We start from the raw sequence: 144,179 nt of genomic DNA on the forward strand, positions 1-144,179 counted from the left end.
GGGAACGGTTCTTAGGCACTCAGAGGTGAACGTGAGGCTCAATGTTGAGCACTGCCACGCCCCGGGATGATGTTTCTGGTGGTTTTCTTTTGGCCAAGATAAAGAGGGGCTCATTTGTAAACTCTGAGGCTGGGTATGTTCCCACTTTACAAGGTGCTCAGTTGGAATTTTCAAAGGGACCTCATTTTCAAATGTTTCCAGCTAGGATTGACTGTCAGATATCCATGAAAGAGAATTACCTTTCATTCTGTATCAACGTGAGACCAGATTCTTCTTGTCATCTTGAAGTGAGATGGTCATAGAATCATAGAATATTACAGTTGGAAGGGACCTGAGGAGGTTATCTAGTCTAAACCCCCTACTCAAAGCAGGACCAATTCCCAACTAAATCATCCCAGACAGAGCTTGGTCAAGCCTGACCTTAAAAACCTTTAAGGAAGGAGATTCCACTACCTCCCTAGGTAATCCATTCCAGTGCTTCATCAGCCTCCTAGTGAAAAAGTTTTTCATAATTGTGAAAAAGTTTCTCCTCTACCTTGGTGTGTCCTGCACTTTTAGCAGATTTGCTCACTTCACAGATTTACCCAGTGGGTCAGGAGACAACCCAGAGACCATCCCCTCTGGTAGAAGCCACAGTCCAGGTCAATCCCTCCCGTGTTTAATCAGAGTTGTGAAGTTTGGGGGGAATCCGGTCCCGCACTCTACTCCGGGTTCCAGCCCAGGGCCCTGTGGACTGCAGCTGTCTAGAGTGCCTCCTGGTACAGTTGCACGACAGCTACATAATATACAACATAAACCTTCTCCACTGCAACTTGAGACCATTACTCCTTGTTCTATCATCTGCCACCACTGAGAACAGCCTAGATCCATCCTCTTTGGAATCCCCACTCCAGGTACTTGAAAACAGCTATCAAATCCCCCCCTCACTCTTCTCTTCTGCAGACTAAACCAACCTCAGTTCCCTCAGCCTCTCCTCATAAGTCCAGCCCTCTAATCATTTTGTTTGCCCTCTGCTGGAACTCTTTCCATTTTCCTCCCCATCCTTCTTGTAGTGTGGGGCACCAAACTGGACACAGTACTCCAGATGATGCCTCACCAATGTCAAACAGAAGGGAATGATCATGTCCTTCAATATGCTGGCAATGCCCCGACTTATACAGCCCAAAACTCAGCTATTCACACACCTACAGAAACTATTTTTAATTCTTCATCACTGAGGAAAGGAAAAGTCTAAGTCTCCGCAGAAAACCCTTTCAAAGATATTATGACATTGCCAACTTAAATGAAAAAAAAAATGTATACCGCCATTTAATCAAACATTTCCCACCCTGCAAATTCCCTAAACCCACAAAAGTCACCTGGAACAAAGTAACAGGTCAACGAATGAATCAATAAAATGAAACAACATGAAAAAGAGACAATCAAGCAAACAAACAAGCCAAACTTCTCATACCCCAACCACAGGTTTTATCCCGAAAAAGGAGAAGCACCAGAAAGTTCATGAAGTCTATTTGTGACTTAGCTATGCTATTGATATTCTGTGCTATGTGCTCAGATAGCAAGATGATGTTGGCAGTATAAGACAGATAGACAGTGATGTGTCTATACATTTATGCATAGGTATTAAGATTCTGATCTTATTTAACACTGGTGTCAGGGCTGGCTCCAGGCAAAAGCTTAGCAAGCAGGTGCTTGGGGCGGTCACTCCGGAGAGGGGTGGCACGCCCAGCTATTCGGCGGCAATTCAGCAGAGGGTCCCTCACTCCCGCTCGGGAGCGAAGGACCTCCCGCTGAATTGCCACAGATCGCAATCCCCGATTGTTTTTTTTGGCTGCTTGTGGTGGCAAAATCCCTGGTGTAGTTTGAAATTAATTCAGGGTATGTCTAATGCTAAGGGATTATTCCGATTTGGGGTGTATGGGGTGTTCAGGGAGGGGTAGCATCCTCGGTGTAGGGGCATGTCGTGTCCCTCTAGGGCAGCTCATCCACCTTTGGTCCCCACCTGTTCACTCAGCTCTCACCTGTGGCTCCTAGTAGCTGTAGCATGAGCAGCGGCCACACCCCGGGCAACAGCTTCGACAGGCTGGCCAAACCAGGTTGAGGGTAGCCGTCCGGCATAGACCTACGGTGAGATAGGGCCTTGTCTATCCCAAGCATGTGAAGACAGACTCCGGTGATTGAGCGGATAAGACCTTTTAGAATAGGACCAACGGTCATGAAGGCGGTTTCTGCAAGCGATGTGGTACGCTAAGAGCATGGCAAGACGCGAAAGACGTCCTGGTCAACCACTGCGCCCAGCCCATCTCCAACCATCTCGACTTTTGTCCTGCCATTGGAGCAAGATGGAATCTGGGAGGAGAGAGTGAGGCTGAATATGTGCAACCTCTCCCTCACTTTAATCCAACTCATGCGCAAGTCTTGACATCCCTCCTTTCCGTAAACCTTAAAGTCCTGTGGCCGATGGGCGAGCGACGAAGCAGCAGGCGTGGATACACTGGGAGCTGTAGCCGCGGACCTGCACACAGGCGGCTCAGGTCTAATGGTCATCTTCCTGCTGACCGAAGCAACAGCTGGTTTTGGCGTCTACCTGAGTTACTGAGCAGTCCTCTTTAGGACTGCACTGCTCACTTCCTAGTAGTAAGAGGAAGGGGCTAGAAAAGGTGCCCTAAACATTGTTTGCTTCATAGAACCCTGGCCAGCTTACCGCAGCTGGAGGGGATCCCATCTTATGCGGTCGAACAAACAAAATTTCAAATAATAAAATGTAACGTGAACACCACTCATTATTGGTACATGCAATGTACGCACGCTTCAAGACAACTCCTCAGCAGATCGACCAGAAAGAAGAACAGCCCTGGTTGCTAGAGAGCTCGCAAGATTTAACATCGATATTGCGGCCCTGTGTGAAACTCGTCTAGCCAACGAAGGTCAGCTCACAGAAACAGGAGGTGGTTACACATTCTTCTGGTGTGGACACAACTGTGACGAACGTCGTGAATCTGGAGTTGGCTTTTCGGTTAATAATCATCTTGTCCACAAACTTGCCAGTTTTTCCCAAGGGCGTGAACGATCGACTCATGACACTGCATCTTCCACTACCAAGAGGAAAGCGAGTTATACTAATCAGCGCTTACACACCCACAATGACGAATCCGGATGAAGTAAAGGACAAGTTTTATGAAGATCTTGATGCCCTACTCTCATCCGTGAAGCACACCGATAGGCTGATTCTACTTGGCGATTTTAACGCGAGAGTAGGATCCGATCACTCTGCCTGGGAAGGCGTCATTGGAAAAAATGGAATCGGCAAATGCAACAGCAATGGCCTATTACTATTGAAGACATGTGCGGCTCATGATCTGATCATCACCAATACCATCTTCCGCCTGCCCACTCGCAAAAAGACGTCCTGGATGCACCCACGTTCTAAGCACTGGCATCTCATTGATTATGTCATCGTGAGGAGGAAAGACAGACAGGATGTAAGGGTGACCAAGGCCATGCCGAATGCTGACTGTTGGACTGATCATAGACTTATCATCTCTAAATTACGCCTTCACATCAAGCCAAAGAGACGTCCGCAGGGAAACAAAGCTGTGATGAAAAAGATCAACATCAGTAAACTGAGGAACCCCAGCACAGCAGCTTCACTAGTAGAAGATCTTGGCAACCAACTCTCAGAGTTGCAATTAGAGGAAAATGTTGAGAGGAACTGGGAACGCTTCCGAAATATTGTGCACGTTTCTGCACTAAAGGTTCTTGGACCCTCACACAGGAAACAGCAGGACTGGTTTGATGAAAACGACGAAGAGATCAAGTCTTTACTTGCTGAAAAGCACCGCCTTCACCGTGCTCATCAGAATGACCCGTTGTCAACAGCTAAGAAAAATTCCTTTAAAAACATTCGCAGGACCGTACAGAGCAAGCTTCGCAAGACGCAGGACTCCTGGTTGAGTGCCAAAGCGGATGAAATTCAGAAGTTTGCTGATAGAAACTGATGCCAAACGGTTCTACGAAGCCCTTAGATCCTAGTATGGACTTCGGCCTGCAGGGAGTTCCCCTCTACTGGACTTAGATGGTGTAACTCTCATTACTGAGAAGACTCTGATTCTACAGCGTTTGGGCTGTGCATTTCCAATCCGTACTGAACCGCCCATCTTCCATCAATAACGAGGCGATTGACAAAATGCCCCAGGCGGATATCAGTCCACCATCAGAGACTGAAACCCTACAGGCCATCAGCCAGCTGTCCAGTGGCAAGGCCTCAGGATCTGATGCGATTCCAGTGGAAATCTATAAGGATGGTGGTGCAATGCTTGTTAACAAACTCACTCAGCTGTTCCAGTCTTTCTGGAATCAAGGGTCCATTCCTCAGGAATTGAAAGACGCGTCCATCATGCACCTCTATAAGAAGAAAGGAAATCGAAAAGTTTGCGATAATCATAGAGGAATATCACTGCTTTCTAGCGCAGGTAAGATCATGCACGAGTGTTGCTGAATCGTCTGATTGACCACCTGGAACAGGGTCTACTACCCGAGACACAGTGCGGCTTTCGCAAAAAGCCGTGGCACAGGTGGACATGATCTTCGCAGTCCGACAGCTCCAAGAGAAGTGTCAAGAGCAGAATCGTGAATTGTACACCATCTTCATGGATCTTACCAAGGCTTTTGACACTGTCAGTCGCGAAGGTCTGTGGCGCATCATGTCGAAGTTTGGGTGCCCTGACAGATTTATCCTGATGGAACGTCAGTTTCCACGACGGCATGAGGGGCTCGTGTTCTGGACAATGGAGAAGCTTCAGAGGCCTTTTCCGTCACAAATGGCATCAAGCAAGGGTGTGTGTTGGCACCGACCCTGTTTTCATCATAATATTTTCAGCTATGCTGGTTCAGACGCCTTTTCAGAACAGTTCCTTGGGAATCAGCCTGAGATACAGGACTGATGGGAAACTGTTCAACCTGCGAAGACTCCAGGCTGTCACCAAAATAAAGGAGACTGTGCTACGAGACCTCCTTTTTGCTGACGACTGTGCCCTGAATGCTGGATCATGAGGCCAGGAAAAATTTGCAAGCCTAAGCATGGGATTAAGTTTTCGCAGCAGCAAAATGTGGGAACCAAACTTTTCCTGGCCCCCCTCCCTCCATCATCAACATAAAGAAAAAAAACCTGAAAGTGTTGCAAAATCCACAGTCCAGCTCTGAAAGCCCCCAACACCAAGAGCCCACCGATCACAGTGAAAGGGACAAAAGCCTGCCAAAGGCAGTGGGACACCAAATTTTTTACATCATACCCTTTGGCAGCAACCCCTTTTTTTTTCCCCCCCCCCCTCGCGCAAGTGGAAACAATTTTGACATCGAGGTCCCAATTGCAGAATACGCCAAGGCAAGTTTCCTGGCAATTTGGAAGACTGCTGTACCAGTGCGTTGGGGACCTCGCCGTGAGAAAAATAAGCCCCTTTTTTGCCTACAAAGCTTAAAGTCTATAACCGAGCAGCTTAAGTGCCCCCTTAACTACCCCACTGATTTATGCCAGTTGGAATCTGACTTGGACTGTATACAGGAGGCATGGCTAAAGGCAGCCTGAACCACTTTTTCCATATGACCTTTGCCTCCCGTGCAGACTTTCTGAGAATTTCCGATGGCAGGGAATAAAGGTTGTCCTAGAAATACAGAAGTCCACCTCTCCAGAAGCCAGGCCTGCCCCGTTCCCACAGTTTACACTCTTGCTCCATAGAAAAGCCCAGACCACGCTTGGGCAAGGCCCATGTTGTAAATAAAGGATGCCCTAGACTAACCGCAGCCCCCAAAAACAGCCTTTTTTCTTTCTATGCAGAGCCTGGTACCCCCCCTCCAAGGAAAGTGGATCGCTACGGGGGAAACCCAAAAGAAGCGATACAAAAGACACGCTGAAAGCCATTCTTCTTAAGTCTCCATGGATTATCGGAACATCCAACCTTCCTGGGGAAAACCCTGGGCTCCAAGATTCGATTGAACATGGGGTGTACACGCTGAATTTCCCACCAAGGCCTAGAGCCAGACATCTTGAAGCCAGAAAAAGGATAACCCATAGCAACGAAGAGGAAGGCGAGCCAACTCTCCGTAAAGGCCAGAGCCTGCAAAAAAATGCTGCAAGCATGTGGTGCCCACGCTCATGTTCCCTGCCCCGACATGTGAGCAGAAAACATTCCGTGGGCCCCTGTATTGGACCTTGGCCCAAGCCCCAACCTGTCGGAACCACAACTGTGGGGACAGCAATACAACCTGTTTAGATTTGTCCCCCAAAGGGTACTTCTTCCGAAAAAGCGATGGACGAAACATCAATCATTCCGGATTTTTAAGCCAATGGAAACTGGGGTATTTGAAAAACAAGATTTGGTAAATAAAGTCGACTATACAACACCGCCCCACACTTTAATGCACATATTAAAAATTCGGAAAAAAAAAAAAACAAACAAGGGGGAAAACACCATGTGGTGCGTCCCATGGTACCAAGGCCTAGCAAAATGATTTCCGGAGCATTTGCAAACGTGTGGAGTAGGCCCTATTCCCATAGCCAATCCCCATAGTTTCCCCCTCAAGTCTCCCCCCACCTAATGGAAATTCTGGGTTGAGATCCCAGATGAACAGTTTCACGGAGTGATTCTAGTTAAATAGTCGTCATTCAATTCACTCCCTTCGTAAAAGCACCGGGCAGACAATCAATTGCGCGGGCTTTTCCCCTGGATTTTGCCCTGGCAGACGCCATAGCATGGCAACCATGGTGAGCCTGTTTTTTGCCTTTTTTTTTCACTGTCAACGTATGTGTACTGGATGCTGCTGACAGACGCAGTACTTGAGACAGTCACTACACAGCAGCATTAACTTGTCCTTTGTGCAAGTTAGCAGATACAGTTACCAGTCATATTGTACATTCTGCTGCTTTGGAAATATGGCAATGATGTGTACCAGTCATACTGTACCATCTGCTGCTGTCATGGGTGCTCCCTGGCTGGCCTCGGTGAGGTTGGCCAGGGGACACATGGAGACAAAAATGGGAATGAACTTCCCAGGTCCATTCCCTTTCTTTATGTTTTTGTCTAAAGGTATAGTCCGTCCTGCCTAGAATATCGGGCAAGCCTAACCTAAAGAACCAGAGAAGGACAGCCATTCCGGGACAGAGCCCCTTACATCCCACAGAAATGAAGAGCTGCATGCAATTCTAGGGGGTGCCCCTGCCACAACCCCAACATGTTGCTTCCCTCCACCCCCACCCCTACTGGGCTACCATGGCAGTTATCCCCACAATTGTGTGATGAAGCAATAAAGAAATTCATGAACTAAGAAATCACTGACTTTTACTGAGAATAAAATGGGGGAGGGGTGGCGGGGATAAAGGCAGCATCCATCTGCTATGGATATTCCAGCCAGGACCGTTAATCTCCCATGAGACAAAGACTTAAATGAAGGGAATGACCGGGAGTCCATACCCATTTATGCCCAGGCACCCCCGGCCAACCTTCCACCGATGCCAGACCAGAAACACTCACGGATGATGACAATAGCTATCAGGCCTATTGCAAATACCGTCTGCCATCAGGAAGAGGAGAGTGAGGGAATGCTGCTGTTCAAACGCTGCCGCACTCACGTCTACACAGCAGTCATCCAGTTCGACATAAGGTGACCATTGAAAAAAGGTGAGAACCAATTTGATTGTTTCCCTTTACTTTCACAGGGGCAGTATGATTGATTCGACATATAACCCAGAAGCACCCCCGACAATGTTTAATGACCCTTCAGGCATTGGGAGTTTCAGCCAAGAATGCAATTGTTTTACATAGACTGTGGTAACTGTGGGATCAGCACGAGTCCTCGGTCCCCCCTCCCTCCCTCCATGAGCCGACCATTTGGATTCGTTGGCCATTTCCGTTATGCTTGTCACTCAGCACTGTGCTGAGGATCCCTGCTGTGGCCTCTCATCTATCATAAGCCTGGAGATTTTTTCCAAATGCATTGGCATTTCGTACTATTGTAAAGGAGTTTTCTGATAGTAACAGATTCATCTCCCCATAAAGAGATCAGATCCAGTATCTCCCCTTACGGTCCATGGTGGAGCTCTATTTTTGATTCTGGGACTTGCATGGTCACCCGTTTTGATCGGCGTGCAACCACCACGCGGGGGCAAATAGGAAATGTAAATTCCAAAAGTCCACGGGGCTTTTCCTGTCTGTCTGGCCAGTGCATCTGAGTTTCAGAATTGCTGTCCAGAGTGGTCACAATGTTGCACTGTGGGATAATTCACCCATATGCCAATACCATTGAATTGCAGCTACATTAACTCAAATTCGAAATGGCAAATACCGAAATTTCAGCGCTACTCCCCTCATCGGGGAGGATTACATATACCGGTAATAAAGAGCCGCTTATATCTATATAAAGGGCTTCGTTGTGTGGGACAGGCGTGCAGGGTTAATGCGGTTTAACGCTGCTAAATGCGATATAAAGCTCGTAGGTGTAAGAACCATCATCATTTTACTTCAGTGGAGTTACTCCGAAATATTATGAATTCATAACCAGATTGCACCCAATGTTCTCAAGGAGACAGTTGTGTCATCAGATTTATTAAATACAAGAAACAGAGGGGTAGCCCCGAGTGTAGGTCTGGATCTGTAAAAGCAGGAAAGTAGTCCTGTGTGGCACCTTACAGACTAACAGACATATTTGAGCATGAGCTTTCATGGGTGAATACCCACTTCATTGGATTCATGTCATGTCACTCACGAAAGCAAATGCTCCAATACATCTGTTAGTCTATAAGGTGCCACGGGACTCTTTGCTGCTTTTACGATCCAGACTAACACGGCTACCCCTCTGATTCTTGTATATAATCAACTGATGACAAAACTGTCTCCTTGAGAACATAGGGTGCAATCTGTTTATGAATTCATAAAATTCGGAGTAACTCCACTGAAGTAAAATGAGGCCTGGTCTACACTACGAGTTTATATCGCATTTAGCAGCGTTAAACCGCATTAACACTGCACCTGTCCACACAACGAAGCCCTTTATATAGATATAAAGGGCTCTTAATACCGGTATCTGTAATCCTCCCCGATGAGGGGGTAGTAGCGCTGAATTCGGTATTGCCATTTCGAATTAGAGTTAATGTAGCTGCAATTCAATGGTATTGGCCTCTGGGAATTATCCCACAGTGCACCATTGTGACCACTCTGGACAGCAATCTGAACTCAGATGCACTGGCCAGACAGACAGGAAAAGCCCCGTGAACTTTTGAATTTCATTTCCTATTTGCCCAGCGTGGAGCGCCGATCAACACGGGTGACCATGCAGTCCCAGAATCAAAAAAGAGCTCCACCATGGACCGTACGGGAGATACTGGATCTGATCTCTTTATGGGGAGATGAATCTGTTCTATCAGAACTCCGTTCCAATAGACGAAATGCCAAAGCATTTGAAAAAATCTCCAGGCTATGATAGAGAGAGGCCACAGCAGGGACTCAGCACAGTGCTGCGTGACAAGCATAACGGAAAGCCAACGAATCAAATGGACGCTCATGGAGGGGGGAGGGGGGACCGAGGACTCGAGCTATCCCACAGTTCCCACAGTCTATGAAAACCATTTGCATTCTTGGCTGAACTCCCAATGCCTGAAGGGTCAAAAACATTGTCGGGGGTGCTTCAGGGTATATGTCATCAATCTCCTGCCCCTGTGAAAGAAAAGGGAAACAAATTGTTTCTCACCTTTTTTCAATGTCACCTTATGTCTACTGGATGCTGCTGGTAGACGTGGTGCTGCAGCGTTGAACAGCAGCATTCCCTCCTCTCCTCTTCCTGATGGCAGACGGTGCAATAGGCCTGATAGCTATTGTCATCATCCCGTGAGTGCTTCTGGCTGGCCTCGGTGAGGTCGGCCGGGGGTGCCTGGGCAAAAATGGGAATGACTCCCGGTCATTCCCTTCTTTAAGTTTTGTCTCCTGGAGATTAAGTCCTGGCTGGAATATCATAGCAGATGGATGCTGCCTTCTCCCCGCCCCCCCCCCATTTTATCTCAGTAAAGTCAGTGTTTCTTATTCATGCATTCTTTATTGCTTCATCACACAAATGTGGGGATAACTGCCATGGTAGCCCAGTAGGGGTGGGGGAGGAGGGAAGCAACATGTTGGGGTTGTTGCAGGGCACCCCCTAGAATTGCATGCAGCTCATCATTTCTGTGGGATGTCTGGGGCTCTGACCCGGAATGGCTGTCCTCTCTGGTTCTTTAGTAGGCTTGCCCGATATTCTAGGCAGGACTGACTCTACCTTTAGACAAAACATAAAGAAGGGAATGACCTGGGAAGTCATTCCCATTTTTGTCCATGTGCCCCTGGCCAACCTCACCGAGGCCAGCCAGGAGCACCCATGACAGCAGCAGATGGTACAGTATGACTGGTAACCATCATTGCCAATTTCCAAAGCAGCAGATTGTACAATATGACTGGTAACTGTCTCTGCTAACTTGCAAAGGCAAGTTAATGCTGCTGTGTAGTGCTGCAGTACTGCGTCTGTCAGCAGCATCCAGTACACATACGGTGACAGTGAAAAAAGGCTAAACAGGCTCCATGGTTGCCATGCTATGGCGTCTGCCAGGGCAATCCAGGGGAAAAGGCGCAAAATGATTGTCTGCCGTTGCTTTTACGAAGGGAGGATTGACTGACGACATTTACCTAGAATCACCCGTGAAACTGTTCATTGGGATCTCAACCCAGAATTCCAATAGGTGGGGGAGACTGCGGGAACTATGGGATAGCTATGGGATAGCTACTCACAGTGCAATGCTCCGGAAATCAATGCTAGCCTTGGTACATGGACGCACACTGCCGAATTAATGTGCTTAGTGTGGCCGTGTGTAGTCGACTTTATACAATCTGTTTTCAAATACCAGTTTCTGTAAAATCGGAATGATGATGTTCGTCCATCGTTTTCGAAGAAGACCTTGACATCTAACAGGTTGTATGCTGTCCACAGTGTGTCCGCAGGTGGCTGGCAAGGCCAATACAGGCACGGAATGTTCTGCCACATGTCGGGCAGACATGCGTGGGCACCACTGTTGCAGCATTTGCAGCTCTGGCTTTACGGAGTGCTCGCTTCTCTTGTGCTATGGTTATCCTTCTGGCTTCAGATGTCTGGCAGCCTTGGTGGATCAGCGTACACCATGTCAATCGATCTTGAGCCAGGGTTTCCCAGGAGGTGATGTCGATATCCAGAGACTTAAGAGAGGCTTTCAGCGTGTCTTTGTATCGCTTCTTTTGTCCCCCGTGCGATCACTTTCCTTGAGACAGCTCATCATAGAAGAGCTGTTTGGGGATGCGGTAGTCTGGCATCCTTACAACATGGCCTGCCCAGCGTGTCTGGGCTTTCATGAGCAGAGTGTAAACTGACGGCAGGCCTGCTCTGGAGAGGACTTCTGTATCTGGCACCTTATCCTGCCATCGAATCCTCAGAAGTCTGCGGAGGCAAGTCATATGGAAGTGGTTCAGCTGCCTAGCATGCCTCCTGTATACAGTCCAAGTCTCACTGGCATACATCAGGGTAGTTAGCACTACTGCTCGGTAGACTTTAAGCTTTGTAGCAAGGCTTATTCCACGGCGGTCCCACGCACTGGTCAGCAGTCTGCCAAATGCAGAACTTGCCTTGGCGATTCTGCAATTGACCTCGATGTCAATTGTCACTGCGCGAGAAAGGGTGCTGCCAAGGTATGTAAATTGGTCCACTGCTTGCAGCTTTTGTCCCTTCACTGTGATGGTGGGCTCTTGGTGTTGGGCTTTCAGAGCTGGCTGGTGCAACACTTCAGTTTTCTTTATGTTGATGAGGAGGCCGAAGTTGTCACATGCTGCTGCGAACTTATCCATGCTAGCTTGCATTTCCTGCTCTGATCCAGCATTCAGGGCACAGTCGTCAGCAAAAAGGAGGTCTCGTAGCACAGTCTCCTTTATTTTGGTGACAGCCTGGAGTCTTCGCAGGTTGAACAGTTTCCCATCAGTCCTGTATCTCAGGCTGATTCCCAAGGAACTGTTCTGAAAGGCGTCTGACAGCATAGCTGAAAATATTATGCTGAACAGGGTCGGTGCCAACACACACCCTTGCTTGATGCCATTTGTGACGGAAAAGGCCTCTGAAGCTTCTCCATTGTCCAGAACACGAGCCCTCATGCCGTCGTGGAACTGACGTACCATCAGGATAAATCTGTCAGGGCACCCAAACTTCGACATGATGCGCCACAGACCTTCGCGACTGACAGTGTCAAAAGCCTTGGTAAGATCCATGAAGATGGTGTACAATTCACGATTCTGCTCTTGACACTTCTCTTGGAGCTGTCGGACTGCGAAGATCATGTCCACAGTGCCACGCTTTTTGCGAAAGCCGCACTGTGTCTCGGGTAGTAGACCCTGTTCCAGGTGGTCAATCAGACGATTCAGCAACACTCGTGCAAGGATCTTACCTGCGCTAGAAAGCAGTGATATTCCTCTATGATTATCGCAAACTTTTCGATTTCCTTTCTTCTTATAGAGGTGCATGATGGACGCGTCTTTCAATTCCTGAGGAATGGACCCTTGATTCCAGAAAGACTGGAACAGCTGAGTGAGTTTGTTAACAAGCATTGCACCACCATCCTTATAGATTTCCACTGGAATCGCATCAGATCCTGAGGCCTTGCCACTGGACAGCTGGCTGATGGCCTGTAGGGTTTCAGTCTCTGATGGTGGACTGATATCCGCCTGGGGCATTCTGTCAATCGCCTCGTTATTGATGGAAGATGGGCGGTTCAGTACGGATTGGAAATGCTCAGCCCAACGCTGTAGAATCAGAGTCTTCTCAGTAATGAGAGTTACACCATCTAAGTCCAGTAGAGGGGAACTCCCTGCAGGCCGAAGTCCATACAAGGATCTAAGGGCTTCGTAGAACCGTTTGGCATCGTTTCTATCAGCAAACTTCTGAATTTCATCCGCTTTGGCACTCAACCAGGAGTCCTGCGTCTTGCGAAGCTTGCTCTGTACGGTCCTGCGAATGTTTTTAAAGGAATTTTTCTTAGCTGTTGACAACGGGTCATTCTGATGAGCACGGTGAAGGCGGTGCTTTTCAGCAAGTAAAGACTTGATCTCTTCGTCGTTTTCATCAAACCAGTCCTGCTGTTTCCTGTGTGAGGGTCCAAGAACCTTTAGTGCAGAAACGTGCACATATTTCGGAAGGAAGCGTTCCCAGTTCCTCTCAACATTTTCCTCTAATTGCAACTCTGAGAGTTGGTTGCCAAGATCTTCTACTAGTGAAGCTGCTGTGCTGGGGTTCCTCAGTTTACTGATGTTGATCTTTTTCATCACAGCTTTGTTTCCCTGCGGACGTCTCTTTGGCTTGATGTGAAGGCGTAATTTAGAGATGATAAGTCTATGATCAGTCCAACAGTCAGCATTCGGCATGGCCTTGGTCACCCTTACATCCTGTCTGTCTTTCCTCCTCACGATGACATAATCAATGAGATGCCAGTGCTTAGAACGTGGGTGCATCCAGGACGTCTTTTTGCGAGTGGGCAGGCGGAAGATGGTATTGGTGATGATCAGATCATGAGCCGCACATGTCTTCAATAGTAATAGGCCATTGCTGTTGCATTTGCCGATTCCATTTTTTCCAATGACGCCTTCCCAGGCAGAGTGATCGGATCCTACTCTCGCGTTAAAATCGCCAAGTAGAATCAGCCTATCGGTTGTGCTTCACGGATGAGAGTAGGGCATCAAGATCTTCATAAAACTTGTCCTTTACTTCATCCGGATTCGTCATTGTGGGTGTGTAAGCGCTGATTAGTATAACTCGCTTTCCTCTTGGTAGTGGAAGATGCAGTGTCATGAGTCGATCGTTCACGCCCTTGGGAAAAACTGGCAAGTTTGTGGACAAGATGATTATTAACCGAAAAGCCAACTCCAGATTCACGACGTTCGTCACAGTTGTGTCCACACCAGAAGAATGTGTAACCACCTCCTGTTTCTGTGAGCTGACCTTCGTTGGCTAGACGAGTTTCACACAGGGCCGCAATATCGATGTTAAATCTTGCGAGCTCTCTAGCAACCAGGGCTGTTCTTCTTTCTGGTCGATCTGCTGAGGAGTTGTCTTGAAGCGTGCGTACATTGCATGTACCAATAATGAGTGGTGTCACGTTACATTTTATTATTTGAAATTTTGTTGTTCGACCGCATAAGATGGGATCCCCTCCAGCTGCGGTAAGCTGGCCAGGGTTCTATGAAGCAAACAATGTTTAGGGCACCTTTTCTAGCCCCTTCCTCTTATACGGAAGTGAGCAGTGCAGTCCTAAAGAGGACTGCTCAGTAACTCAGGTAGACGCCAAAACCAGCTGTTGCTTCGGTCAGCAGGAAGATGACCATTAGACCTGAGCCGCCTGTGTGCAGGTCCGCGGCTACAGCTCCCAGTGTATCCACGCCTGCTGCTTCGTCGCTCGCCATCGCCACAGGACTTTAAGGTTTACGGAAAGGAGGGATGTCAAGACTTGCGCATGAGTTGGATTAAAGTGAGGGAGAGGTGCACATATTCAGCCTCACTCTCTCCTCCCAGATTCCATCTTGCTCCAATGGCAGGACAAAAGTCGAGATGGTTGGAGATGGGCTGGGCGCAGTGGTTGACCAGGACGTCTTTCGCGTCTTGCCATGCTCTTAGCGTACCACATCGCTTGCAGAAACCGCCTTCATGACGTTGGTCCTATTCTAAAAGGTCTTATCCGCTCAATCCACCGGAGTCTGTCTTCACATGCTTGGGATAGACAAGGCCCTATCTCACCGTAGGTCTATGCCGGACGGCTACCCTCAACCTGGTTTGGCCAGCCTGTCGAAGCTGTTGCCGGGGTGTGGCCGCTGCTCATGCTACAGCTACTAGGAGCCACAGGTGAGAGCTGAGTGACAGGTGGGGACCAAAGGTGGATGAGCTGCCCTAGAGGGACACGACATGCCCCTACACCAGAGGTGCTACCCCTCCCTGAACACCCCATACACCCCAAATCGGAATAATCCCTTAGCATAGACATACCCTGAATTAATTTCAAACTACACCAGGGATTTTGCCACCACAAGCAGCCAAAAAAAACAATCGGGGATTGCGATCTGTGGCAATTCAGCGGGAGGTCCTTCGCTCCGAGCGGGAGTGAGGGACCCTCTGCTGAATTGCCGCCGAATAGCTGGGCGTGCCACCCCTCTCCGCGAGTGACCGCCCCAAGCACCTGCTTGCTAAGCTTTTGCCTGGAGCCAGCCCTGACACCAGTGTAAATAAGATCAGAATCTTAATACCTATGCATAAATGTATAGACACACCTGTCTATCTGTCTTATACTGCCAACATCATCTTGCTATCTGAGCACATAGCACAGAATATCAATAGCCATAGCTAAGTCACTAATAGACTTCATGAACTTTCTGGTGCTTCTCCTTTTTCGGGATAAAACTGTGGTTGGGGTATGAGAAGTTTGGCTTGTTTGTTTGCTTGATTGTCTCTTTTCATGTTGTTTCATTTTATTGATTCATTCGTTGACCTGTTACTTTGTTCCAGGTGACTTTTGTGGGTTTAGGAATTTGCAGGGTGGGAAATGTTTGATTAAATGGCGGTATACATTTTTTTTTCATTTAAGTTGGCAATGTCATAATATCTTTGAAAGGGTTTTCTGGGAGACTTAGACTTTTCCTTTCCTCAGTGATGAAGAATTAAAATAGTTTCTGTAGGTGTGTGAATAGCTGTGTTTTGGGCTGTATAAGTCGGGGCATTGCCAGCATATTGAAGGACATGATCATTCCCTTCTGTTTGACATTGGTGAGGCATCATCTGGAGTACTGTGTCCAGTTTGGTGCCCCACACTACAAGAAGGATGGGGAGAAAATGGAAAGAGTCCAGCAGAGGGCAAACAAAATGATTAGAGGGCTGGACTTATGAGGAGAGGCTGAGGGAACTGAGGTTGTTTAGTCTGCAGAAGAGAAGAGTGAGGGGGGATTTGATAGCTGTTTTCAAGTACCTGGAGTGGGGATTCCAAAGAGGATGGATCTAGACTGTTCTCAGTGGTGGCAGATGATAGAACAAGGAGTAATGGTCTCAAGTTGCAGTGGAGAAGGTTTATGTTGTATATTATGTAGCTGTCGTGCAACTGTACCAGGAGGCACTCTAGACAGCTGCAGTCCACAGGGCCCTGGGCTGGAACCCGGAGTAGAGTGCGGGACCGGATTCCCCCCAAACTTCACAACTCCTGATTAAACACGGGAGGGATTGACCTGGACTGTGGCTTCTACCAGAGGGGAAGGTCTCTGGGTTGTCTCCTGACCCACTGGGTAAATCTGTGAAGTGAGCAAATCTGCTAAAAGTGCAGGACCCACCAAGGTAGAGGAGAAACTTTTTCACAATTATGAAAAACTTTTTCACTAGGAGGCTGATGAAGCACTGGAATGGATTACCTAGGGAGGTAGTGGAATCTCCTTCCTTAGAGGTTTTTAAGGTCAGGCTTGACAAGCTCTGTCTGGGATGATTTAGTTGGGAATTGGTCCTGCTTTGAGTAGGGGGTTAGACTAGATAACTCCTCAGGTCCCTTCCAACTGTAATATTCTATGATTCTATGACCATCTCACTTCAAGATGACAAGAAGAATCTGGTCTCACGTTGATACAGAATGAAAGGTTATTCTCTTTCATGATATCTGACAGTCAATCCTAGCTGGAAACATTTGAAAATGAGGTCCCTTTGAAAATTCCAACTGAGCACCTTGTAAAGTGGGAACATACCAGCCTCAGAGTTTACAAATGAGCCCCCTCTTTATCTTGGCCAAAGAAAACCACCAGAAACATCATCCCGGGGCGTGGCAGTGCTCAACATTGAGCCTCACGTTCACCTCTGAGTGCCTAAGAACCGTTCCCCCTCTAGGCCACTCATGGAAACATTCCCAGACACATCAAAGCTCCCTGAATACAACCTGATGGATTCATGGTGACTTGCCTGAAATGCACTGGAGAGTTTTGTCTAGTTTCCAGAGAACAAGTGTGCCCATCACACCTGCATCCACAATATTGGTAATAATATTCCCCCTTCTGGTCTGTTACCGTGAAAAGGTCCACGGGCATGAAGAAGGGAATCCTCAGTCAGACATTATTTAAATCTGAATATCCAGACAACTTGTTTCCAAGAGTTTTAAAAAAGAGCTCACTGGATCATTAATGTTTCATTGTTAGTGAGTCTTGGAACACAGGGGAAGTTCCAGAACACTGGAAATAATAAGTTGGGCTAATAAAGAGATGGATGTTGATGTAATATATTTAGACAGTAGGAAGGCATTTGAGGTGGTACTGGTGTGTGACATTTTGCAAGGATTGGTTCCTGGAACAACACAACATTTTTATCAGCGACCTGGAGAGAAAGCATAAATTATAACTCATAAATTTTGCAGGTAACACAAAAATTGGGGGATTGGTAAATAATGAAGGGATGGGCAACTGATACAGAGTTATCAGGATCAGTTACTAAATGGGACATGAAAAAATAAAAAAAAATAGAAGAATATAAGAAAGGGAATGAACATAAGAGGGAATGAACAGAACAGGTAATCATCAAATGATCAATCCCATGTCGCTCATTCCCAGCTTCTGGCAAACAGAAGCTAGGGACACCATTCCTGTCCATCCTGCCTAATAGCCATTGATGGCCCTATCATCCATGAATTTATCGGTTCTTTTTTTAACCCTGTTATGGTCTTGGCCTTCACAACATCCTCTGGCAAGGAGTTCTACAGGTTGACAATGTGTTGTGTGAAGAAATACTTCCTTTTGTTTGTTCTAAACCTGCTGCCTATTACTTTCATTTGGTGACCTCTAGTTCCTTATCTATTTTCTCCATACCAGTCATGATTTTATAGGTCTCGATCATATCTCCCCTTAGCCCTGTCTTTTAGAAGCTGAAACGTGCCAGTATTATTAATCTCTCCTCATACGGAAGATGTTCCATACCCCTAATAATTTTTGTTGCCCTTTTTGGAACCTTTTCCGATTCCAATATATCTTTTTTGAAATGAGACGACCATATCTGCACACAGTATTCAAGATGTGGGCATACCATTGATTTATAGAGAGGAAATATGATATTTTCTGTTCTATTATCTATCTCTTTCTTAATTATTCCCAGCATTCTGATTGCTTTTCTGACTGCCGCTGCACACAGTGAGTGCATGTTTTCAGAAAACTATCCACAATGAGTCCAAGATCTCTTTCTTGAGTGGTAACATCGTTTTATATTTATAATTGGGATTATATTTTCCAATGTGCATTACTTTACATTTATCAACATTATATTTCATCTGCATTTTGTTGCCCGGTCACCCAGTTTTGAGAGATCCTTTTGAGTCTGCCTGGGTCTTAACTATCTATAGTAATTTGTATCAGCTGAAAATTTTGCCACATCACTGTTTATTCCTTTTTCCAGATCATTGATGAATATGTTGAATAGGACTGGTCCACAACAGACCCCTGGGGGACACCACTATTTACCTCTCTCCATTCTGAAAAACTGACCATTTATACTGCTCTTTGTTTCCTATCTTTTAACCAGTTACCAATCGATCAGAGCACCTTCCCTCTTATCCCGTGGCAGATTACTTTGTGTAAGAGCCTTTGGTGAGGGACCTTGTCAAAGGCTTTTTGAAAATCTAAGTACACTATATCCACTGGATACTCTTAGTCCCCATGCTTGTTGACCCCTCAAAAAATTCTGGTAGATTGGTGATGCATGATTTTCCTTTACTAAAACATGTTGACTCTTCCTCAACAAATTATGTTCATTTATATGTCTGAAAATATTTTTCTTTATTATAGTTTCAATAAATTTGCACAGTACTGAAGTCAGGCTTACAGGCCTGTAATTCCTCAGATCACCTCTGGAGCCCTTTTACAAAGTTGGCATCATATTAGCTATCCTCCAATCATCTGGTACAGAAGCTGATTTAAATGATAGGTTACAGACTACAGTTAGTAGTTCTGCAATTTCACATTTGAGTTCCTTCAGAACTCTTTGGTGAATACCATCTGGTCCCGGTGACTTATTGCTGTTTAATGTATCAATTTGTTCCAAAAACCTCCTCTAATGGACACCTCAGTCTGGGACAGTTCCTCAGATACATAATCTGAAAAGAATGGCTCAGGTTTGGAAATCTCCCTCACATCCTCAGCCATGAAAACTGATGCTTAGAATTCATTTCATTTCTCTGCAATGGCCTTATCATCCTTGAGTGCTCCTTTAGCACCTCGATCGTGCAGTGGCCCACTGGTTGTTTAGCAGGCTTCCTGCTTCTGATATACTTAAAAAAAATTGCTATTACTTTTTGAGTCTTTGGCTAACTGTTCTGTAAATTCTTTTTTGGTCTTTCTAATTGGAATTTTACACTTCATTTGCCAGTGTTTCTGCTCCTTTCTATTTTCTTCACTAGGATTTAACTTCCACTTTTTAAATGATGCATTTTTGCCTCTCACTGCTTTTTACTTTGTTATTTAGCCACTGTGGCTCTTTTTTGGTTCTTTTATTATGTTTTTTTTTAATTTGAGATATAATTTAAGTTGAGTCTTTATTTCACATTTGGCACTGCACCCTTGAATTTCTGTTTAACTAACGTCCTCATTTTTGTGTAGTTCCCCTTTCTGAAATTAAATGCTACAGCGTTGGTCCACTGTGATGTTTTTCCTGCCACAGGGATACTAAATTTCATTATATTATGGTCACTATTACCAAGTGGTCCAGCTATATTCATCTATTGGACCAGATCCTGTGCCCCACTTAGGACTAAATCAAGAATTGTCTCTCCTGTGGTGGGTTCCAGGACCCATTTAAGGTGTCAAGAAACTTTATCTCTGTATTCTGTCCTGAGGTGATATATACTCAATCAATATGGGGATAACAGAAATATCTCATTATTATTATTGAGGGTGGTTTTTTTTTTATTTTAATAGCGTCTCTAATCTCTCTGAGCATTTCACAGTCACTATCGCCATCCTGGTCAGGTGTTCGGTAGTATATCCCAATGCTATGTTTTTATTATTCAAGCATGGAATTACTATGCATAGAGATTCTATGGTACAGTTTGGTTCATTTAAGATATTTATTTAATTTGATTCTAAGCTTTCTTTCACATATAGTGCCACTCCCCACCAACACGACCTGTTCTGTCATTCTGATATATTTTGTACCCTGGTGTTACTGTGTCCCATTGATTATCCTCATTCCATCAAATTTCTGTGATGCCTATTATATCAATATCCAATATTATATCAATATTAATTTTGATATGGCTAAATGTAAATGTTTAGGAATATCTAGAAACAAAGAATTAGGCCATACTTACAGAATTTGGAACTCTATCCTTTGATTTGGGGGTTGTGGAGATAGCTGAACATGAACTTCCAATACAATAGACGTGAATGCAATCCTTTGATGTGGAAATAAGGGACTCTCAATTAGGAGTAGAGATGCTGTATATTTGGCAGTGGTGCTACTGCTGCTGGAATACTCTTCTCCTCTCCACAGTTCAAGAAATTGTACATAAATTGGAGTGGGTTCAGAGAAGAGCCATGAGACTGATTAAAGGATTGGAAAAATGCCATCTATTGGTAAACTCAAGGAGCTCAATCTATTAAGTTTAACAACGGTAAAGTTAAGGGGTGACTGTCAGAAAAGTTTTGTTTTGTTTTGCTTTGTTTCGTTTTTCCTCCCAAAAACTCTGTTCAGCTAAAGGGAAAGAGGCAAGGGAATGTTGTTAGAATAAAAGTGTTACTTAATATTCTAAATTTCAAATGCTTTAAGGAGCTGAATTCCCATTTTCAAAAGTGCCCAATAATTTCCTAGCAGCACCTAAATATCTTTAAAACTTGGCCTTAGTAACTTGGGAGTCTAAGGACTTCTTTACGCTTTTAGCACTACAGCAGTATAGCTGCAGCCTAGTCCATGTCTTTTTAGAGAACCTTCAGCGTTAGCATTTGCCATCTTGTTAATATTAAGACAATATTTGCAATAATTATTTTGAGCCCTATTTTCAAATATTGACTTTTTTCCCAATCCTGAAAAATGACCCATCTCGGCAGACTTCTCTGTCTTGAAGTTCTCAGATTATTTTTAAAGGACATGGACTGTGCAACAGTAGAGAGATTGTATTACGGAAGCTTCATCTCTCATTTGTGATCCTCTGCTTCTCCATCCAGATGAAATTATGGGGACTACCCACCTTGCCCATTCAACATCACATAACATCCCAGCACAAGCTACAGAAATTGTTCATATGGAAATGTGACATTAGGATACCATTAGTAACTGGATTAACGGTTAAGAACTGTAGATCTAGCCCAGGACCCCAGCTCCAGGAGTCATGGAATTACAGCAGAATCTCAGTTTTTTTATTTTTTTAAACAAAAGTAATTTTCTATTCTTCATGCACTGGAAAGCTAGAAAACAACCCATAACTAAGATGATAGCAAATGTACCAATACAACATCTGCCTGAGTCTGCAGAGAACCTGATGCAGTGAAAATGTTAACTCCAGATGCGGAGTTAACTCTACCAATGGATCAATTCAGGGAGATACAACCCAGTTTTTTACAGATGTGCCAGCACTTCTCCCCACTCTTTCTGGGAGTACTTCTGAAGTTGCCTACCTCATGCTGGAGTAGGTGCTTTCTCTGGGTGGGTGTCTGTGACTCAGCCTTTCCCCGCTCTCTGATCCCTCACCATCCCTGTTATGTTATCTAGCTGCCGCAGACCTTAAGAGTATATATTCATCAGCCAATCTCCCAGCTGGGTGCCCACCTCACACATTTCTATGAACCATGATCTCAAGATCTTAGACTATTTCAGGATTATTAACATTGAATGGTGGTTCTAAGCAATAAGAATCTCAACTATAGAAACAAACATAAAACTAGGGATCATGGTACAGATACACAGGTCACTTCAACAGGAATAGCTCCATAGCACTAGGCAAATTTACACCATCTGGGCATTTGGCCTCATTGACTCCAAAGGTACTATGGCAGATTTACACAAAGTATGTGTGTGGGCAGAACTGATGTACAACAGATATGGATCTGGCCCCTTTAACTCCAATGGCACGACAACTGATTTACACCACATGGGGATCTGACCCTTCTTATTGGTTCGGTCTCTCTGACATACCAACAATCAGTGTGAAATAAAAAGTTTTAAGGTGGCATACAGCATCACACCTGCAGTGTAAAGTGCCTTTTATTTTTGTGTTCGTGTTCATAGAATTTCTGAAAGAAAGAAAGAAAGAAAGAAAGAAAGAAAGAAAGAAAGAAAGAAAGAAAGAAAGAAAGAAAGAAAGAAAGAAAGAAAGAAAGAAAGAAAGAAAGAAAGCAAGCAAGCAAGCATTTTACCAAGCCACATCCTGGGGCAGATCTTTAGATGGTGCAAACTGCAGTGGGGAAGGTTTAGGTTGGATATTTGGAAAAACTTTTTCACTCAGAGAGTGGTGAAACACTGGAATGTGTTACCTAGGGAGGTGGTAGAATGTCCTTCCTAAGAGGTTTTTAAGGTCAGGCTTGACAAAGCCCTGGCTGGGATGATTTAGTTGGGAATTGGTCCTGCTTTGAGCAGGGGGTTGGACTAGATGACCTCCTGAGGTCCCTTCCAACCCTGATATACTATGATATTTATGATTCTATGATGCAGCTCCATTGACTTTAAGGGAGCCATGTCAATTTGCACGTGTGTGATAACTCACCACTCCTAGTTAAATAGCAGTGACGAGTGCTGGGCATTGTTGACACTCATCATGAGATAATGCTGCGGGGAATCAGGGCAACTCCCTCTCTCACTCTAATCCCCACCACTGTCTTTGTCCTTCTCTCCACAGCCATCGCACAATGACCTGAGAAAGAAAATGTCCAACCGAACCACCCTGACCGAGTTCCTTCTCCTGGGATTCTCTGATGTTCGAGAGCTGCAGATTTTGCACTTTGTGGTGTTCCTAGTGATTTACCTGGTAGGCCTGATGGGGAATTTCTCATCATCACAGCCGTCCTCGACCCCATCTTCACCCCCATGTACTTCTTCCTGGTTAATCTGTCCATCCTAGACTTTGGCTCCATCTCCATTACCATCCCCAAATCCATGGCCAATTCTCTCATGAACACCAGGGTGATTTCTTATCCTGGATGTGTCACCCAAGTCTTTCTCTTTATCCTCTTCACTGCAACTGATCTTGCCTTACTCACCATCATGGCATACGACCGATATGTCGCCATCTGCCAACCACTGCACTACGAGAGCATAATGAACAGGAGAGCTTGTGTCCAAATGGCAGCCAGTGCCTGGATTACTTGTATTGTCTACTCTGCCCTGCACACTGGCAACACCTTCAGGTTGCCCTTCTGTCAGTCCAATGTCATCAACCAGTTCTTCTGTGAAATCCCCCAGCTACTCAAGCTCACCTGCTCTGACTCGTACCTCAGTGAAATTGGGCTATTGCCTTTAGTATGTTTTTAGGTTCAAACTGCTTTGTTTTTATAATTGTGTCTTATGTTCAGATCTTCAAAGCAGTGCTGAGAATCCCTTCTGAGCAGGGCCGAGGTAAAGCCTTCTCCACCTGCCTCCCTCACCTCACTGTGGTCTCTTTGTTACTTTGCACTGGCTTCTTTGAGTACATGAAACCCACCTCCAGCTCAGCATCAAATATGGATCTCATGATGGGTGTTCTATATTCCCTGGTGCCTCCAATAATGAATCCAATCATCTACAGCATCAGGAATAAGGAGATCAAAGCTGCATTAAAGAAACTGATTGTGTGGAGGTTAATTAGAATTAAATTGTCCATCATTAGTACTTGATTGAGATTTCATTCTGAGCTTCTTTATGGATATAATCAACTGATGACAAAATTGTCCCCTTGAGAAAATAGGGTGCAATCTGTTTATGAAATCATAAAATCCGGACTAACTCCACTGAATAAAATGAGTTAATTTAGAATTACATCACTGTAAAAAAGATCAAAATCTTAATATCTATCCATAAATGTACACACACACCCTTCTCTCTGTCTTATACTGCTAACATCACCTTGCTAATTGAGCATGTTGCACAGAATATCAATAGCCATAGCTAAGTCACTCGTGGACTTCATGAATTTTCTTGTGCTTCTCCTTTTTGGGGGATAAAATTTGTGATCGGGGTATGAGAGGTTTGGCTTGTTTGTTTGCTTGGTTGTTTCTTTTTCATGTTGTTTCATTTTATTTATTCATTGCTTGGCTTGCTTCTTTGTTCCAGGTCACTTTTGGGGAATAGGAATTTGCAGGGTGGAATATGTTTGATTAAATCTGGATATCCATTTATTTTGTCATCTACTCAATGTGTCAATGTCATAATGTCTTTTAAAGGATTTTCTGGTGACTTAAATTTTCCTTTCCCCAATGATGAACAATTAAAAAAGTTTCTGTAGGTTTATGGATACCTGAGTTCCTGTTTAAATGATTGTTAATGCTGATGGGATTTTATTGTCTTATTTATGATGTGATAGGGCACCTACTCCTTATAAAATTATGTATATTATCTTTTTTAAAAAATAAGTAAATAAATATTGTATCTTCTTGCTATGGTGAAAAGGCATTTTGGAAGAGAAAACTATTGCAATGTTTCCTAAAGACAAACTGAGTCTGGGTAATAATCATAAATGTTTATCCTACCAAACAACTGCAGTGATTGATCTGGAAATTGCTCATCAATTTTTTCTTATGATACACTTTGTTCCTGCAGTGTAAATAAATTGTACTTTGTTATACGTGAAGCTGGGCTAGGTCACTCAAACTTACTACTGGTCACAGCTCTGTGGGGAAGAAGAGGCTGCAGGGTTACCAAGCACAGAGGGAGAAATAACGGTGGGCGCCACAAAATTGCTATAGCCAATTTGAGAGGGAAAATGTCATCATTCAATCTCTGAGAGGGGGACAGGCAGAAGACGGAGACATGGGTGTGCACTCAAAGACCAGAGCAGAAAGCAGAGGTTATTCTAACTGTACAACCATAACAAATGAGATTCAGGCCCATTTTGCTTCAAGAGGATAGATTGGGATCTGGCCAATGGTCTCTTATCACACGAGGGATTTCAATTGATGGTCTAGACTTCACATAAGTTTAGCTTGCATTATTGTTATTATTATTTATTGCCAGCTATAATCATCATAGAAGTTCAATACAGGTTGGTCCAGGCGATAGACTAGCCCTTTAGGGAATCCATGATTGACTGTTCCTGATTCATCTTCCTCTCCTTTCAAGTGCTTCAAAAAGGATTCCTTTATGGACCTGCTCCATGATTTTGCAGGGGACTTAAGTGAGGCTGACCGGTCTGTAGTTCACCAGGTTTCTCTTCTTCCCTTTTTAACAAATCGGGCACTACAAAACTAACCTCTTTCCAGTCATCCGGGACCTCCCGCTAAATCACCACGAATTTTCAAAGCTAATGGCCAATGGTTCTTCAGCAATCACATCAGCCAACTCCCTCAGCACCCTTGGATGCAATTAGATCTGGACCATGAACTTGGTGCATGTCCAGCATTTTCTAAATAGTCCTTAATATGTTCTTGTCACCACTGAGGGTCTGCTCACCTTCCTTCTCCATTCTGTGTTGCCCAGTGCAGCAGTCTGGGAGCTAACCTGGTCTGTGAAGACCCGAGGCCAAAAAAAACATTGACGTACTTTCAGCTTTTTCCACATCCCTCTGTCACTCATGTCTTCCTCCCCATTCCTGTAAGGGTCCCACACTTTCCCTGACCTTCTTCTTGTTGGTAACTATACCTGTAGAAACGTTTCTTGTTACTATTCATCAATCCCCTTGCTAGTTGTAACTCCAATTGTGCCATGGCCTTCCTGATTACACCTGCATACTCTAGCAATTAATGCTTGTACTCCTCCAAATTCCTCTCAAAAGTCATCTGTCCAAATTCCACTTCGTGTAAGAACTTCCTTTTTAATTTAAGCTCTCCCGAAGAATTTCACTGTTCAGCCAAGCCGGTCGCCTGCCATAATTTCTATTCTGGTCTGCCCATTGGGATGGTTTGTTCCTGGCAACCCTCAATGAGGGTTTTCTTTAAATACAGCCAACTTTCCTGGACTCCTTTCCACCCTTATATTTAGCCTCCCAGGGGATCCTGCCCATCAGTTCCCTAATGGAGTCAAAGTCTGCTTTTCTGAAGTCCAGGGTCCTGTATTTTGCTACTCTCCTTTCTTCCTTTTTGTCCAGGATCCTGAACTTAGCCATCTCATGGTCACTGCTGCCTAGGTTGCCACACACTTCTACTTCCCCTACCAATTCTTTCCCTGTTTTGTAAGCAGCAGATCAAGAGGAAGCACAGCCCCTAATTTCAGAGGTAGGCAACCTATGGCACAATGTGCCAAAGGCGGCACCGTGTGAGCTGATTTTCAGTGGCACTCACAAGCTGCCACAGGTCCTGGCCAACCGGTCCGGGGGGTTATCTCTGCATTTTAATTTAATTTTAAATGGAAGCTTCTTTAAACAATTTAAAAAACCTTTTTTACTTTACATACAACAGTAGGTTTGTTATATATTATAGATCTTCTAGAAAGAAGACCTTTCTAAAAAACGTTAAAATGTATTACTGGCACACGGAAACCATTAAATTTAGAGTGAATAAATGAAGGACTTGGCACACCACTTCTGAAAGGTTGACGAACCCCTGCCCTAGTTTGTTCCTCCAGCATTTGTACCAGGAAGTTATCCCCATCACTCTCCCTAAAAACTTCTTGGATTGTCGATGGGCTGTGCATGGCTGTATTGACTCTCCCAGAAGATCTCAGGTGTGATTAAATTCTCCCATGAGAATCAGGGACTGTGATCTGCGAAAGTTCAGTTAGATTGTCCAATGAAAGCCATGTCTAACCCTCATCCTTCTGAATCTGGTGGTCTATAGCACTATGCCCACCACGACATCACCCTTGTTGCTCTTGCCTCTAAACTATAACCCAAAAACTCCTTAACAAGCTTTTTCTCCCTGTTTTCATACTGGAGCTTTGAGCAATCTTACTGCTCTCGTAATTATATAATGCCACACCCCCCCAACTTTCTGCCCTGCCTGTCCGTCCTGAACAGTTTATATCCATCCATGACTGTACTTACCAGTCCATGTGAGTTAAGTCCCACCTAAGTCTATGTTATTCCAATCACATCATAATTCCTTTGACTGTTGCCAGAACTTCCAGTCTCTCCCTGCTTGTTTCCCCAGGCTTCTTAACATTTGTGTATAGGGCACGTAAGTATAAACTCGCTGATTGTCCCCCACTTTCTCAGTCTGAGAGCAGGAGTCCTCCCCTCTTGCGCCTTCTCCTGCTCCATGGTTCCTTCCGGTATCCCATTTTCCCCCACTTACCTCAGGGCTTTTGCTCCCCTTCCCCTGGTGAACCTAGTTTTAAAGCCCTCCTCACTAGAGTTAGCCAGCCTGCTCTTGCGAAAATGCTCTTTCGTCTCTTTGTTTAGGTGGAGCTCATCTCTGCCTAGCACTTCCTCCATCTTGGAACACCATTCCCATGGTCGAAGAATCGGAAAGCCTCTCTCTAGGACATCACCTGCATAAGCCATTTGTTGACTTCCACGATTCAACAGTCTCTACCCAGGCCTTTTCCTCCCACAGGGAGGAGTGGATGAGAACACCACTTGCACCTCAAACTCTCTTTATTCCTTCTTCCCAGAGCCTCGCCAAGTCTTGTCTAGTGATCTGCTTAAGGTCATTCTATGGCCAGCTTTGTCATTGGAGCCCATGTGAGAGGAAGCAGGAAGGGATAGCGTCCTTAGGGCTTGAATGAGTCTCGGCAGAGTCTCTCCAATCACGTCTGGTGAATCCCAGCTACCTGGCAAGGTATGCAGACCTCTCCGTTGTTTCCCAGTTGGGGCGGCAGATTATAGATGGACTCAGTTCCCTGAGGAGGGAGTCTCCCACCACCATTCACTTCGTCTCCTTCTCTAGGGAGTAGTGGTCGTGGAACTCCCATCCCTAGGACAAGGGCATTTCATGCCTTCTGATCGGTGGAGTCTCCTTCTGCTCTGTTCCCTCAGATGTATCATCTATTCCACTATCCACATTATTACCTTTGGAGAGAACATGAAAATGGTTGCTCACCCATATCTCCATTGCTGGTATATGGATGCTCTTCTTCTGGAGGTCACATGTTGCTAAATTTCTTCACCCTCCTTCTCTCCCGGCTGTGCAGCCTGCTCTGATTCTTCAGAATGTTGTGGCCATTGAAGCATATCTTGACATCTGTCCAGGACATCTTCACTTTCTCATATGCAACATAGGGTTGATACTTGTTTCTCCAGACCTTGAAACTTCTTTTCCAATATGGAGACCAGCTTGCACTTGGTACAGTCAAAGTCACTTCTGTGCTGTTGAAGAAAGGCAAACATGGCATATCCTATGCAGGTAACAACAGCTGAACGCTCACCATCCATACATTACATTAATTGGAGATATACCAATCTCCTAGAACTGGAAGGGACCTTGCAAGGTCATTGAGTCCAGCCCCCTGCCTTCACTAGGCAGGACCAATTTTTGGCCCAGATCCCTAAGTGGCCCCCTCAAGGATTCAACTCACAACCCTGGGTTTAGCAGGCCAATGCTCAAACCACTGAGCTATCCCTCTCCCTTCCTAATCCATATTACCTTCCTTCTAGGAGCTTTCTCAGCTGTTGCAGTAACTATTCAGAGAAGCCTGCAAGAAGAAAGCATCAGTGTGCTCTTTCCAGGTGAACTCCCAGGCAAACTCTCTCTCATAGACACATAGACTCATAGACTTAAGATCAGAAGGGACCATTATGAACATCTAGTCTGACCTCCTGCATAATGCACCTGCACAATGCAAGCCACAGAATCTCACCCACCTATTCCTGGAATAACCACCTAACCTATGTCTGAGTTATTGAAGTCCTCAAATTGTGGTTTAAAGACATCAAGGTGCAGAGAATCCTCCAGCAAGTGACCCATGCCCCATGCTGCAGAGGAAGGCGAAAAACCTCCAGGGCCTCTGCCAATCTGCCCTGGAGGAAAATTCCTTCCCAACCCCAAATATGGTGATTGGTTAAAGCCTGAGCATGTGGGCAAGACTCACCAGCCAGCACCCAGGAAAGAATTCTCTGTAGTAACTCAGATCCACCCCATCTAACACCCCATCACAGACAACTGGGCATACTTACCTGCTAATAATCAAAGATCAATTAATTGCCAAAATTAGGCTATCCCATCATACCATCCCCTCCATAAACTTATCAAGCTTAGTCTTGAAGCCTCTGTTAGCCTCCGCTGTTTGCCGCTCATCTGATTCGCTGCTGACTGCCTTTTTATAACAGTCAGGCCCTCTCAAGGCCCACCTGGAAAAAAGAACTCCCAATTCACACTTTTCAAAGAATCAGGCACACGGTGAAACGGACAAACTGTCCCTGCAACAGACACTGAGATACTCACCAACACAGCCCCCCTACTTCCCATGCCCTGCTGTGGACAGCACCATGGGAAATCCCACCTTAAGGTTTTGACAGGGAGCAGCCCCATGACTCCTGTTTGGTTTTTTTGCCCTATAAACCCAAGGGGCTTTCTGGGAAACAACCAGGCAACAGTGTGGATCTTCTGTTGTTGCTAAGACTGTTCCTTCTCCTTTCTGTAGAGCTTACGGCCTGACCTCGGCTTCTTTCAGACTCTGCCTCCTGACTCGAACCCTGAAACCTGGACTTGGACTCTGACTCTTGGTATTGATACTGGCCTGGAACTAACCAGAAACTCCTTAGCTTACTCCTAGCCTGAGGTTTGCCCTGGTTCTGACCCTAGGTGCTCACTGCCCTTAGCGGAATCCCGACGAAGACTACGTAGCCTGGTGCTTAGAGCACTGAAGTGGCAGACTGGAAATCCGGAGCTCTCTACACCAGTGATTTTCTTTTCAAAGTATTTTTCCATGGTGGAACAGCTTCAGCAGGAGAGACTGAGAGAGATCCTTGCCCAGTCACTTGGGCACTCTCTGGAGAGCTTTTAGATCCCTGTTCAAATCTTTCTGTCTCCTTATGCAGTGGGGGACTGAGCACCCCCACTGCAGGATTAAAAGTTATAGGAGAGATTCTCCTCTTCTCCTCCCCCTGCTCCCACCATGGGCCTGTTTTGTGTGAGTTGTGCATCCAGAGCCTAGTCTGCTAAGCAAACTATGAGCATGCCTAACGCATTGGGCCTCACAGGTGAATTAGCGGGAGGGACACCAATTTTCCCTGGGTTCATGCATCACTGTGGGGCTTTGGTGTCCAGGTGCCTACAGTGCAGGCAGAAACAGGAGTCCAGATAATGTCTTACTGCAGAAATGTAGGCACCTAATGTGTTTAGACACCTACAGTGTTAAGGTTGGAGGGTCAGTTGGAGGGTCTCACTGTCTCCTCTAACTCATTCTTCCTTTGCTCTGACTCCATATTCTCCCTTGTCTGAGGGCTCAGGCCTCGCTATGCAAACTGCCGGCACCTCCATCTCTCTTGGTTCCCAGTAGTATGAGAGAGACACGCTGACATCTTTCTCCTCTTTATCCCACACCCGCAGCTGAACGCTGCTCCTCTGCCAATCAAGATGAGTGGGACAACCCCCTGCAGCCCTGGCCCAGACCAGCTGCCTCTCCCAAGTACTTCAGAGTGAATCTCCACATGATTCTGAGACCCTCTGGAACTTGACAGGAATTGGGAAAAAAGCAATTATCCCAAACTGAGGCAGCTACATATGGCACCAGCCTCTCCTATGCTCCTGACCCATGCTCAGGAAAGTGGTACCTTTAAATGCGGTGGAGGTGCTGGTGTAAATAAGGACTTCTGCAGTGAGGCTGGCTAGCCTGGCCTGGGACGTGAAAGGGCTCAGTGTTACATTTCAGCCCTGCAGAGAAACCAGCTCATCCTGTGTTTGTACAACATCTGGAGCAACAGGGTCCTGGGCCATGATTGGGGACCTTAGCTTATTGTACAATGCAAATAATAAATTATATTTGTAAGGTCATCACTTCAAGCTGCAAACATCCTGGAGTTCTATGTAAGCATAACTAGTTACATAACTACTGCTCCTGCTTAGCATTGATTTTTGCTCCTGGCATCCATGGCTACCAACCATTATTTTTTTTTCCCATTTAGATTTTTAATTTGTCCCAGGCCCATCTTATTTTGCATTAAGCAACAGATTCTAATCTTTATACAATTCTCCATGGGCTCTTATGTTATGCTCATCACTGTAGCATCTATTAGAAGTCAAGGCTTGAGTTTGTCCAGCTCTCCAAATTGTGTAACCATCTACCCCCATGTAAAGTGGATGGGTCTAGATTGTTCTCAGTGGTACCAGATGACAGAACAAGGAGTAGTGGTCTTAAGTTGCAGTGGGGGAGGTTTAGGTTCGATATTAGGAAAAACATTTCACTAGGAGGGTGGTGAAGCACTGGAATGGGTTACCTAGGGAGGTGGTGGAATCTCCTTCGTTAGAGGTTTTTTAAGACCTGGCTAGGATGATTTAGTTGGGAATTGATCCTGCTTTGAGTGGGGTGTTGGACTAGATGACCTCCTGAGGTCCCTTCCAACCCTGATATTCTATGATTCTATGATTAACTTCTGCAATGAGCAGATTAAGTACATTTTCAGCTAAAGTTTTTTTGTCTTTCCAACCATTGATTATATTTTGTTTAGTATTGGTTTTTGTTTTTTTAGTTTTCAGCAGAAAACAATATAATTTTTGTTGAAGTTCAAGTTGAAATTTTGATTAAAACTTTCTACAGGGACAAAAGCATCCCTGCTAGCTTTACTGCTGACAATACAAATACAATTTATTATTTGCATTGTGCAATCAGATAAGATCCCCAGTCATGGCCCAGAAGCCCGTAGTGCTAAGTGCTGTGCAAACACAGGATGAATTGATTACTCTGAATGGCTGAAATGTAACACTGAGCCCTGTTAGGTCCCTGACCCTGGCTCCATTGCCTCACTGCAGCAGCCCTTATTCATACCAGCACCTCCACTGCATTTGATGATGCCACTTTCCTGATTACAGGTTAATCACAGAAGTCAGAAGTGCAGGAGACGCTGGTGCCGTATTTACCACAGGCCTGATAAAATGAGGATCCCAGAAGCAACCACAGCCATCTCCATGGGCAGTTAGGAGAGGTAGCTGGCCTGGGCCAGGCTGCAGGGGGCTGTGTTAGGTCACCCATAACCAAAGCCTTCTCCATGGGTGCTTAGGAGAGGCAGCTGGGATGGGCCAGGGCTGCAGAGGGTGGCCCCATGTCACCCCACTGGCAAAGGAGCAGTGTTCAGCTGCAGGTACGGGCTAAAGAGGAGAAAAACTGAGCTTGTCTCTCTTGTGCTTCTGGGAACCAAGAGTTGCTGGAGGTGCTGCCTGTTTGCCCAGTGAGGCCTGAGCCCTCAGATGAGGGAAGAGATGGAGTCAGGGCAGGGGAAGCATGAGGTAGAGGAAACAATGAGATCCTCCAACCTTAATACTATAGTTGCCTAAACACTGTAAGTGCCTAAATTTCTGCAGTAAGGGGTCATGACCTCCAGTTTGAGAACACCTGGTTTACAATAATATGAAGTGAAAAGTTCCTGAGAACAATCCAGGATCTTTATTCATTGGCATTTCAAACAGATTTCATTCACCTCATGGGGTGAATCTGAAAGCTCTGTATTTTAACAATGCCATCTCCAGATGGACTGAACCCAGGAATGCCAGATCTGTAAGCATACGCCATACTGCCAGCACTGAAGAACCAGCTCCCACCGCTGAAAGTCTGCAGAAGATTAATTGTTAAAATTGTGAGTCTTTCATGGAAGTCACGGAAGTCACAGATTTCATGATTTTCCAGGACCTCTCTGACTTCTACAGCAGTCAGTATGACTGACCCCAGGGCTGCCTGAGCAGCTGGGGCAGCTCTGGGGCCAGTCACACTGGCTTCTGCTTGGGCAGCCCCAGGGGACAGCTGCTTGGGTGGAGCCGGGGTCAGCCCAGCTGCACTGACCACTAATCGGGAGGCCTCAGGCACTTGACCTCAAGGGCAGCCTGAGCAGCACCAGTCTCAGGCTGTGCCCCACGGTCACAGCGAGGCTCTGGGCCTCCCCTCTGAGCAGCAGTGGGGCACCATTCCCCCCTCCCCCAGAGCAGCAGCAGCAACAGTGCCCCAGATGCCTCCAGAGTCCCTAATATTTAGTCACGGGTATTTATAGTACAAGTCACGGACAGGTCACGAGGTGTGGAATTTTTCTTTATTGTCCATGATCTGTCCATGATTTTACTAAAAATACCTGTAACTAAATTACAGCCTTACTCATCATTTCTATGTGATCTAGTCACTACAGGGAGACAGGGCAGATGGCTTTTACCACAGGTATTATGTGCTTGTACTTTTGCAGGCTATTTCTAGGCTGGAGGCACTGTGTGCAAATGATGCAATTTTATAGACTTTATTAATTGAACATGAATTGTGCATCAGGAGACAAAGGCATCTGGCATCACACAGAGCAGAGACAGATTGAGCAATAATTCAAAACAGCAAGCAAAGAATACCAAGAGAGATTTTTTCTTTGACTCATGCGCAGAATCAGAATTGCTAAAGTAAAGTGCAGTCAAGTTATAGGGTTAACTCATGAACTAGGTACTAGTGCTTTCACAGCAGAAGCTGAGACACCAGCTCCCACCGCTAAAGTCTGCAGAAGATTAATTGTTAAAATTGGGAGTCTTTCATGGAAGTCACGGAAGTCACAGATTTCATGATTTTCCAGGACCCCTCCCCCCTGTGATTCCAAATGATGACATTTTCCAGCCAAATGACAATTCTGTAGTTCGCAAAATCAACTGGGTGGCTTTAACGTATGCAAAGCAGAGATGAAAAAGTCTTCTTAAGAGCTTGCCTCCTTGCTGGAGTGAGCCACAATGTATTTGATCTCTTGTAGGATCTTGTCCTTATTGTTCAATACATTCAGTCTGGCTGATTGAAGGAGTTTGGTGATGTCTCCCACATGGTAGAGAAAGCGAAGCATGGTGAATCTAATTCTCCATTCCGTCACATAGGCTGAAAGCAAAGAGAGAAAAGATGTGAATACATTTTTAGGATGAGGATATTAATATTACTAATGGAGTGTCAATAAAAACTAGAACTATTATTATGATTGCATTCTAGGGTTCCCAGGCCGTCGTGAGAGAAATATCTTGCTTCCGAGACTTAAGGAGAAGAATCAAGTGAGACTCATGTACGGGGGAAAGGGTTTCACAAATGCTCTACTCCCAATCCTGAAGCATCTGGATGTTTTGTCTACAGCGATCTGCAGTGACATAGTTAATATAGTTGAACTCTCATCTTTAGGGTTCAAAGTCAACACCCTCCTGAACTGAAATGGATACTTTGCACTTCTCAGATTGTCTACAGACTCGGACAGTTTCCTTTAATTCTATCAATTCTCCTATTTTCCCTGCTTTCTACCTCTTCCCCAGCTATTTTTTTGCCTTCTCCCTTTTCTCTGTAACGTCCCATATGCAGCATGTTTGTGAAAAAACAAGGAGCAGATTCTGCTCTCATTTGCGCTAAGGTAAATTAACCTAGAGTACAACTTATGCATCTACCTATCAAGGGATTTCAATGGAAACAATGGCATTTGGGTGCCTACCTCCATTAGGCTCCCTTAAAAATATTGCCAGTGAGTTCTTATAAGACTCCCATCATTATAGGAACAGAGCATATAATGTCATGACACTCTGCATTCAAAGTGGCTCAAAAATCAAGAGAAATAGAATTTGTGCAGAATGTACGGGTGTCTGAGCTGGTGTAATTCACACACCCAGACAGCTGAGAGAAGGTTAAAGGTTTTCCAGCTTCTAGACTCCTTTCCATTCCTCTCTGAATTTGTCCTTATGTGCCAGACTCATCTCTTCATTGCACTAGTGTAAATCTACATTTATTCCTTCGACTGCACTTGTGTAACAGAGAGAGGATTTGCCTCTGTGTCTTGACTAGTGCTAAAGAAAGAAGTTGCCTGATTCTGAGCTCAAGGAGTCATTTGATGAAACTGAAAATCTGCAAATGTGAACATCATAAAAGCAAAACACTTTTATTTACACAACACACACACAAACTGCCTAGGGGACTCACTGCATACAAACATTAAAGCCAAGAGCATGGAAGGATTCAAAACACATGGATATTTATGGATATTTTCAAGATTCACATTTAAATTAGTTTAAAAAAATTGAAGGGATATAGGCTAGATTTTGAAATGTATGGAGGTGCGGAAAGATACAGATAGGAGACTGGTGAGATTTTCAAAAGCAGCTGAGTAGAATAGGTACCTAATTCACTTAGGCTCTTTATAAATCCCACTAGGTACCTACCTGCATCTGTAGATACCTAAATACTTTTGAAAAATTGGGTACAAAATGTTTACAAATCAGAGAGGAAAAAAAAACCCCACAGATGCTATTGACAAACATCCCCTATGGCAGATAACTCTATAACTACCTAATCTGTGATTTCTCTCAGCTTCCTCTTAAGCTACTATCACTAGATACCCACTAATATAGGACATGGGACTAAATCAATCTGACATTTTATCTCAATCCCTAATCCCCTTTGCTACCTTACCTCAGAGCAAAGCAGACTCAGCTGTATTTAAGTCATCCATGTAAGTGAAATGAGAGTGAGGTCAGTAGCATTTTAGAAAATGGGTGACACGAACGTTACCTGGGCAATTCACTCTGTTGAAAAGTGGGAAGTGCATGACGGTTGGAGCACCGTCTCCTCTGAAGATGTAGCAGTCGGAGGGGTTATCTGGCTCTTGGAAGCAATTTCTCGTCTATCTCAGGAAATGGGATGCAGTTTTCCTTACAGTATTTGGCAGTTTGCTTGAGGGTCTGTAGGTAAGGGAATCATGATTATTTTATTTAAAAAGCACTGCTGCCCACAAGACCAGATAGCTCAAAACAGATAACTCAAAATCAAAGTTTCTCTCTGAGTCCTCTACTAATTGACTAAGCAGAAAACCTCCAGTGGAAACCAGACCCTCTGCTCTTGGGATAGGAATAATGTTTGTGTAACAACACATGACTGTCTATAAAGAGACCCCCATAGCTGGGATTTCCAAAGAAGCTTAAAGGAGCAAGAATTTACCTCCATGGAAAAGTCAATACGGGTTGGCTTAACTCGCTTAAGTGCCTTTAAATATCTCAGCCCACAGCCATAAGCATAGATCAAAGATGGCACAACTGAGTCCAGTACACAAGAACAGAGCTAGAAGGTTCACAGCAGCCCATAACAGATCAACAGGGATAGATCTGAGTGGTTCAGTAGGACCCGAGGGAGAGCTTCGTGTAAGCTCAAAATCTTGTCTCTCGCACCAATGCTAGTAGATCCAGTAAAAGAAATTACCTCATCCAACCTTGGTTCAGTAGGAGACATTTTCCTGTACAGGTCAACATTCATCCCCAGTACTCGACCACATGAAAGCTCAAGGCTACCAAAGGTTAATCTTTAAGTTAAGGTGAAAAAACAGATTTCCTTCCTTGAGATCACTATGGGGTACTTTTTCTAAGGCACACATGGGAATTTGTTTGTCCAACTTCCATTGATTAAGGCACCAAACTGTCCATTGTGCATTTGAAAATCTCCTGCAGAGATTCATTGGGCCCTGGGACACCTCACAAAAGTATTAGTATTGACTCAAGTCAGCTGACCAACTTGCTACTTGGATGGTAAGGATTCTTTCCACTAAACATTCCCACAGCAGGATAGAAGAGGATGGCATTTTTTGCTCCCTTCCTGTCCTGAACTGTTTTCCAGAAATAAAGTAAAGAAAATATTGCTTGATTGTTTTTTAAAGATTGTAAATTTCTTTGTTGGATTCTTATCACTTGGGGTCAGGGACAATGTAATTTTTTCTGTGTTCAAAATATCACCTGGCACAATGGGCCCTCATTAATAACTTGGAATGACTATAAAAATGTAACAATGATAGGAGTTACCTTAAATGGTTTCAAAAGAACCATAGTCAAAGGAGAGGATCAGTCTCACTTTCCTTTCCGGGCGGAGAACCAGAGGGAAAGCACAGTTTATGGCTATTCCAGCATCTACCAAGGAGATGACTTTATCCTTTACCAGCTCAGCAGAGTCAAAAGCAGCTAAAGGAATGTATCAAAAAAAATTATGATACTAAGAGATTAGAATCTGCCCTTTGTCAGTGGCAGGATTAATAAATAATATTCACTGCAGCTGTGCTTTTGGTAAAAGTGTCTGTATCTTGTGCCCTTATAAAGCAGAGCCACCCCTCACCTTCTGCTTCCCTTAGTGCCCATTGTACAGTATGGCTCCCCTTTCCTCACCTCTCACCCTCTGCTGCCCCTAATGCCCATTATACAATATAGTTCTCTTATACTTGATCCTTCCATCCACTTGGCCATTATACAGTACACCTACCACTTTCTCCTTCCTGCCATTTACAGGCTGTAGCGGGGTGATCACCCGCTCTGGCCTTAAAGGGCTTAAAACATCCCAGGAGAGGGCTGTGGCTGGGGAAGGATGAATGGAGAAGCAGACTCAGCTATGGCCGATCCCCAATCAGGGCCCAACTGGCCCTTATAAGAGAGCAGTGGGCCAGGAGCAGACAGTCTCTAGGGGGAGAAGAGCCTGGCTGCTGGGAGGCTGAACAGGATACCTGAGTGGAGCAGGGCTGGGGAACAGGGCAAGGGAGCTGGGAGCTCCCACCTGGAAAAGCCCCAGGCTGTGGCCTTGTCAAAGGCCAGAAAGGTACTAGGGTGCAAGGGTGCAGCCCAGGGTAGACAGAGGTAGCCAGTCCAAACTCCTCTTGCCTGTGATGAGTGGCTTTTACACTGCAGTCTGCCCCAGTGAGCGGGGCTAGATGGTGACTGGCAGTAGCCCAAGACTGAGGAGAGGTGGGGATAGTGGGTGGGGGTTCCCCTGGGTGGGGACACGACTCCCACTGGCCGCGGTTCGCTGCTCCAGGCCAATGGGGACGGTGGGAAGCCATGGCCAGCACATCCCTCGGCCCATGCCGCTTCCCACTGCCCCCATTGGCCTGGAGTGGGCAAACTTGCGGCCAGTGGGAGCCACGTATCGGCCGAACCTGCCATCGCGGCAGGTAAACAAACTGTCCCGGCCCTGCCAGGGTGAGCCACATGCCACATGCCAGAGGTTGCCGACCCCAGCTCTACATAAACCAATAAAAAAACTGTTTCCACTGATAATCAAAATTTACTGATCAGCAAAATAAGAAAAATGCTTCTTGAGAATTTAAATTAGAGTAGTTATAAAATAGACTAGTGAATGAATATTAAAACCGGTATGATTAGTTGATTTAAGGATATTAAGTTTTGTATATTTTTGACATATGATGTTGACAATTTGTGTTTTAATGGTTTTTAAAGATTTAAATGTTTGAATCTCTGTGTCTACTGTCATTAAATATTCATTTGATTATCCTCTTAATTTTCATCAGCTGCTAGGATTTAAATTGATAAGAAATTAAAAATGCTTAAAATCTATATTTTCATGCAACTGAAAATTTAAATAAAAAAATCCAAAATGCTTACAGTAAGCATTGACACCGTCTATCAAAATTTAAAAATAAAAATTTAATTCTTCCAACCTTAAAAATACTGTATTGGAAGACAACCCTTTCTCATGTTTCTGTGGGATGTATTTACTGTCAAAACGGGACATCCACACCACAGAGTCAAGTAACCCATATTTTACTTACAACATTTGTAAAGAAAGTTATTATTCGTTCCCCATTTCCAGGTCAAGAGACCATGAGTGGTTTTTTGCCACATTCTAGCGAAATCCACCACTGAGCCTGTGAGAGAGCACAAACCAGAATTCAAATATCAGATCTAAATATATAAATATATTCAGGAACATCTGAAAATCAGCAGAGATTTTCTTATCTCTTATTTGCTAGTGCAGACAAGGAGCTGTGGGAAAATACCAGCGTGGCTTGTATATAGAGCAAAAATTAAAAAGCAAAGCTGATTGCAAGGAAATAAAGGGCATTTGTTACTGAGACAGAACAGAAGTTGTGGTATTCTCAGAATCCTGGATTCCCCCATTGTGCCACATAATGACCCCCATAATGCTTTGTCTGGATTAATACATATTTTTAGATATACCTATCTCCTAGAACCGGAAGGGACCTTTAGAGGTCATGGAGTCCAGCCCCCTGCCCTCACTAACAGGACCAAGTACTGATTTCAGCTGCAGATCCTTAAGGGGCCTTCTCAAGGAATTGAACTCACAACCTTGAGTTTAGCGGGCCAACACTCAAACCACTGAGCTTATCCCTCTTCCATAAAGGAAATGTGTCAGCTGTCAAGTTCTCCCCTGCACAGAACACCTGATGGCAATATAAATCATTTCCTATATTTCATTATGTAAAATATGTGGCTCAGTTCCTTTAGCTGCTGATTTGAACTGTGCAAATAACTGATTTTTTTGGTTCCACTATCGAGCAAACAATTATAATTTAAAAATCCCAAATGAAAATTAAAAAAAAAACAGTGAAAAGAGAAAGTAAACCAAAAAAAATTCATTTTAGGTAGAATTAAATGTTTGGCTTTACTCAGAATGAAAAAGAAAGAGAGAGAGAGAGAGAGTGAGAGAGAGAGAGAGAGTTCTAGAAGTTATTTTAAGTGAAATTGAACCATTTTTAAAAATTGTTTTAAACTGAAAAATCAAAACATTTCACTTTGAAAATTTCAGTATGAAATATTTGGGTTTTTTCTGATTTATTTTTGTTATAAAATAAACAGTTCTGGAAATTTGATGCAAATTCATGAAATATTATCGCTGACCCAAATGTGCATTTTTCAGGAAAGAAAATTGAGCTGAAAAATTTCACCCCCTTCTAGTGCTGAGTTCCCTCAACTCCCATTAGAATTGGTTTGAGCTGAGGAAACACAACCTTAAATTGTTAAACACCCAAAATGGTCAAAATCCAAACACAGCCTGCTTATAATAATAATTTTGAGTCAATCTAAATATTTTGGTCAACACAAAATGACTTTTAGATGCCTAAGTGCTTTTGAAAATCACACTAGGCACCTAAATATCTTTGAAATCTGGTGCTATGTGACATAGGAGCAAAGTCCCACTGAAAGTTAACAGGCTTATTCTCTGACCTCCTCTTCATGCCTTTTGAAAACACATTCATTGATATTGGTGAATGGGCTCATAAACTTTCATAAAGGGTACGACAGAAATCCCTACACATAAACAGGGCTAGTCCACAACAGCTCTGTGCTGAGCAGACATTTGTCAAAAAATGACAACATGAGAATTATTATTCATGAGGATGGGTGAACAAGAGCCAAGGGTTTTGTTTAACTGAACAGTTCATTGAGCCTGAGTCTCTATTCACAAAGATGCAAATATCTCCTCATGCAGCCAGTCTACAGAGGAGATTCAAACTCAATCCACAGGGATTAAAATGACTTACCTACTCCGCCTTTAATGTTTTCAGTAGTTGACTTGTTCTTAGTATCTGAAAAATAGATTTGGGTTATAGGTCACTGCACACTCTCATTGACAATAATGCAATCACCTAGGCAAGAATCCAGATAAAGATAATGAAACTATAGTCACCAGTTTTTGATTTTTAAAGAACCTAAGGGAGTTAGGTGCTCAAATATCATTTAATCCCAATGGGAAGTGGGTACCTAATTCTCTTAGTATCTTTTGAAAAACCCAGCCACTGTGAATGGTATTCACTAAAGTCTCACCCTGACAGAGGCAAGTTGAAGGGACAAAGGAATGTTTGTCTCTTATTCTCTAGATCCACTTTGTGCTCACTGAGAGCTCTTTGGAAATAACTTGTGAAAATCATACTCATCAGTTTCAGGGAACATTACCTACTTCCATGGCAAAGCTTTGTGATGTAGATGGATCTTGAAAAAAAACCAACACTGAACTTTGGCCCTTGTGGAGGGAGGTTTCATTTCAGTTTCAAGAGTCTCCACGTTTGTTTTGTTTGTCTCCTCTACTACTCTGGCTCTACTAGGAAGCTAAACTACGACTAATTTAGCCATGGCTACTTACATAGAATCGTAGAAATGTAGGACAGGAAGGAGCCTCAATAGCTCATCCAGTCCAGTTCTGTGCACTGAGGCAGGACAAAGTATTATCTACACCATCCCTGACAGGTGTTTGTCTAATGTGTTCTTAAAAACTTCCTGTGTCAGAGATTCCACAACCTCCCTAGGGAATTTATGCTTGTGCTTCACTACCCTCACAGGAAGTTTTTCCTAATATCTAGCCTAAATCTCCCTTGCTGCAATTTAATCACAATGCTTCTTGTCCTGTCCTCAGTGGTTAAGGAGAACAATTTATCACCTACCTCTTGATAACAAACTTTTACGAATTGAAAACTGTTGTCATGACCTCCTGAGTCTTCTCTTTTCCAGACTAAATAAAGTGAACTTTTTCAATCTTTCCTCATAGGTCCTGTTTTCTAGATCTTTAATTATGTGTGTTGCTCTCCTCTGGACTTTCTCCATTTGTCCATATCTTTCCTGTAGTTTGCTGCCCAGAACTGGACACAGTGCTCCAGCTGAGGCCTTATCAGTGCTAAGTAGAGTGGAAATATTACTTCTTGCACCTTGCTTACAGCACTCCTGCCATGTGCTTTGTGATTGCACATGATATGTGTGCAATGAAAGCTGTTGCTAAATATTTTGGGAGTACAATGAAAATTCCACCTCCCTGCAGAGAAGGAGTCTCTTTTTATTTCCAGGAACTCACAATTACTCAGTGGTAGCTGCCACACGGGACAGGGAATCTCTACAAAACATTGGACTTTAAAGCTCTGGGAGTGGGCTGTGAATATTTGGTCCAAGGACCCATCAGGAACTGTGTTCATACAGATTTAGAATGTGTCACCTAGAGACGATGAGGGTGAGAATTATTGTTTGCTCTGAAAGACTAGAATACATGACCTCCAGAGATCTTGGCAAAATGCAGTAAGCTAGATTCTTCCCTCGTTTACTGATGGGTAAATCTATAGTAACTGCAATGACTTCCTCTTCCCAATGTATGCCACTGTTGCAGAGAATAGCATATGACTACAGAATGCCAAAATCCTATAAGCTGCAGTATTCATTGGACAGATTGGTATGTAGGTTTAAAGCCAGAAGGGACCATTAGGTCATCTAGTCTGATCTATTGTATAGCATGGGCCACACAATTTCATCCAGTTACTTTCACCAAGCCTGTCAACTTGTGTTTAAGTAAAGTATGTCTTCCAGAAAGGCATCCAATCAGGCTTTGAAGTCAAAGAGATGGAGATTCCACCACTTCCCTTGGGAGTTTGTTCCAATGGTTAATCACCCTCATCATTAATATGTGCCTTATTTCTCACTTTGATTTGTCCACCTTTAACTTCCTGACATTGCTTCTTTTTATGCCTTTCCCTGCTATATTCGAGAGTATGCCTGTATTTTGTCTCTGTGAAAGTATTTAAACACCATAATCTAATCACCTCTTGGACTTCTTTTTCATATATTAAACAGACTGAGCTCCTTAAATTTCTCACTGTATAAGACTTGGCATCATTTCTGTGACACATCTCTGCATTTATCTTCTATGTCTCAATGTCCCATTTTCAAATATGGAGACCAGAATCAGACACTGTATTCAAGTATCAGTTTCAGGCAATGGATTGGGAATCAATTCAAGGCAGTTCTACTCCTGGCTTTGCCAAAAAATTTCTAGGTGATATTTGAGAAGTCACTTAAGCTGGGATTTGTAAGGTATTAAACACTCATATCCTACAGAATATCAATTTTAACTTGCTGAGATTCCTTTGAATTTCCCCACTTTATTTCTCATTGAACCTCAGTTCCCCATCCTGAATTTTTGAAAGCTTCTCAGATACTTTGGTGGTGACCATCAAAGAGTTGTCATATTATTTAAGAAACAGGAGCTTCCGTGGAGGCTTTAGTCCTGAGCACACACTCAGAAAAGAGAGAACATGAGAATTACTCATGAGACTATGTCATTTACAATCTGATATGATTATCTTCTCAAGCAGGAGTAGATCAGAAGCAATTCCACAGCTGTCAATGCAGTGGTGCTAGTCTGAAAATGTGTTAGCAATCACTTTACTTGTAAGGGTTTCCTGATCAGACTTGTAGGCTATGGGGCTATAAGGGAGGCATGTGATCTAGGTTTTTAAGCAGTCATTCTGAATAAAGCCAGCCTAGGTCAAGGTGGGGAGAGTTTTGCCTCTCTGTCTTAGGGGGAAGACTGCTTTTTCTCTCTCTTTTTTTATTTCCTGAGTATTAATGTACTGTTTTTTTTAAAATAAAGTAATATTACACTGCAACCTTCTAGCAAGAGTATTTAATGTTTTTATCCAACTTCTCTATTTGAATGCTATGAACATAAAAGCAGTTACAGATATAGGGTCAGAGCAAAAGATCCAAGATTATATATACCTACCTGGTGAAAAGCCTCCTGGTGAAGCTCCTGCTGGCTCACTGTGCAATGAGCCATCCATATCACCTGAAAATGTCATAAGGATTTCCAGTCATTTCACGCAGCCACAGACAATAACACAAATATCCAAGAGCTGGTTTAAACTGAAAACTTAGGTCAATTTAGCTACTTCATTCAAAAGGGTGAAAAATTCACACCCCTGAGAGACGTAGTAAAGCCAGCCTAAGCTCCAGTATAGATACATGTAGTTTGATGGAAGAATTAGCCTAGCTACGTCCTCTCAAGGGGGGTAGACTAACTACAATGATGGAAAAAACCCTTCCATCACTGCAGGAAGTATTGACAAGACAGCACTATGGTGACACAACTGCAGCACCATAGCTGTGCCATTGTAACAACTGTAGTAGTGTAGACAAGGCCTAAGAAACAACACACATATAACAATGAAGATATTCTCCAATAGCCCAAAGACAAAGTTGTTAGCTGAAATACCTCAAGATAGATTCTTCTCTCTCCTTCCACAGTTTTTTTCCCTTTTCATCTTATCAAAAAATTATCCCTTCCTGTGTATCCACATAGCTATTTTCAGTGTCCAGATTTTATTATTTCCCTTCTTAACTACTGCAGCCTCTTCCCCTATTGCCTCACATAAACATTCATTAATCCCCCTCTGGTCCGTCCATATTCTACCCCTAATGTCATCTTCCCCGTTGTCTGGCAATATGGCCACATCAGCTCACTTTTGGAAAGTTTTCTGTCAAAACTATTTTTAGCTGCAAAATAAGGGTGTGAGGAGTTTGGGTTGTTAGCGACATTATTATGAAAATCCCCCAAATTTCAATGAAAACAGAAATTTTATATATTTAAAATAATTCCATTTAATCAAAAAGCTATTCTCTCTCTCTCTCTCTCTCTCACACACACACACACACACACACACACACACACACACACACACACACGCGGAAACATGTATGACATGGTCTAGTTTGTTGATTAGCACTATAATGAATTCCATAAATAAACATTTCTATATTTACAAAATATGGTTGCAGATTCAGAGGCTGCAATACTCATTGAAGGCTGGGTATCACAGAGGAGAAAGCCAAGAGATGGAGTTCTGAGAGTGACTGTGAAAAGGAAGCACAGAGATTGAGCTCCTTGGGCACAGAGCTCTTTGAGTTGCAGATATGAGGATTTCTGAGCAAGGAAACTGCTGGTTTTATTGGTCCTACTCTGTTCAGGGAGACATGATTTACTGTACATTTTTTTTGTAAATAAAGATGTACCTGACTTGTATCATCTATTCCTCCCCTAACAACATGGCCCTGAAGGCCCCAACTATTGGCTAATGACAAAACAGGCAGCCTTATATATATATATACATACCAGCTTCAGGTTCAGTGGTGGGTACTGGAAATCCCTTGACTATTCTTCCGGACAACCTGAAAATGTCATTAGGATTATCAGTCATTTCATATACCCATGGACAATCACATAACCAACTAGGAAGCAACATTCGGGTTACAAAGATCATGGTCAAGTCAATATTTTAAAGTTTCATAAGGAACAAAATTTGTAGAAATTAGAAGAAATCTAATTTTTTTTACCTGAAATGGTTTTTCAATCAAAACCAAAAGTAAACCAAATAAAATTTCGGCAGGTTGAATTTTTTCATTGTTTTTCATGAGTGACTAGAGTAAGAAAACTGATTTTTTCCCGTCAATTTGTTTTTGTTTTGATAAAAAAAATATTTTTTTTAGAAAATTGTTAATGAAATATTTTTGATTTCTGGTATTTCAGTGAATAACCAGTATTTTTTCCCCCAGGGGAGGGGAAGGGAATGACCCTTTATAGACATCAGCAGTAGGCACATTTGGTAAGTAATTGGAGTGACCATGGACTATAATGACCTACCTTCTTTAGATGGTGAATATGATTCTTTTTCTCCCTTAAAAAAGCCAAAGAATATATCTGAAAAAAAAACTCAGTTAGACAAGTCAGTTATTTCACAATACATTGACAATAATTCAGTCATTTAGAACACAAAGTTTAGATCGCAATGATTTAGGAGAAAAAATATATTGATGAAATTATACCACATCTGTTTCTGTCTACTCGCCACCAATCTTGTCACTAAATCTCTAGCTTATCATTATTCCATGTTGAACACCTGCTTAGTGTCCTGCTGTGTCACCTCTAGAAGTGCCAGGGACACTTACAGAAGTTGATGTCACTTCTATTTGTGATTGAACTAAAGGGGGACAAAGTGACACTTGGAGTGGGAGTGGCTTATGTATCCTTTTCTGTCTGCCCATATGACTCAGACCATCATCTAGACCTATTACTTCCCATTTGACATATTGACTTATTACGGGCTTTTTAAATATATAAAACTAGAGCTGATATAAGTGTTTTGACCAACATTTTGTCCTGTCTGAAATGTGGCTTCATCAGAGTTGAAAACATCCATTTAAATATCAGTTTTGACCTTTTTTTAAAAAAAAAATTCCATTAGGAAACTATAAAAGGAAACAAACAAAGAAAAAACAATGTAAAATGACACATTATTCCATTTTTTAGAAACCAAAAATTTTTCATTTTTTCTATTTTTGGTGTTTGAATTTTCACTGCATTTTACAATCTCTCTCTTCCTTTTGTACTTCTTGTCCTCTTTTCTTTAACTCACTGCGGAAAGTAGCAGGTGGAGAAATATAAAAAGATAGGAGAAAAGTGGAGTAAATCCCAATTTTTCACACATATTTTACTATTTTCCAACTAGAAAAGTTGGGCATTTTTTCCCACAGAAAATTGTGGTTTTCTGATTTCCTCTAATAAAAATTAAAAACAGCCAGTCTAAAAACCTTTGATAGAACCTTGTGACGGGGCAGGACAGCCCCGCACTGGTACAGCAGGGGTTAACCCTTCTTTACTAGCAGAGGAGGCCACGCCCAGGAAGTTCTGCTGGGCATGCTCCAACTGGCAGACCAGTACAAAAGCCTGCAGGTCTGCTCAGTCTGGGCTGGCCACCGGGGGAGAAGGACACAGACTGTCAGCTCCTGCAGAGGGAGAGCCCAGGAGCTCAGACCGGGGCGCCAGCCGAGCCGGGGCCGACCCGGAGCCCCCGGGGAGGGACGCCGGCAGTGACAGACCTACGGGGGAGCCGCTCCCACAACGCAAGCGTCCGGCTAGACAGGGTAGGAAGTGACCCAGGGGCATTTTAGTGACTGACAGCCTTAAAGCTGCAGTACCGCTCGGCGTGTTGCGGGCGGATCCCCGCCGAGCGGGCGGCAAGGAGAACTTGCCACAAACAGGGCCCTGGGTCGGGGCTCGGTGGAGAGGGAGGGCCCGAGTCCCCCTACCCCACCTCGTGCTACCCCACCCCGCAGGGGGTGTTTATGGACTCAGGCTGCTAGGCCGTGCTACCCCACCCCGAAGGGGGGTTTATGGACTCCGGCCGCTAGGCCACGCTACCCCGCCCCGAAGGGGGGGTTTATGGACTCTGGCCGCTAGGCCGCGCTACCCCGCCCCGAAGTGGGCGCTTGTGGACTCTGGCCGCTAGGCCGCGCTACCCCACCCCGAAGGGGGCGCTTGTGGACTCCGGCCGTTAGGCCGCGCTACCCCACCCCGAAGGGGTGTTTATGGACTCCGGCCGCTAGGCCGCGCTACCCGGCCCCGAAGGGGGCGCTTGTGGACTACGGCCGCTAGGCCGCGCTACCCCGCCCCGAAGGGGGCGCTTGTGGACTCCGGCCGCTAGGCCGCGCTACCCCACCCCGAAGGGGTGTTTATGGACTCCGGCCGCTAGGCCGCGCTACCCCACCCCATAGGGGGTATTTATGGACTCCGGCCGCTAGGCCGTAATACGCCGGCTACCCGGGGCAGACCAAAGGACAAGCGAGTGGTGCAGCGCTAGGCCCCCAGCCCGCCCCTGCCACAAGGGGGCGCTGGGGCACCAGGCCCATCACAAACCTAAAATAGAATAAATAGCCAAATAAAAAAAAGTCTGCAGAACATGAAACACCCTCACCTTCAGAAGCACACACACAGAGATGCAGTTTGCTGTGTGCTGTTAAAGTCCTTACACCTGGGTTATTTTAGAGCAGTGCAGGAAGCTTGTTCTGGAGTTGATAAAAAAGACTTCACTCTAGAGAGCCATCCAGCACAAAGTTGAGGACCTGAGCTCTGACCCAGTGTGCTATGAGGACAGAAACTGGCATACCTTTTATGACTCTTTCATTTTCTGTTTTGCTGCCAATGGCACTTCCCCACAAACCTGAAAACAAGAAGGAAAAGAGTATAAAAGGATTTGACTCTGTTAACTTACATAGGTTCTACTCAGGGTTGATCAAGGTATTTTCTTCACACCTGAACCAAAACTGTTTTTTTTTATTTTTGTTTTGTGAAAAAATGTAATTTTGATTTTTTGTTCTGATTCGGGAAAGGAATTTCTTTTGATAACTCAAAATTTTGTATGACTTATGAAAATTGTTTTTACCCCACTCAGCTATCTACATAAAAGCACTCTAATATATGTAAATATTTCTCCATTTTAGAGTTCCATGGTTTACTTCCGATATCTATGCATCTAACCAGCCTCAGTTGTCTCCATCTGCTAAGAAACAGGGGCATGATCATTCACCTTGTAGGTAACTCATATTTTTCTCTTCTTTCTGCTTCTTTAGCTCCCCATTCTTGTATTCACTTCCAAAGTATTCCATGGGTACACTTGCTCCATAGCCAAGGAAGCTGGCTTCATGGGGGGTGAACTCAACCAGGTTGCTGAAAAATAAAAATAAAGAATTTGGAAACAAAGCCCAGCAACAGCTTTGAGGTGGCAGATGAATCAGCGGAAAGGGTGGCATGAGGTATCCATAACTCAGGGGAATGTGAGCGTGCTTCAAATAATGTGTACATTAATAAAATTTCTTTCCATCCATGTTGTTGCATCTTTACATCTATTCTTGACTCCTATTCACATTCTGTATGAAGCTGTTGGTCCTCCAGCTCCAACTACAATCCCACACCACCTGTATCTCAGCTCAGACTAAAGCTGACCAAATAATGTAATTTTTAATTCAATGGCAGAACCAAAAACTCTGGAGAAATATTCAGTTTGATTTGAACTGAAAAATAAACCCTAATTTTTCACCAAATTAAAAATTAAATAAATAAATTAGTTTGAGTTGACAGAAAATGAAACTTTGTTTTGTTTTATTCATTTCAAGTCCCCAAAAACATTTTAGTTGACTCATTTCTTTCCTCCCTCCTTGATTAATTGGTTTTCACTTTTCTTACTGACCACATTTGAAATTAAAAGACCATTTGAAATCAAACAGTAAAAACAAAATGTTTTACACTTACAACTTGTTTCCCCAACTGAAACTATTCATTATATTTGAATTTAACAAAAAGGGGTCTAAAAATGCATTTTTAGCGAAAAAAACAATTTATTGAAAATATTTCTCCCAGCTTGACTTGATCATCCTCTTTGCTCCACTATTGAGTTCCCTATCTCCTCATCGCCTACCTTACCTTCTCCCATTATCAACTTCATGCTATCTTCCAAGATGCCCCATCATGCAGAGTTCTCTCAGTGTTCCAGAAAGCCCATGTGATCCCCTAATTCATCTACAATTCCTCCAATTGGTTCTCACCGCATCTTAGTCCCTTAGCACCTCCCCAAAATGTGTGAGCTACCACCTGATTCTAAACCACGTACAAATTATGAGATAAATTCTTGGCACATCTAGGGCTGTGCAGAAGCTGTTATTTCCCATTTGGAGGGAAACGCCACATTTGTGAAATTTGGTTTTGTTCTGAATTGGAATGAAAACAAAATAAAATGAAAAATTCCCTGCAAAAAGAAGTGTTCAAGACAATTTTAGTTTGGTCAATCAAAAAAGTTTCATTGTGATTTTGACTTTTTATTTCATGTTAATTTATTTTTTATAAAATCTAAAGTAAAAATAATTTTGAAGCAAAATGTCTTCTTGAAACTAAAAATTGAAAGGCTTCATTTTGGTATTTTTCTAAATTGTTTTTCTTGGCGTCAAAACTGACCTATACTCATGGAAAGTTTTTACTTTGTTGGATCATTTTTGATCAGCTCAAGTTATAGGCAAAAGTGAATGGAGTGATGGCTGGTGAGTTTCTTGTGAAATGATTCTTTCATGCTCCAGAACTTATTATGTTATTAATGATGTTAGCTTCCTAGATGCTTCAAGATGCATAATTTTATATTGTTAAATCTAGATAAGTAAATAAGATCATAAATAAAGTGTGTCTCCACCTAAATACTAAACTAGGACAAAGGGAAAAAGAAAACAATAGTGAGTTTGAATTTTTCTCAAAAAAAGTTTTTGCATGAACCAAACTTATTCCCAGCAGTAGTAGATGTTACCTGGATTTTCCATGTTTTTGAAATTTTCTGCCATAGTTTTACTGATATTTTAAGAATTTTTTTAAGGTTTTGTTTCACTTTCTATTTTCTTACTGAAAATCAAGGTTTTTGCTAAAGAAAATCAAATTAAAATATGTTTTTGATAAAATTTCTAGGGGAAACAAAGGAAACAAATATCGCAGAAAATGTCATGCAGTCTGAAAAAGGGGCCCATTAATAATCCTGCTGAACAAAAACAAGTTAATTTTTTTGAATTTTTTTTCACAATTTTTTTTTTCATTTTCAATCAGCTCTAAAGACAACCTTTACATCTCTGCTGCCACGAGGAGTTGCATGTAGATGAAGTAAATGACAGGCTTCTTTGCACTGACATTTCCTGTAGATCTGGTTGTTTGTATTTACCTGGAGAGTATTCAGTTACTTTGGAAAAACTTCGCTCATCCACTGCTGCATAGATGGGGTAGGGGTTATTTCCATTCTCAGAAGAACTCTGCTGCTCAGACAAATGTCCCTTATCCAGCTGTAAAGACGAGATTGTATAGGTTCAAACAAACACACTCCTAATTTTAAACTATGATTGTAACATTGCCTATAGTCCCTGCCCTGACAGCTCAGTCCAAGCCTAAGCTCAGGGAGCCAACACATTTCCACATGCTGGGATGATAGCTAGACAGATGTGGAGTGGGTCCTCAGACACCCAGCAGAGGTATACATGAAGTAACTCAAGTAACTCTGCAGAATTCAGTGGAGCCACTCAGCATTTATTTTTTTATGAGACCAAACCTTCCTCAATGACTAAGTGGTCAAACCATTAGCCTAAGACTTAATCCTCACTTCCCCTGAGGACACCCTGAGGGTATGTCTACACTCTACACTAAGCCCGGGGTCTGACTCACGTGTAAGCCCAAGACCCATTTCTGTGCACACACAAATCAGGCTGACTTGGCTCAGCATGGACTTAGGACCCAAGGTCTTAGGTCTTTAACTGAGGGGTGGGTCAGAGCCAGTGTCCCACAGCGACTCAGGTCCAAGCCCTCTTGTTTTGCTGTGTGGACTCAAATCAAGCCGCAGTCTCAAGTCAGAAGGTTGGGTAGTACAATTTGACCACATTAGCATGGCTGTGACACCTAGGTCCAGCAGCTGTAGGTGCATCTGCACTGCAAAGCGAAACCCACAGCATCAAGACTTAGAGCCTGGGGTCAATTGACTTGGGTGATGAGGCTTGGGTGGTGGGGCTAAAAACAGCAGTATAGACATTCTCCTGTGGGCTGGAGCCCAGGGTCCAAGACCCGCCCCCATCACCAGGTTTCAGAGCCCAGCTCTAGCCCAAGCTCCAGCCCCGGCCTAGGTTACTATTTTAACCCCAGAAGCCTGAGCCCCATGAGTCCAAGTCAATTGATCCCGGCCCTGAGACTCAGCATCACAGGTTATTCTTTGCAGTGTAGATGTAACTTTTAAGCCCAGGTTTACACTGCAGAGTGGACACTCCAGCCCAGGCTTGGAAATGCCAAGTACACTATCCTGGGTCCCACAGACCCATATTTACAATGCAGTATAGACCTTATGTGGTCTTGAGCAAATCAAGCAGTGCCAGTTTTTTAAAGGTAATTAGGTACCCTGTGGGATTTTCAGAAGCATGTAGGCACCTAAATCCCATTGAAATCAATGGGTGCTAGGTGCCTGCGTGCTCATCCCACAAGGTGATACCTTTAAAATCTGGCCTTTGGGTGCTCGGTGCCCCAGTTTCCCCTCTGTACACTTCTCCACTTCACAGACATGTAGTGAGGCTAAACACACTAAAAGATCATGAAGCGCCATGATACTTTGGTGACTGGGGCCATACAAGGACCTTAGAAAGTTACAAAAAGGAAAAAGAACAGGAGTACTTGAGGCACCTTAAAGACTAACAAATTTATTTTAGCATGAGCTTTCGTGAGCTGCAGCTCACGAAAGCTCATGCTAAAATAAATTTGTTAGTCTTTAAGGTGCCACAAGTACTCCTGTTCTTTTTGCGGATACAGACTAACACGGCTGCTACTCTGAAACCTGACAAAAAGGAAAGTTTTTCACCTACATCATGTAACATTCCATAGACCACAGTGTAGGCCCAGAACTCAGTCAGGGAGTAATTTTCATCTTTAGCTGCCTCGAGAAGCATTTTTGTTGCCTTTGGGACACTCCAGGTGTATTTGGAAAGTCTAGCACACATACTTTCCTCCAAGGCCTGCAATTTCTCTGTCCAGTCCCCACTTTTGTAGAGATATGACATACACCTATTACAGAGGCAAAACACAGATGGTAAGGGGAACAGGATGTGGGCTATTTTCCACAGCCATTTCAATATCTGCATAGTTATTTATTAGAATATTCTCACTCATCGTTCTATCATTGCAATGTATTTGTAACCTGCAAGGATCACATTGTTGGCTGGATAGGTGCTGTGGAAAGCCACAGCATCAGCAGAGATAAAATCCAAATCCCCCAGGTCCTTACCAGGCTGAGCAAATGGAGAATCTCTATTAGCAATACACAGGGTCCCTGACACTGAATTTGAACAGCTCTGGTTACATTCAGGACATTTGTAACATCCACAGATCTGTCCAGTCCACCATGACTCTGCCGCCCTAACATTGACTTCAGTGGGACTCTTTCTTCAGAAAGATTTGGAGGGGAATGATGGTTCAGTAATTAGGAAACTTGCCTAGAACTTGGGAAATGTGGGTTCTGCTCCCTGCTCTCCCATAGATTGTAGCCCTAGTTCCCCATAGGAAAAGGGGGATACAGGCACTTTCCTACCTCACAGGGATGTTCTGAAAATAAATACAATGGTGCTCAGACACTATGTTAACGTGGGGCAGATAAGTAACTACGATAATTAGGAGGTCGCCCACTGGTATCAGTCTCCCTTTGAATTGCATCAACAACAGAGTGCCTAACTCCCTTAGGCTCCTGTGTCAATTGCTACTCACTGTGAATAAGGCAATCAGTACGTGGCCTTGTTAGATTAGCTGGATGTTCTGGAGGACACAGTCTCTTTTTCCACTGAGAAACTAACTCTCCACCCTATCCTACAATCTTGCAACCATTGTTGTCTCTTTTCCACCTGGATAGCCCCGTCTTGTGTTACACCCTATCACTTGTTCCAGTTTACCGAACCCCAGGTATGTCCACTTCTCACTATTTCCATGTACACACTCTGCCCCTCTTTAACGACAACTGAAATAACAGTCTCTTGACTGGAGAAAAAGGGACAACAGAAGGTAGTAGGCACCATTCTGCTATCCTGCTTTCACCACTAATGCCAACAACAAATGTGCCAAAAATCACAAGTCAGGTCACAGAAGATCCTGAGTTTGGCTTAAAAATCATGAGATTTATTTTAAAATCATGGGTTCTTTTTACTTGCCTTCTGGCATTTGAGCTGGTAGGGTTCACATTTCCAAGCTTTTCTCCACAACCACCAGAGCTAGACACTTGTGTTTCATAATATAATTAAAGCCTGTTTTACACTAGACTGTTTGGCCAGCATAATTTTTGCTCAAGGGGTGTGAAAAATCCACACTCTGGCTTGGCATAGTTAAGCTGATTTATGTCCCTATGTAGGTAATGCAAGGTCAATGGAAGAATATTTCTGCTGGCTTAGCTACTGCCTCTCAAGGATCTGGATTACCTACACTAAAAAGAGAACCCCTCCCACTGGTGTAAGCTAGTGTCTACACTGAAGCATTACAGTTGTGTAACTGCATCAGCTGTAGCATTTTAAGGGTAAATAAACTGTAAGACTCACAAAAAACCCATGATTAAAGGATTTTGGCCTTTAAGGGAAACACCAAATATCAAGCAATTCACAATGACACTGCAAGATCTATAAATATTACATTAGAGGTATAGGGCTTGGCCCCTATTATTTGTGCTCATGTAGAAATTTTAGGAGGGTCAGACCTAAAAGGCATGTCCACACAGCAATGTAAGCCCAGGATTAGCAGAACTCAGGTTAGCAGGCTCTGGGTCTGCTAACCTAGGACTTGAGCATCTACACTCATTTGTAACCTCAGGTTTGGAATTGTTGAACTCTGGGTCCCAATCTGGGGATCCAGAGTCTACACTGCATTATGCAGGACCATATCCTGCCACCCATATCCCAGACTTTCTAGAGTCCTCCCAAAATATGGCTGCATTTGCCCTTTGTTTGTGGTGCAGTATGGGAAAATTTGACTGTCAATAGGAAAAAGGAAGTCATCCCTTGGGACATCTTTGGTTGACTCCCAGAGCATGAGTCCAATGGGACTGTGTCTACACTGCAAAGCAATAGATCTTTAACCCTGGGTCCTGTTCTGACTCAGGGCTAAGACCCTCTACCCTCATGGAGTCCTGGGACCCTGAATCTAAACTCTGGATTTGCATGATTTGTGGGTAGATGGAAGAGGTATTGAGTTTTAGCCTGGACTTACATTGCAATGTATGTAGGCCAAGGCCTTTCTGCAGTAAGAAGCAACAGCCATAAGAGGACAGCAGCCACCAGGAGCTAAGAAGCAGGGAGTCACGTCCCATCTAATTTGCGTCAAAACAATATAATATCAGGCTGTTAAGAAGGCACTCCTGTCCTAATCGTACTCACCATCACCAGGTAAAGAAACAGATCTTAGGATGTTTATAGACAGCTTTGTTTGATAGTATTCTGTTTGCAAAGAAAACACTTATCAACAGTTGTGATGGTTAAATCTATAGTTCTATTGTTTTGCCTTTATGGCTCCTACTTCTCTATTGTTTGTATGGTCCCTGTGTAATTATTTTATTGTTTCTGTCCATTGCAGACGTAATTTCTGCAAGATTTAAATCAGCTAAGGTGTTGGAGTATGATTGGTTAAAGAATTGTTTCATAATGGGCTAGGATTGGTGAAAAATACTGTTTAGTTTAAAATGATTGATTAAGGTATTGCTAAGTAGAATCCAGTTTTAACTGTATAAATTCGGATCCAAAGGGAAGTTCTTTGAATCCTCACTCCAGGACACAGCTCAAGATCAGAGCTGCCAGACCTCAGCACCTGGCAAAAATACCGTGCAGAAGCTGGAGCCCTGGAAGATCTAATCTTGATTGGCCATTGAGTAAAGTTTATCTGCCTTATTAGGAGTAGTGAGAATTGTATGTGTTGCACGTGTATTCTGTTTTGGTAACTGTTAATAAATAGAGGTTAAGGATATTACTGTGTAAGGTTCTTTTACTCGTAAAAGAGCCCATGAACCCCCAGAAGGTTATGTCCTGGGCCCAGGACTGGTAAGGGAGAGTGCCGTATGCCCCGAGCCCATGCCGGGAAAGGGTGGGGTGACTAAATTAACTGGGTTGTGCCTTGAGCCTTGGTAGGATAAAGATGGGGTGGGGTGCCCTAGATTGTGCTGGTAACATGTGTATTCTCACCTCCTCAGGAACTGGACAGACAGTGTTTTCCTATTGGTTAGGAAGTACTCAGCATGTCTTTTGTTAATAATAACAATAGCAATAGTTTTCCCTGGCTGTCAGTTCTATAGAAGGACACAATTTCATTCACTCTTGACATGCACCTACCAAGTTGAACCTGAGACCCCACACAAGTACATGATGGTGTCCAAGAGACCATGTTTTTGTAGCTCCTGCAGGGTTCCATGAAGGGCGATCATGGCACGCAGACCTCCACCAGCTCCCAGGATGGCGATATTGGGCACATCATCCTGAGGAAAGGAAAAGAGATGACAATGTATAAACTGGGATTACTGAGGAACCATTATTGCTCGTCTAAATTACTTTCATGGTATTTGCAAACATCTACCATTCCCACCTAGGATATCCCGCATCATGTAATTCAAAAGAATATCTTGTAGGACCCAATTCTATAAGCATTCACCCATGTAAGTGTCTTTATTTACACTGGTTTAAATGAGACAACTTCCATGAGTAACTTTACTCACAAGCTTTCCTGAGTTCAGTAATGAGGCCTGATTTTACCTCTTCATCTACAAGAATAACTCCAATAGCTGCTATAATATATGACATTTGTATGAATTATGTAATCCATGTAGCATGAATACTGTTAATTATCAGGACTGCTGGAAAATATTTCAACAGGGTTGTTGTTTTCTTTTGTTTTTTGGGGGGATTTTGATGATAAAATGACCTTTTTGTTTAAAAGGAATTTTTAATTGATATTTTAGGAGTTTCTCCAAAACCTGGAAAAAATCATTGTTTAAGAATCAAAACTGATGTGTATATATATATATACACATATACAGGGAGAGAGAGAGAGAGAGAGAGAGAGAGACCTCAATACCACTATATATGTGGTTTTAGGAAACAGAAAAAATCAGGTTTGAAGTTTTAAAAACATTGTGAAAAAATTCAACATAAATGAAAACAAAAACTTTTTTTCATTTTTCAGTACCTGTTCTTTCCATCATTTATATTTAAACATGGATTTAAGTCCATCCCAAATCAGCAAAGCACTTAACCATGCACTTAATTTTAGCCATTCACTTATGTCCCATTGGATTCAGTTTGTTTTATTCTAAAAGCTTTGAAAAAACCCAGAAAACAAACAAAAAACCCTTACAACCTTTTGATGAACACATTTTCACCAGCTCTGCATAAGTAATCGTTACCATTGTCAATGTTCTGTATGTTCCTCTATAATTCAATAAGACATTTATAGACTCCTACCAGATTACAGGGAATCCCAAGGCTATCCAGGCATTTCTTCACCCGCACTCTTCTGTTACTTGTTCCTAATTTTTCCCCTTCTGAGAGTTCATGGGAAATTCTGATTTTACCTTCACCCTGGGGAAAAAAATGTAAAGAGGATGTATCATCTCTCAAAAATCTGTCAGGGATGGACAATGTACAGAGATCCAGACAATCCATTAAAGCGTATTCCAGGTGGAACCCAAAGCCTGTTTGGAAAGATCTCACACATCTCTGCTACACTGGAACAACAGGGAGGGAAACTCTGTGAGGCGAAAGAGAGATAAAGTGGGTGAGGAGGTATCTTTCATTGGACCAACTTCAGCTGAGGAGAGAGACAAGTTTTCAAGTTCCACAATGCCCTTCCAGATCTGGGAACAGTACTCAGAGTGTCACAGCTAAATACAAGGTGGAACAGATTGTTAAGCATAAGGAGTTAACACATGTTGCAAGAAATCATTCAAAATCTAATATCCTAGGATCAACACAGTTACAACTACAATGAAAACAGCTGAGAACACTTCCCAGCACTTGAGCCAGCCTCAGCCAACCCAGAGTGAGCTAAGCTGCTTCCTTTTATATGCTCCCTTCTTTGGAAGCCATCAAGGATGAGGAGGTGGAGCCTCTTGGGCCCAAAAAAGTTTTTTTAACTCCTGTGTTGCTGGTGCAGGGTTGATACACCCCATCACAGAGGGTAAATGGGAAATAAGTATTGGTCACGATGAACCCTACTGTTCGGAGTTTAAGATGTATTTTAGGGGCCACCAAATATAGCAAGATTGGCCCCGAGTCTGTATTACACCTCTACCTTGATATGATGCTGTCCTTGGGAGCCAAAAAATCCTACTGCATTATAGGTGAAACCTCATTATATCGAACTTGCTTTCATCCGCCAGAGTGCGCAGCCCTGCCCCCCTGGAGCACTGCTTTACCGTGTTATATCTGAATTTGTGTTATACCGGGTGTATATAGTGTGATAGACCCAGGCCAGTTGGGTACAGCAGAATAGCAGAAGGCAGATATACTGGCCACTGGATTAACAGTTTTCTGTTCCCTGACTGACCAGAGCAGGGGCTGCTCCAGGCTAATGAGAACACCTGACTCTAATTAACCTGCATAGAGTCAGGTGAGGCCATTAAGCTAATGTGACCACCTTACTCTAATTAAGGCCCTGCTGATACTATAAAAAGGGCTCACTCCAGTCAGGCAGAAGACAGCCAGGGAGCCAGAGGAGAGGAAGTGCGGCTGAAGGGCTGGTTAATGAAGACACCCTCAAACCATCGGTAAAGGAGCCCTAAGGTAAGGGTGAAGAAGGGAGAAGCAGGAGAGCTGTGGGGAAGTGGCCCAGGGAAATGTAGCAACTCTGGCAGTGAAAGGTTGGCTGCCAACAGCTGCTACCATTAGGGTCCCTGGGCCGGAGTAGAGGGCGGGCCCAGGTTCCCCCCAACCCACCACTACAGGAACATCTCCTGGGAGGGGAAGTCAGGCCCCTGTCAGGACAGGAGCTCTAAACTGTTCTGAAATAAGCCCCCAGGGACAACAGAGACTGTGGGAGTTCTCTCACCAACCTCCTTGCTGGCCTATGACGAAAAGGGCTCAGTAGACTGTAACCCTGGCCCTAGAGAGAGAAGGGCTACGTGGAGGGTCACAGTGAGCCACTGAGCCTACCATAAACCGCCTAGAAGTGCAGGATCCACAGGGGTAAGGTCAGAGCTCTGCCACAATAGCTACAAAGAAGCATGGGGGGAGGGATAGCTCAGTGGTTTGCACATTGGCCTGCTAAACCCAGCATTGTGAGCTCAATACTTGAGGGGGCCATTTATGGAACTGGGGTAAAAATTTGTCTGGGGATTGGTCCTGCTTTGAATAGGAGGTTGGACTAGATGACCTCCTAAGGTCCCTTCCAATCTTGATATTCTATAATTCAATGTGGCATTGTCATTGAATAAATGGAACACATGAACTTCAGAAAAAAATGCACAAAAAAAGCTGGAGATGAAATTGTTTGGTCACCCTTCATATTATAATTTTTTAGTAAATGGTTAATAGATGTTATAAGCTCATTGAAGACAGAAGCAGTGTGCATTATAGACAGTGATAAGCACATCAGTAAAATATATTATGATTGCTTATATCCTATAACTAAAATAATCTGTTGAGCTGCTGGATCCTATAATAATTGAATAGCCATTTATTTAAAAATCTATTGATCCTTTATGAACTCTTTATGAGCTGTTTGTGAATGTACCTTTAATATGAAATGTGATGAAGCATTTCAGCATTTCCAAATAGCAATAGGTAGCAAAACTGCAAAATGTAAGAGGAATGGTATACCTTGTGTTTATGAAATATTTCCATTTTTGCTTTCCTGTTTCTCTGTGAGATGCCCTGTGATTTCAAATTCCTCCATCAGTGAAAAAGGAAAACTCCACCTCTTTCAGGACTTCCAAAAGCTCAGGCCAACATCTAATTTATTCTTCGTTGCCTTAAAGTATACAAGAGAAAATGAACATTTAATATAGTGACATAGGAAGTGCTGAAGTACTGGATCAGACTGTAGGTCCATCTAGCTCTGACTGCTACCATGAACCTTGGTCAGTACCAGATGTATTTCAGAGTGTGTGGGGATAGGTAGGTAGGTAGATAGGTAGGTAGGTAGGTATTTCAGAGTGTGTGGGGATAGGTAGGTAGGTAGATAGGTAGGTAGGTAGGTAGATAGATAGGTCTTTTATTTTATTTAAAGTTATTTTTGTAATGTGGTAATGACTCTAGTGGCTACATTTTCAAGCTTAACAGAATGAAAGTCACCTCTGCTACTAGCTTCAGATTTAGAGTCTCTAGGAACACATGAATACCAAGGGTAGTGACAACACAGACATTCACAAGTACAAGGTCCAGTCTCTTTTACAAGTTTTGTTAAAATTATAATTAAAGCTATGATTACCAAAGCATATAGAAATCCTATACAGACTTATGCAGAAGTTACAAATATAGTTATACTCACAGTCTTAACAATAGTGTTGTGGTCTGGTGGGTCTCTCATGGATTGATCATCAGTAGAGGGATGATTCATGCTGGAATTTCCCACAGGGAGCTGAATTTTCCCGCTGTTGGCACCCTCTTTTTCTAATGTGAGTCTGTCTATACCTACATTCTGTGCATGTCCATAAATGTGTTAACCCTCCTTTTCCTTATTGGTCTGATGACCCCTAGAAACTAAAGGGACCCTGATTTCTATAGGTTGTGTACATTCTCTTTATTCTCATTAGCATTGACACACAACCTGTATCCTGTAGTTAAGACATGTCGGAAACAGATAAAATTAATCTTCCAGATAATGTTTCGCAATATTACCACTTGGTTCCTCTCTCCCCATAATCTTAGGGCATCTGGTTATTCTTCAGTCACTTACTTATGTCAGCATTTCTTAGCTCCAAGGCCTAAAATAGCTAAGCTAAAATCTTGTAGTCATGAGCCTACAGGCCTTGTGTTTCAACCCTACTTACTTTGATACCTAACACATAATTATCCCTTCTAACTGCTCATCAATCTTATCCTTCTACAATCCTACAATTTAACTCTATTTAGCATACAGTGATAATAGATGACATAATATGTTAGTTAATTATAACATAACGCAATAAATGAACAATAAACTAAAAGTATTGTCTACAATAGAAAATAGACAAATTGAAGATAGAGAGATAGAAAAGAGAGAGGGAGACAGAAAGAGAGAGAGATCCTGGGATGTAGAAGGTAGCCAATTTTTTTTTCAGACACCCAACTGCTTTTGAATTTCAATCAGATTTGGGCACCCAACTCTCATGGTTCTGCAGAAAAGTCTAGCCATATTAGTAATTTATTGCCCTATTGCTACAAAAGAACAGAGAATGTCTACATTCACACACCTTCAATTCTTTTAAAGTTAATTATAAAGAAATATAAATAGACACATATATAGATGATACAATATAGATAAATAGAAGCCAGACAGATAGAAGAGAGACAGCAGAAGATAGATAGATAGATCATCCTGGGATTTTCAAGCCAACCTATTTTTTTTTCAGACACCCAACTCCTTTTGAATTTCAAATGGATTTGGGCACCCAACTCTCATAGGTTCTGCTGAAAATTCTAGCCATATTAGTAATGTATTTCCCTTTTACTGCAAAAGAACAGAGACATTGTACATTCACACAGCTCCAATTATTTTAAAGTTAATTATAACCAAAGAAAATCAGCCCAGTCCAGTGTTGTCATTGGCATTGTTCTCTGACAGATCGTCTCAAGAGAGCATACACAAGAAATTGACCCAGAAGAGAAGCATTGTGGAACACAGCTGGCCCTGTTCTTTTCAGTGGATGTCAGGATACACATCTATAATGATGCTGTAACCCTGAAAAATAGGCTTTGGGTACCCCTAAATAACCTGCCAAACACCCTCTTGGTTTGTCTTTCCCAAGATATGGGCCTCCAGTCCAGGGTAATAAAGGAAAATACTTGGAGAACATGTATGTAACCTTCTGACACAGGCAGTATTCTTTTCAAAGCAAAATATCTTTTTATTAATGTATCTAATAATCCCTACTACAGTGTAATCTAAAATTCTCTTATTGTAAATTAAAGACCAGCTAGACCACAAGAGCGCACAGTTTAAATGATTCTAAGCGGTGCACTTTGCTACAGAAGGCCAGGCCATAACAAATCACAGACAACAGTTCTTGACATTTATGAAATACTATAATTAAAAACTAGTAGGCTTACTCTGCCCTTTGGCTTTGCCGTATTATTTGCTTGTTGCTGTCTGCTGCTTGCAGCTTCTGCTTCTCCCTAGTCAGCTCTGGCCAGTCAGCTCTGCTCCTCTGTCTGTGGTCAGGTCTCTCGGCAGCTTTTAACTTCTTTCCAGCAGCTCTTCTGGCCAGCACCTGCTTGTCTTCTGCCTGTCTTCTTCCCTTTATACTGCCCTAGCCTTCAGTGCTTTTATACGATCTATTCTTAACCTTAGATAACATATGCTCACTGTCATGTATTAACTCATCCTTGGATGTTGCCTACGTTTCCCACATGCTCACTCCAGTTGTTTACTTAAGAGCTATGACCTTCCCTAATGAGCTTTTTGTTGTTGTGCTATAGTGGAACCCCTTGGCTTTTTGCTAATGACCTTTAATAACCCTTAGAACCTTCTACTTGGCCTGCTCCATCTAGAAACACTTTGTGGCTGTGCCTCATTCTACGCTCAGCTCTGGTCATGTGATCTATATTGTCCAATGGTAAGTGACTGCAGCTGTCAATGGGAGCTGTGCAGATGGCACTTGGGGTAGGGGCAGTGTGTGGAGGGAGGGTCATGTCACCGCTTCCAGGGAGCATCACAATGAGCTGGGTAGGGAGCCTACCAGCTCCACTAATCGCCCCACCCAGAACCACCGAGGTTCCCAGCTGTTCCCACCCGAGCACCTGCGGTGACCTACGGACTGCCACCCCACAAGATTTAGTCTGGGATATATAATACAAGCCATGGACAGGTCACAGTCTGTGAATTTTTTTTACTGCCCATGACCTGTCCGTGACTTTTACTAAAAACATCTGTGACTAAAATGTAGCCTTATTGTTGATCCACTCTCTAAATAGGTGGATGAATTCCCCTTAAGTCAATGCTGCTTTAGCTACAACAACAATCTTAGTGGAACTAGTCTTCTCTCACTGGAGACTCCACACTTGGGCAGAGCCAGACAAAGGAACACATTTTACTGGGCAAGTCTTCCAAATGGGTTTGCAGTTCTTGGGAGTGCAAAAAAATTGCACATTCCAAATAGGCCTAAATCATCAGGGATGGTAGAGTGAACAAATTGCACCATCAGACTAATGCTGCAGAATCAGGTAGATTCCAACAGTATGCAGTGGGGACACTCTAATTCCACTCATTTTAATGACACTCAGGGCAAATCCAACTCCCTCCACAGGCCATACAACCATTGAGGTAATGACTGGGCTAACCATGTGAATGCTGCAGCATCTCTTGAGGCATGCCAGTGGCACACAGCTAGAGGGAGTCAAACTGGAGACCTATCTACACTCATTTAAGCAGATTCACTTTCCAGTAGCTGTTAAATTGGGAAAATCCAAACAAAAGACAAAAGGCTACTTTGATAAAGGCAAAAGAGAGAACACTTGGAAAAATGGAAATCAGATGATGCTCCTATCATATGTTGTACCAGGATGCAATTTCTGTAACCAATGAACTGGGTCACACTATATTATGGATGAACTCAGTTCCTCTCTGTATATAGAATTAGGATCACAAAAGAGAAAAGAAAGGTGAATACATTCTATCATGCTAATCACTTAAGATTGTACCATACAAGAAATATATTTCCACAGGCAGAGGAACTACAGACGTTGTTGCCTGATTTGGGGAGGGTTAGTAGGGACAGTGGAATTTATCCACTTAATTTGGTTGTATGTAATAATTAATTTTCTAATTAATTAGTAATGTTAGTAATAATTAATAAGTATTAATAATATGGGTATGTCTCGCCAATATGTGTGATCAGAAGATAAAAGTTCGTCTTGAATCAGGCTTCACAGAATTTAATACAAGGAGATTGGGGTATAACAGGAATTTACACTGAGACAAAGTTTAGTCAAACAAGACCTTTTATTTAAAACCAATAAAACAAGAAGTAAATGTAAAATGTTAAAAGCAGTTTGATTACAAAGTTACAAAATATCACAGTTCTTTAAGAGATATGATATGATATGATATGATATCTAATGCACTTTGCAGCACATAGTACTAGAGTGAATTTCACACCTCTGCTAGAGGAAGTATAGTTATAAAGAAACTGGTTATGAATTAAACCCTTCTTAGCATAGATGCTTTAGAGGTGAAGTAGAAATTAAGAATTATTTCATACTTACAGCTGTGAAAGGACAGAACACTACGACTTATCATTAGTTGACAGCTTTCGTAGGTGTAGGCAGGGTGAGGCGATGAGAATAGAAGGATGGGTGTATCGCCTGCCCTAATGGTGGATTATCACACCTTTTATAGGGAGAAATCCTTCCTCTTATGCCCAAATTTGTCTTTCCCCATGGAAAGGTGAGGGTACCTGTTTTCATAGGCTGACCTTTGTGTGCGTACTAATGACAACTATCTACGTATCTTGTGGTAGACTTGTTGTATTTTGTGGGCAGAAATACCCTACTTTTGCACCTAACTAGGTGAAAGGTTAGCAGATATTCAGAAAGTCCCTAGACAATTTGCGTAGGTTTGTTTCCTATTATCACTTTTCTGAGTAAGGGTCTTAAAGGTTGCTTTCAGCATCACAGAGGAAATAGGCCAGGATGTCTGGTTTAGAAGCTTCTAGGTATCTTGCGTTTACAGCTATTGCAAATTCTATTAATCTATGCAGCCTACACACTTTTATCAAAAAGACATTTTATACAGACCAACAGATTAATCCTCAGGGCTACACGCCCCCTTTGACGGGGTGGTTTACATAAAGAAACCCCGTCACCTAGGACTTCACATCTGTGGGGCCCTTTTTAGTTTCATACCTGGGCAAATTTTGGTAGGTATCAGGAATGGGCACCATGTATATATATTCATCTTTATCCCCAGATGGTGCTCGTCTGTGCATTTGTTTAGGTGATTGTCTGGGTGTCTGTCTAGGTCTCTGCCTAGTTTTTGGCTTGGGTTTGTTGCGTTTATACAGCATATAACCTAATATAAGGAAATTAATCACAATTCCAATTCCTTGGATAATTATCCATACTTCTAATCCGAATTTTTCTTTAGAAGTTGTTGCAGGCTCATTCCCTTCATTCATTAATTGGGTAATAACTTGTTGGGCTTCATCCATATTGTTAGTAATTTGAATGAGGTGAGTCTCCTTACGAGTCATTAAGGATTTCAGTTGCAACCCTAATGGTGGAATATAAGCCAGAAAAGTAGGTGTGCTTTGAATAGTTAAATTCTGGTAATCAGGGTTAGACTGAATAATGGTAATGTTCTCAAAAATAGGAATAGGGGAAATAACTTGATTTCCTATTACCGTGGGTTGCTTTGGGGTAAAACAGAAATTTGGCTCTGTGACAGGACACTCCAAGGGACCATACTGGTACCTCTTTTGGTTGGTAACCACGCAAAATTGGTTCCTTCCAGCATAGGTCACCCTCTCCATCGGAGTCTTCCATGTGGTCAGCCTCACCAGGCATGACGATGATAAATTCTGTGCTTTCTCTCCCTGTAGTCCACACAAAACAGTGTCTGTTTCAAACACATTACACCTACAGATATACTGGGGTCCTTTTTCAGAACAACAGGCCATCTGTGGTACCTTCCAAGTCTGAGTTGGAGTGTGATAGACTACCAGGGGAGGTGCATTAACGCGTTCCCTGTAGATGTCATCTTTGAGGTGACCTATAGAATGGATAGCAGCCAATTGCCTGTACACATCTCTGTCTGGGTCAAACACTGGTAACGAGACCGTGAATGAAACATACAAAGACCGTGCCATCATACAATCTTTTGTAAGAGAACAACTGTCTCGGTTGGGGTGAGGTGTCACAGATCCTATCTCTCTCATAGCACCCACTGACAAATGCTGGCATGCATCCAAACAAGTGGATCTTTCCTTTTCCAGCTTTTGAAAACATTTAGGACAATACCAACTCATTAGTTGTTTATCCTTAATTAAGTCAGGGACTTCTCCTAATTTTAAGGATCGTAATGCATCAGTAATTGTGCTTACAACATATTCCCCATATGCAGAACATATAATTTCTTTCCCCAAATGCTGATTTCTTTTTTGATCATTGTTTAAAGCAATTAACTTTAAAAGCAATTAACACATCTTTTCCAACCACTAGAGGGTAGTGCAGTTACTTTTACTAATTGATATTCAAAAGTAACATCTTCCCCCCGAATTCCCTTAACCTGTTGAATCGGGTTGTTGACCAGTTCTGGATTAAGGATAATAGTCCGTTCCTTCTTTGTTGGTATGTTCTGTTGCTTGGGCTCAGACAACTGAGTACGATCCGGTCGTCTGGTTTCCTGGGGTTGCAATATTTCGGTTTCAGACTTAAGATTTTGGCATAGTCCTACCCTTAGAGCAACAATAAGGGTGTAATAAGTCAAAAATGTCAATGTCAATTTCATGGTTGCAAACTGCTGGGCTCCAATTGTTGCGATTTCGTCTGATCACTTAAGTCCTGAGGAAGAAGCTGCTCCTGCGACCTGGACGATCGATACAGCTTTAACTGGTTAGCATGATAAATCTTGTCTCTATTATGCTTTCCTCCTGTTACTCTGATCTTATATACTGCTGAACTGAGTTTATCAATGATTTGGAAAGGTCCAATCCATCGATTACACAACCCATGTTCTGGTGACTTATATGACAATAACATTACTTGGTCTCCTACCTCCCAAGTATTCTCTCTCTGGTTTTTGTCAAAGTAAGCCTTTGCCTTACGTCTGGATTTTCCCAATTTAGCAGCTACCTGCAAGTGAATGTGATTTAAATGTTTTTGCAGATTTTGCAGGTAGGTATCCATTTTTATTCCCTCTAATTGAGTGCCACTAGCTTGCCAAATTAAATGTTCTGGTAATCTCATTGTTCGGCCTGTCATCACTTCAAAAGGTGTTTTATCAGTAGATGCAGCCGGTGTCGCCCTTAATGCCATTAAAATTAAAGGCATGAGGGTGTCCCAGTTACGTCCATTGGCATCAACCAGTTTCCTCAACATCACTTTTATAGTCCGATTGGTTCGTTTCACCATCCCAGATGACTGTGGTCTATATGGGATGTGTAGTCTCTGCGGGACTCCCATCAATTTAAGACAATCCCTAAAGAACTGTCCTGTAAAATGTGATCCCTGGTCTGATTCTACCTTTGCAGGGATCCCCCAGCGAGAGAAGACTTGTTCTACCAAGACCTTGGCAGTGGCTTTTGCAGTATTGGCCTTAAGAGGAAATGCCTCTATCCACTTTGAGAAAGGATCGATAATCACCAATAAATATTGGTTACCTCTTTGGGTCCTTGGCAAAGGACCTACAAAGTCAATCTGCAAAGCCATCCACGGACCTTCATACACCTGGGATCTTAGTGGCGCATTTCTTTTGGATGGAGTAGGATTAGCTTGGGCACATGCCAGACAATTTTCACAATATTGTTGCACATCCATCCTAAGAAGTGGCCACCACCCTACAGATGCAAGACGCTGGACAGTTTTGTCCACTCCCTGATTTCCTCCTGTAGGAGTGTCATGGACCATGTACATCATTTCCCTCCGTAGGTGAGCTGGAACTACCCACACAGGGAAAGGACCTCCTGTATACATGAGAACTCCATCTACGACTTGTAACTGCTGTTCATGTCGTTTATACAAAGGGTCTATTGTTAGTGATCCCTCTTTGTCTAATTTGGAAAGCTCTAGAATTACTTTTATTATGTCCTTATCCAATTTTTGCATGTCTTTTAGATCTGGTATTTTAGGTTGTACCAATTTAGTTGATATGACCTGGTTTAGGCGTCTGTAATCTATTGTGAGACGCCACGAACCATCCGGTTTCTTAACAGGCCAAATAGGTGAATTTGCAGTGGAAGTACATTTTCGTAGTACTCCCTGTGTCAGCAAGGACGTAATAGTCTTTTCTATGTATGGATTTGCTTGTTCTGGGTAAGGATACTGTTTTTGGGCTGAAATTTCTCCTCCTTCCACAACAATAGTGACGGCCATGCATCCACAGTCATGTTTGTGTTTAGCAAAGGCATCTGCATGTTTGTATAGTAATGCCTGTAACTCAGGTTGGTCTGCATGTTTAGCCACTATTTTGTCCAAATCATACCCTTCAGGTTCAAAGTCCTCCACTGGAGATACCATGACACACTCAGGTATGACTACTGGAGAGTCATCCTTTTCCTGTTCTACTGAAAGACACAATAATTGGTTACACAAATCAAGAACACATCCCTGTTTGTATAAGAAATCAGTTCCCAATAAGGAATTCTTTGGGTCTGCTAACTTCATTAATGCAAAAGTATGATTCTTTCTTAGGTGACCTATTTGTACTTCAAGGGGTGTAGAAAGTGTGGTAGTAACCTGATTACTTGCAAAGGTTGCAAGTGTCTTGGTACATCCTGATGATAGAGGAGAGGATCTAGGATCCTCGACATGGAGAATACTGATTGCTGCTCCAGTATCTATAATGAGATTCCTGTCTAGTCCCTCTATCACTGCAGATATTGTGGGTCTTCCACTTGTATCTCTGCCTAAAGGGGTTATGACTACACTTGGGGTTGTTTGTAGTCATGCAGCATATGCTGTCAGATAATCAAGGGATTCCTCCTCTATCTCCTCAGAGGCAGCCAATTCTGGAGGAGTGGCTGTCCACTGGGGAAAAGGGGATGGATCGACGGAGGCCACTGGACGGTTCAAGGTTGCTGAGCCTTGGCCTTCCATCATCATCAGCTCATTCACACGGGCATGAAGTTCTCGGATAGCCCGTCGTTGAGCCTCAAGCGTCTGTTGCACTGTTTTAAACATTTTCACAACTGAGTCCTCAGTTTTGTGCAAAGGCGGTGATTTGGGTCTCTGCAGACGTGAACTGTTCTGTGCAGCATCTGAAAAGAAAGGAACACGATCCCGGGCTCCTGCATAGGATCCAAACGCATAACCCTGTCGAGGGGCCTGGCCACTCGAAGGTCCAGGGTTATTACGTGGGTTAGGGTCATTTTGCCAACGTTGATACTTAAGGAATTTAGGAACTCCTCGTCCTAATCCCGGCTGAAGTTGAGGTCCCTCAATCCTCACCGTAGGATTAGTTTGTGGTTCCTGAAGTACTGCAACCGGGGCTCCACGCCGACCTAATTTAGAGCCTCCCTGTGCATGTGCTTTAGCCAGCAAGGCTAATGTTCTTTTTAAAGGAATATCATCAGTGATATGCATATTAACCATTTCTCTTAAGTGAGGAAGGGAATTATTAACAAGCAGACTGATATATGGCAGTTCATCTGTTTCTTCTTTGATATGACTCCGCCAAGCTGCACTTAACCGCAAATGAAACTGATGTGGAGTTTCATTAGGTTTCTGCTTTAAATTAGACAGAATTGCTACTCCAGCTTGCCCTGGGTGCTGATTATGTTCCAATAGGGCTACTGTCTCTTGAAAAGTTTTCTCTCCTACCCCAAACTTAAGTGGCAAAGTACTCCACAATGCTCGATTCACTGTGAGTTGTAAGATTTTAACCCAATCCTCCCTTGGTAAGCCAAACACTTTTGCTGTCTCCTGCACACGTTGTGCATGCATAGCAACTGATGAATCCTCCATCATTCCTACTTGCTTTGCTACCAGGTCTAAGGTTTTAATATCTGTAACAACTGCTACAGGACAATCAGAATTGGAACCTGCAGTTCCTTCTTCTGGATCTGAATCTGAGCTTTCATCTGAGCTTTCATCTGAGCTTAAATCTACAATTTCTATTCCTTGCCTCCTTCTACCTGGATTCACATTTTCCTCATCTGAACCATCAAAACTTTCCACTGGAGATAATCCTGGATATCTAGGATAATTTTCCATGAAATGTCTATGGCTTACATTCAAAGTGTCTCCACACTGACGCAGGACATCCCTTAGTCCACTAAAGTCTGGCGTGGTAGGGCGTTCTACCGATACACTAGGTGATACCAGCATATACCACGGGGGTGCAGAGGACCCACGAAATTCCTGGAGTCTAGGCAATGTTGATTGCCCGAATGCCAATAAATGTCCACCCAAAGGGACTGGATTTTCTACTCTATATGGTGCTAATGTAACATTGGGTGGAGGAGCAGGAATTCTATTCCCTGCTTGTTGTTGTAGCTCTCTTTGTAACGTAGAGATCACTACATCACATGCATTAGCTACCTGTGTTACCTGTGATACAGCCTCTTCTAACCCTTGAACAATGACCGATTCTAAAGGTACACTCACAGAAGCTGTCTCTACAGAAGTAGAGATCTTTTCCTCTTTCTCTGCTTCTCTGTTTGTGTCACTAACTACTTCACTGACTGTGACACTTGTCTCCGCCTCCTGAACTGTCACTTCAGAACTTCCGTCCTCTACCAGCAGACTGTCAGTGACTGCTGCACTGCCAATTTCCTCTGACTCCACAGATTCAACTTGCAAATTCGCTTCTGAAGGTACTGTGTCTGCTTGAGCTAATTCTCTTGTTTTACTTCTAGTCACTGGTCCAATAGGATTTTCTACCTCTCTCGGATCCACCATACCAATAGGGATGGGAATCAATTCTTCAACCTCCTCTGCTCTATTTTCTCCCTTTTCTAGTTCTTTAATCTTTTCCAACAGCCGACCACGGTCAACTCTATAGGCTATCAGCATCTGCTGAATTTCCCTGAGTAACTCCATCTTTTTATCCAATTTCTTTCCCAATGAACTACAAGCTACAAGCAAGCATTCAACAGCTATTCCCTTCACCACCTTAGCTTTTTTCTTTTTCTGCTCTGTTTCATCCTCAAATACATTACTCACAAAACCCCATGGGTTTCTCTGCTCAGAAATCATTCCACTATTTCTCAGCTGCTCCAAACCTCCACCATGTTCCTGAATATATTTCCTAGCAAAGTTTTCCAAAGCTAAACTGCTAGAAATTCCAACACACTCCACTCCTGTTCTATCTTCACTTTTAACACTCTTACTACGAAATAGAGAATTCATCTCTTTCTTTTCCTAGTATATTCACTAGAATCTAGTATATTCACTAGAATCAAACCTCTGTCGATTTATTTCTGATACACAAAAAGGCGTCCCTTTTACAGAAAACAACAGGATAATACCCCTTAACCACCGGTTTAAGCACTATATATCATAAAAGTCCCAATTAAATAGAGAGAGTGGGGATATTCTCTTCTCTCTTCTCTCGATGGCTTATAGCAGATCGAGAGGTCTTTCCCCTCTGTCGGGACCTGCCAAATATCGGGGAATACTGAGGCAGACGGATCAGAGGTGCAGTCCGGAAGAGTTAATGGGACTAAGATAAGGTATCTTTGAACTATTCAAGTTCTGACTGATTGCGGCCTTTCTGGCGGCTATGAATACCTTGCTTTATTAACTCCCCGCCACCACTAGTGTGGGTCACCGGATCCAGGTGCGGCTGCGAATTATTTTATTCGGTACCATTCATTAACTTCTTCAACATATAAAAACCCCTTTCTGTGCACATATATCACTTTTAAACTTTATTACTTTAATATTCAGTTAGCTAATACAGTTAAAATCCTTTAGGCAAAAGTGAAAGTAAAAACCTTTCGGATGTATAACCACAATACAAAACGGAAATACTGGGCGTGCTGCCAGCAGCAATAACCACAGTTGATTCTGACTCTGGTTTAAGAGTAAGATTTCAGGTACTGAAATTAACTATTACTTACTTGTGTTTCAAGTAATTGTGTTTCAAAGAAAAACTCTCCAAAGGGTCCAGAAATATCTCTGGATTCCTGTCACACTCCTCAAATCTCCTCCTGGCTGGCTCGCCAGTCTGTTGCCTGATTTGGGGAGGGTTAGTAGGGACAGTGGAATTTATCCACTTAATTTGGTTGTATGTAATAATTAATTTTCTAATTAATTAGTAATGTTAGTAATAATTAATAAGTATTAATAATATGGGTATGGCTCGCCAATATGTGTGATCAGAAGATAAAAGTTCGTCTTGAATCAGGCTTCACAGAATTTAATACAAGGAGATTGGGGTATAACAGGAATTTACACTGAGACAAAGTTTAGTCAAACAAGACCTTTTATTTAAAACCAATAAAACAAGAAGTAAATGTAAAATGTTAAAAGCAGTTTGATTACAAAGTTACAAAATATCACAGTTCTTTAAGAGATATGATATGATATGATATGATATCTAATGCACTTTGCAGCACATAGTACTAGAGTGAATTTCACACCTCTGCTAGAGGAAGTATAGTTATAAAGAAACTGGTTATGAATTAAACCCTTCTTAGCATAGATGCTTTAGAGGTGAAGTAGAAATTAAGAATTATTTCATACTTACAGCTGTGAAAGGACAGAACACTACGACTTATCATTAGTTGACAGCTTTCGTAGGTGTAGGCAGGGTGAGGCGATGAGAATAGAAGGATGGGTGTATCGCCTGCCCTAATGGTGGATTATCACACCTTTTATAGGGAGAAATCCTTCCTCTTATGCCCAAATTTGTCTTTCCCCATGGAAAGGTGAGGGTACCTGTTTTCATAGGCTGACCTTTGTGTGCGTACTAATGACAACTATCTACGTATCTTGTGGTAGACTTGTTGTATTTTGTGGGCAGAAATACCCTACTTTTGCACCTAACTAGGTGAAAGGTTAGCAGATATTCAGAAAGTCCCTAGACAATTTGCGTAGGTTTGTTTCCTATTATCACTTTTCTGAGTAAGGGTCTTAAAGGTTGCTTTCAGCATCACAGAGGAAATAGGCCAGGATGTCTGGTTTAGAAGCTTCTAGGTATCTTGCGTTTACAGCTATTGCAAATTCTATTAATCTATGCAGCCTACACACTTTTATCAAAAAGACATTTTATACAGACCAACAGATTAATCCTCAGGGCTACAACGTGTACTGCAAAAGAGGAAGTGGAGGATTAGAAACAGATAGCCTAGAAGAGGGAAAAGAAAAAAAATGCATGTCATAACAACGCTGATGCTGCAATACTGCTGTAATGCTGCACTTCAAACAAAACAACCAGACTGTTCCAGTAAAACAAGAACCTCCAAGGCAAATGAGAATTATTTTGGGACTAGCCTCAAACTTGCCTCTTGAGGCTCAGGATCCAATGATAAGAGTGATCTGGGCACGAGAACGAATAAGCCAAGATAGAAGCATAGAATCATAGAAGATTAGGGTTAGAAGAGATCTCAGGAGGTATCTAGTCCACCCCCCTGCTCAGAACAGGACCAACACTAACTAAATCATCCCAGTCAGGGCTTTGTCAAGCTTCTAAGGATGGAGATTCTACCACCTCCCTAGGTAACCCATTCCAGTGCTTTAACACCCTCCTAGTGAAATAGTGTTTCCTTATATCCAACCTAGACCTCCACCACTGCAACTTGAGACCATTGCTCCTTTTTCTGTCATCTACCACTACTCAGAACAGCCGAGCTCCATCCTCAAGGACTACAAGGGATTACACCACACCTTTCAACTGAAATTTTCTTTGAATGGGATATCAATCCGCACAAGAACAATTTATAACTAAGACTTGTGATAAAATACTGTTTACCGCATGGACTAATGGTACAACTTTAAAAAATACATAAGGTGCAAAGTCATATGTCAAGTCTGTATAGATAGCAGTACATCTAGCATTGAAAGATGAGCATTGTGGAAGGATTGTGTATTGTGAAAGGATTTTCCATTGGAGGTCCAGAAATTTGGAGGAAGGTATGTACATTATTTTTAAAAAAAAAATTAGTCGGTCAAACAGTTTTTCCAACCGCTCATAACAAATTTAATCAAAAGGTTAAAGGAGTAATAGGTGAGAAACTTGTTCTTGAATCTGACATAGAAAAAATGATCAAATGACTTTGTTAAATTGAAGGAAAAAAATTCACTCTCTTAAAAGTAATCCAGAGTGGGGAGGATATAATTCATATGTTACAACTGAAGATAAATCTTCACCAATAACTGATGAAATCCCATATGGATCATGGAAAAACAAAACCAAATGCCGAAGCTCAGTAAACAAAATGGAGCACTGACCATATATAACTTAGACTATAAAAATAAAGGAGAATATGAAGCCTGTATCCAAATGAAGTCTTTGAGTAGTATAACAGTTATTAACAAATATTTTAAAATAGAGCAGGAGTACTTGTGGCACCTTAAAGACTAACAAATTTATTTTAGCATGAGCTTTCGTGAGCTACAGCTCACTTCTTCGGATGCATAGAATGGAACACACAGACAGGAGATATTTATACATACAGAGAACATGAAAAGGTGGAAGTATGCATAACAACAGGAAAAGTCTAATCAATTGAGATGAGCTATCATAAGCAGGAGGAAAAAAAACTTTTTGAAGTGATAATTAAGATGACCCATAGAAGGTGTGAGGAGAACTTAACATAGGGAAATAGGGAAATTACATCATTACTGATGTTTGATCCAAATAAGCATGTATTTAATCAATTTGCTTCTGTCCATTCCATGGGTGACTTAAAAGACAACATCTACAGAGAGTGAATGAAAGTACTTAATTTATTAATTTAAATTAATAAAATAGAGGTACAGGCAATAGTAGTGAAAAAGGACTATGGGTTGCTGAACCCTGTGGAATGTCTAGTTCTACAAGAAGGCCTTGCTAGTGTTCTTACTGCCATGTCTATACCAGGGGTACTAATTAAACAAGTGCAATTTATGCATATCACTGATGTGGGAAATCTATCTAATTGCCAATGAATCAATTCAGTTCTTGTAAGGATACTAAAGTTGGATTTTTCATTTCAGTACTCCTAGTACTCCTTATAAGTAAACTTACTTTTTATAAGCAACAAGTACAAAATATTGCCTATCTAGGTATCGATATAAAAAACAGCCTTTCTGTTCCCAGAAGAAAACGAGGGCTTAATCCTTTTCAAATGTTAACAATTTTACAGGTTTATTTGGTACAGGAATGTCAATATGAAATAAGGTCGATGCTGAAAAAATCAAGAGACATATCCATTATGTGGTTGAGGAAGAAACTAATCAAGTAATTGACCCAATGTTGAAAGAAATGCATGATTTAGCAACTCAAGAATGATTTTCATGCATGAAATAACCAAATTGTTTAATAAAACTCAAAATCAGATGAATCAATTGATAAAATACAATATAATAATGATTAGGAAAAATAACTATTTTGGAAAAGAAATAATTTGTTCAGCTTATGGTGAATATGTAATCAACGCTATTGATAACCAGCTATTTTCAAATTAAGAAAAGTACCAGAATTAATTAATGGTAATAGATTTTAAATCAGTATTCAAAAACACAGAGAAGAAAAAGTCAAATGTCAAATTAAATGTTAAAAAAAATATCATTTGGTTCAATTAAAAACTTGGAATCTGGGATACCACATCCAAATCATGACATGTTATATAAAGAAAACTTGTGATATTTCAAAATCCTTATATGTCTCGTTCAAATTATCATTACTGATGTTTGATCCAAATAAGCATGTATTTAATCAATTCGCTTCTGTCCATTCCATGGGTCACTTAAAAGACAACATCTACAGAGAATGAATGAAAGTACTTCGGCTGGTGATATATCATCACAATGCCCAAACATGGAAAGTCCCATGGAAAGTGGGAGCGTCAGTGGATCTGCAGGTGCAATGTGTTTGAGGTAACACTTCCCTGATGTAGCCAGGTGGAAAGGCACCAAATGAATCTACTGCAAGTCAACACAACTTTAGAATCATGTCCAGTTGCAACTAACCAAATGGAGATCTCATATGTAAAGGGAGACCTATGACAGATAGGAACAGTATTGTGTAGTATCAAATCACAAATAATTTTATTATGGTCAATTTAGATGTGTGGTCATAAATCCAGATTTTTGTTTTAAGCCACAAGTACCTACAATTTTTAGGCACACAAGAATAATTCCCAGTGCTAGTTTTTGAAAATGAAATGGTTATTCTTAGCAACCTGGATTATCAAAATCTTATCAAACAAAGTACTCCAATGTTTTGTGCGTTTATACCACCATTAATTTTACAGCTAAAAGAGTTGTTAGAAGAAATTCACATTAAATTGAAATTAGTAATGACAGGAATAAGGCAGACAAGCACATACAATTTGCAGGGTAGCAGCTCAAATGGAATATTCATCACTCTTATAAGGATGGAAATTGGATGGAAGGAAGGGATTGTTATCCATAGTATCCTCACTGTGGGTATTATTTTTACACTATTTTATACAGAAAAATAGAATCATGAGTAAATAGAGGGTTAAGCCCAGTCTTGTTCAGTCCAACCTATTTCCATGGTCCTTTTATCTACAGGGAACTCACCAGTATCAACTAGAACTGCTGTAAGAGACTAAACAATTTATGAGGATATGTATTGCATAAACCCACATCAAGTTCCAAAGTCTCCATATGCAGCTGCACCAATGTCCAGGGAAAAAATAGAGCCACCACTTAACATGATCCCTAGAGAAATAACTAATTCCTAATAAGTATAAAACAATAAAGTTACACATAGATTTAAGTTACACATGTGTTTTATTGTTATACAAATTACAGTTGCTGTTTATCATTAGGTAATATGTGCGTGACAGGGTTCTTATTATGCTTCATTTGTTTCATAATAACCACCTTGTCAAGGGGGAAGCTGTAGCCAATTAGTTCATTTTATTATTCATTAATCAACTCATATGCTATGTTATATATAACCATTGTATGCTAAATACATTTAAGTTGTTGGATTATAGAAGGATAAGACTGATAAGTATTTAGAAGTGATAAGTATGCATTAGGTATCTAAATAAAGCACGGCTGAAATGCAAGGCCCACAGGCTGAAACCTGTAAGATTTTAGCTTAGCTATATTAGGCCATAGGCTTAAGAAATGCTGGACATAAGTAAATAACTAAAGAGTGAAATTTTCTACCCATCAGTCCCTTTTGGGGTCCTTAAAATAAGGCTTTGGAGAGAAATGTGAGAGCAAAAAATGCCGACTGAAGTGGGGGGGTGGGAGAGGGGAACTGAGTGTCACCATCATGGCGGCCACCCTGACAATCTCCTGGGACTTTAGGATGCCCTGTGACATTGCTGGGCCTTTGACATCATGAGAAGTCTTGATGAAACCAGGCCAGAAAAAGGGATCCAGATGACACCGCGGTCTGGCTGAATCCCAATCACCACCTGGGATGTGACAATTTGCAACTCCCCTTTTCTCCTCTCTACATCCATTTTCCTTCCCTTCCTTATTTCTTTTCTTTCCCATCTCTCTCCTTCTCCTTTTCCCTTCTGTCTAATAAGAGTCTGGCTTAGCCAGCCCAGACTGTATATTTTGCAACACTGCTGTGAGTCTATGACCAGAAAGAGGCAGCTAAAAGCAGTGATCTAAACAGTACACCCTAGTACAAGTTTGCCCTGTCTGAAAGTGGCCAATAAGACCACATGCTGGGCTTGTGTTTCTCCAGCAGTAATATTGCAAGGGAGAGTCAACATCACAGAGAGAAGCTGCATTTTCTCCCTTTGCTGTTTTTCTCTCTCCCCTTTTGTGTGTGTTTGTCTTGTTTGGTTTCTAGGAAATGGGATCAGACTTTAAAAACAGCAGCCATGACAGTCCCAGCCCACCTCAACTGAACTTATTCTCTTTTCCCCAAAAGAATAGTTATTACCATCTTCAGTACCATCTAAAAGAATGTCAGACAAGGAGTTTTACGTCTAAAGTTATAGCTAAATGGAAAGGGAACAAGGGATGTTGTTAGCATGAAAGCCTTATTTAATATTTTACATTTAAAATACTGTAACTGGTTTTCCTTCTTTTCTGAATCTTTAATAAAGAGTTAAGGGGATGTTTAATGGTGAGTTTGCCATAATGCTTAGCAGGCTGAGGTCTCTGTGTACCAAGCCTTGAACCTTTTAAAAACTGTTTAATTTTATTTATAGGGTTATGTTAACATCTTTAACATCTTTTTGCCTTTTTCCAGTCATCTGGGACTTCCCCATTGTTGCTCTCAGCATTAAACATTAAACAAAGACTCTCAAGAGGCTTTTCTCCAGTTTCAAACTGGAGCTCTGTCTGCTCAGAAATCATACTGATCTGTTACATACAATGCAATGGTTCCACCTTTCCTCCTGTATCTGTCCTTCCTGAACAGTTTATACCCATCCACAACAGTGCTCCAGTCATGTGAACTGCCCCACCAAGTTCCTGATATTCCAATCACATCATAGTTCCTCGACTTCCAATTCTTCCTGCTTGTTTCCCAGGCTTCTTGTGTTCATGTACATACACCTAAGATAACTAGCCAATTGCCCTACTTTCTCAGTATGAATCAGGAGGCTTCCTGTCTTGTACCCTCCTCCTTGTGTTTCTTCCTGGTATCACATTCCCCCACTTACCTCTGGGCTTAGGTCACCATCCCCAGGTGAACCTAGTTTAAAGCCCTCCTCACTAAGTTAGCAAGCCTGCCTGCGAAGATGCTCTTCCCTCTCTTCGTTAGGTGGATCCCATTTCTTCCTAGCAATCCTTCTTCCTGGAACTGCATCCCATGGTAGAAGTATCCAAAGTCCTCTGCACCACCTGCGTAACCACACATTTACAATTCGACTGTCCCCACCTGAGCCTTTTCCTTCAATAGGGAGGATGGACTAGAACACAACTTGCACCTCAAACTCCTTTATCCTTCTACCCAGAGCCATGTAGTGTGCTTTGATCCACACGAGATCATTCTTGGCAGTATCATTGGTGCCCATATGGAGAAGTAGGAAGGGGTATTGGTCCCAGATCTTGATCAGTCTTGGCAAACACTCCGTCACACCCTGGATTCTAGCTTCAGGCAAGCAGCACACCATCCTAAGGCTATGAGAGAGATTCTCAACAGGCTCTCATCTTACTGATCAGTCCCGTCGGAGAGACTATTCTCATACTTCAAGGGTGTGTTCAACCGCTTAGCTCAGAACAGCACACAGCGCCTTCATCCTCTACCCCACATTTACTGTGCAGGGGACCTGGAACAAGACTTTACATCAGGGGTTGGAAACCTTTCAGAAGTGGTGTGCTGAGTCATCATTTATTCACTCTAATTTAAGGTTTTGCGTGCCAGTAATACATTTTAACGTATTTAGAAGGTCTCGTTCTATAAGTCTATAATATATAACTAAACTATTGTTGTATGTAAAGTAAATAATGTTTTTAAAATGTTTAAGATGCTTCATTTAAAATTAAATAAAATGCAGAGCCCCCTGGACCAATGGCCAGGACCCAGGCAGTGTGAGTGCCACTGAAAATCAGCTCGGATTCCATGGTGAGGAGCAGTGCACAAAGTGCTATGCAGGATGTCATCAAGAAGCAAATCACAAGTACCCCTTCCAATCAAGATGTCACCACTGTGGAGGCCAAGAATTAATTAATATAGGTTTGAAGTTAGGCTGAAATTCTAATGCTGTAAGATAATGTGGTACAGAGTGAATTGTGTGAAGAGTCATTACGACCTTGTAAACTGCAGTCTTGTTTTCTGTTCTAGTATAAGACAAATAAGATAGCGAATAGGCTTATGTATAAACAAATGTAAATGTTTTCCTTCAATGTCTCCAAGATTACTAACCATTGTCTGTTACAAAGGTATAAATGATTGTTATGAATTGCTTACTAATTGAGAGAGATCCGTCCGGGACTAGGGGCAACCCAGTTTCCTATGACACTCTCTCCCTCTTGTGTTCACTAGAGAAATTAATAAAGTATTTGATTTTTGCTGTACCCAAACAAAAGCGAGAACTTAGTTTTTCTTCGACACCACCTACCTGAGTGGCTCACTGGAAGGTGAATTTGGAAGAGATGGGGGAGACTTTGTTTCACTCTGGACTCGTGCCCACAATGCTATGCGATGACTGGAGATGCACATCAGCTGCAGCTTGATGTGGTGCGAGGAATGCCAAGATCTGGAAGTCCTGGTGCCACAGATGAAGAATGCAGAGCACACAATCATCATTCTCTGAGCTATAACCATGCTGAAGAGGACCCTGAAGGATGCCATCCGGGGTCAATACTTTACAAATCTGAAATGGAAGTTGGAGTTCGAAGTGATGTGCAAGTGGGATGCCAGCAACCACTTCCACTTGCTGACTGGAGGTTCATCCACAGAGCCTGATTCAACTGTGTCCTGCTTAATGGAGCCATCTGCCATGGAAATCAGGACAAATGATACAGGAAGTGTGGCTATGCCAATGAGACACTACTCCACATCCTGTGTAGCTGCAAGCCCCATTCCAGAACCAGGGAGCTGTGATATAACACCATCCATGATCGTCTAGTCAGAGCCATCCCACCACCCATAGGGAAAGTGGCTGTGAACTCTGCCATCCCTGGAACTGACAGCGAACTGCGACTGGACATTGTCAGCACCAACAAGGACCAGAAGAAGATTATGATAGTGGACATCACAGTTTTCTTTGAGAACAGGACCCCGGCTTCCCACAACGCCTGAGCTCAAAGGTGGAGAAATACGCCCATCTGGTTGAAACCTTGAGAACTAAGGGTTACCATGTTCAGACACACACGCTGATCATCAGAGCCCTGGGCACATGGGACCCCGGTAATGAGCAAGTGTTGAAAGAATGCCGAATTGGTCAGTGCTATGCTTGGCTGATGCAGCAACTCATGGTATCGGACGTCATCAGGTGGTCAAGGGATATCTACATAGAACACATCACCAGACATCAGCAATACCAGGAAGGATGCGCTGTAGTGCCAATGAGAAGCACAGTGGGGAAAATAACTGTAATACTTTCCACATGGATTGTATTTTCTAAATGGACAGCCTACCCTACATTCTCAATTACTGAAGGACAATCTGCACTCATTATCAGTGATTTCAGCTCCATTGTTGTTGCAACAAGACTCTCTCTTGAGTCTTAACCAGCTCTGTTATTACACAGTGAAGAGAGGAAGGGTCTGATGGTGTGTAGGACCCCATCAGTTTCAAGTACCTATCCCCAACCTCTCTCAGCTCCAAACATGTCTGCTGCCTAGCAAGTGTAGTTTAGTTGAGTGTGAGTACCTCAATCAGGGTATGCCAAGCATGGTTCTGCTGCCCTTGATTCACACAACAAGAATAAAAACCCTTTATTACCCGTGCCCCCAATAACAAAGTGATTTGTGATCCAACACCAGACAAAAGAGATCATTTTGGCAAAACAGACCCATCATGCTGAGCACCTAATCAGGGTGGGTGTCTCCAGGCAAACAAGGTCAGCCCCTGAAATCCTCCTCCCCAGTTCAGACCCTGCTGACAAATCCATACAAGCTATTCACTTAGTTCTGCTACTCGATTTTCACACAAGGGTGAGCCAAATGACCAGCTCAAAGGAATCATACATACTCTACAAATCAACTCTAATTAGTTCCATTTTGTTATACTCTAACCAAAAATTAACATTTGGCTCTCAGTTTATATATGAGGGAACTGACCAGGAGATTTTGGGACATGTAAAAGACAGAGAATACTTTATTAAACATCCTCAGTTGATAGATTTTTGTTAATATATAAACAATTATGAGGCTCAATTGAAAAATAAGAAATGTTTATATCTCCAGTCAGGCAGGATATAAGAAATGTTTATATCTCCAGTCAGGTCTCCAAGCAGGACAAGTTCCCCAGGAAGAAGTACATGGGGGTGTGAAGGTGCTGATCAGCCACAACTAGCACAACAATGAGCACGTTTCCAGCCATCGCCTTAAAGTAGATCACTAGAGACAGTGTAAAGAAAAGAACATGCAGGTCAGAGAGATTCCTGAATCACAGAAGAATTAATTCCATGATGGACATTTGATTTCCTCGGTCTTTAATTGCCATGGAGTAAATCTAAGAAAGAAGAAACAGTATAATTTAATTTGTAGAAGGTAAACCTAAATGTTCACATAGTAGCCTCAGTTTAATTTCATCATTATCAGTATCTCATTTCAGGCACCTGATTTACGAGCCCAAGGTTTAGTCTAAGAATGTGAATTTGGAAGACAGCTGTGTGATATTTTGGTTTTTGGTTTTTGTTTTATTTGTTTTGATTAACCCATGTATCCAGAGCGGCAAAGACAAGTTTGATAATTGATTTATCTCTAAAAGATCTGCTCTAGGAATTATTTTGGGGCTGTTCTATGGCTTGTGCTATACAGGAAGTCAGACTAGAAGCTCATGATGGTCCCTTCTGGCCTTGGAATCTGTGACTCTATAAACCTAGGTGGAATGGGATCAGTGGGGCCAAAGATGTATGCAGGGCCTCTTGTGATAATTGGGCCTACAAATTTACCCTAATTTTAAGCTCAACTGTAAAAAATGAGTGAATGTTCATAAATTGTCACTATGATCTTTTGTACAAAATTGTTTATTAAAAGATGTAAGAAGGAAACAGAAAACTGAATTAATTTAAATAGAAAGGCTTTTATTGAAACTACTCATGGTCTGTGTTAAGATTATGACTAGTAAAAAAAACCAGAGGACCAAAAATCAATGTACTGATAGCAGTGTATCAAAAATTAGCCATCATTGGTGAACAAAGTAATCTCCTTAGCATATGTGCAGTGAGCCTCAGGTGGCATGTGACCAGGATGCATCACTGAATTTGGTCTGCTGCTTGGATCATTAGTTTCCCCAGCCAGGGCCAGGTACTGACAGGGAGTGCAGCGTGAATGCTGATCCATGCCTCCTGACAAAGTAATGAGAAATGAAGTGGGAAGAGAAGGTCTGGAGGACAATGCCTGGTGTAAGATCTGAGGCTTGAACCAAAGTTAGCAAAAGTTATGCTATGAGCAAAAGTCAGGCCCTATCAAAAGCAGATACTTGGCTAGAAATTCAGTGTCCGGTACATGAACTTGGCACCGGTATTGCTAGCATTGCTAAAACGCACTAAATGTGTAAACAGATTCCAGCAGGCCAGCACAAGAAAACCCCGACCTAGCACACAATGACATGGTGTGACAGAAGTGATAAATACCTTCAGGAACACAATAGCTGGAATTATTCCTAAATTCCTTGAAGATATGGCTGCCAAGGACAGAAATATGAACGCTGCTTTTAATCCTAACCACTGACTAATAGTTGAGAGATTCGCTTTTCTTCCATTTAATAGCATTTTTTTGAATAACTGTAAGTTTGTTTTCGATGTCATGTATGTTGTCCTGTATTGTATGCTGTGAGTGTCACATGGCTATTTGTTTTTGTTTTATACTTTGTTGCAACAAAAGTCAATTTTATACTTTCTTTTTTAATATAAGTGGCACACTATTTAATATTATATTTAATATATTTAATAATTTAAACATTTAATGGGGTGTAACCATTATAATACCAATTATTTTTTTTGCAAACCTCAAAAGGTACTTATATTTTTGCCTACACAAATAATGCAAAAAAAAAAAAGAATTCTTGTTTATCAATCACAAAGATGTTTTTATTCAAAGGAAAAATGTTAAGGGAAAGCTCAACATTAATATAAATGTAATATTAGCAAAATGTCATTTTCTTGTTTGGGTTAATACACTTGTTTGCTTTATTAAATACTGAAATATTGTTATAAGAATGTTATAGCAAAAATATCATGAAATATAATATATATGATGCCTGGTTATGTTGCAAAATGTTAAAGCTAACCAAACAATTTCAACAGGTTTCTGCCTTTGTCTCCCAAACAAAACCAAATGTCATAAAAATCAAATACCTTCAAAGTGTTTGCACAGACCCACATTTAAAATACATTTAGTTTAACTTTTACACTCTTTTCTTTTATGCTGTGTTAGAGGGAAATAGTAGTAGATAACATTTGTCCTGTCAAATAATTAACAAACGTTGAATTGGTATCACAATCAAATTAGCTCTAAAAAGCTCAGGTAAGAATTTTGTTACCCTTTTGATAAAACAGAGCTCAGCAGGAAGAACAATGCACCTTCTCACAGAAGATGATGAGCATCTATTTTAGCAGTCAAATACTATATTTATTATGCGTAGTAATTTATATGTTTAGTGAAAAGGAATGTCTATGCTACAAATGCAAACATATCTAAAATGGTTCTGTTTGTGCTAAAGAATTTGGACAATCAGAACAAGAGTATAACTTGTTTTATAAAAGACTTGGTCCCTATTACATTGTAAACAAACTAAATTAATCTGTGTATAAAATTTTGGTAACTGAAAACAAGAGAAATGTAAAACAAACAAGCAAAAACTTTATGTTAACCAACATTAAGCTGTTTAAAGGTGCATCCCACAAACCGAAGACATGAGAAGATATCTGTGCACAGTGAAGAAACCTGTGGGCATCAAGAAAATAAAAATGAAATGCTTTATAAATAATAGACTAGTCAACAATGTCTACCATAAGTGGACAATTAAGTGGGCAAAGAGCTAGAAAACAGTAGCTGGATCAGGTCCAACTGTCATTTAAACTTGCATCTTATTGAGGAAAGTGAGTTCATGTTCCTGTGGTTTCACATCTTTATCACTGAAACACGGATGAATTTGGCTATTGTGTAAAAGCAACTGTATTATTTCTGTATACTTCTTTGTTAATTGATATACTAGCATCTTATCAGGAATGTGCAGAAGACTAAAGGGCTTTGCAAAAGACTATTCTGCAGTCTGGTATTTCACAAACTAGGGGACTCTAAAAATTAGATGAAATTATGGGTTACCTGACTCTGAAGAGCTATTTGGGATGGGGTACTATGAAATATGACAACAAAACATTAACTATTTTGACCACCAGGCAGCGGAAACTGTCTCTGAACGTGTAATTCATGATAGTAAGGCCCTGGCTACTGAAGAAATGGTACATCATTTATAACGTGCATGACAACACTAAACTGTTTAACGAAACATAAGTAAAAAGTAACAAACTAATTGCAGCAAACAATAAAAGGCAAGGAAAAAGCAAATTGGTAAACAATTTTTTGTACGGCTTATGGAAGTTACCTAGTAACTACAATTGTGTGGACACATTCCCTATTAGTACCAGTCATAATTTGGAGTTAATGACACTGTATTCTAAGTGAGGCACATGTTATTTAAAGCAATTCTGTTCAGTGTCTGGTTACCAATATTGAATACAGACTAATACAGCAATAGTTGATAAATTGGTTATGGTACATCTAGAATCAGAGGGATAGCTGTGTTGGTCTGTATCCACAAAAACAACGAGGAGTCCGGTGGCACCTTAAAGACTAACAGATTTATTTGGGCATAAGCTTTTGTGGGTAAAAAATCCACTTCGGATGTATGGGTAAAAAACTCACTTCTTCCATGTATCTGAAGAACTGTTTGGGTTTTTTTACCCACAAAAGCTTATGCCCAAATAAATCTATTAGTCTTTAAGGTACATTTGGAGGATTATCTGGAAGACAGTAACTGGATCTATGTCTGCTACTGGTGTATCATTGAGCAGTGCAAACCTAAAGAGCATTGCACCCTGGCTTGTTATGCCAGGAATGTTGTTGACATCACAACTCCAGTGAGTGGCCACAAAGATTCAGACAAATCCAATTGAATGGAAAAGATAGTCACTCCTATCTCTTGCCTGGCAAAGATTACCAGATGGTAACAACCGGCAGAAAGGGTAGCCTTCAACATGGTTGGACACTACTGTGTAGTAACTGATTACAAGAAATTTGTATTCAAAGGCCTCATTTGTGATGTCATTACTCCAAGTTTCTGTTTTACTCCTTGTATACATAGCACTGTGGAACACCCTGAAATAATGTCTATCCCAGTGTTTCAGAACAACTCCAAAACTACACCCCTTAATCAAAATCCTGAATCTAACATTTCCATATTCAATATATGGGACTATACAACTGACAAAAGATAATTTGTCTATTGGTGGTATGGCGGAATGTGCAGACCAAGGGACAGATGAGGCATGAACGTGTGGATTGTAATTTAAGGTGGACAGCTAATAGTGTTTAGTCCTCTGGGTCATCTGCAGTACATGCATTATGCTTTTTTGTGTTGATGGGTAAACATCCTCCACATAAAAGAGCAAATAGTGGGGGAATGGGGTCTGGTGGACAGGGCCTGGTGGAAGGCCTGAGACCTGAACCAAAGTCAGCAAAAGTTATTCTATGAGCAAAAGTCAAGCGCTGTCAAAAGCATATCCTTGCCTGTATGTTCAGTGTCCAGAACATGAGCTTGGCACCAGTATTGCTAGCATTGCTAAAACACACTGAATATGTAAATACTTTCCAGCAGGCCACTGCAAGAACACACCAACCTAGCACATGATGAGATGGTTTGACAGAAGTGATGAAGAGTGATGTTCCATCTGAAACATCAGGAGTAAAGTACAAAGACCGGTGGTGAATAGAGATGTGTTGTCTAAAGCATCAGGAGAAAGGTACAAAGATAGGTAACAAACATGTCATGAAAAAGTAAGGTGGTACATACATTATTTATCCCTTTGTCTAGCCTTGAGGGGAGGAGAAAGTCCCACCATTCACTGACCTGGTCCATTGTACTAGACTCTTTGGCCAGGTCCATTGAGGTCTTATGGACCGACTACTTGGCCAGAGTTGGTGCAGCAAACAGAGAGAAAACACATGTAGCCAACAACTGACAATAAGAGGATGGACTAATCTGCTCGTTACTCCCCTTTGGGGTCCTCAGAAATAAAATAGATTTCAGGAAAAAATTAGCAGAAGAAGCAGCTGTCTGCCAACTGCTACAGAGAGTTTTATCCTCGTGACTCCTACCCTCATCATCCCTTAGGACCCCGGGACCTTCTTCATTCTAATTCTGAGAGATGTGCTCTCCAGACCGAGTCCGAAAGAAGGGCCCAGATGATGTTACCACCTTCTGTGGCACAGGCTAAATCCCAAATACACCTCGGATGTGAGACTTCATCTCTTCCTACCTATACATGTAGGGTTTCCTGCCCCAGTTTTTTCTCTTCTTTCCTACCTCTCCTATCTGTTTGCCTTCTCTCTAAGAAGAGTCTGTTTTAGTTGGCCAAGACTGCCCCTTTTGCAAACCTGTTTTGAGTCTGTGACCAGAAAGAGGCAGCTAAAAGCAGCTCACTAAACTGCCCAATGCTGGTACAAGTTTGCCAGGTCTCAGAGTGGTCGATCAGCCCGTGCACTGGTCCTGCATTTTACCAGAAGTGAGAGTCAACACCAGAGACAGAAGCTGAATTTTCTTTCTTTGCTGTTCTTTTCTCTCCCCTTTCTTTTTGCCTTCTAGGAAATGGATCCAGATGTTAACAAGAACATCACCATGATATCCAGCCCATCTCAACTAACTTCTTCCTTTTCCCCCACAAAGGACAGTTACTGCCATCTTTAATGCCATTCAACTGAGTATTAAACAAGGTGATAGCTGATGGGGTTCTTTCTGAAATGAGGGACACTATTACAATCAAAGCCTTACTTTACACTTTACATTCCATGTGCTTTACCTCTTTTCCCTTCTTTTCTCTGTCTTTAATAAACAATGAAAGAAATTAACATTGAGTTTGCTATGGTACTGAGTAGGCTGATGTCTCCGTATACCAGACTGCAAACTTTGTATAAAACTGTTGGACAGTGACTGGGTTATGTTAACAACTCTTTGACTCTTTGGGCCCCTATGGTCCTTCTAAATTAATAAAAACAGGGGTTGTGTGCAAGAAGAAGCAGCTTGGATTAGATGTATTAAGAGTCAGAAAGACTGAGATAGTTGATCTGGAATCTGGAGTCAGGTTCCAGAATTTATGTTTCATGGAAAAATCTTCATTTTGAAACTTGTTTTTGTTCTTAATTGAATGTTGAAATTTCCCATGAAACTAACTTTTTATTAAAAAAATTGGGATCAACCAAATATTTTATTTTGATACTCTATGTGTATATTGAAAATGTCAAACCTGAATAGTTGAACAATATCAAACCTCCCCCCCGCATTTTTTTAAAAACAAAACATTATTGAAATCAACACATTCATGGAAAAGTTTTGGTTTTAACCAAACAGAAATTTCCAAAGGAGAAATATTGTGTTGGAAAATTGCTCTTTTTACAACATTTAATGCTTGATTTAAATTAATTGTACATAGAACAAATGCATTTGTAAGCTGTTGACATCCTAAAATCCATTAATGTTAGAAGGAATAAAAAATATAATTCAACAGCACAATATATTACAATAATTCAGCTACACCCAGTAAGCAGCAGCACCTAGACTTTTGACCATCCCTAGAAGCTCTCTCAGATACATGGAAAATTGTAACAGTATGTGTGTAAGATCAAGGCATTTGGGCTGTTTTGGACTAGGGCAGGTATTAAGGGCAAGATGTTTGACACGTGTTGATTTCAATGGGTGTTTGGAGTCTAGATGCTTTTGAAAATCCCATGATATCCCTTAATACTTTTAAAATCTGTCCCTTTAATTCTGGAATTTAAGTAATACCAATTTTTTAAAAGTACATCAGAAGTAGAAAGCCTGCTAAACAATCACTGGGGCCACTGGATTATTAAGATTCTAAAGGAGCACTCAAGGATGATAAGGCCATTGCGGAGAAACTAAATTAATACTTTGCATGGCTGAGGATGTGATGGAGACTCCCAAACCTGAGCCATTCTTTTTAGATGATGTATCTGAGAAACTGTCCCAGATTGAGGTGTCATTAGAGGAGGTTTTGGAACAAATTGATAGTCTAAACAGTAATAAATCACCAGAACCAGACTGTATTCACCCAAGAGTTCTGAAGGAACTCAAATGTGAAATTGCAGAACTACTAACTGTGGTATGTAAGCTATCATTTAAATCAGCTTCTGTGCCAGATGACTGGAGGATAGCAAATGTGACACCAATTTTTAAAAAAGATTCCAGAGGTAATCCTCGCAATTACAGTCTGGTACACATGACTTCAGTACCGGGCAAACTGGTTGAAACTATAGTTAAGAACAGAATTATCAGACACATAGATGATTGTGATTTGATGAGGAAGAGTCAAAATGTTTTTTGTAAAGGGAAATTATGCCTCATTAATCTACTAGAAATCTTTGAGGGGAGGGGTGAACAAGCAGGTGGACAAGGGGGATCCAGTGGATATAGTGTATTTAGATTTTTAGAAAGCCTTTGACAAGGTCCCTCACCAAAGGCTCTTAAGCAAAGTAAGCTGTCATGGGATTAGAGAGAAGGTCTTCTCGTGGATCAGTAACTGCCTAAAAGATAGGAAACAAAGGGTAGGAATAAATGGTCATTTTTCAGAATGGAGAGAGAGAAATTGTGGTGTCCTCCCAGGGGTCACTACTGGGACCAGTACTGTTCAACACATTTATAAATGATCTGGAAAATGGGTAAACAGTGAAGTGGCAAAATTTGCAGATGATACAAAACAATTCAAGAGAGTTAAGTGCAAAGCAGACTGTGAAGAGTTACAAAGGGATCTCACAAAACTGGATGACTGGGCAATAAAATGGCAGATGAAATTCAATGTTGATAAATACAAAGTAATGCACATTGGAAAACATAATCCCAACTATATATTTAAAATGATGGGATCTATATTAGCTGTTACCACTCAAGAAAGAGATCTTGGAGTCAATGTGGATAGTTCTCTGCAAACCTACACTCAATATGCAGTTGCTGTCAAAAAACGCAAACAGAATGTTGGGAATCATTAGGAAATGCATTGCTAAGACATAAAATATCATATTGCCTTTATATAAATCCATGGTGATCCCATACCTTGAATACTATGTGCAGATGTATTTGCCCTATCTAAAAAAAACAAATATTGGAATTGGAAAAGGTTAAAAAAAGGGCAATAAAAATGATTGGGGTATGGAATGGCTTTCTGTATGGGGAGAGATTAATAAGACTTGGACTTTTCAGCATGGAATAGAGATGACTAAGAGGGATATCATAGAGGTCTATAACATTATGACTGATGTGGAGAAAGTAAATAAGGAAGTTTACTCCTTCTCATACCAGAAGAACTAAAGGTCACCCAATGACTTTAATAGGCAGCAGGTTTAAAACAAACAAAAGGAAGTATTTCTTCACACAAAGCATAGTCAACCCATGGAAGTCTTTGCCAGAGGATGTTGTGAAGACCAAGACTATAATATGGTTCAAAAAGAAATAGAAAAATCCATGGAGGATAGGTCCATCAATGGCTATTAACCAGGATTGGCAGGTATTGTGGCCCTATCCTCTGTTTGCCAGAAGCTGGGAATGGGTGACGGGATGGATCACTTGATGATTTCCTGTTCTGTTCATTCCCTCTGAGGCACCAGGCATTGGCCACTGTCAGAAGACAGAATTGTGGGCTAGATGGACCTTTGGTCTGACCCAATATGGCCATTCTTATGTTCTTATGATGTTTAGTTTAATATGTGTTCCAGGATTTGAGATTATCATTGCTTAGAACTTCCATCCCATTTAAATAACCATAAAATATTCTATGATATTGATATCATGGTTCATAGAGAGAAACCTGTGAGATGGGCACCCAGCTGGGAAACTGGCTGATGAATATATAGAAAATCATTAGGTATCATAACAGAGATAGTGAGGAATCAGAGAGCAGGAAAAAGCCCAGTTATGGACACCCACCCAGAGGAAGGATGTACTCCAGCAGGACACAGGCCTCCTCAGAGGTACCCCAGGAAAGAGTGGGGAAAAGTGGTGTCACGACTGTAAAAAACAGGGTTGTATCTCTCAGAATTACCCCATCTATGCACTGATGGTGAGAGTAGTCCCAGAACAGCTGTCTGCGCCTCAGCCTTATGGAGTTAACTTTGTGTCTGGTTCAGGCTCTTTGCACACTCAGGAAGATGTAGCTGCATCATTATACCCTATACATTTTCCCCCTCTCAGAGCAATTGTCTCAGGCTGCCTATAGATTGAGGCAGCTGTTGCATTGGTTAACTGGGGACAGCTGACTCCATCCCATGAGTGATTGGCTCATGCAAGACTCAGGCAGTCTTTGCTCTATTGATTACACTTGTCTTTTGTCTTGGAGAACATTTTCAAGCTTTCCTTCTCAACCACGAGGACTAGAAAATGGCTATAGTTTAGGAAATGGAAGCTGAGATTCTCTTGTAATGTTGTGACTCCTGGAGCTGAAGCCCTGGACACTGGTTTATAGTCCTTAAACTTTAACCCAGCCTTAAATGCTTTCCTAATACCACATTTCCATATTCAGAGTTGCTTATGTTGGGATACTGTGTGAACTTGAACTGGCAAGGGACATAGTCTATAATCGTTTCTGGGTGGAGAGGCAGTTGCTGAGATGATGAAGGAGAGGGGATGTGTGTACAAGGCAAACTCTCTAATAACATTAAAATAATTGTTTAAAAAGGAACTTAGCTAGCCACACACCTACAGAAACTTTTTTTCAATTCTTCATCTCTAGGGAAAGGAAAACCTCCAGTCTCTCCGAAAACCCTTTAAAAGAGATTATAACATTGACACCTTGAATAAATGACAAAATAATCTGATTCCTATATTTAATCAAACATATTCCTCCCTGCAAATTCCTACCACAAAAAGTCATCTGTAACAAAAAAAAGTCAACCAATGAATCAAGAAAATGAAACACGAAAAAGAAACAATCAAACAAACAAACAAGCCAAACCTCTAAAATTCCACCCACAATTTTTACCCCCAAAAAGAAGAAGAGAAAGATATTTCATGTTCACTAGTGACTTAGCTATGGCTGTAGATGTTCTGTGCAACATGCTCAGATAGCATGGCAATGTTAGCAGTATAAATCCCAAAGAGAGATAGATGTGTATGTACATTTATGGATAAATATTTAGATTCTGATCTTATTTACACTGGTGTAATCCTAAACTAATTCATTTAACTTCAAAGGAATTAGTCTGGCTTTATGAATTCATAAACAGATTGCACCCTGTGTTTTTAAGGAGACAATTTTGTCATCAGTTGATTATATTCAAGAAGAAGTTCAGAATGAAATCTCAATCAAGGAGCAATGATGGACATTTTAATTCTTGGTGAATAATCTCCAAACAATCAGTTTCTTTAATGCAGCTTTGATCTCCTTGTTCCTCATGCTGTAGATGATCGGATTCATCACTGGAGGCACCAGGGAATAGAGAACACCTATCATGAGATCCATATATGATATTGAGCTGGAGGTGGGTTTCAAGTGGGCAAAGAAGGCAGTGCAAAGAAACAAAGAGACCACAGTGAGGTGAGGAAGGCATGTGGAGAAGGCTTTACGCTGGCCCTGCTCAGAGCGGATTCTCAGCACTGCTTTGAAGATCTGAACATAAGACAGAATTATAAAGACAAAGCAGTTCAAACCTAAAAACACACTAAAGGCAAGAAGCCCAATTTTACTGAGGTACGAGTCAGAACAGGTGAGCTTGAGCAGCTGGGGGATTTCACAGAAGAACTGGTGGATGACATTTGTCTGGCAGAAGGGCAACCTGAAAGTGTTCCCAGTGTGCAGGGTAGAGTAGACAATACCAGTAATCCAGGCACTGGCTGCCATTTGGACACAAGCTCTCCTGTTCATCACTGTCTCGTAGTGCAGTGGTTGGCAGATGGCGACATATCGGTCGTATGCCATGATGGTGAGAAATGCAAGATCAGTTCCAGTGAAGACTACAAATAGAAACACTTGGGTGACACATTCAGGATAAGAAATTACCTTGGTGTTCATGAGGGAATTGACCATGGATTTGGGGATGGTGACGGAGATGGAGCCAAGGTCTAGGATGGACAGGTTCACCAGGAAGAAATACATGGGGGTGTGAAGATGGTGGTCAAGGGCTATGGCTGAGATGATGAGAAGATTTCCCATGAGGCCTACCAGGTAAATCATCAGGAACACCACAAAGTGCAAAATCTGCAGCTCCCGAACATCAGAGAATCCCAGGAGAAGGAACTCGGTCAGGGTGGTTTGGTTGGACATTTTCTTTCTCAGTTCATTGTGTGATGGCTGTGGAGGGAAAGACAAAGACAGTGGTGGGGATTACAGTGACAGCAGGAGTGGCCCTGATTCCCCGCAGCAATATCTCATAATGTGAGTGTCAACAATGCACAGCACTTGTCACTGCTATTAACTAGGAGTGGTGAGTTATCACACATCTTAATTGGTGCGTTTTCCTTAAAGTCAGTGGAGCTGCATCAGTTTGCACCATCTAAAGATCTGGCTCAGGATGTGGCTTGATAAAACGCCATGTGAAGGATGGAGCAAAGCACAACCAAATGCAACATTCTAGCCAAGATGGATTCTCTCTTGCTACAAACAGCAGGCTGTGAACTTGGGCTTGAAACTAAAATGCCAACACTGCCTGATATCCACTTTCCAGGGAAATATGACATAGACTCACTTAGTATCCTTCATTAGAGCTCGTCTGTATTGATTCTAATGCAGCACCACATAGATGACCTACTGCCTGCTTATGTATTGATTCATGACACAAGATCCCACTTCCATCTCTGTGTACTGATGAGAATTGCTCAGCTACCTCACTGCTGCATCGTTTACCTCTGTTACGTTATGTCTGTGCGAGTCATTGACCGTCAGGAGACTTGGGTTCTTGGCTCTGCCAGTGACCTGCTGTGTGACCTTGGGCCAGTCACTTCCCTGTGCCTCTGTTTCCCCTCCATCCCATTCTCTGCCTTGTCTGCTGTGAAAAAGGGCTGTGCCTTATTATGTGTATGTTCGGTGCCCCCATTTACAGCATTTCTGTTTAGCGGGCAGCTACATGGGACAGAGGCTAGAGCCGAATATCTAGGTTCTAATCCCATTGACATTTTCTATGTCCTCGGCACGGATAAGAGACACAAGCTTTGGCTGGGGGCTTCAATTCTCTGTTCTTCATTTAAGGCACTAGTATGTTTAATACTGATGCTGTTTGCTGCCAACTTTGCTGCTTACTCAATTTTATGAGTCACTAAATATCCCTTTGAAATATAAAATACACCATTGTAGTATAGTGACTGGGTTCAAATTTTACTATTATTGCACAGCATCAATGTTCCCACTCTCGCTTACATCTAAATTTCTAAGATGGGGTATTCAGACATTTTCTGTTTAAATTATTTCAAAGGAAAACTGGGTTTTCAACTAAAGAAATATTTTGAGGAAGCCTGTGTTATTCTTGAAACTCATGTATTGGAAAACTCAAAATACTTTTTTTTTCCTTTAAGTGAAAATGTTTCCGTTTCCAGCAGTTTACCTGAAATTGTCTGTTTCTCAATGAACAAAAATAAAATACACATAAAAAAATGTTTTTCACAATATCTATGAAAAGTTAATGGTTAATTGCTGGGGAAAAAAAAACAACAACCCTCAGAGCAGCTCTAAATGTTTTATTAAATCATATAAAAAGCCTTGAAGATTTCCAATTGTAACTTCTAGTTCTGTTATGAAATTTGACTAGCATATAAATACCTAAACATGTGTGATTGAAATAAGAAACTTACTGTGCTGGTCTTTGTGGAATGTTTCCCGGCCCACGATGCATGAGACACTTCACAGACAGGGTCCTTCGGTCATTGCCTGTCTGTATAAATAACGCCCCAATCGCTTGGCTGAGAGGTGAAGGACTAAATAGATTGGGGGAAGAAAGCCCCTCCCATCACTGAAACTGATCCTGGCTTGTTCGGGCTGCTTGTTCACAACCCAGGATGTCCCTGTTCTTGGGCCAGAGCTAAATAATTGGAGGGCTGTGAGCTGAGCTCTGATCTCACCTCAGGAGTAAACAACACTGACAAGCTGCCCTAGCCGTACCTAACTCCCCAGAGGGGGAACACAACATGCCCTGGATCTCACATGATGGCAGCACCCTGAAAGGACCCCTGGATACACATAAGGCAGGGCTGAGGCCCAAAGGGTGTCGGAAGGAGATTACACAATAACCTATATATTTGTAGCACAGACATGTGACCTACAATAGCTCAGAGCCCAATGGCAACAGAGCCCCAGCTGGCCTGGAATAGCCTGTTCCTTCATTAATGCCACATCATTACCTCTGAGAGAGCAGAGATTTTTTTTCTCCTGCTTTGCATCAGCAGCTCTTGGGATGCACCCAGCAGAGGAAGCCACAACTCAGCCTGCCCTGGCTGTTTGATGTTGGTCACTAAGAAACATCCAGAGGCAAACACTAAAAGCTCCTAGCTAAGGCCTAAACTGATGTAAATTGATACAGTTCCATTGAGATCTGAGTAGATAGGTCTCTTTACACCAAGGGAGATTTGGCCCTTTGATTCCTATGGAGCTACTTTGATTTCCATTAGCTGCGGTTCTGGCCCTAAGATGTCCATGCAGCTATGTCAGTTTTCACTGGATTTCACTGGAGCTACTGCTGATTTACACCAGCTGTGGTTCTTGCTCATTGACACCAGTGGAGCTATAGCTGATTTTCACCTGCTGTGTATCTCGCCTCATTAAACAGTTTCAAATCCATTTCCTTTGCCTGTGAATCTGAACTGAAGATGAGGCAGTAGGTTTGTGTTGGGATGTGGTGTGAACTTGAATGGGCAAAGAAGGTGGTCTCTATATTTGTGTCTTGGAGGAGAGGAAGTTGATGAGATCACAGTGAAGAGGGGACAGGTCCACAAGGCATCTCTCTCTTGATATAGTCAGTGATCTGAGAAAAGTTTGAGAGCCCCCGGTTGAACACCATTCACATGGATGTAGAAGTCTGCCGGTGGGAGGGAGAGTCATGTTTCAGGGTTGGGGACTAAGAGGGGGCTGATTATGAACTCGGATTGGAAATTTTCTCACACTATGGTTTTGTTCATCAGAAAATGCTGATTCATTGAAACCCTGTTTGCAGGAAAGGGTTAGCTGGTTGTGATGAAACTCTTAATTTGATTTCTCTTAGAAGGTTCAAATTTGTTAAAATGTCCAGTTTTGACATCTTTCAATTTGAAAAAAAAAATCATTTGAAAATTACAGTTAATTCGTTCTAAAGAAAAGTTGAAAAAAAATAAAGGGTCAAAATCAAAACAAAACATTGCCCTGCAGCCTGGGGTGCAGGTCGCCTCCTAGGATCACCTGGATGTGCCCCAGCTGATCTGTTCCCTGTCTTTGCCAGGCCTAGGACACAGGTGAGACCTCAGTCTGGCCAGGTCTAGGCCTGTGGCTCACAACAGTGCAGTCTGCTTAGGACTGAAATGGTTTAGTTTAACTGAAGTCGTTGGGCTCAACACAGCAGTAACTGGGTGGGATTCAATGGTCGGTGATAAAGAGAAGTTCTGACTAGTTGCTTGCATCATCTCTCCTGGCCTACAATTCTATGAAACTATAAAAATGATGGAAAGCAAATATTTTGTTTTGACCCAATCTGGTTTTTTTTATTTTTGTTTTGTTTTGCTTTCAGATTATCTGTTTGAAAAATAATTCATTTTTTTTGTCCTGACATGAGATGGGAAAATATTTCAAATTTCTTGAAAAGACTCACAAGATGAGAAACTCCCTTTCCCAACTAGTTCTACTCTTCAACTTCTCTCCTTCCAATAACTCTTAAAGAGTTATTATCTTAGCGGCTAGGAGCTGCAGGTAGATAGCAGCTTTTGGCTTTAATACAGGGGCTCTGCTAAGTCAATGTACACTCACAAACATAGTAATATTCACTGATAAATAACCAGTTACGTGCAATTTAAACCTACACACAGCAATACACACTCACAAAATACACACACTCACACAGCACTTTGCACTGGTAAACACACAATATTGTCATTCAGAAGCAATCATACACAAATGAAGACTCAGAAATCCACTCAAAGTCCCTAACAAGCAGTAATAATGCACACACTCATGTATGTTTCACACATGATGTTATATATTCATAACTTCACACAATGATTCACTGTCAGAAACACACATTCTCAAAGAGATGCAGATCAGTGTAAAAACTAAATTGCATGTCGATTTCCCAAGAGCACATTCATAATAACATACACTGACAAAAGCACACCTATTCACACAATACTGTTCCCTAGTAGACACACACTCAAGGAAATGACTCTGATGCACTTAGAATGTAATTTACAAAATGAACACAGAGACCTGGTCTGTACTAGAAATGTTTACCATCAGACCAGTGTCGGTTTGGATCTGTTATTTTGGGGGTGACATTTTTATACCAGGTGTGACAGGGTCAGGCCAGACGGCTACAGGGGAGTGATCCTTTTGAGAACTGAGACATGGGCAGCATTAGCTCGCCCATTGCTAAAAGCCCCTCCCCCAGCCTAGGGAGGAGTTACTAAACCCAGAACCCACCTGAGTTCGGGGGATAACAGGCAATAACAGGAATGGGCATGGGGATCAAAGAGTCAAAACTAGAGAACCAGAAGGGGACACTGAGCAGAGAGCACCAGACAGCACCTACTGCTCATTGAAAGCGTCAAGAGAGCCAGTGTATGCTGCCCAGAGGAACTCTGCCCGGATACGTGAATGGATAAAAGAATGAAAAACAGCCCCACCGTTGCTGGAACCTCCCCCTCCCCCGGTGTTACGAATGGACATCTTGGGTGTGCAGGGAGAAGGGCAGCCAGAACCTCAATAAGAGGTTCTGGAGGAGCCGGAGGAGGGGCTGAAGCCTGGTGCACTGAAGATACGCATGAGCCAGGGTCTCCTCCATGGGGCTGTGAGCACGGGAGTGTACCTGGTGCAGTTTACCTCTGTCCCTGAAGCCTGTCCCTTTTGTGGCATGATGGAGACCCATGGCTAGGAGGAGGTCGACAACAACAAGTGCGGGGAGGAGCCGGAAGAGGGGCTGAAGCCTGGCGCTCTGAAGATACGCGTGTGCCAGGGTCTTCCTCATGCCAGAAAAGGGACAGGCTTCAGGGACAGAGGTAACCTGCGCCAAGTACACCTCTGTGCTCACAGCCTCATGGAGGAGCCACCAGCTGATATCCCCAGCAGGCCACGGGACTAAGATGGAATATAAACTGGCTGACTGGGGTTCCCCACCTTCCACTGCTGGTAAAAGTTCCCACCACTTGGTATCAGGGTGGAACACAAGGGCGGGTAATGAAGCTTGGGGATTGTGTAGCAGGGGCTCCACGAGGGATCTACCCCCTTGGTGGCCACAAAGGACCTGGTCACTAAAACCAGCCTCCACCTCTGGAGGAGGTCCTGGTAGCAGACTGGCAGCTCAGAGAGGTCTCGCGGAAGACCTCTTCGATGAAGAAAAAAGAGCTGTTCGTCATATTGGAGCCCTCGCAGGTGGTGGAGGAAGCTGTGCGCAAATATGCTCCACGCCGAGCCACCTGCACTATAAAGGAGTCTTTGCAGGGCGTGTGCATACACATCAGGCCCTGCCCTCCCTCCTCCAGGGGCAGATGGACAACCCCTTCAGAGACCCAGTGCAGTCCTGGCCAAAAAAACTCCAGAACCAGCCTCTGGAGATTGGCCAGGAACACTGGGGGTGGGCACAGGGTCTTGAGTCAGTGCCAGAGCATGGACAGGACCAGTTGGTTAAGCACCAGCACTCTCCCCTGGAGGGAGAGGCACCAGAGCCGTCCTCTCCAGCCCCGCAACTGCCTAGTCACCATGCCCTCTAAACCATGCCAGTTCTCCGGCGGAGATGGATGTGTGGCAGAGAAGTAAATGCCAAGATAGAGCAGTGGACCCACGCTCTACCTGATGGCCTGAAGCACAGGTGGGAGGGAGCTCGCCTGCCACCCGGCCTTGACCACCAGGCTAGAGCTCTTGACCCAGTTGAACCAGGTGGAGGAGGCTGCTGAATAAACAGCTTGACAAGCCTCCACCCGCACCAGGTCGTCTGGGTCCTGGACCACGAGGAATACGTCACCAGCGTATGCTGCCAGGACCAGCTGCACCTCCGGCTCACACAGCACCAACCCCATCATCCTCTTGCAAAGGAGACGAAGGAACGGCTCAATGGCCAGACTGTACAGCTGACCCGAGAGCAGGCAGCCTTGACACACCCCTCACCTGAAGCTGACAGGTGTGGTCAGGGTCCAGTTGAGCCTGACCAAACACTCTGCGGAGGCTACAGCACCTGGAGAAACCCCACCAACCGGGGCCTGAAGCTGAATGCCCGCAGAGTGCCCAGGAGATACCTGTGGTTCATCTGGTCGAATGTCTTCTCCTGATCCAAGGACAGGAGGGCAAACGACAGACCATCCCTACACCCAATCTCCAAGATATCCCGGACCAGATAGAGATGGTTGAAGATAGTACAGCCCAGGACGGTGTAAGTCTGGTCTGGCTGGACCACGTCCGCCAGCACGGACCACAGCTTCCGCAAGATGGCCTTTGCCACAACCGTATAGTCCATGCTGAGGAGTGAGATGGGACGCCAACTCTGGAGATAGCGGAGGTCCCCCTTCTTCGGCAGCAAGGCGAGCACTGCTCACCTGCATGAAAGAGGGAGGACCCCGCTCTCCAAAGACTTGTCCCAGACGGTGGCAAGATCTGGGCCAAGGACATCCCAGAATATGCGGTAGAACACCACAGTCAGCCCGTCCATGCCTGGAGATTTATTGGTGGGTGTAAGGGAGTGGATTCACCCCTGCGGCACCTCCTGCTGGTCGTCCATGAGAATTAGCTCTTCCAGCATCCTGGAGTGCCCCCTACAGACTGGTGATCCACTTTACTGCTGGTCTGCGTGTCCCTCCGAGGACCACGGTGCCCCTTTCTCTGGGTTGCTGGCCCCCTGACAGTACCCCCACACTCTGGGTCTCCCCACCCAGGGGAACCCCAACCCACTAAACCCACCTTGCCTCAGTGTAAGGCTACTGCCAATCACCATCTAGCCCCACTCCCTGGGGCAGACTGCAGTATACACCACTCATCACAGGCAAGGTTGGGTTAGACCTGCTGCCTCTCTCTATAGCAGGGCTGCCCCTCTGCAGACCCGGTACTGATCTTAGGCCCTCAGCTAGGCCCACAGCCTGGGGCTTTCCTAGGCCAGAGCTCCCCAGCTCCTCTAGCCTTCTCCCAGCTCTGATCCACTCCCAATACCCTGCTCAGCTCCCTAGCAGCCAGGCCCCTCTCTCTCTACAAGCAGAGAGAGTGTCCTGAGCTTCTGGCTGCCCTGGCCTTCTTATAAGGCCCAGTTAGTCTGTTTGGGGCATGGCCCCAGCTGCAGCCACTTCCCCCAATCAGCCGGGGCTTTGCTCCCAGCCCTAGCCCTCTCCTGGGCTGTTTCAAGCCATGCAGGGCAGGAATGGGTAACCACCCCGCTACAGTGGGCATGAGACGGAGGGTGCCTCATCAACCAAGGCACCCACAATTACAGCACTGGGGGATGGCAAGGCTGCTGCCCTGCCTCATGGGGAAGGATGCCTGCAGGCTCAGAGCCCAGCTGCTCGGCATCAGCCATTGCCTCATTAGGCACAGTGGCGTCAGCCGGATTACCAGTCGTGGCTGGGCAGATGGCCAGGTCCTGGGGCATTGCAGTGGCCAAAGCAGGGGCAACCGCCTGAGGCAAGGGAAAAGTGAGAGGGGGGAGTGGCAGATTACAAGGGCTGTGACCGAGGCCCCCTAGCATGGGGGCGTCCACTTGCTCGGTGGTTGGAGTCAAGCCCAGGCCTCGATCTCATTGAAAATAGAATCAAAGTCCCCTCCCGCCCCTACGGGGTCCTCCTCAACAGCAGCTGGGGAAGTAGCAACTACAGCATCTACAGGGAGCATGGATGGCAAAGCGACAGGGGGGCACCTTCCATAACCCCCTCAGGGAGGGACTCCATGAGGGAGGCAGTGCTACCCACCTCTGCTGCTGCAGCAACCTCAGCTTACTCCAATCAATGAACATCGGTGGAAGAGACGGCAGAAAGCCCAGCACCAGCAATCCCCTTCATAGTTTTACAAGGGGTCCCTTCCCCCTCATAAACGGGGGTGGGTGCTGGGCCTGTGCTCCTAGTTTATGACCCCTCCCTTGCACCAGCACCCAAAGAGGGGGGCTGGCCAGACGGGTAAGAGCCTGGGAGTGAGGACGATCATGGGAGGGTAAAAAATTCTATTCAGTGCAAATCAAAATGTTTTGCTTTGTGGAAGTGAACTAAAATGGTTTGTTGTGAATATGTTCAAAATAAAACTGGTTTAACATTAACCTTTATTGAAGCTAGACAAATTTCAGACTGGAAATTAAGCATGCAATTTTAAGAGTGAGAATAATTAACTGACAATTTAACAAAGGTTATGTTGGATTTTCCATTGGAATTTTAAAATCAAGCTCAGATTTATTTAGTTATTAAATATATGGTCCAGTTCAAAGAGAAATTATGTTTGGGGAAATAATGTCTTGCGTTATACAAGAGGTCAGACTAGATAATAACATTGGTCACATCTGACCTTGAAGCCATGAACTGTATTTCCCTATTATTCCACTTGCCCGATGGGAGTTGTAATTCAGGTGTCCATTCTCCCTTATATACTAGGGTCCTTGATCTGACTACATTTCCCTTTGCGCACACCTGCAGTCTGGCCAGGAAGCCCAGCTCATTGCAAAGAAGGCAGGCATGAGATATTGCACTGGAATAAATTGTCTAAGGAGATTGTGAAATCTCTGTCAATATACGGGATGGTCTAGATAATTCTTAGCCATGCCTTGAGTGCAGGGGACTGGACTAGAAGTCCTCTCAAGGTCCCTTCCAGTCCTGCCATTCTATGATTCTGTGACTGGAGATATAACTCCCATAAGACAGTATGAATCAATAGGAAGATGTTATTGATATTGAAGTGACTCAAGACAAAACATTTCAGTTCTGGTCAACAAACCAAAATTAAATGTTTCTTTTCGGTAACAATGAAATGTTTTGACATTTCTGAATCAAAAATTGTGGGAACATCTTGTCCACCTCCCTCCTCCCCACCCCCCAAAATGGCCTCTTTGAAGTATCAAAATGTCAGAATGTCCCTATGTAGTAACGAGAGAGCCTGGAGCACTGGGCCTGGTGCAAGATCTAAGGTCTGAACCAGAGGCTGGGAACCAAAGTCAGGCCACATATTGAAGCAGATGCTTATAATTTCACTGTCCAGCACATGAACTTAGCAAAGTTGCTGCTCACATTGCTAAAACATAGGCATTCCTAAGAAGTCTTAGGCATTAGATATTTATGTATATACATTTCAGAAGGCTTGTACAGCTATGCCCCAATCTAGTATAAGGTAAAATGGTGTGACAGAACAAGGAAGAGGAATGTTGTGTCCAAGATGTAAGGAACAAGAGAAGGTAACAAACAAATGTCATGAAACATGTAAGATGTACGTAAGCTGTGCATCCCACTTGTTTGACTCAGTCTATAAATGTTGGGGGACCTTGTCTTAACCCGTTGTGTGGCCGAGGGGACAGGAGAGATTCCCACTCCTGACTGAGCCGCTCCTTGTCACAGAGCACTCATTTTTCAGTGTATTTGTGCAAATTGTGCAAATCATTAGGGCTGCACCTTCTGGGCAATAAACCTGGCCAAATGCCTTTGTCATCGAACTGTATCTGTGATCTTTCTCTATGAGTGTCTTCAAGGTCTGCTGAATTAGCAGGCTGCATTCTCTGCTGGTACTAATATCACCAGAGCTCCAAGGACAGAAGAATTGAGCTGCTGGGACAGCTGAGACCAACAACATTCCACTCTGGTGCACCCTAAGAATTAGTGACTTCTAAATGGCCTAGTTGAGACACACTGGCAAGGACTGTGTGTGAAAAGGGCATATGGCCACGGTCACTGCTATCTAGCAACACATGGCAATCTCTAGGAATGCCTTCTTTTCCTAAAATGGAAATGTAAGTCACCTGCTCAGATCATTAGTTCAAACTGAGTCACCTGCTCAGTCGCAGGCCTGCACTGATCTTAAATTGTTGGTGTCAGGCAGAAAAAACATGCACTTCAGTGTTTAGGATTTTAATTTAGGATTGAAGATGCCCATGTCCCATCATTTACTCTGTCACAGACTCCTTGTATGACCTGTCCCAGTCACTTAGAGCCTGATTTTAAAGACATTAGGCGCCTAAAGAAACAGATAGGCACCTACTGGGATTTTGAGACATGACTAGGGGATTAACTCTCATTAAAATTGATCAGAGTTAGGTGCATCGGTGCTTTTGAAAACTCCCACTAGGTGCCTGAATACCTCTAAAAATCTGGTTCTAAGTAATATAGGGGCCAAACTCCAACTGATTTCAATAGGATTTAGGCACCCAACCTGCCTAGGTTCTTTTAAAAATCCCACTGGGCTCCTATCTTTTTATTTAGGTACCAAAATACTTATAAAACTCTGGGACCTTGTCTCTCAGTGACTCAGTTCCCCATCTGTAAAATGTGGATAATATCACTTCCCTACCAGCCTGGGGTGGTGAGAGGATAAACACATTAATGGTAGTGAGATGCTGGGATACTATGGTGAGGTGGGCTGTACAAGCATAGGCGGATACCGGTGTCTCTTAGGTGTCTTGTGTGAAGTGAATTTGGTGTATTTTGGTTCATAAGAACTGTCCACAGGGAAAAAAAATCCATTGTGGTATTAAATTAGGCTAATTTGGTTTTAATGATAGATTTTTCATAGTTGTTTTATTTATGACAAAAAAAAGAAATTCTAATTAGAAATATCAGTGTATCAGTGTCAAGCAGTTACTCCTTCACACTTAGAATAAAATATCACAAATAAGAGAAGCATGGTTTATTGGTAAATCATTTCAAGGTGCTCAGACTGCATAATAATGAAATAAATCAATAAAAAGAAAAATGAGACAACATACAAAAACTAAAATCAAGTAGGTAAATCACCACAGCAAATATTCAGATTGTGTTAACTTTGGAATGTGTGTGAATTTATTTGGGTAAACTTTATACAAAAAGGATTCATTTTTTCATCAATAGAGAGGTTTGTAAGAGGATAGCTAGATAATCACTGAGGCCCTTTTACAGTATTCTGGTAGTGTACAAGAAAATGAAAGTGGATGTAATTGTAATTTACACTCACTTTTATACAGCCAGTTTAGTATAAAGGCCCCTCAGCGTAAGCCAGAATCCGACCACCAACCTCTTATATTTATATATGATCCCATATGCAGGAGCGGTCAGAAAGGGCAGGTGCAGGTAATGGCATGAGATGGCAAATACATCACCTCTTATTATGGTCTCACTTAGCATTAAGCTTCCATTTCTAAGTAGTTGATAAGGAAGTAGTATGTGAGCAATAGATGTTATCAGCATGTTACAGATCTGATTAGTATGCGTTGTTGATGGTTATGTGTCTTAAAGATGTTGTTGAATGTTATAAGCCATATTTAAAAGCAATTTATTCATCTGTTGGACTCCGTAACAATTGATTGACCATGAATTAAAATATTTATTAAGATTTTATAAACTATTTGTAAGTGGAACCATAATATAATGTGGGACCCAGGTTATATGCTGTGTTAATTCCTACATGTCCCCAATTCGGCAAAGCACTTAATCATGTGGCTAACTTTAAGCATGTGAGTTGTCCTAATTTGCTGAATTGCAGCCATATATAAGAGTAGAGATTTGAGTTCCCTTTATGTAGCAATGGGTGTCTCTGTCCTGTATACAGAACGTGGATGCGGTGAGAGGGCAGAGATCAGATTGAAGCTGAAAACGTCAATGTGAATTTCCTAACTTTTGACTCTGAATTATTCCTCATTGTCTTTTGTCAATGAGAGACTCTGGTGCTCAAGGACTGGAGCAAGAGGACCTTCAAATGCTGCTGCTTCCAATGGTGGTATATTGCTTCACTGCTAACCTAGCATTCATCCCGTAAGTGTGATGAAAACAATTATTTGAAGTCAGAAGCTCTTCTCTCCCCATGACCTACCCCAGAGGTTGTTTCACTCTATTACCCTTGATGTCTATTTGTCTAAAATAAAATAAATCTTTATTCTCATGCTCTTCTCCATAATTGAAAATGCTCATTAGCAGAGGTGTCAAGGGAGATTTCACTTCTTGTCTGCAAGATAAATGATGAAACAGGAGAGATATTCACTGTCTGCTAAGAGAAAGAAGGCAAGACGCACCAAGGATGGCAGCAGCATCAGAGTCTCTAATCAGGAGCAGACAGGTCTCATTACTGAGAGATTGGAAGCCCATGAAGTAGGTGGGAATAGAAGACTGCAGCACCTGTATTCTTGTCTTTGGATGAAGTGGTCACAACTGAGCTTTGGGTTTCTTCTGTACCTGTGTTAAGGTAAACACACTTTCCCACTCTCTTAGTTTACAATAAAATTATGCAGTGTAGAAAACCTTTTCCACTCAACCTACCTGATGTAGGATTTTTCTACTCTGGAGCCCTACATAAGTCACAGGGTTATGTAAAAAGTGAACTAGTTTGGTCCAGTTTTAGCTCTCATGCACCTAAGTCCCACTGAAGCCAATGGGACTTAGACACATGCATAAATCTACACAGCACTAAAGTGATATGCAGAAAAAGTTGGCCATGTGCTAAGGCACCTGACCGAATTGGGGCCTTAGGATTGTAAAATACTTTGAAGATGAAAAGGACTCAATACATGTAAATTGTTCATACTATTTTAGTGTTTAAATGGGGAAAATATGTCCTAAAAAAGTCAGACTTATTCTATAGCAGTCTTGTGGTAAATGAAACTTCAACACGCTTTTTTATTAAATTGAGGGCTAGGTACACAACCGCGCTACATCACCACAGCTGCTGTAATGAATGTGGGGAAGACATACTATGCCCATGCCACCGGGAGAGCATTCTCCCATTGGCATAATTACTCCACCTCAAGAAGATGCAGAAATTATGTCGTCGGGAGAGTATATCCTGCCGACATAGTGCAGTGTGGACACCACTTTAAGTTGCTGTAACTTGCATTGCTCAGAAGGTTGGCTTTTTCACACCTCTGAGCAACGTAAATTACTTCAAATTAAGCGGTAGTGTACACAAGACCTTAGATTAACCATGTGGAAAAACAATGATGTGTTTATTTACCTTTTCCATGCAAGGTTTTCCTACTTTAAGGGCAGTTTATATTTTGCTGTGATTGGTCAATAATAAGCCAACTGGAAAATGTCAACTATTTTTTCACAGGACATTTCAATTCCCCCCTCCCATATTTTTTTCTAAATTTCCCGTAAAATGTCTTGTTTTTCGAAAGCCAGTCTTGGTTAGAAATAATTAGGTTTTGGTAGACATGTCTGATTTCCAAAAAACATTTTTACTGAAAACTGAACTGAGAAATTGCATTTTTTTAATTAAAAGAGAAAAAATATCCCCACATTTTGTATTTTTTTTCAAGAAAAAAAATATTTTTAAGAAAAAATGAATAGTTTCCATTTCAAATGTTCCTTTTCTCAAAAACCCATTTATCATTTTAAATATTTCAGTTTAAAAGTTTCAATTAACTAGTAAGAGTAAACCAATATACATTATGAATTTAAACCCAGCTATCTGTAGTGCAATTGTAAGCTGGATATTTATCTTCTAGATGCCACAGTTGAGATTCCCAGCCTCAGCTGTGCAGAACATCCTATAACTGGCAGGAGAAATCTCACGGCCCGCCCCAGGTTTACATACAGCCTTCTGCCCTAGCTCACAGCAGGGAGTTGAGGGATTTGAATCTACAGCTGTGAATAGAGCTGTGAACCCCTCTATTTGACACTGGTGAGGCCACACCTGGAGTATTGTGTCCAGTTTTGGTCCCCTCACTACAGAAGGATATGGACAAATTGGAGAGAGTACAGTGGAGGGCAATGAAAATGATTAGGGTGCTGGGGCACATGACTTGCGAGGTGAGGCTGAGGGAACTGGGGTTATTTAGTCTGCAGAAGAGAAGAATGAGGGGGGATTTGATAGCAGCCTTCAGCTACCTGAAAGGGGGTTCCAAAGAGGTTGGATCTAGACTGTTCTCAGTGGTAGAAGATGACAGAAGAAGGAGTAATGGTCTCAAGTTGCAGTGGGGGAGGTTTAGGTTGGATATTAGGAAAAACTTTTTCACTAGGAGGGTGGTGAAGCACTGGAATGGTTTACCTGGGGAGTTGGTGGAATCTCCATCCTTACAGGTTTTTAAGGCCTGGCTTGTCAAAGCCCTGGCTGGGATGATTTAGTTGGTGTTGGTCCTGCTTTGAGTAGGGGATTGGACTAGACGACCTCCTGAGGTCTCTTCCAACCCTAATATTCTATGATTCTATGATTCCAACACCCGCATTCATGGTATCTCCTATCATAGATCATAAGAACATAAGAACATAAGCATAGCCATACTGGGTTTGCCAATGGTCTATGTAGGTCAGTATCTTGTCTTCCACCAGTGACCAGTAGCTGAGCTTCAGAGGGAGTGAACAGAACCTGTCAATTATGGCTTCCTGGCTTCTGGCAGTCAGAGGTATTGGGTCACCCAGAGCATAAGGTTGCATCCCTGATAATCTTGGCTTCTAGACACTGATGGTTTTGAAGATCCCAGACTTCACTTCCTTTTATTTACTTTATTCAGAGAACCACCTAGCCTCTCCTCAAACTGTTTTGTTTCCTTCATATATTTTATAGAGTCAGAGATTCTCAGGCCAGAGGGACCATTGTGATCTCATGAGTTCTACATGAGTCTGACCTCATGTAGAACACAGGACTTCCCCAAAATAATTCCTGTCTGAACTAGATCATATCTTGTGGAAAAATAACCACTCTTGATTTAAAAATTGCAAGTGATGGAGAATCCACCACAAGCTTTGGAAAGTTGTTAGATTGGTTAATTATCTGTTGAAATTACACTTTATTTTTAGTTTGAATTTGTCTATGAAGTGTCAAGTTCCCATATTCCTGTGTGTGTGCTGATGGTTCAGTTAATATAGAAAGTCACATAATGGAGGTTCAAGCAAACAGGTTTCTACTGTATTTCCCATAAAATGGAAATTCTCCCCAAGAAGACCCTGGTGGCTGCTGGGACTGATGTTTTTTGTCACTTTCACAGCTGCAATTAAAATATAATACTGGCAAATATCATTGCAGGTGATGAAAAGGTGGTAACCAGTGTTACAGACTTACGCCTTGACTTCTTATTTCCATCATTTTGAGGTTTTGGGTTGTTGGAAATGGCTGGACACAAAAGCAATCTTTCTGTCTGTGCAATTGTAATTACAAACACAGACATAATGTAAATAGGTACATAAAACATGCATTTTGCCAGCTGATTTTTAGCCCATGTTGAAGAGAACAGTCAATGCGATGACAAAAAACAAATTGCATACCAATTTAAAACAATAATTCTTTTTAATGCTCTCTTTTGAAGTTAAGATGTGAATTGATTACAGTCTACAAGTACCTACATGGGGAACTATAATTTAATAAAGACAAATTGTCTGAAATACACAGTATAGTCTATCAAGGTCCTTTCCAGTTCTACATTTCTATAATTCAATGATTTTATATTAGACAAAATCAACACTGGACTCTATACGTAGAGGATGTTTCTTCCCCCATTTGTCAAGAGGTGGGGTAGAAGAGAAGATCATACAGTGATTATGTCTGTCATTTGTTGGGTTTATGGATGGATCTTTTCACCGATTTTTAAGACATAGGATTTTCTAAGGAGTGGCAGAAAGTAAGGTACACAAATACCATTTCACGTCAACAGTAGCTGTATGCTTAACTCCCTTAGACACCTTTAAAAATTCCAACCCATCATTCTAGACATTCTGGCACTCAAAAGTGAGTCTTCCAACCAACCATTTTAGTCTTAGCCAACTGACTTGTGTTATGTAATATTTATGGAATTACATTTATATTGCTGCATGAAAACTTTAGATCATCTTCATTAAATAATGTCACAGATTTCCATTTAATTGTCCTAGATACACCTCATGGCAAAAACAGAACAGGGAAATCAAACAGCCATCACAGAATTCATCCTCCTGGGATTTGGGAGTCATCCTGGACTGCGTGTTCTTCTCTTCCTGCTGTTTCTAGTGATATACATTCTCACTGTGGCTGGGAACATCCTCATCATTGTGTTAGTTGTGGCTGATCAGCACCTTCACACCCCCATGTACTTCTTCCTGGGGAACTTGTCCTGCTTGGACACCTGCTACACTTCCACCATCCTGCCTAGGATGATGGCCAGTTTCCTGACAAATGAATATGTCATATCAGTAAATGGCTGTTTCTTGCAATATTATTTCTTTACCTGGCTAGCAGGATCTGAGTGTTGTCTCTTGTCTGTCATGTCTTATGATAGATATATAGCAATATGCAAACCATTGCAGTATGCAACTCATATGAATGGCAAATTCTGCCTCCAGCTAGCAGTAGGGTCTTGGATCAATGGGATGGTGGCTAGTGCTATAGTAACATCTCTGATGTCACGTTTAATCTTTTGCGGCCCCCGTGAAATTGACCATTTATTTTGTGATTTCACCCCAGTAACTAAACTCTCCTGCAGTGACACCCGCCTGATCGAACTTGACACTTTAGTCCTGGCCTCCATATTCACCCTGCCCCCATTTCTATTGACTCTAATCTCCTACGTTTGCATCATCATCACAATCCTGAGAATTCCATCTACCACTGGGAGGCAAAAAGCATTTTCCACCTGCTCCTCCCACCTCATTGTGGTGACCATTTTCTATGGGACCCTGAATATTGTGTACCTGTCTCCAAAAACCCCCACTCTGAGAGACCTGAACAAAGTCTTCTCCATCTTCTACACAGTTCTGACTCCTCTAGTCAACCCCATCATCTACAGCCTGAGAAATAAAAATGTCAAGGAGGCTTTGGCTTATGTTTGGAGTGAGTGTGTGGCCTTGACAAGAGTTCAGAGAATCCATGCTAATTTTTAAAGTACACTGAAAATGGAAACAATCATAGCTAAACAAGTCTGGCCTGTGATCTCTGACCTTACAGTCTGGCAGGTAGCCAAGTTATGATTCACTCTCATCTGGCTTCTGTTCTTGCTTCTCTTTCATTTTGAATTTTAGAAAAGGGGTGGTGACGGCAAGGGACAAGGGCAGTCTTCTGTTGCAGTGCACGGCTGGATGGTGGCTTTTAGAAATGTGCTGAGGAACCTGTCAGATAGACGGATGAACAGGATGAAATCCAGGCTCAGAGGCTTGGATACACAAAGGAATTGAGGTGCCTAATTCCAGATTTAAGAACCTGCATCCCATTTTTAGGCACTACCAAAATCCACAAAATAACATCTGACGGGTGCCTCACCCAATAGGTGCCTAAACTTACTCAGCGCCTACATTTTTGCACCTGTCTAATAAAGTTTGCAGATGACACAAAGCTGGGAGGTATTGCTAACACAGAGAAGGACCGGGATATCCTACAGGAAGATCTGGATGACCTTGTAAACTGGAGTAATAGTAATAGGATGAAATTTAATAGTGAAAAGTGAAAGGTCATGCATTTAGGGATTAATAACAAGAATTTTAGTTATAAATTGGGGACACATCAGCTGGCAGTAATGGAGGAGGAGAAGGACCTCGGAGTATTGGTTGATCACAGGATGACTATGAGCCGCCAATGTGATATGGCCGTTAAAAAAGCTAATGCAATTTTAAGATGCATCAGGCGAGGTATTTCCAGTAAAGATAAAGAGGTGTTAGTACCGTTATACAAGGCACTGGTGAGACCTCATCTGGAATACTGTGTGCAGTTCTGGTCTCCCATGTTTAAGAAGAATGAATTCAAACTGGAACAGGTACAGAGAAGGGCTACTAGGATGATTCGAGGAATGGATAACCTGTCTTATGAAAGGAGACTCAAAGAGCTTGGCTTGTTTAGCCTAACCAAAAGAAGGTTGAGGGGGGATATGATTGCTCTTTATAAATATATCAGAGGTATAAATATTAGGGAGCGAGAGGAATTATTTAAGCTTAGTACCAATGTGGACACAAGAACAAATGGATATAAACTGGACACTAGGAAGTTTAGACTTGAAATTAGACGAAGGTTTCTAACCATTAAAGGAGTAAAGTTCTGGAACAGCCTTCCAAGGGGAGTAGTGGGATCAAAAGACATATCTGGCTTTAAGACTAAGCTTGATAAGTGTATGGAGGGGATGGTATGATGGGATAGCCTAATTTTGGCAATTAATTTGGCAATTGATCTTTGATTATCAGCAGGTAAGTACGCCCAGTGGTCTGTGATGGGATGTTAGATGGGATGGGATCTGAGTTACTATAGAGAATTCTTTCCTGGGTGCTGGCTGGTGAGTCTTGCCCACATGCTCAGGGTTTAGCTGATCAGCATATTTGGGGTCGGGAAGGACTTTTCCTCCAGGGCAGATTGGCAGAGGGCCTGGAGGTTTTTTGCCTTCCTCTGCAGCATGGGGCACGGATCGCTTGCTGGAGGATTCTCTGCAGCTTGAGGTCTTCAAATCACAATTTGAGGACTTCAATAACTGAGACATAGGTTAGGGGTTTGTTCCAGGGGTGAGTGGGTGAGATTCTGTGGCCTGCATTGTGCAGGAGGTCAGAATAGATGATCATAATGGTCCCTTCTGACCTTAAAGTCTATGAGTCTATCTTCCTGCCTTTGCACATGTGCACTGCTACTTTTATCTAGGCCTCGGGGAACCTATATTCTCCCTCATAACCTTTAGCCCTGGGTTTCGGGCACTCACATGGGATGTGGGAGAACCTCTCTTGCAGTTCCTACTGTGCCTGCTGAGGGAAAGGGATTGAAGAGGGATCAGCCACTTCTCAGGAGAGTGCTCTAACCTCTGGGTTATAAAGTCTTCTTGCTCTTTCTATGGCCCAATTAATATGTAATTATTCAATTATTTAATTAAAGTGGAGCCACTCTGACAGGAGCGATTGAGGGAGACCCACATTTGAATATCCCATAGCCCAGGGAGGCTCCAGGCTATAAGGGAGCTCAGTGTCTCAACACGTTTGTACATCCCTTTGTGGATCTGGGCCAAAGTTCCTTAAGACAAATGGAGGGGAGGAAGGCTGGTTGTGTAGGAGATATGGGACAAAGACTCAGGCTGGGGTTTTCAAAGGAGCTTAAGGGTCTTAGGCATCTAACTCCTATTGTATTTTAGCATGGACATCTAAATCCAAGGCATTATTTGAAAAATCCCAGCAGAAATATAGAGCAACTTATGCATGTATCTGTTTGTACCTGATGGATTATATGTATTATAATTTTAAAAATTTATTTCCATTGAAAATAAAATAACCTTTTCCCTGATACCTTACAAGGCATGTTTTATATGTGAGATCACGATTATATGAAAATGAAGAATATGGGGGTTACAGTGCGCTACGCCAAGGTATAGAATGTCACACACTCTCCAAGACTATTGTGGATTTGGAAGTACTGGCTATTACATTATCTGAAGAAAATCAGTTCTACAAAATATAAAAAAGAGCACACTTTAGAGGGTCTAAAACCACGCAGAAGAGGATAGTGGGTTTTGCAGACAGAAACACATGCACATTTGTGTGTATGCACACATCAGTTAACGTAAACATTCTAGCATAGTCTATAAAACCATTGAATTTGTGCATCACAATATATCGTCCACATCTGGGGAAAGCTGTCTCACCTTGCCCTGAATTACTCTGGTGTTTTGAGGGAAGCCTAAGACTAACAATTTCTTTCTTATTGCAATTCCTGTGGGGGAGATTGTTAGTCCCAGTCCAGTTCAAAGTTTTTAAGAAGTACAATCGAGTCCCAAAACTTTTAATAAGGTCTCACTTCAACCCATCACCATTAAGCTTTTATGTCTCCAAAGCGTTGTTTTTATTAATGCCTCATGCCACTGACTTGTGTTTTCTCAAATGTAATTGCATTTAGTGAAATAACCTAATGAGCCTCTGGGGGGAAATCTTTCACCGTATGATGAAGCACTAGTTTTCCTATCGGAGTGATAACAATGGGCCAGATTGCCAGCTGGATTACATTGACGTTAACTCCATTGGCGTGAGTGGGCCAGATCCCCAGCTGGTGTAAACCAATGAATATGCATTGGGGTTAGTGAACAACATTCTTCTCTGATATAAATTGACGTAGCTCTGCTGGATCCATGGGCCAGTTCCCCAGTTGGTAGGCATAAACTGTAGCTCCATTGGAGTCAATGGGCCAGATCCCCAGCTGATGCAAATTGATGTATCCCCATTAAAGTAAACAGAACTATGGGTTTACTAGAACTGAGAATCTATCCCTATAACTGCCCCTTTCTTATCCCTTAATTTCTGCAGCCATGTAGAGCTCTGGGTATGGTATAGCTATCCCCTTTTTCCACCCTAGAGCTTCTGCTGATAGCCGGGCACTGTGGGACACCGTTATTTACCTCTCTCCATTCTGAAAATTGACTTTTTATTTCTACCCCTTCTTTCTCTTCTTTTAACCCCTTATTGATCCATGAGAGGACTTTCCCTCTTATCCCATGACAGCTTACTTTTCTTAATAGCCTTTGGTGAGGGACTTTGTCAAAGGCTCACTGAAAATCTAAGTACACTATGTCCACTGGATCTCCCTTGACCACATACTTGTTGACCCTCTCAAATAATTCTAGTAGATTAGTGAAGCATGATCTGCCTTTACAAAAATCACATTGACACTACCCCAATCAATCATGTTCATCTATTTGTCCAATCATTCTGTTCTTTTCTGTAGTTTCAACCAACTTTCCTGGTACTGAATTTAGGCTTACCAGCCTGTAATTGTCAAGATCACATCTGGAGCCTTTTTAAAAAAAATTGGCATCACATTAGCTATCCTCCAGTCATTTGGTACAGAAGCTAATGTGATAGACCCAGGCCAGTTGGGTACAGCAGAATAGAAGAATAGCAGAAGGCAGATATACTGGCCACTGGATTAACAGTTTTCTGTTCCCTGACTGACCAGAGCAGGGGCTGCTCCAGGCTAATGAGAACACCTGACTCTAATTAAGGCCCTGCTGATACTATAAAAAGGGCTCACTCCAGTCAGGCAGGGGAGAGCCAGGAAGCCAGAGGAGAGGAAGTGCGGCTGAAGGGCTGGTTAATGAAGACACCCTCAAACCATCGGTAAGGGAGCCCTAAGGTAAGGGTGAAGAAGGGAGAAACAGGAGAGCTGTGGGGAAGTGGCCCAGGGAAATGTAGCAACTCTGGCATTGAAAGGTTGTCTGCCAACAGCTGCTACCATTAGGGTCCCTGGGCCAGAACCCGGAATAGAGGGCGGGCCTGGGTTCCCCCCAACCCACCACTACAGGAACATCTCCTGGGAGGAGAAGTCAGGCCCCTGTCAGGACAGGAGGCTAAACTGTTCTGAAATAAGCCCTCAGCGACAATAGAGACTGTGGGAGTTCTCTCACCAACCTCCTTGCTGGCCTATGATGAAAAGGGCTCAGTAGACTGTAATTCCGGCCCTAGAGAGAGAAGGGCTACGTGAAGGGTCACAGTGAGCTACTGAGGCTAGCATAAACCGCCTAGAAGCTCGGGACCTACGTGGGCAAGGTCAGAGCTCTGCCACACTAATTTAAATGATAGGTTACAGACTACAGTTAGTAGTTCTGCAATTTCACATTTGAGTTCCTTCAGAACTCTTGTGTGAATACCATCTGGCCTTGGTGACTTATTTACATTTAGTTTATCATTTTTTTTAAAACCTCCTCTGATGACACCTCAATCTGAGACAGTTCCTCAGATTAGTCACCTAAAATAGTAGTAGAATGCTTCAGGATCAAGATGGGCACCATGGAGCTCGGCTCTCTTGAATTGTACTGCAGTTTATTTCCTTTGATATCAATGATGGTCTGTCTTGTGTATGAACTGCAAGATTTAGCACCATCCTTTTCTTTCTCCCTTTCCCTCCCACGCAATCAATTAATGAATCAACAAGGAAGAAGATAAATGAAATTTCAGAAAGACTAATGATTACCCATTCTGTAACACTCAAATGCAAGGTCACCCAGTCCATCCCCCCTTAAAGTCATTGGGGTACACAAAATATTATTTGGCATTTGGGTACTGATTGACATTATTCTAGGTGGGGGAGGTTTAGGTTGGAAATTAGGGAAAACTTTTTCATTAGGAGGGTAGTGAAACAATTGAATGGGTTACCAGAGATCTGGTCTGTTACTGTGGGGAGGTCCAGGGGCGTGAAGAAGGGAATCCTCAGTCAGACATTATTTAAATCTGGATATCCAGACAACTTGTTTCCAAGAGTTTTAAAAGAGATGTCTGCAGAGCTCACTGGATCATTAATGTTTCTTTGTAGTGAGTCTTGGAACACAGGGAAAGTTCCAGAAGACTGGAAATAATCTAATCTTGTGCCAATATTTAAAAGGGATAAATGGGGTGACCCAAGTAATTATTGGCCTCTCAGCCTGACATTGATCCTCGCCAAGCATGGCTGATATGGGACTCAATTAATAAAGAATTTAATGTTGTTAATATAATTAATGCAAATGTACACGGGTTATGGAAAATAGATCCTGTCAAATTAACCTGATTTCTTTTTTCTGATGAGATTACAAGTTGGGTTGATAAAGAGATGGATGTTGATGAAATAATATATTTCGACATCTGGAAGGCATTTGAGGTGGTACTGCATAACATTTTGCAAGGATTGGTTCCTGGCCCGACACAACTTAACATTTTTATCAGTGACCTGGAAGAAACATAAAACATGACTCATAAACTTTGCAGTAAATAATGTGGTAAATAATTAAGAGGATGGGCCACTGATATCTGGATCACTTGCTAAACTGGACATGCAAACAATATTCCTTTTGATATGGCTAAATGTAAATGTTTAGGAACATCTAGGAACAAAGAATTAGGCCGTACTTACAGGATGGGGAACTCTATCCTGTGATTTGGCGGTTGTGGAGATACTCAACTGAACATAAACTTCCAATACAACAGAGGTGAATGCAATCCTTGGATGCGGAAATAAGGGAATCTCAAGTAGGAATAGAGAAGTTGTTTCATGTGTATATTTAGCAGTGGTGCTACTGCTGCTCTAATACTCTTCTCTTCTCCACCAGTTTATGCACATCTTCTTGAACTGTGAGGGTTCAGAGAAGAGCCATGAGAATAATTAAAGGATTGGAGAAATGCCATATATTGATAGACTCAAGGAGCTCAATCTATTTAGCTTAACAAAGGTAAAGTTAAGGGGTGACTGTCAGAAAAGTTTTGTTTTGTTTTGCTTTGTTTTGTTTTCCTCCTAAAAACTCTCTTCAGCTAAAGGGAAAGAGGCTAGGGAATGTTGTTAGAATAAAAGTGTTACTTAATACTTTAAATTTCAAATGCTTTTAAGGAGCTGAGCTCCCATTTAGACTAGGGACTGAATGGCTAGGCAACAGTTCTGCAGAAAAAGACCTCGGGGTTACAGTGGACAAGAAGCCGACTATGAGTCAACGGTGTGTCCTTGTTGCCAAGAAGGCTAAGGGCATTTTGGCCTGTATAAGTAGGGGCATTGCCAGCAGATCGAGGAACATGATCATTCCCCTCTATTTGACATTGGTGAGGCCTCATCTGGAATACTGTGTCCAGTTTTGGGCCCCACACTACAAGAAGGATGTGGAAAAATGGGAAAGAGTCCAGAGGAGGGCAACAAAAATGATTAGGGGGCTGGAGCACATGACTTATGAGGAGAGGCTGAGGGAACTGGGATTGTTTAGTCTGCAGAAGAGAAGAATGAGGGGGGATTTGATAGCTGCTTTCAACTACCTGAAAGGGGGTTCCAAAGAGGTTGGATCTAGACTGTTCTCAGTGGTAGAAGATGACAGAAGAAGGAGTAATGGTCTCAAGTTGCAGTGGGGGAGGTTTAGGTTGGATATTAGGAAAAACTTTTTCACTAGGAGGGTGGTGAAGCACTGGAATGGGTTACTTAGGGAGGTGGTGGAATCTCCTTCTTTACAGGTTTTTTAAGTCAGGCTTGACAAAGCCCTGGCTGGGATTATTTAGTTGGGGATTGGTCCTGCTTTGAGCAGGGAGATGGACTAGATGACCTCCTGAGGTCCCTTCCAACCCTGATATTCTATGATTCTATAATTCATTTTCAAAAGTGCCCCAATAATTTCCTAGAGGCACCTAAATATCTTTAAAACTTGGCCTTAGTAACTTGGGAGTCTAAGGACTTCTTTACGCTTTTAACACTACAGCCGTCCATGTCTTTTTAGGTATCCTTCAGCATTAGCATTTGCCATCTTGTTACTATTAAGACAATAATTATTTTGAGCCCTATTTTAAAATGTTGCTTTTCTCTACTTCCAATCCTGAAAAGCGACCCAACTAGGCAGACTTTTCTGTCTTGAAGTTCTCAGACTATTTTTAGAGCATATGGACTGTACATCAGTAGAGAGATTGTGTTGTGGAAGGTTCCTTTCTCATTTGTGATCCTCTGCCTATCCATCCAGACAAAATTATGGGGACTATCCACATTGCCATTCAACATCACATAACATAGAATATCAGAGTTGGGAAGAAACCTCAGGAAGTCATCTAGTCTAACCCCTTGCTCAAAGCAGGACCAATCCCCAGATGGATTTTTGCCCTAATCGGCCCCCTCAAGGACTGAGGTCACAAACCTGGGTTTAGTAGGCCAATGCTCAAACCACTGAGCTATCCCTCCAATCCCTGCACAAACTACAGAAATTATTCATATGGAAAAGTGATATTATGTTAGCATTAGTAACTGGATCAGTGTGAAATATACAGTTTTAAGATGGCATTCAGCATTGCACCTGCAGTCTAATATGCCTTTTATTTTCATGTTGTCTGCTCTAATATATATAGAATTGCTGAAAGAACGAAAGAATGTCAGGCCATCCATCCCTATGGTAGTTGAAATTAAGATACAGAAAATCTCTGCAACACTGAATTCCTCCAAAGTTCTGTCCCCATTCGGAATGAATTGCTCCTTAACCATTAAAAGTTACACTCTGGCAATTAATTCCATAGGGCAAAGAGCTAAGAAAGTGCCAACTGGATAGAAATTTTTGTCTTTCATTCAGTTCAGATTCACGGGCAAATAAAATGGATTTGAAATTGTTTAAGGGAACAGATCCTCAGCTGGTGTAAATCAATAGTAGCTCCGGTGGAGTTAATGAGGCCTGATTCCTAACTGGTGAAAACTGGCATAGCTTCATGGTCATCTTAGGGCCAGATCCCCAGCTAATGTAAAACTAAGTATCTCCATTGAAATCAAAGGACCACATCTCCACTTGGTATGAAGAGCCCTAACTACTTGGAACTCAATGGAACTGTATTAATTTACACTATTTTAGGAGATTGTGCTGAGCTTTTAGTGTGTGCCTCTGGGTACCTCTTAGTGACCAACATCTAATACCCAGAGCAGTCTGAGTTGTGGGTTCCTCTGGAGGCTGCATCCTAAGAGCTGCTGACGAAATGTAGGAGGAAAAACAATCTCTACTCCCCCAGAGCTGTTTATGTGGCATTAATGAAGGAACAGGCTATTCCAGGCCAGCTGGGGCTCTGGTGCCACTGGGATCTGAGCTATTGTAGGTCACATGTCTATGCTACCAATATATATTCTATTCTGCAATCTTCTTGGGATGCCTTATGGGACTCAGCTCTGCCTTGCTTTTAACCAAGGGTCCTTGCAGGGATGCTGCCATCCTGTGAGATCCAGGCTGGGAGTTCTTCCCCTTCTGTGGGGTTAGAATCAGCTAGGGATGGTTGTCAAGGTGGATTGTTCCTGAGATGAGATCAGAGCTGGGCTCACTGCCCTGGAGACCAGATTCAGCTATTTAGCTCCAGGCAAGGTACATCCTGGGCTATGACTGTGTCTGAATCCTGCACAAGCCAGGATCAATTTCAGAGATGGGAGAGGCTTTCAGTCCCCAATGCCATTCAGTCCTTCACATTTCAGCCAAGCCTGCCCAAGGAGGAGAGCACCCATCTGTGGAGTGGGTCCCTGTCTGCTCGGATCTGCAGAGAGACCCATCAACTCAAGAAATATTGTGAAGGGACTGGGAGACAGCAGCTTCATAACATAGTGATGAGGCATTACTAACAGGTGCACAGACAGACAGTGACAGAAGAATCCTGGCAGTGGACTGTCCAGTGCTTCACAGGCTGGGAAACAGTCCACAAAGACCAACACTGTAAGTATGCTATTTCAGTTAAATATGTTTGGGTGCTAATATACTGGAGCAATGTAATACTAGAACTATGAGTTACAATTGTAACTCTTTGAAACTTTTACTATCAGTTAATCAAATATCTAGAGCTGCTCATTTTTTTCCAGCATAAAAATTTCTATTTTCGTTGAAATTGTAGAAACCAAATATTTTTTTGGTTTTGTGAATCGAGAACCAAACTATTGCTCTTAAAAAATGCTGAAAACTTAAAAATTGTCACTGTTTTTTGAAAAAAGAAACAGATTTTTCCAATACATACATTGATTTTAAGGATAGCACATATCTATCATAAAAATGTTTTCAGTTTAAAGCCCACTTTTCCTTTGAAATCATTTAAACAGAAAATATCGGAATTCCCCAGATTGGAAACTAATAATTAAGCCAGTGGGCCAACACTGATATTGTCCAATATCACATTTATTGCTGTTTCAAAGAGATTTGTGCAGGATGGTAAAACTGAGAAAGTGGCAATATTAGTATCCTCAGACTATGTTTTATACATGAAGTCACTTTTAAACTGAGGCACAGAGAGTTGAAGCCCCCAGCCAAAGCCTGTCTCTGCTCAATGACATAGAAGAGGGCAATGTGGCTAGACTCCAGATCTCCTGTTCTACCACCGTATCCTCTGTCCCACACTGATGCCCGCTAACCAGAAATACTCAGGTGGAGTGCACACAGACATAGTAAGACACAGCTTATGTCCCAGAGAATTTACAACTGAAGTGGACGGGACAGAGAAAAGGAGGGAGGGGAAACAGAGGTATGAGGAGGGTAAGTAACTGGCCCAAGGTAACACAGCAGGTCCATGGAAGAACCAAGAATAGAAACTAAGTCTCCTGATGGCCACTGAATGGCCAAGGCCAGATATACAGTCACAGAGAGGAATTACACAACACAGATGTAGCTGAGTGATGCTATTAGCCCCTCATCACACAGAGATGGAAATGCAGCTGGGATTTGGTGCCACAGATCAGTTTTGGAAACAGGCAGGAGGCCGTCTATGTGGTGTTGCAGTGGAATTCTTTCAACTGAGCTTCAGTGAGGATGCTTTCTGAGTTCATAGGTTTTTAAGGCCCAGCTTGAGAAAGCCCTGACTTGGATGATTTAGTTGGGGATTGGTCCTGCTTTGAGCAGGGGGTTGGATTAGATGACCTCCTGAAGTCTCTTCCAATCCTAATATTCTTAGATTCAATTATTCCATGTCATAACTCCTCAAAAACTGGAAATCAGGCACCATTTGCTTTTTAATACATTACCTCCACATCCAAGTTTGCATATTTCCCCAATGGTGGAACTATCTTTGCTAGATCATTGGGGTTGGAGGTGCTTTGCCCCTCCTTCACACAGCATTTTATCAAGCCACATCCTGAGCCAGACCTTTGGATGGTGTAAACTGATACAGTTCCATTGACATTAAGGGACCCATGCCAATTTGCACATATATGATAACTCACCACTCCTAGTTAAGAGCAGTGATAAGTGCTGTTCATCGTTGACACTCACATCATGAGATATTGCAGCATGGAATCAGTGGCACTCCCTCTCTCACTGTAATCCCCACCGCTATCTTAGTGCTTCTCTCCACAGCCATCATACAATGAACTGAGAAAGAAAATGTCCAACCAAACCACCCTGACCGAGTTCCTTCTCCTGGGATTCTCTGACGTTCGGGAGCTGCAGATTTTGCACTTTGTAGTATTTTTAGTGATTTACCTGGTAGGCCTGATGGGGAATCTTCTCATCATCACAGTCGTAGCCCTCGACCACCATCTTCACACCCCCATGTACTTCTTCCTGATGAATCTGTCCATTATAGACCTCGGCTCCATCTCTGTCACCATCCCCAAATCCATGATCAATTCCCTCATGAACACCAGGTTGATTTCTTATCCTGGATGTGTCGCCCAAGTCTTTCTCTTCGTAGTCTTCATTGCAGCTGATCTTGCCTTACTCACCATCATGGCATACGACCGATATGTCGCCATCTGTCAACCACTGCACTATGAGAGAGTGATGAATGGGAGATCTTGTGTCCATATGGCAGCCAGTGCCTGGATTACTGGTATTGTCTACTCTGGACTGCACACTGGAAATACCTTCAAGTTACCCTTCTGCCAGTCCAATGTCATCAACCAGTTCTTCTGTGAAATCCCCCAGCTACTCAAGATCACCTGCTTTGACTCGTACCTCAGTGAAGTTGGGCTTCTTGCCTTTAGTGTGTTTTTAAGTTTAAACTGCTTTGTTTTTATTATTGTGTCTTATGTTCACATCTTCAAAGCAGTGCTGAGAATCCGCTCTGAGCAGGGCCGGCGTAAAGCCTTCTCCACCTGCCTCCCTCACCTCATTGTGGTCTCTTTGTTTCTTTGCACGGGCTTCTTTGAATACCTGAAACCCACCTCCAGCTCAGCATCAGGTCTGGATCTCATGATGGGTGTTCTCTATTCCCTGGTGCCTCCAGTGATGAATCCAATCATCTACAGCATGAGAAACAAGGAGATCAAAGCTGCATTAAAGAAACTGATTTTTGGAGGTTATTCACCAAAGATTAAAATGTCCATCATTGGTACTTGATTGAGATTTCATTCTGAGCTTCTTTATGAATATAATCAACTGATGAGAAAATTGTCTCCTTGAAAACATAGGGTGCAATCTGTTTATGAATTTATAAAATCTGGACTAACTCCACTGAAGTAAAATGAGATAATTTAGAATTACACCAGTGTAAATAAGATCAGAATCTAAATATCAATCCATAAATGTACATACACACCTATCTATATGCCTTATACTGCTAATATCACGTTGCACAGAATATCAATAGCCATAGCTAAGTCACTAGTGGACTTCATTAACTTTCTGGTGCTTCTCCTTTTTTGGGATAAAAAATGTGGTTGGGCTATGAGGGGTTTGGCTTGTTTGTTTGCTTGTTTCTTTTTCATGTTGTGTCATTTTATAGATTCATTGATTGATTTGTTTCTTTATTCTAGGTGACTTTAGTAGGGTAGGAATTTGCAGGGTGGAATATGTTTGATTAAATGTGAATATCCATTTATTTTGTCATCTATTCAAGGTGTCAATGTCATAATATCTTTGAAGGGGTTTCCTGGGAGACTTGGAGTTTTCCTTTCCTCAGTGATGAAGAATTAAAAATACTTTCTGTAGGTGTGTTAATAGTTGAGTTCCTGTTTAAATTATTGTTTTAATGCTGATGGGATTTTATTGTCTCATTTATGATGTGTTAGGGAACCTACATCCTTATATAAATTATGTGTATTATCTTTTTTATTTAAATAAATAAATACTGTATTCTTCTTGCTGTGGTGGAAAGGCACTTTGGAAGAGAAAGCTATTGCAATGTTTCCTAAAAACAAACTGAGTCTGAGTAATAAACCCAAATGTTTATCCTACCGAACTACTGCAGTGATAGATCTGGAATTGCTCATATTTTTTCTTATGTTACGCTTTGTTCCTATAGTGGTAAATAAATTGTACTTTGTATGGTGAAGGCCGGGCTAGTCACTCAACTTACTACTGGTCACAGCTCCTGTGGGAAGAACTGCAGGTACTAAGCCTGGTGGGAGAAATAATGGTGATTGGACAAATTGCTATAGCCTGGGACCCAGTTTGAGAGGGAATATGACATGATTCACCTCTAAGAGAGGAACAAGCGCAAGATGAAGACATAGGGGTTTGCATTCAAAGACCAGAGCACAATGCAGAGGTTATTCAAACCTTGTAACTATAACAAATGGGATTTAGCCATTTGCTTCAAAGAGTAGATTGGGATTTGGCCAACGGTCTCCCATCCACACAAGGATTCAATTGTGTCAAGATCACAGAATTTGGCTGCATTGTTATTGTTATTATTATTTATCATTTATAAAACCATGGTTGTGCATGGTTGTGTATACTGCATATGTATTTAAAACTCAGCTCCTCTGAATGTTCTGAACTACGGTACTAATCTTGAAAAACTCATAAGCGAGTGCTTAACTTTAAATATTGGAAGACACATTGAAGTCTTACAGCTAAACCTATGTTGTTGTTGTTGTTTTTTGTTTTTTTGGGGGGGGCTTTTGGGGTATGGATGTGATTTTCAGCTGGGCCTATCATAATTAGACTACCAACTCTTAGGTATTGGCTATTGCCCAAAGTCACTAAATATGCCAGTGGCAAAACAAGGAGCCAAGGCCCATGGGAGTTACATGCCTAAAAACCTTTGAGGACCTGGACCTGAATCAAGTTCCTCTGAATTCCTATCTAGTGCACTAACTACATCACCCTCCTTTGAAATTCCAGCCTAAATATTTAATTTGCATATGCAAATATTGTGTAATTTGGGTTGCAGAAAAAGGTTACATTTGCAAATATGACTCCAAACATTTCAAATATTGCCTTCATAACAAGAAGACATAACAAGAAGACATCAAATACAAACATTGATGGATCCTTAAAATGACCTGGAGTTGTCACACAACACACCGATGTATTGTATGCCCCAGCTTTGAACTCATCCCTATATAACCCACCACAACATTTGATTGGCAACAATTGTCCATTTTGATGGATATCAGTCTCCTTGGAGAGAACATGAAGTGACTGGGACTGGGAGATTGAACTAGCCTCTCCCACTTCTGAAGTGTTCCCTTCAGATCAGGACTGGTCCTTGGTCTCTGCTGACGCTGTTCATATGGGGTTGACTGGTTTCAGTTTGGATGGTTGGGATGTTTGGTGAGCACACTCATGACATGCCAAGGAGTTGACGCACAACACCAATCTTTTTACTTGTATTTCTAGTACTTCCTTTTTATTCCCCATATCTCTCACATTAGAAGACATACATCTAAGATGTCTGTAAGATTTCCCCTCTGTGTTCCCTCTTGTGTCTCCTTTGTTCATGATGCAATGTCCCATGTTTCCCCCAGATCTCAACCCTTCACCCAGGTCTCCATGTTCTGGACTACCTCTGGGATTTTGTTTCCTTCCCCCTTCAAACTTAGTTTAAAGCCAGCCTCACTAGGTTACCAGTCTGTAGCCAAAGATACTTTTTATCTTTCTTCAATAGACGGACCCCAATTCTGCTCAGCAGTCCTTCTTCTCAGAACAATATTCATGGCTGAGGAAGCTGAAGCCCTCCTGGCGACACCATCCACGCAGCCAGGCATTCACCTCTTGAATGTGTCGGTCTCTGCCTGGGCCCCTATCCTCATCTGGGAGGATCAAAGATAACACCACCTGTTCCCAGCTCCTTCACCCTCACTTCCAGAGCCCAGTAGTCACAGCTCTTCTGCTCAGGCTCATACCTCGCAGATACCATTACTTCCCGCTTAGATGTAGTACTAGTAGTCAGAGGGCTGGATGATCCTCGAGAATCCTTCCATAATGTCTCAGATACAGGCTTCTGGCAGACAGTACACCTCCTGGGAAGCCAGGTCAGTCAGGCAGATGGCCAGAGTCAATAAAGTGACCCTTCCAGTCAGGGCAGCATGACCTAATGTCCAGAGTCAATAAATTTGCCCCACTCTGTGGAATTGTGTGGCCTCTTGGCCCATTGGGGAAGTGAGGCACCACTCAGGGGTGTGTGGTGCCCAGGGTAGGGGGACTCAGGCTCTCCCTTCTTCTCCAAGTCCCACCCCAGGGCTCAGGCGGTGGTCAGTGTACTCACCACTGAGTCAGTGGGCATCCTCCTGAAACATGCTGACTGGTTCCCCAGTTCACTCACCAGAGAAAAGTATACATCCCCTGGGCTGCTTCCTACCTTTTCTCCCTCAGCGATGCTCTATGACTCCCCTGGATCTCTGGGGTCCTCAAGCGGCATAGCCCCTTCCCTGCACGGACTCTTCTCTGGGCTCCTCAGGCAGTCTGGGGTCCGTCTGGAGCTCTGCATCCTGTGGATCTGTATCTGGATCCTGTAGCAGCTCCCTGGAGAGAGCCTGCAGTCTGCATCCTCCCGCTTCAGCCGTCTGCCCACACTGAGTTGGGCTGATTTCTTTTATACTCTGCCTCCAGGCTGAACATGCCCAGCAGAGTCAGAGAGCCGGGGCTTCCTCAGCCTGAAAAGCACAGTTAACCCTTTAGGGGCTGGTTCAGGGTAGGTACACCCCATCCCACCTGGTCAGAAGCCTCACCGGTGAAAGTTTATTACCCAGTCCGCCACTTCTACAAAGGAAAGTCGACATGTACCAGCCTCTGTACACTGAGCAGATTCTCCAAGCACTTCAAGCAAAACACCGTTTTAGGTAAAACATAAAACAGATTTATTAACTACAGAAAGATAGATTTTAAGTGATTATAAGTAATAAGTGTAAAGATCAAAGTTGGTTACCCAATAAATAAAAGCAAAATTACAATCTGAGTTCTACAAAAGAGAAAGAATTTGAATCAAACACTGTCTCATCATGATGGTATAGTTCCTTCAGACACAAACTGGGATTCCTCTTTTCAGCCTGGGATCACCTCCCCCATTCAAAGTCTTTGTCCACAAGATGTCTTTCCAGGCATTGAGTTGTGGGGGGAATGAGACCAAGTGATGATGTTATTTCCCCCCTTTATAGTTTCCTCCAAATTTCTGGAAAGATCCTTTTTATAATGTGAGTAAAGCAGTTTCCATTCCCTATGTGCTCCCTCTGAAAAGCCTTCATTGTATACAGATCCTGTGATAGTCCTTAATGGGTCATCAACGTTGGCTGGCTTCTCCATTGTTGTACCTGAAAGGCTGATTGTAGGTGTTTCCAATCTTACAATATATTTCAGTAACACACACATAGCAAACTTCATAACTTCCCATATAGCGATAGCACATACAATACAACAGGATATTAATGATCTTTTAAATAATACCTCATAAGGCATATTTTGTACAAAACCTATCATAATCATGTATCAAAGGGGTAGCTGTGTTAGTCTGGATCTGTAAAAAGCTACAAAGAGTCCTGTGGCACCTTATAGACTAACAGACGTATTGGAGCATAAGCTTTCATGGGTGAATACCTACTTCGTCAGATGCAGTGGGTAATCACCCACAAAAGCTTATGCTCCAAAATGTCTGTTAGTCTATACGGTGCCACAAGACTCTTTGTTGCTTTCTATCATAGTCATATCACCATGGAAAATGTGGGGGTGCCAGGGTACTGTTTTGGAGCCCAGAGTGTCACAGGGACATGATAGCAGATTCCAAGTACATAAAAGATTGTTAGAAGGATGAGGGAGAAAATTTGTTCTCCTCAACCTCTGAGGATAGGACAAGAATCAATGGGTTTAAATTGCAGAAAGGGTGGTTTAGCGTGGACAGTAAGGAAAACCTGTTAACTGTCACAGTGGTTAAGTACTGGAATAAATTGCCTAGGGAGGTTGTGGAACCTCCATCATTGGAGATTTTTAAGAGCAGGTTAGACAAACACCTGTCAGGGATGGTCCAGATAATACTTAGCCCTGCCATGAGTGCAGGGAACTGGACTAGTCCTACAATTCTATGATTCTATGATTAATATAGAAATAGGGCCCCTGTTGCACTTATATGATGGTCACCATCTTGGCTGGTACCTTGCGGTTGCACCAGGGACCTCCAGACGTAAGGGTGGGAGTCCCTGCAGCTTGATCTAAAGAGGCAGGCTCCCTGGTAGGGGCGTGACAGACTCGTGGACTCTGGGGATTGGGCGCAGAGGGGATTTGTAACACAGAGAGACCAGTGGGTGGCATTTGTACAAGTTACTCTGTGCAGCTGCTTTATCTGAACTCAATTCACCTCACACATCCTGGAGGTAAGACATTCCCACTAATCCCATGTCATTGTTATTTCAGTTTATTCTCAGGTACACACAGTCACTCAGATCCTCATACTCCAGAAATGTGCACATAACCCAGGCTAACACAGCGTGGCTCATTATCACCTTTAGTGGTCAGAGCTTGTACAGCAGCTTATGAGTCTGTTTTTGTCTCTGTACTAGTTTACTTACTGCTTGTAGCCTAGGCAGTACGGGATCCTGCTTGAAAATCTACAGGCCCTGTGTTCAACCACAACGTAGCTTCTATCAAGGATAGATGTAAATGGATGTATCTCCATTGAAATCAGGAATCCAGATCCCCATAGAGTGTAAATTGGTTAAGCGCTATCAAAGTGAATAGAACTACACTGGTTTGCTAAGGATCTAGCCCTAAATGTTAAGCTCTGATTATTTTCTCACATATGCCAGTTTTATGCCAGTCTGACTCCATTGATGCCATGTGAAACAGCCTTCCAAGGTGAGCAGTGGGGGCAAAAAACCTAACTGACTCCAAGACTGAAATTGATAAGCTTATGGATGGGATGGCATGATGAGACTCCCTACAAAGGTATGTGGCCATTGGCAACTACCAGTAGGAAAAATCACCACCTTCTGGAGATGAAACACTAGATGGGGAAGAGTCTGAGTTACTACAGATAATTCTTTCCCAGGAATCTGCCTGGTGGGTCTTGCCCACATGCTAAAGGTCTAAGTGATAGCCATATGTGGAGTCAGATTGGCAGAGACCCTGGGGGATTTTCACCTTTCTCTGCTGCATGGTATATGAGTCACTTGTAGGTTTAAACTAGTGTAAATGGTGAATTCTCTGTAATTAGAAGTGTTTACACCATGATTTGTCAGTAATTCAGCCACAGGCTAACGGTCTATTACAGGAGTGGGTTGGTGCTGTTCTGTGACCTGCAATGTGCAGGAGGTCAGATTAGATTATCATGATGATCTCTTTTGTCCTTAATTAATACACAAAAGGGAAAGAAGCTCCCATCTTTGCTTTCTAGTGTCCATGGAACAGGTGTAAGTGGCAACACAGTTTAATAGGTATTGCTTGGGCACAGAATTAAAGGCTGATTCTTCCCTCCTATGAAATACACACCATCTTAACTCCAGGGTTGGGTCAGATCTTTTGATGATGTAAATCAGCCCAAGTACATTGACATCAGTGGAATTAATCTGGATTTGCACTGGGGGCAATTGAGAGCAGAATCTGGCCCACTTCTGCATAAACTATGTTGTCATGGAAATAAATGACATGGACTGGGAGACACAAACTGAAAGAGTATTTATTCGAGAAAGAAAGAAAATTAATTCTGTGTGAATAACTTCCCCACAGTCAGTCTCCTCAATGAAGATTTGATCTCCTTGTTCCTCATGCTGTAGATGACCGGATTCATCATAGGAGGTACCACAGAATAGAGAACAGCCACCACGAGATCCAGACCTGATGCTGAGCTGGAGGTGGGTTTCAGGTAGGCAAAGACGCCAGTGAAAAGAGACAAAGAGACCACAGTGAGGTGAGGCAGGCAGGTGGAGAAGGCTTTATGCCGGCCCTGCTCAGAGGGGATTCTCAGCACTGTGTTGAAGATCTGAACATATGACACAATTATAAAAACAAAACAAATTAAGCCTATGCATGCACTAAAGATGAGAGCCCCAATTTCACCGAGATACAAGTCAGAGCAGGCAAGTTTGAGGAGCTGGGGGATTTCACAGAAGAACTGATCCACTATGTTGCCTGCACAGAAAGTTACTGCAAATGTGTTCCCGGTGTGCAGTGCAGCGTAAAGAATTCCACCGATCCAGGCACTGGCTGCCATTTGGACACAAGCTCTCCTGTTCATCACACTCTCATAGTGCAGTGGTTGGCAGATGGCGATGTATCGGTCGTATGCCATGATGGTAAGAAGGGAAAAATCTGTTCCTACCAAGAAGATGAGGAAAAAGACTTGGGTGACACATCCAGCATAGGAAATTGAGCGGGAGTTGATTAGGGAATTGACCATGGATTTGGGAAGGGTGACGGAGATGGAGCCGAGGTCTATAATGGACAGGTTCACCAGGAAGAAGTACATGGGAGTGTGAAGATGGTGGTCAAGGGCTACGGCTGTGATGATGAGAAGGTTCCCCATCAGGACTGCAAGATAAATCACCAGGAACACCACAAAGTGCAGCTCCCAAATGTCTGAGAATCCAAGGAGAAGGAAATGGGTCAAGGTGGTTCGGTTGGACATTTTCTTCATCAGAACATCATGCACTGCCTCTGGAGGGAAGGAGAAGGGCAATGGTCAGGATTACATCAGTAAAATAATTCTCCTTTTGTGAAGGAGACCCTTGGTCAGACCCTTGGCTTCTGCAGATTGGTGTAATATGGGACGGGGAGTGGAGGAACCACTGACTCCAGTGGAGTTAGTCCAGATTTACACTGGGTAGAGTGAGAAGATAGTCAGGCCCATTGACCGAATGAGATTGCTGCTGATTTACATCAAGCTGAAGGAAAACAGAGTAAGGACCAATTCCTTTTTAGGGGTCTGTATACCTTTCCACTCAATGAAGTATAAAGTTAGGTGAATCTTATCTTCATTTCATAGATGGGAAAATGCAGACCAGAGAGTTAGAATGTGCTGTCAGATACACCAGTGTAAATCTCGGGTAATGTCACTGAAAGCAGTGGAATTTCTTTGCATTTACAGTGCTGCAAATGGGGGTAGCATCTACCACGGAGGTGAAAGAGCTCACTCATGGCTATACAATGACTGACTGTAGAATCAGGAACAGAATGCAGGACAAATCCTGAATCCCAGTCAGCTGTTTTAGCCATGACCGAACACTATCTACCCATAACAGAACAAAAAAGGTCCCAGGGTGCTTTCTCGCTTCTATAACCTATAGCACCCATGACCCCATGCTCTCTCAGAGGGGTGGATTTGAACCCAGGAGTCCTGATACTGCCCCACTCCTCCCATAATCATTGGATTACATGCTAAGACCAGAGCTGGGAATAGAAGCAAGAAGTCCTGACTCCAAGCCACTCACCCTAATCACTCCACCATACGATTCCACTGTTAAAAATTGCAGAAAAACTGCACAGTGGTCTTAATAGCAGCAAGATCAGAAGTACATAAGAACAGACATACTGGGTCAGACCAAAGGTCCATCTAGCCCTGTATCCTGTCTTCCTACAGTGACCAAGTCTGCTATAGATCACCAGACCAGACCAGACCAGGGGGGTGAGGTGGACGAGGCATTCTTCCAGCAACTAACAGAAGTTAAAGCAGCAAAGAGTCCTGTGGCACCTTATAGACTAACTAATACCCACTTTGTCAGATGTATTCACCCACGAAAGTTCATGCTCCAATACGTCTGTTAGTCTATAATGTGCCACAGGACTCTTTGCTGCTTTTACAGATCCAGACTAACATGGCTACCCCTCTGATTCTTAACAGAAGTTACTAGATCACAGGCCCTGGTTCTCATGGGGGACTTCAATCACCTCAAGCAATACAGCAGTGCACAGACAATCCAGGACGTTTTTGGAAAGTGTAGGGGACAATTTCTAAGTGCAAGTTCTGGAGGAACCAACTAGGGGCACAGATCTTCTTGACCTGCTGCTCACAAACCAGGAAGAATTAGAAGGGGAAGCAAAAGTGGATGGGACTCCAGGAGGCAGTAACCATGTGATGGTCAAGTTCAGGACCCTGACAAAAGGAAGAAAGGAGAGCAGCAGAATACGGACCCTGGATTTCAGAAAAGCAGACTTTGACTCCCTCAGGGAACTGATGGATAGGATCCCCAGGGAGAACAACATGAGAGGGAAAGGAGTCCAGGAGAGCTGGCTGTATTTTAGGTTTCAAAGTAGCAGCCGTGTTAGTCTGTATCTGCAAAAAGAACAGGAGTACTTGTGGCACCTTAGAGACTATCAAATTTATTTGAGCATAAGCTTTCATGGGTTACAGCCCACTTCTTCGGATGCACAGAATGGAACATATAGTGAGGAGATATATATTTAATACAGAGAGCATGAAAAGGTGGGATTTGTCTTACCAACTCTGAGAGGCCAATTAAGTAAGAGAAAAAACTTTTGAAATGATAATCAAGATAGCCCAGTACAGACAGTTTGACAAGAAGTATGGGAATCCTTATTGAGGTTGCAGGAACAAGCCATCCCAGTGTGTCGAAAGAATAGTAAATATGGCATGCTGTCATGGGTCTCACCCCCATTCTGAACTTTAGGGTACAGATGTGGGGACCTGCATGGACACTTCTAAGCTTAATTGCCAGCTTAGATCTGGTATCGCTGCCACCATCCAGAATTCTCAGTGTCTGGATCACTCCTTTTCCCCCCAAAACCTTCCCCTCCCTGAGTAGCCTTGAGAGACTCCTTCACCAATTCCCTGGTGAGTCCAGATCCAATCCCTTGGGTCTTAACACAAGGAGAATTTAACCATCCTCCCTTCTTTCCCCCACCAATTCCTGGTGAGTCCAGTTCCAATCCCCTTAGATCTTAAAAAAAAGGAAAAATCAATCAGGTTCTTAAAAAGACTTTTAATTAAAGAAAAGAAAGGTAAAAGAAAGAAAAAAAACAACCTCTGGGAGACAGCATATCAGCTAATCTCACAAACAATAACTTGAAAACACAGTATGTTCCCCTGGGCAAAAATCTTAATACACACAAGAATACCCAAATTTGATAATTCCCTTAATTTGCACCAAGACAAGTACAAAAGAAAATAAACATAAACCTATTTATTCCTTTCTAAAACTTACTACTCTGATAAGAGGCTCGTTTCTTGATCTTTTTCACTCCCGCTGAAACTGAAAACTGACTAAACAAAGGAAACTTCCCTCCTTCCTTTTGAAACATCTTGTTCCTCCATTGGTCCCTTTGGTCAGGTGTCAGCTAGGCTAGGTGAACTTCTTAACCCTTTACAGGTAAAACAGGCATTAACCCTTAGCTATCTGTTTATGACACAGGCGAACAGCTTGGCTTAACAGTGAAATCCTTGCTGATCTTCAACACAAAAAAGAAGCTTACAAGCAGTGGAAGCTTGGACAAATGACCAAGGAGGAGAATAAAAATATCGCTCAGGCATGCAGAAGTGAAATCAGGAAGGACAAATCAGAAATGGAGTTACAACTAGCAAGGGATGTTAAGAATAACAAGAAGGGTTTCTACAGGTATGTTAGCAATATGAAGAAGGTCAGGGAAAGTGTTGGCCACTTACTGAATGTGGGAGGCACCCTAGTGACAGAGGATGTGGAAAAAGCTAATGTACTCAATGATTTTTTTGCCTCTGTCTTCACAAACAAGGCCAGCTCCCAGACTGCTGCACTGGGCAGCACTGTATGAGGAGGAGGTGACCAGCCCTCTGTGGAGAAATAAGTGGTTCAGGACTATTTAGAAAAGCAGGACATGCACAAGTCCATGGGATTGGATGCACTGCATCCAAAGGTGCTAAAGGAGTTGGCGGATGTGATTGCAGAGCTATTAGCCATTATCTTTGAAAACTCAATGTGAACAGGGGAGGTCCCGGATGACTGGAAAAAGGCTAATGTGGTGCCCATCTTTAAAAAAGGGAAGAAGGAGCATCCGGGGAACAGCAGGCCAGTCAGCATCACTTCAGTCCCTGGAAAAATCATGAAGCAGGTCCTCAAGGAATCAATTCTGAAGCACTTGGAGGAGAGGAAAGTGATCAGGAACAGTCAGCATGGATTCACCAAGGGCAAGTCATGCCTGAGTAACCTATAATGAGATATATGGCTCTGTGGATGAGGGGAAAGCAGTGAATGTGTTATGCCTTGACTTTAGCAAAGATTTGATACTGTCTCCCACAATATTCTTGCCAGCAAGTTAAAGAAGTATGGGCTGGATGAGTGGACTATAAGGTGGAAAGAAAGCTGTCTAGATCATCAGGATCAACAGGTAATGATCAATGGCTCCATGTCTAGTTGGCAGCCGGTATCAAGCAGAGTGCCACAAGGGTCATTTTTTTTCAATATCTTGTCTAATGATCTGGAGGATGGCGTGGATTGCACCATCAGCAAGTTTGCAGATGACCCTAAACTGGGAGGAGCGGTAGATACGCTGGAGGGAAGGGATAGGTTACAGAGTACTGAGACAAATTAGAGGACTGGGCCAAAATAAATCTGATGAGGTTCAACAAAGACAAGTGCAGAGTCCTGCACTTAGGATGGAAGAATCCCATGCACTGCTACAGACTAGGGACCGAATAGCTAGGCAGCAGTCCTGCAGAAAAGGACCTAGGGGTTACAGTGGACGAGAAGCTGGACTTGAGTTAACATTGTGCCCTTGTTGCCAAGAAGGCAAATGGCATTTTGGGCTGTATAAGTAGGAGCTCTGCCAGCAGATAGAGGGACATGATCATTCCCCTCTATTCAGCATTGGCGATGCCTGATCTGGAGTACTGTGTCCAGTTTTGGGTCCCACACTACAAGAAGGATGTGGAAAAATTGGAAAGAGTCCAGCGGAGGGCAACAAAAATGATTAGGGGGCTGGAGCACATGATTAATGAGGAGAGGCTGAAGAAACTGGGATTATTTAGTCTGCAGAAGAGAAGAATGAGAGGGGATTTGATAGCTGCTTTCAACTACATGAAAGGGGGTTCCAAAGTGGATGGACCTAGGCTGTTCTCAGTTGTAGCAGATGACAGAAGGAGTAATGGTCTCAAGTTGCAATGGGGGAGGTTTAGGTTGGATATTAGGAAAAACTTTTTCACTAGGAGGGTGGTGAAGCACTGGAATGGGTTACCTAGGTAGGTGGTGGGATATCCTTCCGTAGAGGTTTTTAAGGTCAGGCTTGACAAAGCCCTGGCTGGGATGTTTTAGTTGGGGATTGGTCCAGCTTTGAGCAGAGGGTTGGACTAGATGACCTCCTGAGGTCCCTTCCAACCCTTATATTCTATGATTCTATGATTCTAAGTGATCCACCTCCTATCACCCATTCTCCAGCTTCTGGAAAACACAGACTAGGGACACCACCCCTGCCCATCCTGGCTAATAGCCATTGATGAACCTATCCTCCAGGAACATATCTAGTTCCTTTTTAAACCCTGTTATACTCTTCATCTTCAGAACATCCTCCAACAAAGAGTTCCTCAGGGTGACTGTGTGTTGTGTGAAAAAAACCCTTCCTTTTGTTTGTTTTTAATCTGCTGCCTATGAATTTCTTTGGGTGATCCCTAATTCTTGTGATATGAGACAAGGAGTAAATAACACTTCCTCCTTTACTTTCTTCACAATAGTCATAATTTTATAGACCTCTATCATATCCCCCCTTAGTCATCTCTTCAAAGCTGAAAAATCCCGGATTTATTAATCTCCCCTCATACGGAAAGCGTTCCATACCCCTAATCATTTATGTTGCCCTTTTCTGAACCTTTTCCACTTCCAATTTATCTTTTTTTGATATGGGGAGACCACATTTGCATGTAGTATTCAAGATGTGGGTGTGCCCTGGATTTATATAGAGCCTATATGATATTTTCTGTCTTATTATCTTATCTTTTTCCTAATTATTCCCAACATTCTGTTCGCTTTTTTGACTGCTGCTGCACATTGAGAAGATGTTTTAGGAGAACTATCTTCAATGACTCCAAGTTCCCTTTTGATTGGTAACAGCTAATTTAAATCCCATCATTTTATATGTATAGTGGGGATTATGTTTTCCAATATGCATTACTTTGCGTTTATCAACATTGAATTTTGTCTGCCATTTTGTTGCCCTTAATTTCTTTGTAACTCTTCACAGTGTGCTTTGGACTTAAGCATCTTGAGTAGTTTTGTATCATCTGCAAATTTTTCCACCTCACTATTTATCCTTTTTTCCAGATCATTTATGAATATGTTGAATAGGACTGGTCCAATACAGACCTCTGGATGACACTACTATTTACCTCTCTCTATTCTGAAAATTGACAATTTATTTCTAGCCTTTGTTTCCTATCTTTTAACCTCTTACTGATCCATGAGAAAGCTTTCCCTCTTATCCCATGACAGCTTACTTTGCTTAAGAGCCTTTGGTGAGGGACCTTGTCAAAAGCTTTATGAAAATCTCAGTACTCTGTATCCACTGGATTCCCTTTGTCCACATGTTTCTTGACCTCCCTCAAATAATTCTAGTAGATTGGTGAAGCATGATCTCTCTTTTCAAAAATCATGTTGACTCTTCCCCAACCAATCATATTCATCTATGTGTCTGATCATGCTTTTCTTTTCTATAGTTTCAACCAATTTCCCCATTACTGAAATTAGGCTTACTGGCCTGTAATTGTCAAGATCGCATCTGAAGCCTTTTAAAAAAATGGGTAGCACATTAGCTATCCTCCAGTCATTTGGTACAGAAACTGATATAGATGATAGGTTACAGACTACAGTTAGTAGTTCTGCAGTTTCACATTTGAGTTCCTTCAAAACTCTTGGGTGAATCCCATCTGGTCCTGGTGACTTATTGATGTTTCGTTTATCAATTTGTTACAAAACCTCCTCTGATGACACCTCAATCTGGGACAGTTCCTCAGATTTGACACCAAAAATAGTAGTAGAATGCTGCAGGATCAATATCCAGTCAAGATTCAAGGCACCACCGAGCTGGGCTCTCTTGAATTGTCCTGCATTTTACTTCCTTTGATATCAGTGATAGTCTGTCGTGTGTATGAACTGCAAGATTTAGCACCATCCTTTCCTTTCTCCCTCTCCCTGCCACTCAATCAATTACAAGTTGCATCGACAAGGAAGAAGATAAATGAGATTTCAGAAGGACTAATGATTACCCTTTCTGGAACACTCATATGCAGGGTCACCCAATCCATCCCCCATTAAAGTCATTGGGGTACACAAAATATTATTTGGCATTTGGGTATTGATTGACATTATTTTAGGTAGGGCTGGTAATGCTGTCTCATTAATGTTGCCTGACACTTCTCTTTATAAAGACCTGTTTTCTGTTGCTTATAACTTTACCAGACTTTAACCACTGAAGTAGCTATTTTCTATGTCAGGTGTCTAGCTCACAACACTTGAGAGATTTCCAAGAATGAAGCCAGGGGAAAAATAAGCTGTTTTGCTCATTTTAAGCTCTAGCGTGACCAGGCTTTGGAGACTGGAGTTGACATTTGGCATGAGGAGTCAATTTACAAAATAAAAAAGGAGATAAAAATAATCTAAAATAAGATTTAAAGTAAAAAATAAAACATTGAAAATTGAACAAAATGCTTCAGTTTTACTGAAATGTAATGTTTGAATCGACACCCAAACTAAAAAAAAAAATCTTTCCAAGGGAAATTTTGAAATTTGATTACAATTTGGAATGGAAACAAATTTTCAAATCACAGCCTATCCCATGAAATGGACTTGCTGGTTCCTGACCAGCTCTCTAACAAAGCAATCAGATGCTGTATTGATGAGCAACATAGAAAATATCAAGATAAAAATCAATTATTTTCTCTTAGGAGCAAGGTTAGAGTAGTGTGCGGTGAATAAGGCCTGGGGCCACACACTGAAGAATGAGGAGAAAACAAAATACTGAAAAGCAGCTTACTCAGTGAGCCCTGTCCATCCCGTGCACAGAACAAGGCAGAGGTCCCCTGGAAAATGTAATACATAGTCATGTAATTAAAGACTGCATTGTAACTTCATTGAAGAGAAACCAAAATGTGTGTGTTGGAAACTAGACCTAACTGGGGGACAATATAATAAGCCAATGGGGTTGTCTGACCACAGTCCCATTTTTTCATCCTTAAAAAGATGGGGGCCTCAACTGGGGAACAGACTCTTGGGAGATTCCCAGGGGACAGACTGACAGGACTTTCCTTCAACTCCAGAGACTCTGTCCTTTGTTCATGAGCCCTTGTACAACCAGACCACAAGTCACCAGGGGATATGCCTGGCCATCAGCGCTAGACCAGTGAGGACCATAGACTTAATAGATGTGAGCTCCTGCTCTTGTTTCCCCTCCATTTCCCTCCCCCACTATCATCCTCTCTGTTGGCTTTTCACCGGATCCTGAGACCAACAGCACCATCCAGCTCGGCCCAGGCGGACAAGGATCAGCAAAAAAATAGAGACCTGACCAGACCCACCATGTGATGTCCCAGACCAGGGGAGTGAGCCAGAATCCAGAGCAACAGTTGTCCTGGCTGACCTGCCACCAACCCAAATCATCCATCTGTGACAGGGCAGTCACCAGCTATGTTGAGGTGTATTTTCCACATCTTTATGAGCCTATATCTTCTCCTTGCTAGGTGTGAAGGCTGTGGACCTTTCAATATATCTAGAGCAACTTACATGCAGGGCTGAGGAGGAGTCAGTGCTCATGGTACACGTAGGTACCAATGACATAGGCAAAGGAAAGAGAGAGGTCCTGGCCAGCCAAACGGAGGCTGTGGGTAAGAGATTAAAGTCCAGGAGAGCCAATGTAGAATTCTCAGAAATGTTTCCAATTCCATGCAAAGGGACAGGGAGAGAGGCAGAACTACAGGATCTCAATATGTGGATGAGATGATGCTGTACAGAGAAGGAATTTAGGTTCATTAGCAACCAGACAACTTTTAGAGAAGGGAGAAGCCTTTACAGGAACAATGGGCACCACCTAAATTAAAACAGAACTAGACTGTTGAATGTAAAATTAAATAGGTTGTTGAGAAGTTTTTAAACTAAGGGCTGGGGGAAAGCCAACAGGACCAGAGGAGTACAGGGTTTGGAGACACACATCCTATAGGGGAGGATTTATTAATGGGGATTCTCTGTACTCTCATAAAGAAGAGAGGATAGAAGTTAATAAAGTTGATAGAAGTTGGGGGGACAGGTAGATACGCTGGAGGAGAGGGATAGGGTCCAGAGTGACCTAGACAAATTGGAGGATTGGGCGCAAAGAAATCAGATGAGGTTCAATGAGGACAAGTACAGAGTCCTGCACTTAGGACAGAAGAATCCCATGCACTGCTACAGGTTGGGGACCAACCAGGGCCGGCTCTACAGTTTTTGCCGCCCCAAGCAGCGTGTTTCCGCGGCGGTGGCAATTCGGCGGCAGCTTCTATGTTTAGCTGAAGCCACCCCGGACAGCTAAACATAGACGCTGCCGCGGAAACGTGCCTGCCGCCCTAAGGGCACACAGACTGCCCCCTCCCAGGCGCCTGCGTTTCTGCGGCAGCAGCAATTCGGCGGCAGCTTCTATGTTTAGCTGTCCGCTGCGGCTTCAGCTAAACATAGAAGCTGCCGCTGAATTGCGCCGCTGGGGAAACGCGCCTGCCGCCCTATGGGCACAGGGACCGCCACCCCCACCCGCGGCGACAATTCGGTGGAGTCGGCCATACATCCCTAGGTATGTCACGGGGGACAGTGGGATTCAAAGGGCTCTGGGCTGCTGGCAGCCGCGGGGAGCCCTGAGCCCTTTAAATCCCAGCCGCCGCCATGGCTTGGATTTAAAGGGCTTTGGGCTCCCCGCGGATGCCGGCAGCCCAGAGCCCTCTGACTCCCGGTCGCGGCTGAGATTTAAAGGGCTCTGGGCTCCCTGCCCCTGCGGGCAGCCCAGACCCCTCTGATTCCCTGCCGCGGCTGGTATTTAAAGGGCTCTGGGCTCCCCGCGATTGCCGGCAGCCCAGAGCCCTCTGAGTCCCAGCCGCGGCTGAGATTTAAAGGGCTCTGGGCTCCCCGCGGTTGCAGGCAGCCCAGAGCCCTCTCATTCCCAGCCGCAGCTGAGATTTAAAGGGCTCTGGGCTCCCTGCGGTTGCAGGCAGCCCAGAGCCCTCTGACTCCCGGACCGGCTGGGATTTAAAGGGCTCTGGACTCCTCGCGGCTGCCGGCAGCCCAGAGCCCTCTGATTCCCGGCTGCAGCTGGGATTTAAAGGGCTGTGGGCTCCCCACCGCGGGCAGTGCAGAGCTCTCTGACTCCTGGCCGCGGCTGGGATTTAAAAGGCTCTGGGCTACCCATGGCTGCCGGCAGGGGCGGCTCTAGGATTTGCGTCGGTGCGCCGCGTGGGGCACTCTGGAGGTCTCCAGTCCGCGGCTCCACCCGCAGGCACGCCTGCGGAGTCGCGATGTCAGCGGACCTTCCGCAGGCATGCCTGCGGGAGGTCCACGGGGGCCGCCTGCCGCCCTCCCGCGGGACGCCAACCCAAGCGCGCGCTTGGCACGCTGGGGTCTGGAGCCGGCCCTGGGACCAACTGTCTAAGCATCAGAGTCTTATTCAATTACATCGCATGAAGGCAGATGACTAAATACTGACAAATTTTATAAGCGCTCTTGTACAAATGCTAGAAGTCTAAACACTAAAATTGGTGAACTTGAATGCTGGTATTAAAGGAGGATATTGATTTAATTGACATCACAGAAACTTGGTGGACCAATGACAATCAGTGGAACATGGTAATACCAGGGTATAAAATATCAGGGAAGGACAGAGTAGGTCATGCAGGTGGGGGAGTGGCACTACATGTGAAAGAAAGTATAGACTTAAATAGAGTAAAAATGTTAAATGAATCAAACTGTACCATAGAATTGGCATAGATAGTAAATCCATGTTTGAATAATAAGGGTTTAGCAGTAGAAATATACTACAGACCACCTGACTAGGGTGGTGATAGTGACTGTGAAACACTCAGGGAACTTAGAGAGGCTATAACAAGAGAAAACTCAGTAATGAAGGGGGATTTCAAATTATCTTCATATTGACTGGGTACATGTCACCTCAGGACAGGATGCAGAGATAAAGTTTCTAAACCCCACTAGTGACTGCTTTCTGGAGCAGCTAGTCCTGGAACCCACAAGGGGAGAGGCAATTCTTGATCTGGTCCAAGAGATGAATATAGCTGAACTGCTCGGAGATAGTGACCATAGCATAATTGAATTTAATATGCACAGGTTGGTGGGTGGTAACCACAACAGAAGCCCACCATAGTACCATGTAACTTCAAACAGGAGAACTACTCAAAAATGAGGAATGAGGCATCTAGTTGCACTTGAAAATTGCCCTGTCCTGTTCATTCCCTCTGAAGCATCTGCCACCGGCCTCTGTCAGAAGGCAGAATACTGGGTTAGAAGGACTATTGGTCTGACCCAATATAGCCAATCTTATGTTTCCCCACTTTGTGTCTGTCAGTCTTTTCAAAAGCAGAAAAAGTAACCACCATTCACAGGGGTTCACTTGACATTCAGCAAATGCTCGAGCATGCTGTGCACTGACTGGTCCGTGTGGACACTGCTGTCCTGCACTAAAGATCCCTAGTGCACATTAACACAGTACTGTTTGAAACAGAACTACATCAGTGTACCCTAGAATCCTTTGGGAGTGTGACGAGCTAGTGCACAGTACAGTATACACCCGTCTCCCGTTGACTACTGCACCACGTAGAAAAGCTCTAATTAATACCCTTTCTCTGAAAAAGGAATTTGGGTGAGTTTTAATTACGGTTGTTTGACAGAACCACTCTGTTTCCATTTCAATATGCTTTATGTCTTGCTTTGATTCTTTTCCTTGTGTATCCTACTCAATACATTTCCAATCTTTGGCATGGATTTTCCAGAGCATGTGCCATGGGACTAAACAGGCTGCAGTCTCTGTACCCAAAATCTGGAAGCATGTTTGACTGTTCAGTGTTGTACCATGACAGGAAGAATTCAACACCTTTGACTCTCTGGGACAATTTATACCAACAAAATGAACATAATGTACATCAGACTAATAGAAAGGAAGATAACTTAGCAACTTAGGTAGAAGTAGCAACAAAAGAATAGAAGAAATAAGAATATAGATAAATAGAAAGAAGTAACAATAAATAATTAGATTAATACGTGGATAGATGGATTCTGCATTTGTTTTTCATTTGTCCCTGAGAGACAGAGAGAGAGAGAGAGAGAGAGAGAGAGAGATCTATTTTTTTTATCTCTGCCCTGTTTGTCGTGTATTGGAATAGTTCCCTCTTTCCCTACCTCTCTGCTCTGCTAAATGGACCCCATAATGTCTCCCATGAACTATCAAACTGAAGACACCAGTGTGTAATGCTTATGGGCAATTTTCATTCAGGTTTCTTGATCCATTTTTAAAAAAATATCTGAGTCATTGTGATTAATTCCCCCACTTTCCATGGGAGGAAACTGAGGCACAAAACATTCTATCATCACTTTCCTAAAGTAACCCCTGATCTGGGCTGCTTTAGTCTTCCATAGCCAAACTCAAAGTCTGAAAAAAATACAGTGTCCATTTACATTTTTGCCCTTAAAGGGCGCCTCTGCAAACCCCACTTGTATTTCATTGCAACAGCAAACTTACCATGCCGGTGTGTGTGGAATCCTCCCAACTCTTCTCTCCTCCAACACCAGCCTCCTTTTGGCTATTTATCTATCAATCTAAAGATAATACAGTTCCTATTACTGTATTAAGACAGGCCATTCTCTGCTCACATGGAGCCTCGCCTGCTGGAAATACACTGAGACCTGTTGCTCTCTGCAGACACGCTGTGTGTGTCTAACTGTTGGAAGGATATTTATCCATGTCTATTCCCCTAAGGGCTTTCAGGCACTCACTCCCTGGAGCTCGTCATAGCACAGGAGCAGAGGCAAAGTTACTGTACTGTGTTTTCCTGAAAGTTTCCAGAAACTCAAGTGATCACAATTACAGAGAGGCAGTAGGGTATAGAACAATGAGTCTGATCCAATTGGTAGGGGCACAGGCCTGCTACTCAGGAGACATGGCATTTATCCCTGGCCCTGACACTGACCTGCTGTGTGACCTGACCCAAGTTGCGTCATTTTGTGCCTCAGTTTCCCCTCCCTTGTATTCTGTGTTTAGATTACAAATTCGGTGTGACACAGGGCTGTCTCTCACTAGGTGTTTGTGCAGCAGCTAGTATAATGGTCAATACAAATTTTACAAGAAATTTCTCTCAACAAAGGAAATGATTCTGTATGTCTACACTCATAATCTTTTGACACTCAGTGGGTCCATCTCTGTGTATACTCCCACACATACTACGTGAGGAAAATAAATACCATATAAACCAGGAGGCTGGTGTTGGAGGAGAGAAGAGTTGGGAGGATTCCACACACACCGGCACGGTAAGTTTGCTGTTGCAATGAAATACAAGTGGGGTTTGCAGAGGCGCCCCTTAAGAGGCAAAAACCATAAGATGCTCATACTCAAAAGTCAGAGAGGGCTCAGAGCAAAACCATACAGAGCTGGGAGTTTCTAAGCTTCTGTGTTAGGATTACTGGGTTCTACTCACTCCAGTTACGCAACAACCTTCAACTCAGGGTCTCTGTTTCCTTTCCCACCCTTGGCCCATCTTGTCTATTTAGACTGTGAGCTCTTTGTGTGTTACCTAGTGCAGTGGGCCACAGCTCTCAAGGGCACTATCATACAGATTTGTATTATTGTTACCCCTCAGTATTACAGCATAGGAATGTTAGTTATTATTAATAATAATAATTTGTTTTTGTTATATTTCCTTTCATAGATTCACAGATTCCAAGGCCAGAAGGGACCATTGGGATCACAAGATGTTTAAGCAGACAAAAGGGAAAACTACTGTCTAAAATTTATCCCCATGAGTCACCAGTGAATCCTGGCCACGACAGACTCCACAGGTTTTTGGTTAGAAGTTTTGTTAAACCCACCAGAGAAAGCTTGCATTTTAGTAGCTCAAATGCCCTCATTTAGCTTTGACTAAAGAGCACTGTCTGCTGGAGGTCATAGACTGTGATGTCTTTCATTCTTGATCAGCTCATTCATATCCTTAGGGATCGCTCTGACGGTTCCAGTAATCACCAGGATAATCTTTTGCTCATAATCATTGCACTTTGTGGGAGAGATCTTCAAACTTCGCCCTCCTCTCGTTCTTTTTCCATGTTTCTGTCTGCTCCTCTGGCAGTATCAATTAACATGGGCTTGTTTGTCTAAAACAGCTGTGTCCAGTCTCTTTGACTGCAGTCTTTGTCCTGCGACAATTACCAGAGCCCAGACCCTTTTCATTCTCTAAAGCGTCTTTGATTCATTGATCGTAACACCATATGGTTAATTTAAATCCAGAGAGGCTTCAGTGCAGAAAGGTGGAAACCTCATTGTGTCTGTTCATATATACTCTCCCAGCCAGGCTCCTGCAGGTGTTCGACACGTGCTCCACCATCTCTTCCTTTTTGGAAGACATTCTGCAGATTGGGGAGCAGTTGTCTCAGCCAATTTGATTTCAAATGTTGTTAAGCCTTAAGGACAGCTCTTGTGCACTCATAACGGGGGCTCCCTGCCTCTCTTTTAAGGCATCCTTCTACAAGCCATGAGTCTGTGAATCTTCTATTGCTAAGGAGTTTGATCTGTCTCCACCACTGTTCATGCATTGGTTTCTGTGTAAATCTTTCTAGGATTTCCTTGGTGATTTGCTTTCCCCTTCTTTTATGCTTTCTTGGGCTGGGATGCATGTTCACCCATTGATTGGTATTGCAACAAGGTGATCTGTTTTCTCTGGCAGACTCCTCATGCATTTTGATGTTATATTCTTCATTGTCAGTTGCTTCTTCCAGAGACAGCACACACATTGCATCGCTGGCTGTACATCCTGTCCGGGTCTTGACTCATATTCAATACTCTGTGTATCACCAGGAGCTGTCTTGCTTAGATATCTTTTTTTAGCTTTTCCTTTTGATTCCACTTGATCACTCAGGCATTGCACCAAGTTATCGGTACCACTTCCATGTTAATGGCTTAAATCAAATTCTTCAAGTCAAGGTTTGTCCTTAGAATGGTTCTTATTCATCTGTATTATCTGTCCTCACTTCTTCTTCGAAATCCTTATATTGTAACTCTCACATTTCCCTGATTCTAAGGGATTATATTATAGTAGTAGTTGTAAAGGGCTAGGGGCCAGTACATCCTGAGCTATTCCTCTGACTTTCTTCAGTCACTTGACCTCAGCATTTCTCAGTTCATCATTTGTAAAATGGGGATAATAATTACAGTTTGGCAGATAATTCATAATCAGTTAAGATGTTCAAAAATGTCTATCCAAACTGAATTTTAATGAACAATTGGGTTTCACTAAAAGTTATTTGGGGGCAGAAAATATATCATTTTGGATTTAATTTTCTGAGAGAGGGGTAATGAAAACCTGGAGATGGAAAACTCTTTTGTAAAAGAAATTCAGTGTTTAGTAACATTTTTCAAAAACAGAAATCTTTTCCACAAGTTGAAAATACTTACCAAAAAGTACGTAGAAATGATTTTCAAAAGCCAAAATCTTTTCAGTTTCTAGTTTGTTTTTTTCCCTTTCTTCTTCTTCTTCTTCTTCTTCTTCTTCTTCTTCTTCTTCTTCCCCATCAAAAATATCATGTCTACTAATGTTATATATGCCATCATGTGCCAGCAATGCCCCTCTGCTATGTACATCGGCCAAACTGGACAGTCCCTACATAAAAGGATAATTAGGACACAAATCAGATATTAGGAATGGCAATATAGAAAAACCTGTAGGAGAACACTTCAATCTCCCTGGACACACAATAGCAGATTTAAAGGTAGCCATCCTGCAGCAAAAAACTTCAGGACCAGACTTCAAATAGAAACTGCTGAGCTTCAGTTCATCTGCAAATTTGACACCATCAGCTCAGGATTAAATAAAGTCTGTGAATGGCTTGCCAACTACAAAAGCAGTTTCTTCTTCCTTGGTGTTCACACCTCAGCTGCTAGAAGAGGGCCTCATCCTCCCTGATTGAACTAACCTTGTTATCTCTAGCCTGACTCTTGCTTGCATATTTATACCTGCCTCTGGAAATTTCTACTACATGCATCCGACGAAATGGGTACTCACCATGAAAGCTCATGCTCCAATACATCTGTTAGTCTATAAGGACTTTTTGCTGCTTTTACAGATCCAGACTAACATGGCTACCCCTCTGATACTTAAAAATATCATGGAATATTTCAATGGAAACAAAACAATGGCACAAAATATAATCCTGCAAAAATATAATTCTTATTTTTCACCAGTTTCAGTAATGAGCAATTAAATTAAATTGAATGAATTTGAGTAGATCA

General features: G+C 42.7%; 3 protein-coding genes, 1 long non-coding RNA gene and 3 pseudogenes across 5 annotated transcripts; 3 read left to right on the plus strand and 4 right to left on the minus strand.

Annotated features, from left to right (window-relative positions):
* The first annotated feature begins 22,933 nt into the window (after positions 1-22,933).
* On the plus strand, positions 22,934-23,879 carry LOC123347784 (annotated as a pseudogene).
* A 9,613-nt stretch (positions 23,880-33,492) lies between these two features.
* On the minus strand, positions 33,493-35,877 carry LOC123347915. Its single transcript, XR_006573113.1, has 2 exons — positions 35,779-35,877; positions 33,493-34,116 (listed from the first exon to the last, which is right to left on the minus strand). It is a non-coding gene; the product is annotated as an uncharacterized LOC123347915 (long non-coding RNA).
* A 1,179-nt stretch (positions 35,878-37,056) lies between these two features.
* On the minus strand, positions 37,057-61,850 carry LOC123347785 (annotated as a pseudogene).
* A 19,169-nt stretch (positions 61,851-81,019) lies between these two features.
* On the minus strand, positions 81,020-93,910 carry LOC123348765 (olfactory receptor 14C36-like). 2 transcript variants are annotated; one of them, XM_044986400.1, is made up of 3 exons: positions 93,793-93,910; positions 92,009-92,299; positions 81,020-81,231 (listed from the first exon to the last, which is right to left on the minus strand). In XM_044986400.1, exons 2-3 carry the CDS (start codon positions 92,270-92,272, stop codon positions 81,166-81,168), a joined length of 330 nt encoding a protein of 109 aa, XP_044842335.1. In that variant the 5' UTR covers positions 92,273-92,299; positions 93,793-93,910; the 3' UTR covers positions 81,020-81,165. The 2 variants fall into 2 exon arrangements, with proteins under 2 accessions (XP_044842335.1, XP_044842334.1); XM_044986399.1 differs by lacking the exon at positions 81,020-81,231 and having other exon boundaries at positions 91,337-92,299.
* A 14,462-nt stretch (positions 93,911-108,372) lies between these two features.
* Positions 108,373-109,095, plus strand: LOC123347786 (olfactory receptor 10A7-like). The gene has a single exon (XM_044984979.1). The coding sequence runs from the start codon at positions 108,373-108,375 to the stop codon at positions 109,093-109,095; it is 723 nt and encodes a 240-aa protein (XP_044840914.1).
* A 10,886-nt stretch (positions 109,096-119,981) lies between these two features.
* LOC123347252 lies at positions 119,982-120,916 on the plus strand (annotated as a pseudogene).
* A 6,533-nt stretch (positions 120,917-127,449) lies between these two features.
* Positions 127,450-128,376, minus strand: LOC123347787 (olfactory receptor 14A16-like). Its single transcript, XM_044984980.1, has one exon. It carries the CDS (start codon positions 128,374-128,376, stop codon positions 127,450-127,452), a length of 927 nt encoding a protein of 308 aa, XP_044840915.1.
* Positions 128,377-144,179: the final 15,803 nt, after the last annotated feature.

The sequence above is a fragment of the Mauremys mutica genome, chromosome 13, assembly GCF_020497125.1.
Source record: "Mauremys mutica isolate MM-2020 ecotype Southern chromosome 13, ASM2049712v1, whole genome shotgun sequence".
NCBI classification, from domain to species: domain Eukaryota; kingdom Metazoa; phylum Chordata; order Testudines; family Geoemydidae; genus Mauremys; species Mauremys mutica.

What these genes read in the sequence shown, in the direction of transcription:
- LOC123347786 (XM_044984979.1), top strand. Translation starts at nt 108,373, where the DNA reads ATGGCCAGTTTCCTGACAAATGAATATGTCATATCAGTAAATGGCTGT.
- LOC123347787 (XM_044984980.1), bottom strand. Translation starts at nt 128,376, where the DNA reads ATGTCCAACCGAACCACCTTGACCCATTTCCTTCTCCTTGGATTCTCA.
- LOC123348765 (XM_044986399.1), bottom strand. Translation starts at nt 92,272, where the DNA reads ATGTCCAACCAAACCACCCTGACCGAGTTCCTTCTCCTGGGATTCTCT.